General features: G+C 38.8%; 1 protein-coding gene across 1 annotated transcript; it reads right to left on the reverse strand.

The window, feature by feature from the left end:
* Positions 1-22,544: 22,544 nt before the first annotated feature.
* KCNK2 (potassium two pore domain channel subfamily K member 2) lies at positions 22,545-100,314 on the reverse strand (the record flags this gene model as incomplete). Its single annotated transcript, XM_050893113.1, has 6 exons — positions 22,545-24,726; positions 39,645-39,787; positions 48,375-48,561; positions 51,899-52,059; positions 86,354-86,471; positions 99,997-100,314. Coding segments are annotated over 6 exons (1,245 nt in total), but the record flags the coding sequence as incomplete, so codon positions are not given.
* Between the last annotated feature and the right edge of the window lie 43,865 nt (positions 100,315-144,179).

Here is a 144,179-nt window from a genome sequence, read left to right on the forward strand (position 1 = left end):
CTGCTCCACCCCATAAGGTAGTGTAAGCATAGTTCAGACTCAGAAACTTCACATTTTATAGCTAGAATAGCTGAAAATTCAGCATTTTCAGATGCTGAGACTTTGAAGAAGAGGTCTTTTGCCCACAAAACTCAGGGCCTTATTTTGTACCAGTTAAACCAATTTAAAAGTTATTATTGGCATTTTCACCAACTAAGACATAGCTCACAGGTAACCACCATAGACTTCTAGCATCACAGATGTGCAGATCCTCTGAGCATTGTGGCAATGAACCTGCACAGAGAAAACTGGGAATAGTTCCCAGCTACGGTTCTTACAGCCATTTATTTCAGGAATCATCACTTCAGAAGTGTTGCTTATTTTAGTTAAAAATAAAAAAAAATATACTCCCCCAAATACATATGCCTTGTTCTTGTGCATCAAAACATTGAGTGTTTCCAATGAGTCATTTCAACGTACACAGCCACCACTGCTCCGATTCTGCTCTTTGGGATGGACAATAGCTACACAGGTATAGTGACTACTGACAATGCTCTTTAGCTTATAAAAAGAAATGGAAACTGAATGGTAAGAAATCTTGTCTTATGGATAGCTGCTCTTTGAGGAGGGAACATTTAATTTCAGCTAGAATAACTGGAGCACTTCTGCTACAGGGGACCTTCCTTTTCACCACTCCATATGGCAGACAAAGAGGACAACGATTAGGGATTCTTTTCTAGGAAAAATGTTTAAGAAGATCACTTGAAATTGCACCTTAACTTTTTACCCCTAAGGATAATATCACTACCATCTGTAAAATCTCTTCAGATATGCAGGTGGAAAATTTTGTAAATAAGTTTTAGAAATAAATCAGCTTTCAGAAATAATTAACCCTCCCCCATCATTCTTTCTTTTCAGTGTTAGAAGAGAAAAGTAGTAAAATGTTTTAGTTACCCTCAAGCAAACATGTGGGGTTATGCTAGTGGTATTCTCACGTTTCGATCTTGACTGCATCTCAGCAAACCTCAAAAAAAAATTTGAAAAAAGGGCTGAAAAATAGGGAAGACAGCAGTTCCATGAAACCCTGGAGAATTGCACATTCACAGCTCGTATGGTATAAAAGGCAAGCTCAGAATGCCTTTGATTAAGTCTGTCCTTAATTATTGAAGAACAAGGTAGTATAAATAAGGGAGAGGGATGATGTGCTCAGATCTGCAGCATTAGTTATACCTTTTGTATCTAAACAGGTCATTGTATGTTTAGTTTTTCAGACCACATTAATTAGATAGCAGAAATTATGGTTGACTCTGCAAAAGGCTTACTAGCAAAAGAGCTGGGCATACTAGTTTGCAAATGAGTTGTCAGCAACTAAGCTAACACATTGTTTGGGGGGGGGTTTGGCAATTCCACAGGGGAAATAACTAACTTGATTAAATGGTCTTCACTGAAGGATCTTAAGAAATACTACTTTAGCAAGAAACTTATCAGCAACAACCCAGGCACCATCATCAAAAATGCTTTAATTAGAAGCAGTCATGTAGTCTTTGAAAATTGTTCTGGATTTCAAAGCAAACTCTAGAGCTAGATCTGAAACAAAATTTGATATTTGTGTACTTTTAAAGTTGGGGGAATTCAAATTTGAAGCCAGACACAGTCAGGTAGGTTAACTATTTAAATAAAACATGACCTTTTTTCTTCCCGCAGTGCAACAGTGAATAGGAGAACTGAATGAAGGGGAGACAACTCTTCTCCTTTTGAGCAAAATAGGTTGTATCGGATTTTATTTATATGTACATTACATTAGCATTTCATTCAATATTATAATTATATAATGCATTGTATGTTGTGTATATATTGCACTGTAAAAAAAAAAAATCTCTTATAACATAGAAGGGTTTTGCTAAAGTTTGCGCCCAAGTCAATTGGATGGGTAGTTCAAAATAAGCCCCTCCTCTCCAGCAGATAAAAAGAAAACCTAAACAACTAACTTTTAGATGACTGCAGCTAAGAGAGATTAACCCTACCTGATATGATAAGTACAGGCCCAACAACCAGCAGTGCCTCTCCCGAGAACTTTTTTCCCCTGCTTTCTTTCAGACTCTCTTCTCTCTGTGAAGAAGAGCACAAGACTTATTTTTTATTCCTTATTCCAAAGTACAGAACAAAGCTTCAAAAATTTCACTTTTTAGTAGGACTTCCATTTAAGATTTTTTTTTACCCTCATTTACTGTTAGATAAGCCTTGATCTAATTTTAGTAAATTGATGCAAAACTACCATCCCCAGACACATCCCTGGAAGGAAGGCCCCATGTTATGTCACAGATCCTTCAGTGAGGTCCACAGCACACAAATGGCCTTGGCCATCTTAACATACACATCTTATTGCTACCAGAAACTTGTTCTTCATTTACAGTGCAACCTGCAGAAGTCCTTAGGGAAACCCACAAAACAGCAGTTGATTTACGTGACTTCCCCCACATCATTACAGCACGCAATTGGTGAGCACATCTGCAGAAACACAAATCAGGGCTTATGCTTTTGTAATGTATGCTGACTTTTAGGGCAGGATAAGTGAAATATTGCAACTGTGACAAAGATTTTTGAAGTTTAATCATTACTCAGATGTCAAAAGAATTCTAATTTCTAACGTACTGGGACACTTGCATCTTGGGCAGTTCTTCATCTTCCTCTGAAATCTCACATGGGCAGATTGTTTGACTTTATGTATCTGTTTTCTAATTTTGTATCACAAACAGTGATCCAGAATACAATTTCCAAGACATGCAACATTCACTAAGTAAACTTAAATTTTCAGAAATAAGCAGCTAAAAGTATACTTGCTTAAAATGACTTCTAGCAAGAACTAAATCCTGTATCTAGACTCTGTAGCACTGATTTAGAAGGTTTTGGTCATCTACGACTCCGAAAATGACTGCAATAATTTGATTTCTTTGCAAGGTGAATAGAATGTTTCCTTACTTGGAAAAAAAAAAAAAAAAAAAGAAAGGATACTTATTTTGGTTGAAATGTATCTCCAGGGCACACTGCTAGAACTCAAAATAATTTCTAACAAACAAATATTAATTATTCTACTGGCTACTTACGAAAGCCAACAGAAAAAACAAGTAATTCTTATCAAATCATCACTATCCACTCAAGAGTTATGTGCACAGTAATTAAATTTAAACTTCAAAGCTTGAAGAAAAACCCTGCATATCCTCGGAGAGTCCAGCTCTTAAGATTACCAACTATAAATATAAAAATAAAAAACCAGAAGTTAAATTGTACTGCTTGTCCCTGCAGCCAAATTAAAAGCAGAATCAGACACTGAATTAGGAAATCCAATGACATCAACATAAAATCCCTGAGTTTAGTCAGAGATGATCATTAGGAGGCAGCAAATTAACTCCCATCTCAATAGAAACAGAAATATGTTTTCCAAACTTTTTTTTTTTTTAAACTGGTAGGGAAAATACTCCAAATCAACAAAAAGAAAAAAAATCCATGCATGAAAACTCTCTTAACCTTTCTAAAGACCCATGTATGTTCTGGGTTTTATCCTTGATTAAAACAGACATGCCATACATGCTCCAGAAAAAAAGTACATACACTCAGCTGAACTTCTAACTCTTTGGTTCAAAGGATAATATCTTGACATTAATCACTGAAATATAAAAGCAAAAACAGTCAGCAACAGCAAAAAAACATTGTCACTTTAGCATGATTTTCAGCTAAGACAAGTTTGGCTGGCTGAGACCAAACTACAGAAAGACACCTCTTTTTGCAACGCAAGATGAGTGTTGATGACTCTGAGATTCTTCACTACAACAGTAAACTAAATCCTGCTATGAATGACTGGGACACTGCCAGTTTGAAGATAGGACTGTGAAAGCATCCTAAGGAGTAGTGATAGTTAAAACAGAAACAAAAATATTTCAAACAACACAAGATTAGAAAATGGAATTTATTTTCTATTGTAAGATCTTTTATGTTGTTTCATATAAAACTCAGGTTTTGCAGAGAGTGGATTTAAGCATAGTCTTAGCCTGGCTACATCCAGAAGCACTGGAAACATGATTCCACTACTACCAGACATCCAGGCTACCTTCCAGATCAAACAGGTGGTTACATATTTACATTATCATCCCCTGGTAGAGTGAGTTGAAGATTCAAAAAAGAAAAAGCAGGTTTGAACAATGTCTGTAGTTTTGGTACCCTGACAGAAGATTGGCAGAGAGAAGAAAAGCCTCATTTTATCCAGAGGGCAAGAACAGCGTGGACAGTGACACTGGAAGCTTTCCATGTTGTCCCACCCCTCAGAAAATACAAAAACAACAAATAACTTTGAACAAATCCGCATTGCTTATTAATTCCAATGGATTCCAACTCCATCATCTCCCCTCACCAATAGATCTTGGGCATCCAATATAACATCCCGAATAATAATAATAAAAAAGTATCTTTCATTTCCAAAGCACCATAGACAGTAGTAAAGCATGGAACAGTACTGTTCCTGAACACCAATGTCATTGTCTTTTCTGTCTTGAGGATCTCCTCTTAGTTAAAAGTAAGCGACTGAGCAAGGTAGACACAGGATTTACTGTCAATCACACCATTAAGAGAAATTTTGACGACTGTTTCACAGGTATAAAATCTTTGCCTGACATGTCTGGCATCTTCAAAACTGCTGTACTATAAGACTTTCCTTCTCCTGCACGACCTTTCATTTTTAAAAACAGGCAAGCAAGGCTTTGATAAAAATAGCACAACAGTTAAATTTCTGTAATCAGTGTGCTGTATTTCAGTATTTCTGTATTAAGAAATATTTCATTATTTCTAGAAAATGGCTCCAAGAAAACTAAGGAGCACAGTAAGGTTTAACTGGCTCTTTAGTTACTTGATTCGGCTGTGGATATCATGTGAACAGAGTTGTTGTCTTTTCTAGCTCCAAAAGTTTCTAGCTCTGACTAGGTAAAGCAGCTATAAATGAGATCTGGAGGCCAACCAAATTTAGTGGAGCCCAGATTTTGCCTCATAAAAAATGACCAGGGTATCTATACTTTTTCACATCATTCAGGAGCAACAAAATCAAGATTAGGTGAAGAAAGAAGTGACCATTTTTAACCTTAGTTTAGGCTTCATTTTATCTAATCTATAGTAGTAGGATGACATGATCAGATACTTCTCCAGTTAGCATGCCATTCAAGTGTTCACATGCCATTTCATTTTGAGGAAAGTGGGTCAATAAAGGTATGACTCACGTACAAATGGACTGCCTCTTTTCAAGAGAGTCCCCTTCTGGTACTGGTTAACCTAAAGGTAGCTCCAAATGAAGGTATAGATTTCTCAAAGGCATTGCCAAAAGCCTGATGTAAAGCTCACAGATGTGAAAGATGTCTGCCACCCAATGACATTTGATCCACACAATCCATAATGTTTTTTATCAACACGTTTGAATACCCAGAAATGCAGTATGTAACTGATCTCACATTTAATTCCTACCAACTTGTCTGCCTAAGCTAATAAAAACAAAACTTGGAAACCAGACTCAGCGTGCCAGGACCAGCAAGCAGAGTAGGTTTGCAGTTTTTATTTTTATTTGTAGGGAGTTTAACAGAATAATTACTCCAGAGTTTAAGATAGTCACTGAGGTTTGGATGAAATTTTACCAATCCTTAGGTTACACAAATAAAGAATAATTTGGTTATAGTTTAGAAAGTGAACAGACCAAAGAGGATGATGTTTACTGGAAGCTTCAATAATTTCATTCTTTAATACCCTCTTCGCTATTGGTAGAAACAGAACTACATAAAGCTACATTTACGGAGACTGGCTGTTTGCTGAAAATCTAATGGTTCCTTCAAATCCTGGTCTGTTATCATATTGTTGCATTTTTCATATTAAACTACAATTACTCTCTTTCCATGGCTCAGTTACATTAATTTCTAGTTAACATTAGTGTTTGTCTACAGCAGATACACTTAAAACAGCTGTAGCTCTTTTTGGAGCTGTACTATTATTGAGACCATATGGCCGTTATGCTGGTGTTGTTTCCTCTTTTGTCCTCTCCTCTTGACAAAATAATTTATCTTTAATGTGCTAACACTCTTCAGAGCTGGCCTGAACACTGGTTTATTTTTATCCCCTGAGATGCTAACAACTTCACAAATAATCAAAAGTCAAGGGAAAAGAGCATGGGTGTTACAAATGTAAAACTTTAACCAAGTTCTCCACCCATCCCTCTTTTTTGCTTCATTAATATAAAGATTACAGCACAGTTTGAAAATAAACAATGCAAAGATGTTATATGTCATACATATTTATCTTCTGTTACACTTCCACTTTTTAGTGCTATAGCATTGCCTGTTGCTTGGAATCACTAAGCAAGCCATTATCTCTCAGTCACCAATTTCCAAAATTCAGTTTTTGGTGTTTAATCTGACCCTGTTGAAGGATTTGCCGATAAGGGTATGCAAGTAATATGCAGGAATTAAATTCACTGAACTCCACAACTAAGCTCTATACGACCACATAGTCTAAAAAAATTTGACTATCTGATATGGGGGCGGGGGTGGGGAAGAGAAGTCTTGTGGATATCAGAGCGCTGAAGGTGGGGATTTCCTCGGGTCTTTGCTGCAAAAGGACAGAATGAACATACAGTTTAATTTCTTTACAGAGTGTAACTCTACATCTCCTTTTCTAAACAATCTTAAAGTCCTGTTTGCCAGTAGTTTGACTATATATTAAGGCTAATATATAAGAAATATGTATTATATAAGAAGTTTGCATGAAGGAGGATTGTAGAACAAGACCAGCTATCCAAGACCAGCTAACCCTCAGATCTTCTAAAATTAACAGGAAAAGCATATACACAACTGTTAAATTTCTAAATATTTTAAAGAGTTGTATATTGCTGATAAAAAGTCTAGTTTAAGAAGTCTTTGATGACATGCAGAAGAGATTTGGCATGTGACAGTGGCTCAGTAGTGCAGCCAAGCATCTTACATCTGCCCAGGAATGGTCCTCTCTGGAATGAGAGCACAGCACCATGCCACAAAAAAAAAAAAAAAAAAAAAAGCAAAAGTTACTGTTCATTGGTTTTCCTGGTAAGAAAGAAGGGGGGAAAAAAACACACCAAAAAAAAAAAGAAAGAAAGAAAGAAAGAGGAGAAAAAAAACCAACACAAAAAAAAAAAAGAAGGGGGGGAAAGGCTTGTTTTATTGTTGGGCTAACGTGAAAAAGAATGCCATATGCCTCCTGTTGTTAGGATGCAGGGTCTTCCGCCAAGGAGTCATCTGTGCTGCGGTCTTGCCAGCATAGTCTTGACATAAAACCCACATTTCTTAGTTTTACTTCTGGGAAGAGCGACCTGGCAGCAGCATCCTTCAATTTTGAGCACAGGCTGTTCTTTTAACCCTTGGTCTGATGCTTCTTCTACTGCTTTCACAGACACATTTCAGTTCATCTTTCATTCATGCCGAATTTAATATTTCTTACAAATCTCTACAGCTAGAGATAAGAGTGCGGTCAGACAATCAGCAAAGAGTGACCCCAGGAATATTTTGCACGTTGACCTAAATTTGAAATGAACCAGTTGATAACACATGCAAGTAATTCACAGTCTCTCCAAGTGCAGTCCCACAACTCACGGCTACCGCAGCTCATGCCAGGGATGAAGGTGGATAAGCTTAGTAACCCGTATGCCCAAGCAGACTACTTTGCACAGAGCAAGACTCTCGTGGAGAGATCTGCCTTGGGCTAGAGAGGGGCATTTGCAGCTTCCAAAGCAACAACAAACTACCGTGTAGTCAGTACAAAGAGGGCACCGGAGTGGAAGCAGGCTGAGGCAGGCTAAAATAAAGAGAGGAACGAGTGTCTATTCCTCTTGAACGCAAAAGGGAAGATATTATAATCGAGCACACAAGCATCTGGCAGATGCAAACCAGAACCTAGCAATGCTTGCTTTTTAATCCATTTCTCTGCAGGAAGAGTAAATAAAACATTTCTAACTCTATTTGCCCACAGTAGCTCAGCTGACATCCTGGGTGGCTATCCAAAAGCCCTCAATTCCAGACACTGTGGTCTCCTGCACATGGCTTTCTATGGCCTATTACCATAGCTTGGTGCCATCGTCAGTAGGCAGTCGGTTCAAAGCCAGGACAAGAGCCTTCATGCAAACATGAATGGTGAGAACCCGAATGCTTAGGGTGAGGAGGGAGAACAGCCTCTCCCAGAGGGATGCAAGACAAACCAAGTGACTAAGTCAACATGGAAGAACAAAGCGATAAACAACAGTTGTTTGAGGGGAGGTTTGAAACACTAAATCTACACGTTTGTTAATTAGGACCAAAAAGGTAGGCTTGCAGGTTTTTTTTAAGAGCCAGAGCCACAAAGCCGCTTAATTTTTTCATTGTTTGTGGTGATCTTCCCTGGATTGTTTCAGTATTGTTCCTATATACCCAAACCTCATGCCACTTTTTTCAAAATTATATTTAGCAATTCCCAATTAGAAAATTCACCTGACAGCCCTAAATTTTGCTTTATTTAAAAAACAACCAATCAACCAAACACACACACACAAAAAAAAAAAAAACAACCAAAACAACCAAAAACCCACAAAACAACACACACAAACAAGACAGTGAATAATGATGTATTTTTAGGTATCATTCTTCATGCTGCATCAGTACAGATGAATTGTTATCAAAGATAAAAGAGAATAGAAAACTAAGGGCCAAAAAGGGAACGGAAAGAAAAGCTAACTTGCATGCAACTTTTCTTCCTTCTGTACTAAAATGTGGACTTGCTTGACTCCTCTTCTGAAAGCCAATTGCACACACTGATAATGGCTTTGTCCTTTTAGTTATATTTGGCAAAACCCCACACTCATTAAGTAACCTTCAGCAATAAACTTGACAAAGCATTTTTTGAGTGAACTATCAACATAAAAAATGTGAAACAGTGTAACAGCCAACTCATCTGATTTTGCACAGCACATTTTCTTTCCTCCTATGCATTTGATTGATGTGCTGCTCCTGCTTGATTTGTCTCTCTGCAGCATGGTTGCTGCTGGATTCCTTATCATCCTGCTTAGTTAACGACATTGGGACATTTCCTACAGCTCTCCAGGAATGCCACAACTGTAGGATGAATATTAACTTGCCATCACCAGTCATAATATTTTCTACAGCAGGCATCACTATCTTGGCTCAAGTACAAAACAACCTCAGACCTAAAAAAATCCTCGCTTCTAGATTGAGAGAAAAGAAGCAACACGGTGTATTAGTAAATATTAGTTTCTTTAAATGTAGAACAGTATAAACCCCCTCTTGATTCCCCATCTGGATTGAGTCCACCTCTGGACAAGTGCCCCCCTCCTTGGCAGCCACATACATGAACCTACAATCCCTCCAGTCCCAGACAGTCTTGGTGGGAAGCAGAACAGCAGCAAAATTCCTACCCATCATTTTTAAAGAAAAAAAAAAGAAAGGGGGTGGGGGGCAGGGAATCAAAGTAAAACACCAGGAGACAAGACAGCCCTTCAACCCTCTTTTCCAACATGGCCTGAACTCAATGCTCCCCTCAAAGTGGGGACAAGTCACCACACTACCCTCCTCCCTTGTTTTAACCCACTCACCAGGCTTTGTCTGGATGCACCAGTCACCCTCCGAAGGAGTCACAAGTCCGCCGCCGCCGCCGCCCGCCGCCGCCGCCACCGCCGCCACCACCACCACCACCACCCCCCCTACTCCTACTCCTCCTCCTCCTCCTCCTCACTGCCCTATGCAGGCCCTCCATGCAGCCCATTGACACAAAAGGCTTTACCACCACAATCAACCCCACCACCTGATATTAGCTCCACCACCACAGCTGTCAAGGGTGGAGGCTGATGAGGCCCAACCACACCCTGCTGCAGGTCACAAAACCACCATGTTTTACCAGAAGACTTGGATCAACCCTTTCAGTCCCACAGCACTGGATTTTTTGGACTTAGGCTGTTTTTCAGAAGCAGCCTTACTCCTTAGGCTAGTTGTCCTGCTTTTGACTGGGACAGAGTTAACTGTCTTCTTAGTAGCTGGTACAGTGCTATGTTTCGGATTTAGTGTGAGAATAATGTTGATAACACGCTGAAGTTTTAGTTGTTGTGAAGTAGCACTTATCTTAAGCCAAGGACTTTTCAGTTTCCCATGCTCTGCCAGCAAGCAGGTGTGCAAGAAGCTGGGAGGGAGCACAGCTAGGACAGCTGACCCAAGCTAGCCAAAGGGGTATTCCTTGGCTTCCTTACCCTCTAATTCCAAGCTACTTGCTGCATTATCCCAGCATCGGAGCAGCCAGGTGATAATGTGCTCGCCTGGATGATGGCTGAAGTCTTTTCGTGTATCTTGCAGCTCACTCAGGGATAGGGATCGGATGATTATCTCCGGTTCTGCCTCTTCCTCCTTTTCTCGTGATGACCCTGGTTCACCTTCATCCTTCGTGAAGAAAACTGATTTTTTGTATATTTCTTCTTCTGTATAGGGGCAATTGATATTGGTACTGGTTGATTCTCTATTTCAGCTGCATCATCCATCGCCAAGGTTTGAGTAGCCACAGTGCTGTCGCCGGAGTTTGAGTAGCTACAGTGCTTATCGCTGGGGTTTGAGTAGCCACCGTTGTGGCGACTGGAGTAGCCACAGTGCTTGTTGCGGGAATTAGAGTAGCTGCAGCACCTGTCACCAGGGTTTGAGTAGCCACGGTGCTTGTCATAGGGATTAGAGTAGCTGCAGTACCTGTCGCCAGACAGGGGAAGCGGTTGCATGGTGCTTAGTTGCTGGCTGGGGTTAAACCACGACAGCTAGTACCCAGGGATCTCTCCCAGACTGGAGACTCTGGCTGCTGATCTCTGCCCCTAGAGTTGGTTACCTCTCTGTCACCTTGCTTTTTACATGGGCAGTGGGTCAGCAATAGGGCTCAGCTGTGTAGGACTAACTAGCTTGCACCTGAGCTGCAGGGCTTTCGTCTCCTCTGTGAGCTGCCACACACCACTTCAGTTTCAAGCAGGAGAAGTAAAAGTCCTACCTTGATAGCCTGACCTGTTGCCCCGCAGTTCAGCTGCTCTTCAGGGATGCATGAACTCATCCTCTCCAGCTAAAGAAATTCAGTCTCCCAGATTGCTGCTGGGTAAGAGCTATTGTGTAAAAAGGGGCAGTAGCAAAACCTACTTCAGCCTCCTCTGACTGCACATTAAAAGGTCCTGCTAAGTGCTTTGGGAGGAAAAAAACCTCAGTAACACGTTAGATCAAGGACTGGGAAGAAGCATGTCTCAGCATCCTCAGATAAATCTTGAACATAACACTTGCCTCTATTTTCAGCATTTCCATTTTTTTAACTGGATCTAGACATGAGGATTCAATGGGGACCTGAAGGAAACCGCAACTTATGTGTTAGCAAACCCTGGTCCTTTCTAGCAGATGGCAGAGGAGAGCTCAGTTGCTCCTCAGCCCCCTGCCACATCCTCTGCATCATTAGCAGAGTCACATTCAGGCTAGCTAATTCTGGGCAGGCTGAGGGCACTAACCTTAGCTGCTCTTTGATGATCTGAGAAATTTCCTTGGCTGCTTTGTTGCTCTAGGGCCTCAATAATATGCATAGGGTTCTGGGTCCCTATCTGGGGACCAAATGCTGGAAAATTAGGTTCTGTATTGACTATTTTTAGGTACATAAATTCTTTATTGGACCTGAATCTCAGAGCTATACTGAATGAAGTCATCAATTATTAAGTATCGCCTCAGTAATTAGTCTTTCATGTTAGCTGAAAAGCTTAGCTTTCCCTCATTTGATCAGAGGTCTCTGTGTCTTCTCATTTTCTGTCATTTCAGATATTTTTATGTCAAGCCTGATCTTTTAAACTTGAGGGCTTACGAATTAGAAGGAAAATGTTCTGTAATATAATAAAACTGAGGGCTAGAAGTTATTCTAATGCATGTTAATTAACTCTGTATTTTATTCTACCAAAAAAAAACCCAAAACAGCAGTTGATAGGCACTTTTACACATAGTAAGAATTCAGCTGCGTGGAGGTCACTCAAAAATGGGGCAAGACTAAATGGATCAATCCCACCACATGATATTCCCACCTCATCTCTTGTGCTTATGTCATCTCCATGTGATTTGCAAAGCAAAATTTAGACATATTGTGCCCTTTCCTTTATGGATCTTAGATGCATATAGATTGCCTCAGAAAGTGTTCTTTTGGTATGGTTTTTTTTTTTTCCTTTTAGACAAGCAATACCATGACCTTTGTTTTCCTCTAGTGGCTTGAAGGCTGTGACAAGATCTTCAGACAACCTGAGTCGTGACATTGCAGAAGGATGAAGATGAAGCTGCGTTCCTCCTCGTCATCCACTTCTTTTTCCTAGCTTGATTTATTCAAAAAAACAACAACAACAAAAAAAATCCAGTTGTAACCTCATCTGTCAGCCTATCTGTCCTCCTCCATATGGAATAACCCGAGAGTGACAAAGATGGGACAGGCACTCCCTTGGGTGCAAAAAGCATCTTCAGAAGGCTTGGCTGCTCTGCAGAATGGGTAATGTCAAAGGACCGTTGAGGTAGCTCTTCCCTCACCTCCATGCAGCTCAGTGCACATGCTGTCAAGCACACACACTAGCGCTTGTTCAGAAAGCAAAATTGCTGAGCTGGCAAGTTACTGAACACCAAGAAAATCTCCCAAAAGCTGAAGTGACTTGAAGTGCCACAGTGATGTGACTATTCTGCTTCCAGCTTGAGTCCGTGTTTGTCACTCCAATACATAGGACGCATCTTTCCAGTGAAGGGCCCACAGAAGAGGTCTGAAAGGAACACAGGTTGCACAGCTTAGGACAGCCATAAGCAGCTCTAGTTCAGTGCACCTCATCACCCTAGGATCAGCTGTAAGATGCCCACAGCAGCTTTTTCCCCTTCTGCCACTCAGCTACACTGACAGTGAGATGAGGTGGCTCCAGACCCCAACAGACCTGAAAGTGACTTGATTTTGTAGCTTCAAGTGCTAAGATGAATGAACATTCAGGCATATTAGCAACACCTTTACAGTTAATTGCACTTGTATTAAGCTCCCACTCACTGCATAAATTGTGCTTTTGCAAATACTAAGACTTCTGGTTGATTTAAAGCAAACCCTTTCCTGCAATGTCCTTGCTCTCCCACTTTTTTCTAAAGACAATGTTACCCTGTGGGTTATTGGAGCAGAAGCAGTTGTGATATTTATATGTGAGGTTCAACTGCACAAACAAATGAGAAGAAACTGCAAGAAAAGACTTCCCCCCACCCCATTCAGAAACTAGACAAAAGCATAATTTCAAGAACAGGATCAAAAAAATGGTTGGAAAGGCACTTTAACAACACATTTCATCCAAACTTTAGGACCCTAGAGAGGCATACAGCATTGAAATTATGTCCACAAACATCGTATTCCTATTTTCTTGCCCAATCAATCCTTTAGTTCCTTTGGGTAGAAACTACCCCCTTTTACCCTACTCCAGGAGGAGACCAGGGGACAGAGTTAGTCAAAGAGATACAGAGATGAGACTATGGCCTGATATTCTGCACAGATGGAAGGACATCCCTTTAATAGCCTTCTCATAGGAAGCAGAGTTATTTATGTTGCCTTTAGCAACAGTTCATTTGACATAAAAAACAGGACTCTTGCCTCCTGGGCTTTTGATTCTTGGTAGCAGTACTCAAAGCAAAGCTCTCCTTTTATATTTTTCTCTTGTATATTTTTCATTTCACGTACCTGCCACTGGACTTGGATTTTTCATGAGTAGCACCTCTGAAGCACTGCAGCAATCTGGCTACCTCATTTATCAAAGCAGCTTCATGTCTAGCATTTTAGTGCAAGTTGGCAGCATGGCTTTTAGTAAATTAATAATTGCTGTCATCTCCCATGAAAGGGAATATGGAGGTAATCATTGTTCCAGCTTAAAGCATAGGCCCAAAGTCTATTCCCCTTCATACTCTTTCCAAGAGTCTGTACTCTAAGGGTTGCCTATTTTTTTAGAAAAATTGGGGCATTTAATGAGTACTGCTTTACAGCCTAACACTATGAAGTTTCAGTGAGCCAGCAGTTCTGTTCTGGGGAGAAGGCCAGACCCCAAGTGCTGGCTTTGATTTTACATGCCTGTCATTATAGTGACTTGACAGATGTTTAGAGTGCTCTCAAATAAACATGACAAACAAAATTAACATATTATCTGTGGTTCCCATACTTTTCACTACTGTGATCCTCTTTATTTATTACATAGCCACAAATCATTCCCAGTAACTGCATTGGTTAAGAATTAAAGTATCATCCTAATTCCACAAATACACAGCAATTTTTTAACATCCTAATTCAAAAAGATTTCTTCTGTGCACAACATTTTTTCCTTTCTTCAGAATCACCCTGCACTTCACTAGATATCCAAGGTGCTGAATGAACCATTAGTGGCCAAGATAACGAGGCAGTACAAGAAGTTCCTGGTAGTCTACATGATTGGGATATTCAAGACAACTCATTTTCCTTGCCACAAGAAAGAAATTAGGCATTTTGGTATCCGGCCCAGTGAAAAGATACAACTGTTTGATCACACCATGAATCTGCACCAACCAGCCACAGAGAACCTCACTGCACATGGCAGAGAGTAGAGCAAAGAGATGATCCTTGTCTCCAAAGGTTACAATCCCAGGACAAGGGAAAGTACAGGGATACAGACAGACGTGGAGTATTTCAGCAAAATGGAAACAAAATGAGTGACCACAACAAATTTGCTCTGAGCACGACAGTAGCCAAACAGTACTCTGTCTTTTTATCACAGCAAAAGAGAATTTCTTAGAGTGATGAAGAAAGGAGATAAAATTCTTGTAGAGAGCTTCTCTCAAGCATGAAGGGAAGCATGTGCTGGCACTAACCTGCAGCAGTAAAAAGAAAACAAAATGCAATTCCAGAATGCTTTCTATGTTAGGTGTTGAAAATATTATTTTTTTTTTTGCTTTTTACAGAGACATCCTAATGCAACTGTTACCTATACTAAAGAGGTTCTTGTTGCTGCTCTCTGAATTAGCCACAAACTGGAATAGAGTACATAAACCTAACTCTCAAACTCCTCTCTAACTGCTGTACAACACAACAAATGTAAAGTAAAATGGGGGAGGAAGGGGGAGGAAGGGGGAGGAAGGGGGAGGAAGGGGGAGGAAGGGGGAGGAAGGGGGAGGAAGGGGGAGGAAGGGGGAGGAAGGGGGAGGAAGGGGGAGGAAGGGGGAGGAAGGGGGAGGAAGGGGGAGGAAGGGGGAGGAAGGGGGAGGAAGGGGGAGGAAGGGGGAGGAAGGGGGAGGAAGGGGGAGGAAGGGACAACATCATAGTGGTGGGATATTGTTGGAGAATACTGAGGAAAGAAAGAATTCTGCTGAACTGTTGGATTGGTTTTGTTTGTAGTGATTTTTCAGGCTAATGATTTTTCATTATGGCTTTTATCATAATCTGCAGGATGTTGGAGGAATACAAAGTCAGGTGTAACGGACCTGACTTTGGGGTACCCTGATTTGTAATGCTCTGGACTTGCATTAAGTATCGCTTGCTTCAGATGTAGCTCAAATACAAACTGACTATCAAAAGCTCCTGAGATAATTACTATCTCAAGAATTGCCATTGCTTCTTCGAATTCATTTTTAGTTTATTTATTTCAGGGTGAGATTTAGGGGAGGCTCACAGACAGTTTCAAACTCAAGCTATATATCTGCAGTGATGAGATAGCACTTCAATTGTAAAGCTACGTCTCTCACACAGCTCCCAAATAAGTGGAGAAAAACACACTTGAGAACTTGATATAATCACTGCAGCTGCCCCCAGATCCTTTCAGGTCAGTATCCCCTGTCTTTCTGTTCTTCCAACTGGCTTCAAAGATCTTTTCGCTGCAAAATTACCAAACTGACAGGCAAACAAGCTGGAAGAGATAGGAAAACAGCTTTATTTTGGTTGCATGCAATTCCAACAGCTGTCTTAGGCACTGCAGGAAATGGCAACCCATGGAGGTCTGCACATGATCATGTTGTCCTCTTCATACATCATGTCATGCCACAATCTCCACAGCAACATATTGTTTTCAAAATTTCTAGCATATTAATTGGGAAAACACTAATCAGATGCTTAGTCCATCTTTACCCTTTCTCATGTGTGTTTTTTCATTAATAACCCTTTCTACCTGCACTGAAGATTGTTTTACTAATTTCTAATAGGACCAGAAATGTGCAAACCAGAGGTGTACAGTACATAAATTTGCTTCAACGAGTTACATTTGTTATGCAAGATGCCACTAAAAAAATATTAAAATGTATGAAGTCATTTAACTATAGTCTACAGACATAAACAGAAACAAACAAACAAAAAAAAAGAATGAAAGGAAGATATCCTGACTTATCTTTTTACCTAGTTATGTATTTCTGCATTCTGTGTTTCTGTACTGAGTAACTAGCTTAGGATTTGTAATGAAAAGGAGGAAAGGTTTATGGTATGCCCTGTAGTTAAGGGCTCTACATATTCTCCCTTGTAATCCTTTACTCTTGGGGCAGTAGGCTCTGTTAAAGGACAGTAAGTATGGAGCAACTTTGAGGTTAGCAGAGTTAAACTGATGTGTAAATGCAGCCCTTCTGTACTGACAATAAAAATTAGTTTCAGTTCTAAACCTGATTTCCATAATCACCAACCAGCAGCAAGAATTTAGAGGAATTTTCTCTTTACTAATTTCCAAGGAACTGTTTCCCTGTATTTTCAGTCTACACAAGTGAAAACCACTTCTAGTGCTAATTTTGTACTAAAGTCTTGCTCATTAAAAGACAGGCCAAGCTCAAAAGCAGCATGCAGCTGCAGTGGTAAAACAAAACTGCAGCCTCTGCTCTGAACTTGATGGAGCAAATAGGAATCCATTTTTTCAAAACCTGTTCTCTGCGTAAAACAGTGTTTTAAGGGCTTCATATTGGAAAAAATGAATTTCATCTAGCATTCAGCTGTGGAGTGCCTGTTCCCAAAGGCTGCTCCTGTCCTACAAAGGCCAAACCCATCTCTTCTTACTCCACCTGTGCAGCACAAGCAAGAGAGAAAGCTTCTTCCCTTTCAAGCTATCCCATCATCGTTAGTCAACTGGCACCCAGAAAGGTATAATACATTTATAGCTGGGGCACATTCAGAGCTTGCAAAAGCATTGCAAAAGAGCAAGAGTACACTGATATAATGCAGGCTACACTCTGACTCTCTTCTGACAGTCTCTAAGGACACTGAGAAATGAAAAGGTCTTTGTGCCTGTACCACCTCCACTTTATAAAGCACACAATAGTACATGACATGTTACTCCCACTTTCACTTTTCACAGTGGAGCCTAATTTTTTATCTTCCTTTTTGCTACAAACCACTAAGGTATTCTCTATTAAAAAAGCATTCAAACTTTATGACTTTTCACTCTGTAGTTCAGAAGGGCCTAGACTGCAACTCTTGGGCTATTATTCTGTCCAAATGTGCAATACAATGCCTTTAAATCTGTAAAATTCCCTCTCTTCTGCTACAGAACAAGCAAAGGTGGCAAATTATTCTAAATGCCCTATACATGACAGAGAAGGGTATGCTAAGTATGGCTGTGCTAGTTAAAGCAGAACCTTTCTTTATCATGTTTACCGCCAGATCTAGTGGACTTGAATCAGGAATTGTCCGCTGCAGGAAGCACTGTACCTCGTGTGGGCACATCCTATATTTGCCCCTTTCAGACTATTAACTTTAATACTCGTATAGCCCTGTTGAGTTTGGCACTCAACTCTCAGGAAATTTGTAGAAAATATAGGGGAACTTTGGACAAAACTTTCCATGATCTTGGAAAAAAACTTCAGGAACAGCTTTCCACCACTCTACTCTAGCATGCTTGAGCGCCTGAATACCGAATACTATAATCTTTGGAGAAAATGCAAAATCCACACAAAACAGGAGCAGATTTGTGACTGGTATAAAAGTCAGAATCAACAGTATAGCAACATATTCTCTCATGTTCCCATGAGAGAATTTTTAACAAATAGATTCGTATTTCTAGTCATCCAGCAAAGTTAGTCTCTATTTCCTCTGAGCCAAACAAGACTAAAATACACTTACTGAGAAAGATGTACCTCTTCAGCAAAACTTCTCAGACCTCCCTGTTTAATTTGAAGGATCAATAGCGCAAGTTTAAAAAAGGAGCCATCACTAAACTACTATTTAAGAAGTCATTTCAGGCTGTTGTTCATCTTCTGGAGAATATTGTTATTTATTACTAATGGCAAATAGTACATTCCCATCAGGATCTCTCTTATACGCATATTATATGCCTTTCTCTGGAGGATGAGGATCTGGCTGCATATAATTAGTCTTGAGAATTAGCTAGAATTAACAATTGAGTTAAAGTAGTAAATCCTTCTAAAGGAGTTTCTCACTGAGGACATTCATTTGCCAAAGTCAGACTAAGGATGTCTATATAAACACTCTTGTGACATTCCCAGAAAAAATAGTGCACCCAGAGCATTTAATGAACGCTACTAATAATAACAGTGGAGACAGAACACAACGTATTATCCCAGTTTTAGTCACAAAGAATTCTAATACCGGTAGCCTGGTCATAGTGTGTTAATTACAAACCATAGAGAGATGAGTTGCTTTCTTTATAATTATCTGTCTACAGCAAATAGACTAGAAAAACAGCTAAACATTCAGAAATAACTAATATATTATTTATTACATCACCAGTGGAGATGGACTGCTATAATTCATAAACAGTTGTGAAATCCATTGGTTTTCTAAGATACTGATTTTAAATTGAGCTATATTTTCAAATCACTAAGTTTACATGAAACAATAGTCAATGTACCAAAGTGGGTTTTTTAGTCAATTTAAGATGATACAACAATGTCGATACATACTGAAGGCACGAATATATCTGGGTCCAGAATAAAAAGCTGTACAAGCTACTGTATCAGCTGTTATGTATAAAGGGTAAAATGATGTTGTTCTACAATAAGTAACATACCTGTTTATAAACTTATTCAACATATTCCTCTGAAAGTTTGTGAAAGCAAGATAAGCAATGGCCTAAAATTAAAACGTTCAAATTTTCTAAGTATAATAAACGTATTCCAATCAATTCTCATACAGGCTCTTTACAATTGTAACAATAATTTGGCAAAGCAGAGAATGCTTGCTCAAATGAAAGAGCTAGCGTTTTTAATATCTCTGTGTAGCTCAACAGCTTTTTATTTCTAATTGTCATGGTTTAACCCCAGCCAGCAACGAAGCACCACGCAGCTGCTCGCTCACTCCTCCCTGCTCCCAGTGGGATGGGGAGGGGAATCGGAAAAAAAAGTAAAACTCATGGGTTGAGATAAGAACAGTTTAATAACTAAAATAAAATATAAGAACAACAATAATAAAACATGATAATAATAATTGTAATGAAAAGGAATATAATAAAAAGAGAGAGAAATAAAACCCAGGAAAAGACAAATGATGCACAATGTAATTGCTCACCACCCGCTGACCGATGCCTGAGCAGCGATCTGTGCCTCCTGGCCAACTCCCCACTGTTTATATACTGGGTATGATGTTCTAGGGTATGGAATATCCCTTTGGCTAGTTCGGGTCAGCTGCCCTGGCTATTTTCCCTCCCAGCTTCTTGCACACCTGCTTGCTGGCAGAGCATGGGAAACTGAAAAATCCTTGACTTAGGATAAGCACTACTTAGCAACAGCTAAAACATCAGCGTGTTATCAACATTATTTTCATACTAAATCCAGAACACAGCACTGTACCAGCTACTAAGAAGAAAATTAACTCTATCCCAGCCGAAAACAGGACATAATAACAGTAAATCAGCATCTTCTCTATTTTTCCCAAATGGAACACCTTATTTGCAGTAAGGTTACGTTGTTCATTTAAATCTGCAGGGCAACACAAACAAAAAAAAAATCTTATTCATGTTTCTATGACAAAATAATTACTTTAACTCTGACAAATTCATGTAAAATATGTATTTCTCTTAATATATAAAATCCTTTCCTTTCAAACAGTACTGCAAGGTAGGAAAGAAAAGGTAGTTACCACATAACTGTACAACAGCAATTTATTAGCAATATTCCTGCTGTATTTCGACACTATATGTCGTTTCCCTGACAGGAAAATTTCCTTCCCAGGAAATAAAGTTATATACATATATAGACTTGTGATGTGCATGTAGGGTTGACTCTAAGTAGAGCAGCCTTCCGTTTCTTCTTCCCCAGGGCATGTTGTATTCCTACATAGAGGTCATTGGTGTAGAAATAATGCTGGAGCAGCAAGAACTCCAAACAAACATACAGACCAGCTTCTTTCCCATCTGTCATCCTGGTCTTATGGTTTGCTTTGTGACCTAAGGAAGGTCCATTCCAGTTCAAGGATGGTCCCTTTAGAGGTTTAGCACTTCTGTGGGTTCCTATGTTACCCTCCAGCTTTCCTCCTGTTGTATCAAAAAAAGTTTCAGGAAGTGGTGAAGAGAGGGAAGGCACGGCTAAGATGTTCATGAGATTCAGCAAGCTTCTGGGTTTGATCCTTCCAGGCTGTTTGCAGCTCAGACAGTAGCACCTCAAGGCTGCCTAAATATTAGAAAAAGGAGGACAGGCAGCCTGGAGCTACAAAAAAATGGAGGGGATGCCAAAGTAGGCTCTTGCCCAGGTACTCAAGCAAGAATGGGGCATGGAACAAATTCTCTGCAAATTGATCTCCCTGCCTGTCAATTCAGGGCTATCCAAAAATCAAGGCTTTGGCCAACATAGACACTTTACCAGATGTAGTACACCAGAGAATGCAAAAAAAGGCAAGATTATCATAGGCAACAGTAAACAATACAGATTATCTCTAGCTACTTCTCTAACAGATTTCAGATAATTTTTATTAATGTGATGTTTCCTCTAACACTGAGAAATAAATTATTTTGTTAGGTGGTACATGTGCCTTTGCAGATTCTTATGTGCTAGAACTTGTCTCTCATCCAAAATGTTTTGCCAATGTCTTTTTTTATGGTATTTGATTGGCAGTACAAATGAAAACAGCCCTCTACCAAACTGAAATACCATTTTCACAAACTTGCTTAAGTAGCAAGTATCCTAACGATCTGGAAATGTCCCCATGTATGTGTGAGAGAAAGGAGGTTACAAATGGATTTTCATTAAGTCCTAATTCATACTTTTATAGCTCCATATTTGGAAGGGAAAAGTGAGCTATGCAAAATTTCCAGAGGCAAGAAAGACGGGTTTTTAATACAAAAGTCTGCTCTTACAGGAACGAAAAGAAAAACCTTTATAGAGTTCATCAAGTTTTATAAATTCACTTAGCCATCCTCAGCATTTGCGATCTATCACTGTATGTGGAGAGGGAGAAAAAGATTTTCCAATAACATTAATGGTACTAGATACATTTGGATCATGATAACTCTGCCTACTTATACCATCTGGACTGTTGCATCTTTTCTTCTTCTTCAGTTATTAAACTTACAAATAAAGGATTTTATTTGTTAATGCTTTGTTCCAAACAGGCAAATCTAGTTTGATAAGGCAGGATAATTTAGATCTGTTACAAAAGTGAAAAAAGACACAATATCTTTTATATATAAATTAACAGGGGTTCTTTTCCCAGAGTTCATATACAAAGTCAAGGTAAATAAACGCTGAATGGATTTAACAAATATCCATACTAATGTCTCAAACATTGTCACAGGATCTCAAAACAACGTACTCTTTTCAGCAGGTCCTGAGATACCCAAAAGTTTTTTTAAAATTAAAGAAACCACACAGACACTCACTTCTATAGGTTGGTAAATGGAAACAAACTGGTTTGAATGGTCCAAGGGTTTAACCTAAGATATCACATCTCTGAGTGTCAAAGACAATAAACATTAAACATTACCAGTCCCTTTCTGAAAATCAGATCCAAAAGGCACTGAGACACATCCCACGCAAATCAGATTGGAATGATGTAAGAAAACAGTCCTCTTCACTTACCACCACACAGTTGCAGGCTATCCTTCCCTTGGCCAAGACCTAATTCAAGAGGCCGTTGTAAAATATTTACTGCAGAAATGACTGCTCTGGTGTGAAAGGCTGCTGCCCTTAGAGCTGCTCGTTCCCACACTTCTGCAGAAGGTTACCAGGAGAACTGGCAGGACAGCAGGTCAGAGCTCCCCACGCCTCCCTCAGTGCAAAGACAGAGCAATTGCCATCAGCTCTGTAGCACATGAAAGGAGAAACTGCAGCCTGCCAAGTTTTTGAAACAAAATAGCAAGAAACACAACTTAAGGTACAGCAACCAAAGAGCATTATTTTTAATATCAAGGGAAAAAAAAAAAATAATTTCTGTGCTGGGTGAGTCAAGCCTGTATTGCTAAACCAGCTTAAATTAAAGCAGGTGGCAAACTGCTATGCTCTGTAGCCAATGAAAGCACAAAAATCAGTTTCACAAATTATTTCTTAGCATTCCAGTTGTAGCAAGCAGGAGATTCAGAAAAGCTTATTTTAATTAAAAACTTTATTTTTCATTACAATTCACAGTTTATACATGGCAAGACGAACCCTTGCCATGTGGACATTCAGAACACTGTGCTGGGGAGACAAGGGTCTTTGTTATAAGAGAATTGCTCGGTGCTGTGTCATGGAACTTCCTTAGTTTTAAAAGCGTACTCTCTGTAAATGTTAATTGACTGATATTTACACTGAATTGACTGAATTTACATATTAACTTATATTTATTAGAAAACAAGCTAAGCATCCAAAAAAACATTAACATTCATATCTTGCATGTTATCTAACGGTCAGAGATGCTGTAAGATTTGCCACTTGAATCATGCCCAATCAGCAAAGTCCCATTCTTTAAATTACACAGAGCCTAAATTATTCTTTAAGGCCTGTTCTATTCATTTTATGTACAGCCAGGTTACAATAGACTAACACAAGAAAAAAATGCAAAATTATCCATTCCATCCTGCATTTCTTCTGAATCTCATGTACACCTATAAGCAAAACAGAAGATACAAAATTAAAGTTAATGTGTTTTCTTAAAACCAATAAAGAAAACCCATAGTCTGGTTTAGATCTGCTTCTCGTCAGCCTATCCTGTCTGAACAATCATCGGTATTCAGATTGTGCTATTTATCAGCTCTTCTTCATGCCTGCACATATATTCAGAGCCATCTCTATTTGAAATGTAGAAAGTCACAGTGATACCAGTTTCAATTGCATTCCCATGTTAGTCACAGCTCCGGCACAGGCAGCCACTGTACAGTGTGACATTCAGGAAAGCACTCCAGCAGGATTCCTGGGTAAAATATCATATGGCGTCTGGTGTGACTTGACTTAAAGAGGAAGTTAAGAATCCTTTTCATAGAGCACGTATGTGGCAGAAGGTTTATGCTTATTAAAAATCGCTGTATTTTGCTGCATTGTTTTCTGGATGTGGTTATTAGAATACAGCAATTAAAAGCCTCTCCTGCCTCTCCTCAAAATAGTAATTTGTATTTGCTCTTGTCATCTACCAAATAATTTAGTGATAGATAAGCTGCAGATTTTTTGGTACATCTGACGCAGAGAAAAACAACTGCTGAACACTGCTTGAAAAAATAAGACCTGAAGAGGGTCTGCAAATTCTACAAGTCAGTGTGAACAAGTATCAGCTGGACCTGAGTAAAACAAAATGCTTCTGGGGGACATGTTTGCAACTTTTGAAACTGCAGTGCCTTTAAATTTAGAGCTAAGAACATCATTTGATGATTGTTGAGTTTTGGCATTCATTCATGCTGGTTGGTATCTTTGACAGACACCTTTAAAACACCATCATTTCAAGAAGAATGAAAGCTCAAATGAAATACACTTCTCATGCAAAAAAACAAACAAACAAAAACCGTACAGGAACTGTAGAGGTTCTGGTTCTTCAAAAGATAAGGCACTGACAAAAATTTCTTAGGTAAAAGGCTGCATAAGAATTTCTTGCCATTTACAAGTGTGTTGTAGTCCAGAAATGGTCCATTCCTAGGCTCAGTAAGGTAGACCCTGAAATTTTAAGGACTGATCCCTCAAAGCTACATTGTTACCATAAACAAGTGTGATTCATTCTTGAGGCCATATGGCACATTAGGAGAAGTGAAAAACAGTCTGGGCAGATAAAGGCAGAAGACATCGCTTGTTCCAGCATCTTTCGATAACAGAAGTGCCATTCATCTTTGTGTCTTTGAAGAGATGCGATGGTAACTCTGGACTGTAGTTTCTGTGGAACTCATGCACACATATAAAATGCTATTAGCATTGATCATTGACAGAGTGGAGGAAAAAAAGGTATATGGCTAGTCTAAGCCAAGAGCTTCTCAAGGACTGGGATCCAAAGTCACAGCTACTTAATGTTTTCAATAACAGCTATCTCTTCTGCTGCACAGTGCGGTGTCAAACCATTCATGTAAATGCTGTCCGTCTTTGTTAGAGCTGGCAAGATGTCCTTCTCACTGGTGAGATGGTTGACCGACAGGGTTCTCTTGCAAGGAGTCAGGTCTTGATTGTGGTTGACAGCGAGTTCTGCAGAGAGCTTCCTTTTGATAGAGGTAGCCCGCTGGAACTTGTCATAGATCTCCACGCTCAGGCGCCTTCGAGTTTCTTTGAACTCTGCAGTGACGTTGGCTGTCCATTCCGCAGCATGGGCTCTGAATTCCCCTACCTGTGGCAAAAATGAGGGAAAAGAGGCAAGCATTATGGGGCCAAGGACTTTAGATACTGTTTAGGCTCAAGAGCCCAGTGAGAGCGCAACACAGCTTTGGGCTGGCAAAGAGCTGCCGCTGCTGCTCGCGCAGATTTCTCATGCCACAGACTCACTTTTTTACTGATAGTAACTAAACAAGAAGAAATGTCGCACTAGTAAGAGTTAACAAAAACTCCAAAAACACAATACAAATCTTTTCTGCTAGAATTTTTTTCTTTAATTATAGGCAGTCAGCAATACAGGGAAGCTGCAGAGCCCTGACAGCTGCACAGTACCCAGCTGGTCAGGGGATGCTGAAATCCCAGCAATCCAGGCTGTGTTATGTATTGTTACTAGGGTGCGGGGTTATTTATGAGCACTTTTACTGTCTCTGGAAAGATCCCTGGGAGACTTGGCAAAGAATTTTCTAAATTTAGACAGAAAAGCTTTTTTAAAGGAAAACGTCAGCTGCTTGTATTCTCTCTTTTCTGTGGTTGCTCAAACGTAGCACCAATACAGCAACAGTTTCAGTCATGTCAGCAACATGTCTGCTTACCACCCTGACTCCACTGAAATGACATACTGAAAAGCAGCACCAAGACAATTGCAGAGTGGGACTCCGGGAGCTGTTGCCGATCCCACCCAGAGGAAACGCAGCCTGCCAGTCGCCGCACACGGCTGCTGTACAATTACCCTACAGCCGGAGGAGGGTATTTCCCCCGCTGTGTGCAGATCTCCAGTCAGACTGGCTGCAAGGTGCTAGTTTGTACCATTGCTACCATTTCACAAATGTATGTAGATCCCCGCTGCCCGCTCAGTTCCTGTGCTCTAACTCTATATGTCCTTATATTGACAGCCTTTATGGCAAAGGCTGATCCACTTTCACTAAAAACTACCATAATTTTTACTCCTTAAGATTTCTTTCCACCATTTCAGTGTTTCTGTACTAGGAAAGCTGGAGCATCCCATGAGCCCAAGCTCTGCGAGCAGGGCTGAGGAGGGGGAGGAAGGCAGCTGCTGGCACAGAATCCCAAATTATCCTTATTTTTCCTCAGATATGGCATGAGATAGACTGAGCAGCTCACCTAGATAGTAGTCTGAGGTGAACTATGGCCTTGTAATTTATATGCTATTTATATTTTTGCTCTTGTATTTCAACCAAACCACTGTTACAATATTAAAGAAGTTATATAGGTAATTAAAGAAGGCACCTTTTGAGGAGATTATCTCATTATAACTGCAATGGAAATAGATTGCTTCTCTTTAAATCTCTGCTTTGTAGGCAGTTTAATAGTTGGAAGGTATAGCACAGGGAAGATAGACTGCTGATAAATATAACTCCAAAGCAAAGCATTTCGGAAGAATTAAATAAATTAGTCTAAGTGGTACTGCTCAGTCCAGAATTTCAATCATTGGCAAGCAAGCTCAGACTTGGTGAGCACAGAAATAAAAAAATTAACACAGAGAAATATGGGGGGTAAACCATCAGAGAAAAGTGGCCACAGGCTTATTCATGCTTTGCAGTGCAGTGGAAAACAGGAGTATAATGAAGGTAAAAAATAGTCAGCTCACCCAGGAGTAACAGTGTTTCAGGAAAATTTTCCCCCTCCAGAAACAAAACAAAAAGATCTCTTTACTCAGGGGTCATTTTATTACATTTGTCTCAGCTTCAGTGAATTACACAGATGACTAATGTGGACCCATTATATATATTTTCTAAAACAACGATTATTATCTGTAATACACAGAGGACTCGCCCAGCTGAATGATTATTAGTATTTAAATTGTGCAATTAGGATCAGACACACTGCACTTCAGATCTGAAAATAATGAAATCTGTAATGCTGAAACATTTCAGCTGCTACAATATTTTTATTTGTAGTAAACAAGTAATAAAAATACGATAAGCAGTATCAGTGCACACCCTGGGGCAGCTTTGTCCTCCTCTGAAGCTTTACTAAGAGCAAGCCGCTCAGGTTCTGGAGCATGCTTCTGTCCAGGGGAGCAAAGAGCCAGTATACGGGTTCTTATTTTACCCTACACATTTGTACCCCTCACCAGCTGCGTAAGCATTTGCCAGACCAGTTATTTTGCTCAGGTACACATCTCTGGCATTGCATATGGTCACATTCAAGGGATGTTATCAGACTGGTAGCTTTAAAATCGTGTCTTGGCAACCTACTGGAAGCTATAAGCATCTTGAACTGCCTCCCTATATGCTTTTTAACCTTCCTTTTACTAGTAGTTTCAGTTCCCACTTTTTTCGTGTTTTCCCAGCAAAGAAAAAACAGCTGGCCATGTTTCTGACGAAAGCAAGTTTATGTAACGCCTAGGATAGGCTCAGAATTCCCTCACCAGCCCACCTCACCACATGCTGGTGATGGAACTGTCTTGCACAGGACAAGCTGCTATATTTTAACTCTTGTGCATGTAAGTTATTCAGGAGAATTTTAAAATTGTAGTTGTTAGGATATCTGATGACTAAATTCTAATTAGATTTCTTTTGGGAAGCAAGTTTATGCAGCCAGATGAAGAACATCATTAAATATGCCTTTGGAGATGGGCTCATGTTCCAATTAAGGTGATGTGGAACATGAACATGGTGGACTCAAATCCATCTGCCCGTAGACCAGAGCTATGATGCTGCTTGGCACAATTTCAGTTTTATATTAAAATCATAGAAAAAAATTGAAAAATGCAGTGCTACTGCTAAGCAGAATTGAAATGCATTAGTAGTAAAACAAAGGTAATTGGCACAGCATGAGAAACTAGAAGTTCAGTGCTGTGTGAACTGTGCGTGCCCTAAATTACTGCTTTCAGCCCCTAGCTTTTGTGTGAACTGAAATGCACTCAAAAAAATGTTATCTTTTCAGAATAAAACTCTTAATACCATAGCACTTATGGACTCAAGCACAAAAGGTCATAGGAAAATAAATGTGCAGTTTTTAACTACCAGTGTACATAAGCAACTTGCTCTTATAATTTGATCCCTCCTTTATCCATAGGGACATTTCTGTATATGTTCAGGTTCTTTCTGTCCTTAGGGTATGACATTTTATCATACTGCATTACAGCTCCTCTTCATCTGGGGGCTGACAGCCACAAAATGTCTTATGCAAAGTGATTGAAATGCCAGTTGCCTATGCTGCTCAAAAAAAATCTTAACATACCTACCTACTGTAAAAATTGTTTACTTTTCTCCAATTCTCTTGCTTCATTACAGCACACAGCTCTCTAGACTCTGCAGCTGTCATAATTGGGGGCAATGTGACACGAGGATGAAGCCTCTTAGTCACAGAAATTATTGACAGCTAAGTACTTTACATAAGGCTGAATGACACAAAATATTTCAAAAGTAATAGGAAAAACATGTCACAGTGATAGCACCTGACTCAGCCATACAATAAGCAGCGCTAATCTGGTGATGCTGCTCACTCCTAACCTTCGGGGAATAGAAATGCCACCAGTACTGGGGACACAGTTCCTAGCCCAGCTCCAGGATTGACTTCCTCCACATCAAAATCCAAATTAGACCGCAAGGTGTTAGACATATTTCACAAGGAGTATCAACTCTAACCTGTTAACATTGTACTTGGAACATCAACAGCTAGTAACTTTCTTAGGTATTTATGTGACAATACCCTATTGCCTTATAAGTCCAGGGAAGACAGGTCTCAATGACGAATTCTCAAGAAATACAGTAATGGTGACACAACTAAATATTCCACGCAGCACACTTCACCACAAAAAACTAGATACTTTTCTATCAATTAAACAGCGTTGACTCAATTCCTTGCCCAGCACAGGCTGCCTGGCCTCCAGCTACTGCTGCAGATGGGGCTGGATATCCCACACATTCTGCATCGTATCTCACAGCCCCACAGGGATGTCTCAAATACCATGGGTCATCTCTAGTAGCGTCTCCAAATGTCTGTGTTAAGGTGTCTCTGTCTACCTGTGGTGAAAATATCTATTTTTTACTCTATTAGGATATAATGAGGAATAGCCTCTGAACAATTTTGAAGTGTGTTTACTCATTCCTGTTAAAGTCACTTTTGATTTTTGGGGGGTTTGTCTGTTTGTTTTTAACTATACATCAAAAAAATACTGCATGAACTTCATGAATGACCAAACAGTTCCCAGGCTGTGCACATACATTATCACCAATACCATTTAAAGACAGACATACTGAATTTGACAGAACTAGGAAAAAACATGGACATCAAGCAACCATTCCTTCACCTACTCTTCCCAAAACCCATCTAAATTAACAATGACCTAGAACTGGCTCTCAGCCGATATCATTGGTGAGACCAAAACTCTCTAATTTTCATCGCCACCATGTTTGAGCTTTCTCCCTGTCTAGCTGAGCTCTGCGCTTGAACAGAGGCCAACAGCATAACCCAGAATGTAAGTATGCCCAAGGGGATGCTACTGTTAAAAAAAAAAAAAAAAACAACATTTGAAGATACTGAAGCACCTGCTTCATTCTTCAGTACATTTACTCTAATTCCTTATACTTGTGAGGAGTTTGGGGATCTTTCTGGACACTCTGCTTATAACAGATATCCAAATAATTATAAAAAAAACCAAACCTGCCCACCATGCAGGAAGACCACTCATCCTATTAAGTGTGGTCTGGACAGCACAACTCATGTAGCCATAACCTTTACATGAGTAATCTGTACTTTGAATTAAGCCACATCTGTGGTCTAAGAAAGCAACAAAAAAAAAACCACAAGCCTAATTAAGGATGTCCTTAAATAGACCAAAATGAATACACATTTGTCAAACTTAATTTTGCCTTAGTTTTGCTCCTATCTCTCAGGGAGATTCTTGAAAAATCCCAACATTACAGTATAACGAGTTAATCTGCTTCTGCTTACAGAGTGGGAAGAAAGATATATCTGAGTTCCATCCAAGCAGGATATGAAATGAAAGTTACAATATACTTGGGAGGAGCTAAATCACTAAGTACCAAATAAGAAAAAAATTAGCATTATATATGCTATGCAAGAAAATGAAAATAGGTATTTCTAAATAATGCATGTAGCTTTTTCTTTCATAGCTGCACTTTATGTTGTTTCCCTTTGGCATACAGGGCTCATACATTTTACAATGGCCACGTTAGTGCAAGACAAAAAAATGAATTAAAGAGCAAGTAGATAAGCTGGAGATATCCATATGACAGCGTTTTAGGAAAAAAAGTGGCCTTCCTTAACAGATATTCTTAATGCTCTAGATGTTCCTCAGTATATAATTTCTAACATTTATCCCTAATGCATTCTCCAAAGTTTTGCAGCTTCATTTTTCCTCTCCAATGTACTTTTTCTGTTACTTAAAAATAACACATCCAATTAACCTCTCCATGATATGCTACTTGGAGACAAAACTAGAAAGAGCATGTACATGTCACATTATCCAGGCAGCAGAGTAGAGTACATAACATTTTGTCTTAGCTTTCAAGAAACTCATCCAGCGTTCGCAGAAATTGTTCTTAAAGTCCCACTTAAAAATCGAAATTAAAAAAATGTAGGTACGGAGAGGGTTGATGGGTTTAACAATGCAGCTGCTGGGTGGGTTGATTTCCTGCGTGGGTAGGAGGGTTTGTCTGTCTATCTGCCTTCTCACTTTCCTGCAGTTCTGGGCAAGCATACGCCACCTCTTCCCACCTGAGATACTGCTGGCCACAAATTTATGTTCACTACATCAGTTGCCTATAGGCTAAAGACTGGAGTGCAGAAGAGAAAAAGGCAAGTTTCACAGACATTTTTATTGAAGCCTGTCCATTTCCTGTACGTTAAGGGAATCTCATTTGTAGTCCAACTAAATAAATTCCCATCCCAATTATCTGGCTTTCAGTATTTCTGTAATTATAGCATTATTAGTAAGTACCCAGACTCCATTGTGCTTTAAATCTGTGGACAGTTATTTAGAGAAGAGTGTGCTCTACTTGTCTTCAAAGGGAAACAGTAACAAAATGCAACATAGCAATACCACAGGCACTAATGAGATACCTATGCTGAGCTTTCCCAGGTGTTTAACCACCATCTTTTATTCCTTCATTCTGTCAGACTTCAGCTCTGTAGCAGAGAACTCTTCTACACCAGATCTTTAAGCTACCAGACTTTAATTTCAAAGTGAATGGCACAAATGAAGCAGTAAGCGATCTCTTTTTTGGTTCCCCTGACTGGTACCCACGTCCCTCTGTTTTTCAGGCAAATATTAGAGGGGAAAAGATTCTATGTTGTGAAATTGCCATCTTCTGGAGTAATATTTAAATTACATATACAGTTGTATTTTTGTAGCCATGGTGGTCAGAAATGCTTTCCCACTGGAAACTAGATTATTCAGTCCTGTAATAAGTAATGTTTGTGAGTTCATTCTGGTGAGCGATGATTGTTTGGTTTCACCCACATAACATCCATGATGATCTTGGATGAAATAAACCACATTCTCCAATGGGAATGCTGAGAGCCCATGAATTTTGATTATTTTTTTGTGGAGCAACATCTATGACGGCAGCTGTGGGAATATGTTTTGTGGAGATGTGACAGATGGCAGCTGCCAAAATGGCCCTTTTGCTCTATCATGGTCTGATTCAACAAAATAAAAACAAGTAGCCTACAAAATATAAAAAAATAATCATGTCTACAAAAACAGAACCAGATGTACTAACAGTCACCACATTTATTTTGTTTTACCTCTTTTTTTCCAGGAATATGAACATTCCTATGTTAGGTACCTCCTCAGAACTATTATTGAATATTGCCCATTACACACCTCTTTGCATAGAGCTGCATATGTGTGTGTCTCAATACTGTACACAAGTTATTGACCTGATTATCTCAGTCCCTAATGTTCTGCTTTATTAATAACTTCCAAAGATAAAAAAAGATGCTGACATTTTCCTATCAAAATCAGCTGTTCTATTTAGTTGTTTCATCTACCTCAGAGCCATCCAACCCCTCTTTCAACCTGATGAGAGTGAATGACATCCACCTGTATTAACCACGAGAAACTATTTAGGTTTACATAAAGCTCTACCACCTGAGCCTAAGGTGATTCAGGAGAACAGCATGTATTCTCTGTCTGCACTATACAGCCAATGACTTTGCTGCAGCCAGAAATAGCAAACATTGTAAGAATTATACTGGAAGCATAATGAAACCCAAGCCACAGGCAGTTGAAAGACTGTCTCAACTTTCTCCCACAGGAAAGAGACAATGACCGTTTCATAAACTCATTGGACTTTTTAGTTTATAAAGATATGCTAAAGAAAACATAAAAAAAGACTTTTAATTTTGACTTGGTACTGAATAAGGAATGGCTAACTACATGGTCAAGTCCCAGTAAAAACTATTTATTTCTTAACTTTCTAATGTCAGTATCTGGAATGATATTTCTGTGAAATATTAAAGCTCCACTTCAGTTGTTCAACACTAGTATTACAACTGCACTCATCCCTTGAAAAGGAAAGTATTCTGTAGTTTCTTCAGTCCTTTTTATCCATGGCTACAAAGCAGTTTCCTCACTGTCAACACAACTCCTTGAAGATGCAGGGGTATGCTGCTGAACTGGCTTTGTCCAGAGACTTGTCCACAAGACAGCTATCAAATGCATACACACTCAGTATTACTAACGTGTTTTGGCATCTTTTCCTAACAATATCCAAGCACTGAGATTAGCTTAAAAAAGTAAAGTTTTCAGGAATGTTAATCATGAAAATGTGGGCTGAACAGATTCCAGATTAAATATCACTCTGTCAATAGAGTTAAATCACAGATATATTTCTCACAGTAACCTAAAGGATCGATTACATCTTGTCTCCAAAAATCCAGTTTTCCTAATGTAAACCATGATAATGTACATTCAGGGAATCTTCATGGGTAATTAACTCCAAGAAATGCCACTGCTATAACTGAGCTCTCTTTAATCAGTTTCTCTTATTGCGAAGTACAAGTCACTCGCTCCAGTTTTATTTTTGCAAATTCAACAGCTCTCGCCATCACTACCTGGTTGCACGCAGCCCGCGCTGGAGGCATTCCCATCTCCCCTGAACCATCCAGTCAGCACGGCGAGGCAAGGGGGAGCACCGCTGGAGAGCAGGGCCAGGCGGAGGGGCTGGCAGGCGAGGCGCCGACGGTGCCCCCCTGCCCTCAGCAGGCACAGCGTGCCGTGCTGCTCGTGGAAGTGTATTTAGGCAGCACGTCTCTCGTAATCAGCACCACACCAGCATCACTTCGGGACCTGGTACTTAATATGCAATAACAAAACAGCTGTCTCTAAAGGGCTTTAATATGCCCAGCTAAGAGGCATGATATAAATGTAAACGATATAAACCACACCAAAATGATAACAGTGTAGATGTTACCTTTGTGGGTGTGTTGAATCTGAAGTTAAGCAGGCATCACATGTCCAAAGTACACAAAGCTATGAGGAAAGACATCTCAAAAAAAGTGTCAAAAACCATCAGCAGATCCGTTTTCCTGGGACTCTCAGAACAACATGTTCTTTCATATTCATTATTGCACATAGTACTACAGTGTACTTGTAAAAGTGATCAATACAGAAACTCAGTATTTACAGACCGTTGCTAGGGCAGGACCAAGAACGCCACCAGGATGACTTATACTCATAATCTCTTGAGCAGGAAAGAGCTCAAATTGCATTCAAAACCAGGTCAGCCATTTCTACCTTCTCCTTACACCAATACCACTCTCTATACATCTCTGAGACTCAGAGACGTTATGGAGGGACTATACTCCCATCTTTCTTTTTTGGGGTCCTTTTTTTTTTGTCCTGTCAGTCGTCAAATTTAACCTGAGACCTTTGGCTGTATTTACAATAGAAAGATTTTGTATTTTTATCCATCTCAGAAATTACTAGAAACAATCACCTTTTTGAATGTGGCTATTCTTTCTCAAATATACTTTTCTGTACATCTTGGATGGAGTGGAAAAAAACTCTTAATGCCAGGCAGGCTTCTCTTCAGATGGCTCTTTTGCCATTTTTTTAGCTCTCTGCATTCTTTCTGAAGTTTAGACCACAGATCTAGGGACTGTTTTCTGCTAATATACCTTTTAATAACATCTGCAGCAGTAATATCACCTTCCTACAGAAATTCAATGATCCCCTGCTTGTGCATCCTAGAATTGTGTCACCTCTATTAATCATTGCCTTGCAAAAGGACTTCACATGCAACTGCTTTCACATCATGACTGTCTCCCACAAATATTTCTGATTCAGTGCTTTCTAGGAACAGACTTCCATCAAGTCAGTCTGACCTACCCATTGAACTTGTGGATATACAATTCTTAAAACTACTGCAATTGGGTTTTTTAATTGTTTGTAAGAAAAGGAAAAGCCCGAACAGTTTTCTTTAACAGAAGCTGATCCATCTTGCTTAAAACAATGCACAATGGATCAGCAATTGGCTCACACCTTTGTAAAAAGCCTCTGATCACCAGGCTGAAGATTTATTCTTATTACTTTCATTTCTAAGTGAACAGATTTTGCTTCTTAAAACAGCGCAAGCCAGGTTAAGAGCTCACCACCACTGCAAGAACTTCTCCTTCCTCCTCCTTGGTCGCACACTCTCACTGAACAGCCTCTGAGGCCTATCTGTTTGCCTGGTATGCTAGTTCAACTCACTAAAACCTTGCAAAACTGTTTCTCATGAGTTCACGAATTTTTTCATCTTTTCATGCATATAGCCTAGATTTAGGATCCCTCCTTGGGGGATATGAGAGATGGGTTCAAGTTCTCTTTCAGCTGGGACCCTTATGCTGGGTAAGCACCTTTAGCCTGAAGCTAGTAAAATGAAAAGACAACAAATATTATAAGGAGTGCGATAATCTCCATGGCATCATCATGAGAAGACTAATTTTGTTTTCACAGACAAGAGTGGCAGCTCTGGCACTGGTGCCAAGAAGATTAAACTGAATGATGATTCAGATGGGTCAAATCTGCTTAATTTGTTTATAAATATCAAAGATAACAATTGCCTCTTGAATTTACACAAGAAGCGAATGTGCTATTTCTCATGAAATTTTAGGCTTGGTCTTTAAAGCTGGATCCATCTTGTTCCATTCAAAAGAAAGACACTCAGCATGAAAAATCACTTGTACAAATTGAGCCAATGTCTAACATGAGTCAGTCACCTGGCCTCTTAGTATACAGTGAAGAGAACGGGCTCTTCCAGAATGCAGTTCATCTCATATGGTAGATGCCTTAAAAAATTCAATTGGATCATGCTAGAAACACTCGTTTTCTTCCACTGACTATAAAGGGAACATAGATGACTAGGTCAGATGTTGATATCTACACTGGAGATGAATCCCATCTTCATTGACTTGAATGGAGTCTGGACTAGAGCTTAACAAAGAGAATATCGTGAGGCCAAGGGACAGAAACATTTTATTTTAAAAACAGGAATTTGAAATTTATAGCCCAAATGACTAAGATTCTTGGTTGGATAGGCATTTTTGCTGGAAATGCTGAAATTCAGAAGCTGCTGCATACTGTAGTAAAAGAAAAATATGACAAGGAAAAAAATCCTGCTGAAATTTTACCTTTCAAAGAGACTAAAATCAGAAGACTTTTAGAAGTGCTCTGAGTAATCAGAGTATAGAGAATAATGAAGAGGGAGTTTAAGGCAAGCTAGTACAGCTGAAGCTGACTTCAGAGACAGATTGCCGACTTAAGATTACAGCACACAGCATGTTCCAGTGACTTTCTGACACTTCATCTATCTTACTGTATGAACTGCTTCCAGCAGCAGATCTATCCTTCTAAAACTCCCACTTCTGTCTCTACTTGTCTTTCACTTCCCTCCCTATTTGATGCATTCAAAACTCTCAAGAGTATTTCAGGAGACAAAAGCCACCTGAGCAACTGACAGACATTCTGGTTATCTGGATTTTAATATCAAAATACAGCATTATTGTGGATCAGTGAATATCTGATCAGATCTTTTTGTCTCAGTTCCACTTGCATGTGGCAAACTTTCCTGGTAGTATCCTGAAAAAAAATAGATGTTTTATTTTGTTGAAACAGTGAAATGCATTATTACCGCAAAGTCTGATGTAAACTGCTTTTAAGAACAACGCAACTGCATTAAGAAAAATGTGAACATGACTATAGATATTAGGTGATATTCATTATCAGCATGCCTACTTCCTGGAATATGGAGGTTTCCTTTCACAACATACACCCTAAATATGCTATGATAAACTATTTTTTACTTTAGACTACAGGAAAAGGCAAAAAGGAGATTATTACGGCTGCCTATCAAAAGAGATATCAAATACCTCAGCTGATACATAGTTTTGGTTGTTGAGTGGAAGTGAAGAGAGGGGCTTTTCAACACTTGCAACCCCTGTCTTCATCCTGGACTCTGGTAGAATTCATTAGACTTGGCTGCTATCAGCCCTCGGTTTTAGACTGCTGAAACCAACACAACCAATGACTATTGAATAATCTGCTCCCTCCTGTATCTAAAACATGGCAAGCTACTACTATTTTTTCATGAAAGGTATGATACAAATCCTACAGAAAATCTTGTTTACTTGTAGTAAGTTTTGTGAAGGAAGATTTTCAGTGTCTTATATTTCCTAGGAAATATATTAAACTGCTTCAGTTTTCAGAGTGCATTAATTATGATCCTATAAATTTTATCATAACCTCTGCCTCCTAGTAGATTTCAGTATATAACATTATTTCTAATTTCAAAGGCTGCCTTTAGGTAAATGAGCTCATTTCCCAAGGACTGACAGAATGTTTCCTTAAAAGACAGTTAAAAAAACATACTTAGAACTAGGATTCTCCATTGCACTCATTTCTACTATTTGAACTCCAGATAGGTTCCTCTGATATAATCTGCATCCATAGAAGCTGCAACAGACCATCGTAAATTTAGGTTTAACTGAAAAAAACAGGCAATACAAGAAATTCAGAGTCTCCTCTGGCTTCTGCTGGCATAGAGGAGACTTGATGACTACATTTCCACTAAATTCCCTCAGCTTCTTCACTCAAATTTTCCTAGATAGATAGTAAGGATGGGCTAAGAGCAGCAGTTTTTATCATAAAATGCTACCTGTGAACTGAATATTTGTACAACACTTCTGTTCAAACACAGCCATAAAAAACACAAACACAATCTTATAACAAAATGCAATATATTTATATAACTTTCTTCCGACAAAGTATCATTAGGATAGAATACAGAAATAATTTTTCGTATTTTCTAACTAGCACACAACTTGTGTGATGCCATAATTCAGTTCTCAAACTGGTCTCCATCATTTTTGAAACTGTAGCATTTTTAAACTGCTAAAACGTTATCTTTCTATTATGAATTCTTAGACATGCCTGAGCAATGGGTTAAGAAGCAGGGGGGAGATTTCTGAACATCAGAGATATGATTAATTGAACAAATGGTACCCATTGTGTTATGTCTGTCTTTAATCTAACCTAACACACATGAGACACTTGAATACAGCAAAATCCTGAATACCTGCATCAGCCAAGAGAATTTGGATATATCTGAAGAATGAGGTTTTCCTTTCTGTAAACAAAATGAATATGCTTGTTTAGGCTACAAAGGTGAGAAAGAATGGAAAGATGAAATAGGGCATACATTCCTGGTGTCTGAGAAAAGAAAGTTTGGCATAGCACTGTGCTGCATAACCTGGCAAATGGAGTTTTACTTGATAAAAATAGGAATGTATTGAATGTGTTAAAAGAATGCATGAGTTTGTTCAATTCATGTTTTTTTTAAATCTTTTCCAAATTTAGTCTATATTGAAATAGCTTCAGTATAAAATAAAACCAAGATATTATAAAATTCAAACATTCTTAATGTATCATCATCATTATAATAATATGGATAATGAGACACTCTAAAAAAGATTAAACCCTCAGTGTGCTGTGTACAATATAGTCAAGACAGCATCTTATCCAGAGATCTTACTGTCTGGATAAGAGAGAAGAGTATGAGAAAAGTGAGATTAAAGACCAGATTGATTCTAGAAACTAGTGTGAAGAACTAAACTGTGTCACCAGTGTCTGAGGAAATGCAGCAAAACCAAGCATAAACAAGGTATTTTTGCATAGTCCCAAGTCATAGTGCCTCAGTCATATCACATTTTTTCAAGAATCCAGAAACAAGTAACCCAGGGAAACTAAAAGCAGTTTAGGAAAAGCCCCAAGTTTAGAACAGTTAGACACTAGGAGAGTGCACAGAGGAAACACCACATGTGCTTGCCCAGCTCTTACTTCTTCCTAGTGCAGAGGGAAAAATGGGCTAGACCGACCTAATTCTGAAGTTCACAATAATGAAGAAAACCCACGCAGGTTAATGACATTTGAAGCGATCTGTTGGTTTCCCTGCAGCCAGTGTAAATCATGCAGGTTGGGTGTTAAAGATACCCTCAGTGCTTTTCCAGAAAACAAAATGGTGATCCTGCAAACTGTTGAACTTGCAAGTGGGAACACTTGTGTGATACCTGCTGCTCCGTATCTGTGAAGGACACTAGTAAAGCTCGTTGTGTAAGGAAAGTTATAAATATCTATTCAAATTTACAGCACGGGGCAAGAGATGATACTCTTTAAATGAAACCGATCAAATAAATATTTGATCTGCTTCAGAGCTAAGTGTTTATGAAATGCCTGGTAAAGGTGTACTTACAACAGACCTGCCACAATGCTGTGTCTAACTATAAAGAGCTATGAGCATAGCAAGGGCAATGAAAAAGGGCTGCCCACCCCACATGCCTCACAAAGTGGGCTTAATCCTGCCCAAGTGCCCAGCTCACACCCTCCTGCCTGCTGTCACCGTCACTGCTGCCCTCTGGTCAGAAAGCGGCAGGGACCCTGAGGGTCTGTAATGAGTGGAGGTATATAGGGGTAAGCTACCCTTTACAGCAAGGTCTTTGGGAACTCAAGGATTGCCAGGATTACATCTAGGCATTGATGCCGTGCCCTACAGCTAGCAAAACAATTTAAAACAATATAAGTAGTAGGCCACTGCACAGTAACCAACATATTCATTCCATCAAAAAGAAATCAGAGTTTTTAGATTCGAGTAACACAAATGAACTGATGCATGCAGAGGAACTGAGGTTAAATTAGAAGGAAATAATATGTTGCTTATAACAAAATTAATTTATTTCTCAAACTTCTAGTAAAACCAGAACTGTGCTAGCTGCAATCAAAGGAAATTTTACTTATTCTCTAACATTTTCAAAACCAGGACATTTTCTTAAAATACAAAATTTAAAGTAAAATATTGTAGCATCATTGGAATGATAAATACACATTTACAAGTAAAAATATATTTGAACTGAAAGCAATGCACCTGACTACAAGTAACTAGGCACACAGCTGAAGATATTATGGTAAAATACACCCAGGCATATTTAAACAATTCATTCCAATACCTTGTATGATATGAAATATTTATTCTCTTACCACTATAAAATGATCAAAGGTATCTTGACTATAACTATTTAGTGATTTAGTATTTTTCTTTACATACCTGCATCCCAAATAGAAACAATCAAAGCAGAATGATTTTTTCCTCAAAAATTAAGGACTACATTCTACTGTCCAGAATAATCCTTTTAGAGAATTTTTCCCTTAAGTCAGGTGCAATTGTGCATATAAACTTAATTTAATAATACATTTAATCTAATTTTACATGCATCCATGTAAAAATCACTGTACGTTTGCCTAGACTGCTACAAAGTCTGCTGCAGTTTGAGCTGCAGCACATACTTTATACATAAACAGCTTTGACCTATGATGCCTAAGAGCAAAAGCAGCTATAAGCTCACCTGACTTCCAATCAAAGTTTTTAAAAAGTAGTATTTCTTCCCCTTTCAAAGTGTTCTTACCTCTTCCTTTGTCTTTTTTGATATGACTCTTAGCCAGTCTCCAATCATGCTGAGGACAGCTGCAAAGTAAGCAAGCCCAACAAGGATCCAGAACCACACCACTGGCTTATAAAAATCTAGGTACTCAATATCTGATGATCCCCCTGAAAAACAATACAGTTAAAATTAAAGCAGACTTCATAGTTATAAGTGCAAAACTGTTTTTAAATTAATTCTTTTCCTAAAAAAACCCAGTTATATTTCTTAGAACTACTTCTATTTTCTTACCCATGCAAAAATTCATAGCAAAACATTTTGCTGAATTTGAATAAACGATGATCTAAATTCATCCACTCTTGAAAACACAGTTTGGAGTATGCAAATTTTAGGCAATGATTGCTAATCATTCTTAATAATTAAAAAATGAACACAAACTGATTCAACTTCTGATATATCATTATTTAAGGTAGAGGTCATTGAGGACAGCTTGAAAGGACTTCCCACCTGCTCCAAATAACAATGCTGTATCAAATTTTAAGTATTGCTCTGGAATACGTAATGTGTTCATATCCTGAGAAAACTGATTTTGCAAGGACTTTGAAACATCTCAGTACTTACATGAATCCTTTAGCCCTAGTAAAGAAGAATAGCACCTGCATTAACAAGTGTCCCTGTTGGGTAGGCAAACATTATCATCTCCATTTTGCAGGGGAGGAAACTAGAGTGCAGGGACTCCAGCTGAACTGATCATACTCAAAAAAAGGTGGATAAAACAGATGTCAGCTGAAGGCAGCTTTTTTGAATTCCACTGCCGTAAGCACCAGTCACTTCCTTCCTTCCAGTGTTAAAGTGAAAAAGGATAAATTTCAGAGATGTCTGTAATGGAGCTTTCAGGTACAATACAGCTATAGAGAACAGATGCCTTATTTCCACACAAAAAAAGTTACGTTCATCCAGAGCTCTTGACAACACAAAGTAACTCACATTTCATGTCTTGCAGTACAATAAAACAGAAGCCTTAACTTGCAATTCAGCTGTGTTACGACAAACACTAGGCTCCTAGTTTGGGTTGCTGCAAGTAGAAGTTTAATGTGCGTATCTGCCCACAATTGAAGAGACTCTACAGTAAAACCTTTTCAGGCACATTAAAGTAGTCTGTACGGGTACATAATATGTTGCTTTATGTATCTGCATCCTGTACTGACACAGTCCAAGGAAAATTGGCCCCAAAATATCAAGCACCTTATTACAGTAACAAGATTAACTCTCATGAAGAGTAATGTTTTTTCCTAGCTGTTATTATCTAATCATCACAGAGATTACATGCAAATAACAAAGAATTTTACTGGTGGTTATCTTTGTATGGAAGCCCTCAGACAGAAATTTTGTTATTCCCATGTCAATAAGCCTTTTCATCAATAAAATCCATTGAGCTGTAGTGGTTTACTCAACTATCCGAGAGATGAATCCACACTGCAAAAATGGATATACTTTGACACCTGCACAGTCACAAGCAAGGTAGAAGACAGGGCTCTGTCTGGAACAGAAGACAGCCAACCACCAAAGGGTTGAGTTTGTCACAGCCCAAGACAAACAAAATATCAGAAATGAAGCAATTTGTTAACATCATCCATCTTATGTCAATCCAGTAAAACAGGATTTTAGGTATGATTCGCCCAAAATTTGTTGTCATTCAAAAAACGGTTGATTATCACCATGCCTTTGCTCTATCAGGAGCTAGTAATCAACCATGCTCGGTGGTTCACCTTTTTCTCCAGCTGTTCATACAAAGCACAAAAAAGTATCATATAAAGCACCCACTCAGCTAGTTTCTAATTTTTGGTGTGTTAAGTTTATAAACTGAAACTGGAACCTAACCCTGCCAGTCTGCAGGGAGCACTTCCTTCACAGTTCATACCTAATTTGTTTACAGCAAGGTTAATTACCAGGGCAGGAGTTAGGACACATTCATATTCAATCAAGAGTTTTCTTTACTGTCTGGCCAGGAGATGGCTCCATCTAGCCATGCCCAAAGGAGTTCAGCTTTCCTAAATTTAGAAAGGGACAGTCAACAACCCTCTAGGAAAAGGCTTAACAGCTAAAACCTTTATTAGCTGTTGACTTTCTGAATTTCAAGGACTCCTCAGGTGAGGTCTCAGTTCAATGGAATACCAGGGAGAGAGAGACATACCTAAGGATGTTTATCCTGAGATAACTACTGTCTCCTGTGATGCTTAAACATCACAGAGTGCTATAATGCAGTTACCTGGGAATGTCATTAAATAGGATTTCACTGGTAGGAAGACATGATCGAAAGTCAACTGTACTGAATTTAAAGTAAATGGAATTCATTAACTGCTGATTTACAATTCACATAAATGGGTGTGAATGTATTTGGGTATGAGTATGTATAGGTACATGTATTTGTACTGAAGTATATGAGATAATTCATCTAATATTTTACTGGTAACATGCTAAAAAGCACATCAACACGATATATTTGCATGGATTTTTCATCGCATAATTTTTACTTAATAATGTTATCTTTCTTTTGCAAAGCAGATTATTTTATATAGCCCTTTAGGAAGCAAAATGCTGAGAAGGCAGAAGCTGAATTTTGTTTTTTGTTTGGCAAAACCAATTTTGTGGGCCAAGAGACAAAACTTTTTTCCAACTTTGTTTGACCTCCACCTGAAACAGGTAACAACCACAATAAAGAAGAAATATATCTCCCAACTGGAGTGCGCTTACTCATTAACTACAAGTCTCACTGCCATAATCTTTTACCAAGAGCAGCCACAGTTTATTGCAAGATGTTTTGTAGTAAAGGTTTGACCCAAAGTCCCTTGAAATCTATAAGAAATCAAAGAGTTTTTCCATCCATCTTCATCACAGGCTATTGTATTGCTGCTGCCACAATTCTTACAACTGCCAAACAACTTCTAAATTATTTGGGATTTTCAACACTTTTGGAAGGCATAGGTTGCTTTATGGCCCAAACACATACTCCTTACTGAGGTGAAAAGCTCTGTGTTTTAGTGAAAGATGGCATTAGAGAAGATTTCAGGGGTGCATTAGGACAGATTCTGGTTCTCATGTAAGGGATCAGGCTTTCAAATATATGTATTGTTTGTTTATTTACATAAAACAAGTACATTTTAAGTAAATAATATTCTTTATTGTTGCCACTCTTTTCCCCATTCTTTCTACGGCTAACTGACTCAAAATAGAAACATGCAATTATTTCTGTAAAGTTGTCTGGATTTGTTTGCATTTTTGCTTCAAAAGTAGAAGCAGAGAATAGAAAGTTGTATTGGCGCTGAATATCTTAATTCCATACCAGCACAAATTTCTGGGTTATTCAAAAAGTTGGCCCTTCAAGCCAGGAAATGTCTTCATTATTTTTTATCAGCAGCACAAATTATTCTTGGTATAGAAATGTGATTAAATCCAAACTCAGTTTTAATTGCAGAATAACGAGTAGCTGTCCATCATCCCCGTTGTAACAAACCTGGCCAACAGGCTTAATCCAGAAACGTCATTTGTCCCACTCCGAAGAAATACAGAGGTTCAGCCCTGCAGCTTGAAAGGAATTACCTCCAAGGACTGCAAAAAAGGGACAGAGAAAGGCTAGCTTATGCGGAGACGTGGAAAAGCAGCATGCTTGGGACAAGATAACATTGCACTGTCTGCGAGAGAGAATGTAAGTAAGCCATACAAGTTACTTGATGCCACTCAGTGGAAAATGGAGAGCTACTTCAGAATACAAAGCACAGCTATATAACACTCCTTACACGCTGTCCTATACAGAAATTGAGCAAGACAGGGCACACTGACTTAAGCTTCAAGTAGGCTGCATGGTTCACACCAGACAGCCTCAATCATGGACATGAAGTCCTGAGGTGGCAAAGAGCACTTCCAAATGTCAAAAAGAGACACAGAGCCTGCAGGAGAGCGTACAGCTCTCTTACGGGATGCTCGACACACGCCTCTTGCTCAGCATAACAGCAATTTCTTTCTGTAGAGGTCTTTCTGCTGGGTAAGTAGTATCACATAGTGAGAGCAGATCAACTGGGCTGCTATGACCACCAGGTGAAGCGTTCCAGTTCGGTGACATCAAATGAGACTAAAATATCTCAGTACTCTACAAACTGGGTCTCAGGCCAAGCAACACAGTGCAGACCCAGATATCCGTATTACAGTGGCAATACACCAAATTCAATTACAGACCAAAACAGTAAAGAAGCAATAAGCTAAAAATCAGAGCTCAAACAAGGAAAAAAACAAAACAAAAAACCAACCAAAAAAAAACCCCAAGAGTTAGAACACATTTTTAAAGTGAGACTTGCAAAATTCTGTGATCTGTTGAATTGGACTGATGGCAGCATAACCTTATATCATCATTATACGCCCCTGTGAAACAGACTACTGATGTGCTATTTATATTTCTGACCTCTACTTAATTCAGTCAAGTTTTGGACATCTCATCTAATTTAGATTTGAAACCTGTTAGATTAACTCCCTTAGAAATATTTGACTATACCTTCCAGTCTGCACTGCAGTTAAAGGATTTATCTGCACATATGAACAATATATTGTCACGTTATATATATATACACACACGTACCTCAGTGCTAAGTTTAGCACCCAATAATATCTTTCATTATACTAAAAAATGACACATTTGACATTAAAAGATTTTCTTTTCTCTTTCACAGAATATTCATAATATTGGCTAGATTTTCTTCTGTCATATTAAAGTCAATGGTTTCTCTTGAAAACAAGAGAATCAGTCTATGTCCTGATTTTCCTAAGACAGTGCAGCCTGTAGTACAGTTTTTAGTTCCTTTTTTTGTGAAGAGTAACAACAATAAATTTTCTTCAATTACAAAAAATTACTTATTTCCCTACAAAAATAAAAAAAATTCAACCCCTCCAAAAATTAGAAAAATCAAACCATTTCATAAGACAGAGAAATGTTAAGTTTGGTTTTTGGAATACTGTTCATGTATTTTCTTGAACAAGCACTACAAAGGCTCTTCATCTTTTCCCTCCTTGCACACACCTTGAGTGATCAGTCTTTTATGTTTGCCTTAAGGCTTCTCTTGCTGGTGGAAAATGCAGCTGAAATTTCCATAGGCTTCAAATAGCAACCTAGATTCTGAGTACAAAAGGGGACGTTTTAGCATTCTAGTTTCTGGGAACAGAGTACTTGGTCTCCAGTACAAATGAGAAGAAACTTGTAGAAAATTCTGGAGAACTCTACAAGAATTTCTAATATGACAACATGCACTACAGCCTTTAACACCATTATGTTCCTGAATCCCAAGTTCTTCTGTTGGCTCCCTTTTGGTACAGCTATTCAGAAACACTCTCTCCTTTACCTCCTGAAAGTTCTTCAGGGCTGCTCTTCAGCTCTTTGCTGCAGTGGTGCCAGAAAGCAGCAAGTTCCATGTTAGTGAAAAATGACAGACATTGTAAGAAATGTTTCATTTAACCCCAATACACACGTTATCACAACGATGACATTTGTATGTAGCGCTTGCAAACATGTTTCTTCCTCTGGGATAACAGTTCCCAGAAAAAAATTACCAGAATATTTGGCAGTTTTCAAATATTTAGGAATTTTGGATTTTTGAGGTAACTTTGAGCCAAAACTGACACATAATCATGAAATATCCCATGGACCTCCAATCTGCTACAGGAATTGCCAATTTTATTTTTATTGCTAAAAGAGTTCACTCCACTATAATTGCAAATTGGAGTATCACTGCCCACCACTCTGCTTTAGATTTGACTATAATTCTGAGTGGAAGAAGGTAATTTTCACTCTAAGTATTATTTAAGAAACATGCCTTTCTGGCCAGGAAAAAAAATCAGAAAAGGAATAAATTAATGCCAATGTGAGGTTTTTTTCCAAATGCATTGCCACCTAGGCACTAAGTGGACTGAAGCGTCATTCCGCCTGCTGCATGCCTCACCGTGACAAACCAGAACCGAGAATGCCATGCTCTAGAGCCACAGTTTCAGATGCAATACCCATATTCTATCATGACAACCTCCCCCCTACAGCCTTATACAGCATTACATGCCTTAACTCTACATGCTTGTTTCGCCTTTGTTTATGGCACTCAGCTTTCCTAAGCTTCAAGGAGAGAGTGTTCTAGATGAAGCCTACCACAAAAATATCAGTGGCCCTTAGTGTCTGCATGGTAGTTATGACTTACCTAGAAGAAAAACAAGCAAACCAAAAAAATCATAAAGACAACTTACTAATTTGTTAGCATGCAAAAGATTCTGCATACTTCCTCAAAATTAATAAGGAAGCTGAGCCCTTAAGACAAATTTTATCAGCTCTATTGAGAACTTGCAATGTCAGTTTTCTTCAAATAGCTTAGTATTTATGCACACTGATGACTGTAAGCTTCCACAATGCAAAGCACAGTCAATGAATACCTTACCTATTTTTCAGAATTTTTATTTAACTAGACAATTATGTACTGCAATGACAAGAAAACAAATGGACCTTTTTGAAAAATCCTTCAAGTCATCTGCCATAAACTGAGTACGCTAGTCCACACAAAGATGATAATATTGTCATTTTCATCTCTGACAAAATACAGTCCAGTGGCAAGTTAATCTCCCAGTTATGATGGAGATAGTCATCTAACCCTGTTCTCTTGAGCATCATCTCTGCAAGTACAAATCCAATTCCCACACACTGAAACTTTAAGTCAATAACATATTACAGTACAAATACAAGTCTTGTGCATATTACTCTAAAAGAAAATCGAAAACATTCATGACATTTTGACATCATGCATTTAGAGTGGAACTTTAAAATAAAAATATATATGAAGTGAACCATAAAAGGACATAAGCTATAGAACAATGTAATTCAAGGACAGTCTGTAGAAAGAGAAAGTATTTCCTAGTAAAATTAAAAAACAGACATGATGTAGGAACAAATTATGATATCAAGTGGTCTACAAATAGAAAAATCTGTGGAAATTTATAATGAGAGTAATGATGAATGTACTCAGTGTTCTAGTTAAAGCCAAGTGGGCCATTTCACATAATGCTTTACAGTAAATATAACCAGGCCTTTATACACTATTATTTTTATTCCCTGACATACATGTACCCCTCAGGAACGGAAGTCTAAAACACCCAGACTCTTGGCTTGGAAACAGCATAAATTTTTTATTTTGTGCTAGTTAGAATATGACCAGAATCACAAATTCCTGAAGACAAAATGGAAATAAGAAAAACAACATGGGAAAGGAAAAGGGACAGGGAGAAATCAGTGAGATGCATTCAAAAGAAATATGGAAACATCACAAAAAAACCCCTATGTAATAGTCCAAATAAGTTTAATTTGCCATTTTACAGCCCAGTTCTATAATTTATAAGAATCTTTGGCAACTTCTCACGTGGCCTTCATTTTTCAAACAGCTTGCATAACTTAGTATCTTCAACACTAACTAAATTTCCCCCCTTTTTACCCAGATCATTTATGAATATGCCAAACAGTTCAGACACTTCAGAGGTCTCTCTGGGACTTCACCAACCTGAAAAGCTTTTGCCAGCGACAAGACCAGTCACATTCCTGCCATCAAGGCAAAATTTAGGCAGGTCTGCAAGTCACTAGGAGGAGCTACCCAATGTGAGACCCCTCACCTTGGTGCACTTGGACTCATGCAATAGCCGTGGCTACAGATGGGACACGGGAGCAGCCCACACCACATGGATGCCTACTAGAAACACTTCCCTCCAGCAGAGTAGCTGCTGTCCATCTCAGCTACCTCTGCCTTGCACAGAGTTCAGAGGTGGGAGAGAGGCATCTCATGAAAGAGAGAGATGATGGTGCTGCATCAGGAGAAGTATGAGATCAGGCTGAAGAAAGCAAGTCTCAGACTCAGAGCACAAAGCTCTGAATTTCTAATCCTCACCTCAACACATCACTGACTTGGATCAACACATATTCTCAACACAGACATCATATACTTAATCTTATTCTGAGAAGTGGTCTAACACCTCTAACACCTTTTCAAGAAAAAAGCTGATGCAGAGAACTGGCACAAGCTTTTTTTAGCTCAGTTTGTCAAAGTTATTTGCAACCAATCCAACCAGGGTTAATAGAACCATAAAAGTTGGACACATTATCTATGGGTTGTGCTAAACCTTCTCCTTACGTTACAAAACACACATGGACAAATGCATACATAACAAACGGAAGAAAGAAAGCACAGAAGCAGGATCCAACAGCAATAGAGACATCTCAATGGCAGAAACAGAGCTCTGGAACAACACTTTGAAAGTAAGAGATGCATGCAAAAACTGTGTCATATAACTTCACAGGGTGAGACATTTTAAGCAGCTCCAGCTGAAAAAAAAATACATTCAGCAGACTAAAATACTGTATCAATTCTTGCACTTCACTCAATCTGTAAGAACAAAAAATCTACCTAAAAATTAAGTAAAGCATCTTTTAATAGTACAGGAGAAGAAAAAATGGAGTATGCATAGACAGGCACCGTGCATTTCACTGTCCCGCCTCCTGTCTCTAGCCTGCCACATCATCCAAGATGAGGGCAGGCCCCCTCACGTGCACTGACACAAGAATGATAAAGGGTAAAATTGGGAGAGAGGCACCACAACAGAGATGTGTCGGTCCCAAAGTAAGACAAAAATGCAGAATGCATATCACTGTGCAAAATATTATAAGATAGAGTTATGAGAAAATCTTACCTGCAACATAGTCACCAAATCCAATGGTAGTTAAAGTGATAACCACAAAGTAAATTGCATCTAGTGTGCTCCAGCCTTCTATGTGCTTGAATATAACTGCAGGAAGAGCAACAAACAGCACGCAGCCAAACAGTATGAATATTATTGTTGAAATTATGCGAATCTTTGTCTGACTCACATTCCATTTCTGGAAAGGGAAGGAGAAAGAGAAAACCCATCGTTAATAAAACTGCGCCACTGTACATAAGCACCTACACTCAGTGAGCACTACATTGCTGAAGAGGACAGCGCATTATAATTCTCAAACAAACAGGAAAATCAAAGCAGGGTTTTATTTTCAAAGGGTTTTCAAAGCAAACATGACTATTCTAGGAAGCATTTGCCAGCAGGAAGTGCAGAGCAGGGCTGGACTCTTCATTGTGGCCACTTCTGTGATCTGGGTGAGAGGCATGTGTAGCATTCATTAATATTAACAGCTGATCATGCTAAAGTTTTGAGTGGGAGCTAGATATTTGAGTGAGCTTCAAGTAGTACTTGTACCTGCAATGTCTCTACTTTTGTGCATCCACAAATAACTGAATAAAAAAGGTGAATTTTAACCATACAGTTCTCTAATCAAGTAACTGGCTAAACAGAACCACAGAAAATAGAGCTGGAAAGGACATGAAGAGATCACATTTCCAAACCTGCCCCAAGACAAAAACAACCCCACCTAAGCCACTGCAGACACATTGCTGGCCAGGCAACATGTGATCATGCTTAACTGTTCTTGTCATCAGAAAGTTTTCCTAAGGCTTAACCTGCATCTCATCTCCTTCAGCTTAAATCTACTATTTATGGTCTTATCCAAGGCAAACAAAGAAATTGCTACTTTGCTCTTTCCAGCAAACTTTTACAGGTGTTTTCTTTCAGTCATATGTTCTTTAGACCAAATAAATGCATTTCTTTCAGTCTTTCTTCACCCGTCTATTCTTGTTGCTATCCCTTGGCTCCAGCAAACTAATCCATGTTTCGTTAAGTGTTCTACTCAAAACTAGATATAAAAAAACCCACAAAATAGAATGGAAGGATCCTTTCTTATGCTTTCACTTATTTACACTCCTATTTATACTTCTAACTATGATGTATGCTTTTTCACAGCAGTAGGACATTAACCATGTTAGCATATGAGCCCCTAGAGTCCTCAGAACATTTCTACAAAATTGCACCTAGACAGCTGTTTCCTGACATGTAATTGCTTATTTTCTTATTCCTTCATATAGTACTTTGAATTTGTCCTTCTTGAATTGAATTCTATGTATTCAGACTGCTTTTCAAAATTTTCAAGATCAGTTTGAATTCTAATTCTGTCCTCCAACTTTTAGTTCTCTCCCCAGCTTGAGATAATCTGTAGATTTAATGAACCAAGTCCTTTATCTGTTGTGTAAGTTATTAATGATTTTTCTTTTTAAACTGTACCAAAGCTAGAACAGACCACTGCAAAGTCCCATTTGACATGCCCTGCCAATCTGACATTTTTTCAAAGAGTTTTCCTTCCATCCATTCAAAGCATGTTGGTTCAACTTAAAAGAAGCAAGGGAACGCACAAAACTGGAATCTTTCACAAAGGGAGACCAAAAATGAAATCAGACTGTTCACAATACATGTTTTCTTGTATTTAAGTTTATTGCAAATGGAAACTACATTTTACAATCAGCATGACCAAGGTCCAGCTTTTGTAACCCAAGTCACAGTAGTAGTTTGGGTTATGGCAACATGAAATTCCCTGCTCTGACCCATCAGTGTCTCCCCGTTATTCTTTTGGAGAACTATTAAACAGAACAAGGGAGTGTTCCAGAGTGCAACATATACATCAGTGTTTTCATTCAGATATTGCCAAAAGGGGGCAAGATGCTGCTTTTGATGTTGGGGCATTCTTGTTGTAGGGATACGTCCATTACAAAAAAAGGAAGACCATTATCCCTATGAGCAACAGGCTAAGAGACACACAAATTGGTCTCAAATCTTTTGTACTTTTAAGCAAAAAATAAAATTCAGTTATAAAAAAACAGAAAGGATAAAAATAAAGTGTTCTTATGGAATGTTCTTGCCTTTTTTAGACAAATCTCAATGGCAATGGATGTTATTCGCCAGTACCTTATCTGGACTTGAACTGATGTTTCAGAGTCAAAAATACCTGCCTTTTCTTAAAAAGCTTTCAAGCTTGTATTTACCTATTGCATAAGACTACTCAGCACAGCCCCAGTTTGCTTTGCTTCAAAAATAAAGCCATGGCAGACCCTTTCTATATAGAAAAGGTGTCCTGCATGCAAGATTAGGGCTTGTTGCAGAAAAACAATCCTTCTAACACTTGCAGTGCTGATGCAAACAGCTACAAAGTCAGGCTGCTAAGTATTCACTGGATATGACATGTTCTACATAACAAAAGACAAATAGTATTTCATACGTGTTTTGAACATTAGGTGATAGTTAAACTTACAACATTTTATTAAAGGTTAGTAAAACACCTAAATAATTAATTTCATTAAGTTTCATTATGCCATTTATTCTATGCTTCAAAAATCTCAGTAAATATATTTTAAATAACTGTATTAGTAAAATACAACCTTAATAAACTTTTCTGTGTGTGAAACAGAGACTAAGTTAAGTAAATTAAGTTCCTCTGCTAGAATTCAAGGCATTTGGTTGGTAAGGACTGGCTATGGCTGAACTTTATCAATATCTGCCCAAGCTTCTAGTCTGTTTGACGGGTCTCTTCCTCTACTGAAGCTGTGCCACTTTGCATGAATAATTAAAGATTGGTAACCAAAGAAAATGAAGGGCATGAACCTCTAGGCTGTGCTAAGCAGTTTAGCAGAAGAGGCTGAAAATACCTTAAACTGTAGAATATCCTACAGCCTAGTGAGGAGACCACAAAGAGGAGTCCAATGTCAGGGAAGCACCAACAGGCTCTGTACCATTTAGGCTGTCCTGCTTCTGTGAACGCCCAAAGCTTTAGTCACCTATAGACCCGTAAATCTGGAAATGTAGGTGCCTACAGACCGTAAGCATTTCCTCAGGTATGATGGCATCTGAGTAGAGATTTTAAGAATTGTGATTTTAGACTCAGACACCAAACGTCTTCTGTGAATCAACTCAAAGCAGCAGCAATTATTTCCACATTACCCCTATAGCTCCCTCTTCCTCTTTGATGCGCTGATTTCCTATCACAATCTATATGAAAACCTTTAAAGGTAAGCATCACAGCAAGCTTAGGAGTATTATAAGGGCAAAGCAAAAATAAAATATTTTGGATCTTGTTCCTCTTCCCAACCGTAATTATTGTAGAAAATGCTGGGCTTCATCCAATTCTCAATTAGAGATGTTCAATAACATGTTCAGACTTCGCAAAGTTCTTCCTACCTTTTGCTATACATCTGGTTACAATGATGAGCCATACCCTGTTTTTCAGACTTTTCATTTCACTTGTTAACTTCAGAACAACAAGCAGCATAAAGAACAAACGAGGCAGTCAGCATACTCACAACAAAGGTATCTTCTACTTTGGCAATTCCTTTTCCAAAGATTGTCCCTAGCTGATCTCCAACACCAGCCAACAGAAAACCAAACAGAGGAATTCCCAATAAGGCATAGATGATACAGAATATCTTTCCACCTTGTGTGCGTGGGGAGATGTTTCCAAAGCCTAAATTACAAACAACTTGAGATGTTTAAGAAGTTACATGTATTACATTACACATTTTAAAAGGAATGCAGGAACAGAACGGTTAAAAACAGGTCCTACTAGGTTAACCATATGACACAGCAAACATTGTGAAAAATCAAACAAAAGTGTAGGTCATACAATCCTCTCTGAGCTAAAATTAAACTGCTGCACAAGTCACCAACTTATTTTATATTGTATGTGTACTGTGGAGAAGAAAAACTCTCTCAGAGAATCTTTTTTTTTTTTTTAATAAATGACAGTTTTTCTTATCTACTACATGTAGTTAATACCAATTGGTTAAGCTATGCCTTAGCCTTTGCTACCTGGAAATGTCTATTACTGGACTTGTAGGCTGCAGTACTTGTAAAACAAGACACAATTTTCCTTCAGATGTGCTGTGTTTCAAAGTGAAGCAGCCTGAAAAAAACCCACTTGGATGAGCAAAACAGGGATTTCTAGCATAAATGGGACTGCTTAGAGACTTCATTATTAAAGGCTTTGGTTCTTTCAGTGTTGCAAAGAAAGCTTAGAGAAACAATTTACAGTTCACAGCTCTGTCCATTTGAAAGTGGAAATAATTTTGTCTTCACTGGCTTTTGTAAAAGAGCACCCTGATATGCCTGTGATACCTTGATTGCTGCTGGTCCGCTTAGACTGGAGAAACTGAAATACAAAGAGCACAGGCCCCAGCATCTGTGAAATGCCCTCAAATGCATCTCCCAGGATTGCTGTTTTAATGATTTGGCCAAGGTCACATAGGCAGAACCCTACAGACAAGTTTCATGAGTGTCAGTCCTCAGTTTTAATTCAAAAGTTTTTCTCCTCCAAAGGGTCACTCATGTTTTGGGGGACCAGTAGTAGTAACACCCCAGCATTTTTGACACTGTTTCACTTTTCAGCGTAACAATGTGCACTTCAAAGGAGGCCAGAGGGAGAATTTGTCAGAAAAAGGCTTAATTTCCATAGAAAAATTAAACAAAAGCCTTTTTTTAAAAAAAGTTACCTTTTTGGTAGAAAAAATAACTTATAAATAAAAAGCAAAATATTTTAGCAAGTAATTGAGAAATTTGTTTCTTAGTGTCTTAAATTTTGCATAAGAGATACTTTTCATATACACAAAAATCATTGAATGAAAATCCAATTTTCCTGTGAAAAAGCTGATAGACAAATATTATCAGCTCTATTGAGAACTTGCAATGTAGTTTTCTTTTTTAAATAGCTTAGTATTTTAGCACAATGTGACTGTAAGCTTCTACAATATAAAGCACATTTAATGAGTGTCTTAGCTATTTATCAGAATTTGTATTTAACTATTTTAGGCATGTTGGTTTAACATATAGATTTTCTTTATGAAACCTAATATCTTAATTTTTGGTTCTGCTCTCATGTAGGTAAGCTACATCAAAGCTCTGTTGTCAAAACTACTTTTTCCTTTCAGTACACAGGAGAGAAAGCTGCCCCTCACTCAATTAAAAGTCCCCCTCCACTTCATTAAAATAAAAATACATCACATTGATATTAGCGCAAAATATCTAGGAGTAAAATATATTCCTAGTTTCCAGATAGTAATTGTGTAAACAATAAATGCAACGTTGATAGAGTTCAGTTAGATAAAAAAAAGTTTAAAAGTTTATATTAAAATTTTCCCCAAATCATGACTAATGAACCCTGTCAAACTAAACAAAAAGAACAAAATTACTGGAAATATCATCAATTACAGGTTGTGAGTCCTCCAACTTTGTAAATTTTCCCTGCACTAATATAATGAAAAAAAAGTCTGACTCAGGCAAGTGGAAAAAAAGTCAGAGCACCTTTAGACCAACCTAGTATCCTTCCCTAACCCAGAGCCAGGGCTAAAATTACTGATTATTATAATTCAGGAAATTTCAGCTCCACTGATTTCACTCTGTCCCTTCATGCACCAAGCAGAAAAGACCCTTGAGTTTTAAAATAAAATTAGCTCATCACCAGCCAAAAAGGGACAAACAGATCCAAGCTGTTCTGTTTTCATAAACATGCTTGTTTATGCATCAACAGGAGCTTGAATAGTTGCCAGGGTGTAATTCCTGAGAGGTCTTAATGCAGAATCAGGGGTCTGGACACACCAGATTTATGAAACTCATACCAGGGGATTTGGAAATCACTCTCCCCTTTTTTTTTTTTTGGTTTAAGAACTGTATTCACTTGCTCTACAAAAGTGGTGTCTCGTAATGGTGACAAAATACCAGCCCAGTAAAGCACATGCCAAGCAGGCAGTTTTGCTCTGTTAGCTTCGTAACGCAAACTGGCATTCACTGTGCATCCCACAGCTATTACAGAGACAATTGCTGCTGCAGCATACTTCTCATCTGCTGCTAATTGGTATGAGGACATGAAGTTCACGTTCAGCTCTATGTATTTTCCTCCCTAAATCAGAGTCATATCTTGCTCAAGAAAAGAATGGTACCTCACTTCTACACTCACAAATTCTTGCTTTTCATCCTGCAAAATGAAAAATGCTTTTCTTCCATAAACAACAAAGATGATCTTGTATTATTAATTATACTTTAAAAAGTCTCACACATTACTGGATAAAATAATACTCCACCAGGTAGTAGTTTATTTCTGTCCAGATGTTCACTGCACATAATACAAACCATGGCGCTGTCATTATAGGAGATGTGCTTTAGTGAACTGATCTACCAAGGGGTTTCCATCACACATTAATCATATTTCCTAGTGTCATGTTTTAAAACAGTCTGCTGCCGTACACCACAGCCTGCTTCGCAAGTTACACAAATTGTCCTTACATCCTACTCTCGGTTTCTCCAGTGAAAAGCTAATCCATCATTTATGCAATGGGAGAGGAAATGTATTTATATTTCATATGGTTGATGTAATTCCTGAGGGTTTTGTCTCAGAAAAGTATTATTCCTTTCTTTAAAAAAAAAAAATAGAAGAATTCTGCTGTTAGGTAAAACCCAAGGAAAACTTCATTTCGGGCACTGTGCTTGGAGAAGAGCACGTGGCCACAGGAATGCCACCGCATATCCCTGCATACCACACAGCTCTTCTTCACATGCAGGGCAGGAACTCCTGGCACCGCTGCAGCAGCTCCCTGGCATGGTGTTGTCACTTCAGAGTTCCCACTTCTGCTCCATAGGCCAGCATAAGGTCTGTCTATGACTGTCTTGCTCACTGAGAAACCTCAGGGAATCAGCCACATCACACCACACTCTCTGCTGCCTCTTCCCTCCCTCTGAGCTTCTTGCCTAGAGGGGATGGGGACAGCGCACACTGTCATCGTACAGGCAGCCTCAGCACCTCGGTTACTCTTCACGCCTTCAGTCCCGTGCAGCTTTTCTCTTCTTCTGTTTCTACTCAGTGGGTAGTTCCTAGAACCAGTGGGTTCCTCATTACAACCAATACACTTGTTTTTGAACACGGAAATGAACGAAGCACTTGATTTAAACTTGCTATATTTATCGGAAAGTTTACCTTAGAGAGCTTTTAACCAACACTATCTGCAATGAACAGCACAGAGTACAAAGTTTAACTTGCATAACCCAAGATAATGTCAGTACCATTTTCAGACTGTCCTTCCCCAATGCAGCCTCCTCACTTCACTTTCATAACCAGGAGCACAATTTTAACCAGGAGCACAATTTGCCTCCTAGTTTCACCAAATCCCTTTCATGTCCTGCTAAATGCTTAGCATGCCTTTAATGCCCAAAGGACACTGTGCATTTAGAATACGTTGTCTCTGACAAGCAGCTGTGGACAAGAAATGCATTTGAGAAGGAGCTTCCAGTAACCCCTGAGTGAATTAAGAATAAAAGGCCATTGTAAATAGATTGCTCCATTGTAAATAGATTGTAACTAATTGCTCCATTCAACAAAATAACATATTCCATGGTTTCAGCTCCAAAATCCTTACAGCCTCCAAGATTCAAATCAGATTCAAAGAGAACCTCAGTCCCTTTGGTCAGCAACAGAGATGGAAGCAAGGGCATGAAAAGAAAAGAAAGGAAAAACAAACCAAAACGAGAATTTATAGGAATTCTTTTTTACTTTCATGCTCCCTTTTTTGACATATTTCTTTAAGGATGAAAGTGTCTGTAACTTTCCCATCTGAAATAGATTTGCTATTAAGTAGAAATTAGTAACTTTGATAACTACGAATACATTACTACTTTTGAGCAAAACAATGTTTGAAGTTTCAATGTCTAGTTGGATTTTCTTCCCCCCATGACAAACAATAGGTTATATTGCAAATATGGAAAAGTTTGAAATGCTAGAAATTCTCATACAATTGACAAGACACTTCCCTTCAGATGACACTATCTTTGCATTCAAACCTTCATAAAAAGGAAGACTGGCAATTAACTTAAAAAAATAATCTGATTTCTGTTTTAAGTAGAGAAAAAGATCCCTTTGCTTTCTAGTTAACCGGTATCTCAGTCTTTCAGAAAGCTCTTTTAGATCCCCATTTTCAAAGTGGAGTTAGAAGAATAGAGACTCCAAATGAATATATCTTCACAGAAATTCCTAGACAAAGCAGGGCATCTACTGAAACTAGCTGGCTGCAATTAAGTATTTCTCATGTGAGAGATTATAGGTGCTTTTGAGAGTTCTAGGACTAGATTTTACTTGCAAAATTGACTGGAAAAGAGTATCATCACTTATGATTCATTTATATCAAATAGCTCAAGTGGGATTGAAAGGTCTGGGGAAGGTTTGAAACATTTTCTTTCCAAACAAGAAAATGTAAATTCAAATACCAGTAAATGTTTTCTCACTGTTTTTGACATACCTCAGATTACAGAAGACATCATTCATCAGGTAGCAAACAAAGTGAAAATTATACTGAAATAATGTCATATATTTTGAGATATGAGAAACTACTCTCAGCTGTAGGTTTGGATATGTGGGCAATTGATGAAACAGTTCAATGCTGAAAGATAAACGATTTGGTGAGCATGCACATCCTTAATTACATGAAAATGGATTACAGAAACTTGATACTGAGAAGATTGCATAGACTCAGAGGAAAGGCTGAGCTCCTGGCTGCTGAATCCCACGAGGCCGGAGCCAGGTGAAGCGGCTGCCATGCCCTCAGCTTCAGCCACCAGACCCTGTGTGCAGCTGGCAGTGGTATTGCCATAGGTTCACATTCACCCTGACTATGCAGCTCAATTACAGTGATTACCCTTTTCAAAGGGCATACACGTGTTTTGATACTGAATGTCAAATTGATTTTAAGAGATCAAAAGATGCTTCTTCCAGGCCCCGAGGAGCTATCTGATGAAATCTTTATGAAAGGTACCTCGCTGAATTTCTAGTAGCTAAGATGCTTTTTCCCTTTGGATGGCCACTTGGGCTCAGGAGATTAGCATTTAAATACGTGCCTGCCCATCAGTGCCAAGGCAAAGATATGCATTTATTCTTAGATAAAAAGATATCTGTTTTAGCATAAATAATGGTCTGGACATAATCATTAAACAAAAAGGCAGTATGTGTACCCATACTGGCTATGTGGAAATCTCTGCACACACTGCAGAAATACTAGAACTTGCATGTTTGTGTTCACTGTGTGGAAACATCTGCATTTTTACACTGTTCCCTTTTCCTTTCCTCTTCTTAACTCTGTCCTACACTCCAAAGTTTGACATGCTGGTGTATGCCCTTGTCATATACTTACATATTTACAAATAAATACTTCATGGGGTTTTAAGGCTTTGGTTAGTAATAGTATAAGGGCATTTTCAGTCTTCCATGTGACTTCCCTCCCAACACTATGAAGTAGCTAGAAAATTCTTATTCCCCTTTTTACAAATAGGTAACTGAAGCACAGAGGGAAGGAAAGTCCAAAATTCACTATATCATTTAGGTCCGTAACTCACACCAAATCTGTGGCTGAGGACTATGCAATCACATTACATCGACCCTTAACTAGGGAAAGTTCGGCATCTAAAGTCCTCAAGGAACCTCAGTCAAGCTTGTTTGAGGCCACACAGAAATCTGTTGTGAATACGTACAAAATCTATGGACTCTCCTTCTGTCAGGGCCAACACACGTGCACATGTGCATGCACGTATCTTCCTGAACACAGTGCAAGAGAATTTCAAGGCTGAATAAGGACAAAGACTATTTGCAAATCTGAATACTTGGATGAATTGAATATGAATACCCTTGCAGTGAAAGCACACTACTTCTGTGTTACATATGTACATGAATTCTTTCACACATGTACATACTATATCTTACAGCCATTGCTCACAAGCTGTTCCCTGTGGATCCCGTTATGGATATGCAGTTAATGTTCCTCCTCCAAGTTAATTCTTCAATTTAAAAGTTATACATTTCTGTACATGCAATTGATGAAATTGCTGCATGACTCTTGCTGAAGGAAGTGCCCTGTGCAATAACACAGAGGTGAAGGTACCTCCGTTTTAAACTGCGGTCTGCTATGAAACTGAAAATCTCTGCTTTATGGAAGTTAGGCATAATTTCTTTATCACTCTCTATAACTTCTAGAAGCCAGTTCTCTTAATAGTTTTAGTCAGTGATTTGGGAACCATGTTGTCACAAAGTACTGCTGTTTACGTAATATCATTGCTCAGCACAGCACTCCCTTTGGTATTATCTGGATTCCAACCTACAAAATTCTGGTTTTTAGCACTAATCCATAATTCTGTGTCACAGAAATGTCAATATATTATTTTGAAGGTTATAATGTTCTGGCTCAAGCCTGAAAAAAGACATTTTATTAAAAAAACCCTTTCAATTACCAATACCTCTCTTTTTCAACTATGAATAATAACAGGAAAACCTAGACTGACATTAATAAAATCTGCAATATTCAAGAATTGACAAGACAGAGGCTGATCTCCTTTCAGTGGTTTCTTTTCATCTGTGTTCTGTGGGAGCAGTAATCAAATCAATAAAACTTCTTTTAAAAGAAGAACAGGCTATAAATATTCATAGAAAATAAGTTTCCTTCAAGCCAAAGTGCTGTGCTGGAGAGGTGAAGGAGCATTGTAAGGAAAGTCTCTGTATGGATACAGAAGCTGTTGCAGTATGCAATAACTCACATTCAGTTGCTAAGGCAATTTCTCAAGGAACTGGATAATAATTGTTAAAAGACTTTTAAAAGCTTAAACATCAATTCAGATAGCTCTGCCTCCCAGTACAGGTTCTTCATTTCATTCAGCTGTCACTTTGCCCAACGAAGAGTATCTACTTCTTATCAGTAGTAGGACTTCTGTCCTTTTTCAATTATTTGGGTTTTTTGTTATTGCTTGCATTTATTTTACCTCTAATTCTTATTCTAGCAAAATTGAATCAGCTCCAAAACCCAAAAACCCCCACTTGCTTTTTTCCTTTAAGTGAGATTGCTCCATGGGAGCAAGATGCCTGGCTAACACGGCTAGCAAAAACATAATGTACTTTAAAGTAAAAAGTTAATAGTTCACAATATCATGAAACTTTTACTACCCACATATTCTTATGAAGTGTAAACACATATCAAATGTGACAAAGTGACACTCGTTCTGCACCGAATTCATGAACAATATCAATGTGTAAATAAAATATATTGATCCAGGTGATCCACAGAAAAACAAGAATTGTGAATTTTAGACATACTGACAAAAACAATCTATGAACAATTTTTCTGATGCTGCGACTTTAATGGAAATCTGAAATATTTTTTTTCTAGAGTTTGGGGGCTTTCTTTGAATACCTTTCCTTTTTGTTCTCTATAAGTAATTGAAGAAACAGGTTTGGGGTTTTGTTTACAAATAAAGCAATTCTTGGTGCTGGGTAAAGCAAGCTCTTGCTGGCCTCTCCATCCCAAGTACAAAGCAATCCGCATGCTTTCCACCAGAGTTAAAAACTACCCCACCTGTACATGTTTCTGTATTCCCTACAAATAATAAATGTAGCAAAAGTGTTAGCAAATTAAAACTATGGCAGACTTACAGCAACAAATAAGACATGAACAGCTAAAATATGTCAAGTCTCCAGCACCTGCTCTTTCTCTCTAGGAGCACTGCTATTCCCAGAGGTGAGGACATCCAGTTTCTCTTGTGAAACATGTTCTGTGCCAGCCCAGGTATTCTGTAAACACATCCTGGTTTCAGAGAAGTCACAGATTGAAAAGAACTAAAAATCCCATAATCCTACAATCAGCAGATTCGGACCTCAGATCATGTTAAGCCAATACAACTGGCCAAAACGAATGCAGATACCTTGAGCTATTAGGTAAGCTACAATTTTCTTTGTGGCTTTAAACTTTTCTTCATGCACCCTATTTCACCTTAAGAGACCTTTCACCAGGTCAGTGTTCAAAAATACAAATATTTTGCCTCATCAGGTTTTTTTTTTTGTGTATGCCCTGTATCTATTCTTGCTTATAAGCTACACGTACACAGCCCATATATCCAGATCATTTACCCTGAATCAGAGATAGGCAGAGAAACTCTGGGGAAGAGAGCACAGTCCAGGGGAGATGGGAGGCAAGGAGACTGCCAGGAAAGAGAACCTCCTCCTTTGCACATATTAAAGTACACAGTTGCTTAATCTTAGTAAGACAGGTAGGAAGGAGGGCTCTTCAAAAGAAAAAATATATATATACACACACGCATTATTTTGCACATACTGTCAAATAGCTGAGTATTTTATTACTAATAAAAATGCCTCTTGATGCAGTTAGTCCTAACATATACCAGCATATTAAGAAACACAATTTCCTCAAAAGAGTTAAGGTTAAAGAAAGAACACTACCAAGTTTCTAAAAGAAAAAGCTGTGAAGGTATTTATTCATAATATTATTTCTTTTAAAAGAAAATGAGAGAATTTTTTGTTAGTGAGGCTCACCATCAAGTATCTGAAAGTGTGAGGTCATTCTCCTATATAATTTTTCTTTTTTTTCCTGGAGCAATCTTTACAATTAGGACTAACATGGAATCTTAAAAACAGAAAAAATGAACCACCATGCATAAATAACTTCTACTGACTTCACATTTTGGCTTCTAGCTACTTGTGTTACATTCCTGGTTCAGCAAAGCAAGTAACATGCTTAACTTTAAAAATGTTTAAATTTATCTCTATTCAGGTAACATTTAAATACCTGAAAGCATATTCATTCTATCAGCATATACACCTGCAAAGATGAACAAACAGATATACTTTGTGAAATGAAATTCTTAACAGATTTTCAATTGATTTTCAACACTGTCGTGGTGTGGCAGAAATCAATCCTGGAAATCATGCTGTCACCAGCTCTTTAATTTCACAGAATTTCACAGTATATATAAAAAAATCTTTTGTTATAATGTCATTATCCAAGCAATTGAAGAAAGTGCAATTACAAAACTGCAAAAATATTTAAAATCCTTCAAAGGAGCAAGAATTAATTTCTGCTTCCACAGTTTTCAATTTTTAGTGACTTAAAACTATGCAGGTGTGTGGGTTTTTCCTCTGCAGTGAGTGCTTCAGCAGAAGGCAGTGGAAGATGAGCACTCTGTGGCTCATCAGCATCCTGCCAGCCCTCAGTACAACTCCGTGTCTTCACCCAAGCCACTTGGTGAGCTATCACTCTGGAGATTCTCACTTGATTCTCTGGCAAAAAGAGCAGTCTAAAGATGGGGATCTATAGAAGAGAATAAAGATAAGTTTCTCATAAAAGTTTGTGATTCTAACCAGAAGTTCCTAACAGAGCAGTAATTGAATATCAAATTGTCCCTGTGCATGCGGTAAAGCCATTAAAAAGATTATTATCAGGCAGTGCAAAATAAATTCCAAAGTTTGTGCTTTTAGTACACAGAAATATTTTGGGTTTACATGCCCAGCTTGCTTTTGAAGGAATCCAGTGTGATTTACAGTGGACAGGAATTTTAAGCAAGTAGCAAAATCATGAGCAATCATTTCCTTCACACCCTTCTTTTAAATACATAGGCTACGATTTTTCTTTTACAAAGGAAGAGGAATCTTTTAGAAATCTAATTACCTCACCTGCATATAGGAAAATAATTCAAAATGGGACAGAATACTTCATGAGACAGAGAATAAGGGTTTCAGCTAAAGGTCTTAAATTTATATAATCTTATATTTCAGTTCACAGGGGGAAAAGAAACACTAAAATAAATACATATAAAAATTAACCACGTGTAAAGATACTTCTCAAACATTATTTCACTTCTTCCCCTACCCTCCAAAGCCCTGAGCTGGAATACGAATAGCTAAATTAGTGTAGACTAAGCCACCTGACTCTACAAACACAGCTCTGAGTCTTGCTTGGACTGGGATATGTGTAGTCTCCTGAAATCAGGTGTGAAACACAGTCTCAGTTAGACTAAGCACACCAACTAAGAGTAAAAAATTATTTATTTATTAAACAAAGGGAAAAAATCAAACAGGAAATAACTTGAGAATTTGACACCTAAAAAGCTCAGATCATCAGCTCAAACAGTAAGTGCTCCTCTCCCTCATGGCTGTGAGGCACGAGGTACGACTTGTCTCTTCCCAGGCCTTCCCAAAAGGACTCCAGGTATTCCCCAACCTTAGATCCTTGTGGAGACTATTAGCCTGCTGTCCTATTTAAATCTAAACTACTTGAGGGCACTTCACACCCTGCAGGGTCCAGCCCTCCAGTTTCTCCATCCTTTCGTGTCTGACAGCCCACATGAAAGCAAACGATGACTCAGGAAAGATACCAGAAGCAAACAAAGTCCTGGGTTGCATTACCACTGCCAAACAGTAAAATGGAGTCTGAAAAGGAAAGAGCATCACATTTGGGGAGTGCATATTGGTGTCTTTCAATATAAAAGTTTTACGTTTAATGGATGCAGGTTTGATCTAGTTCCTACTTTGAACAAACATCTTCACCTGTATGTCAGTTTTAAAACACAGCAGCATCAATTTACTTTTTTCTCTGTCTCTCCTTAAGTGTCAGTACATCTTGTAAAAGCAACAGCCTGCTTTTAATCCAAAGCACAATATATCTGAACTGAAAGAGAAGGAAAACCATTTTCTGAATAAAATAATATTGTTTCTCTTCCCCTAAAACATGAAAGTGTATAGAGATATGGACAGCACAGCAGTTATGCAAGCTAAGGACATTAAATCTTAACGACTTTTAAATAGGACTGTTCCTGGTATGAGAAGAGGACAGTTACATTAATTAAAGTATACCTCATGCCCTTATGCAACCTTAAAAATTAAAAGAGTAAGATGGAGGTAAGAAGAGTAATATTCTTAATAGTATTTTAGCAGATAGCGTATATTGATATTAATATTTCTATTGTTATTATAGCATTCTGAAATGTATTGCAGAAAAGAACACATGTTAATCAGCCTCACTAAAGGTCACTACTACTTCATTACTACCAGAAATAAGCAAATAGTAGCTCAGACTCATCCTTAATTATAGGGAAAGTTTCATCAATGTTTTAGCTGCTGTGAATTCTGTATTAGTCACTCCAGTTTGAAATAGCAAATATGCATGGAATTTAAAATTCCCTAGGCTACATTTCAGGAAAAAATCCTGTATAGAGAAAGAAATCTGCACTCATTTTCTTTAAATGTATTTTGCCCTTTCACACAGAAAATATTTGCCAGAAAATATTTAGAAGTTTTTTTACAAATATTCTGTAGCAGTGTTTAGAAACTGTCGTTGAAGATCTGAACTGGTGTTAAATTTAAGCATGTTTCTATTCCTTTGGGCTTTTAAGACACTTATGACATTTACATATATAGCTTTTGTTCACACAAATATTAACTAAGTTGTTGTTTGTAAGCATTTCCCTTCTGAACAGGTATTTGTGCTTATTGCACATACTATCCTGATGGGACAATGTGAAAACCCACACATTAAGCGTCTAGGTTAATACAAGAGTATTACTCATCGTACTGTTATCTACACCCTCCAAAGGTTTCCATTTTTATTTAGGAATATATGATCCTGAAAATCACACCAACATAACCAAGACTGTCCATGTTGAAGGGTTTATAAGAAACCAAACACTGCAAATTAATTTCTTCAAATTTTTTTTGCAAATAATAACAGCTAATTTTGCAGAAGCCTGCATAACAATCACAAAGAGAAAACAAACAAACAAAAAATATATATATACTTTCCGCAATCCATATTACTTTCTTTACATTCAGCTTGAGCAAGGAAATTAGAGTAGCTAGTTTGTGTCCAAATATGTGAAAAAAATTGTCTCCTATTTAATTTATATGGAATTATCATGGAAAGATTACTACTCAAAACATTTTGTAACTCCAGCTGCTTTTGCTTACAGGATCTCAGTTTCCTCAAGCAACCAGAATGGAACCTAACTGAGAAAACAGTGAATGTTTTAAAAAATCCCAACCAAAGCCTAAATTAATTTGTTTACACTACAATTATCTGATTCTACTGGACACTATTAATTCAAGAGAACATCATAATCCTCTGATTATAACAATAAATTTTGCAGCAAGTAATTAAGCTATCAAACTGAAGCCTAATGATTTTTAGCTTGCTTTAACCAGGGCTTCTTTTCTGGGACCAGAAATATTTGTAAGAGCAATCTGTGTCAGTCTGGTATCTCACAGCTTCATCTGTCAACACAAAAATGGGAAACAAATTGTTTGTTGCCATTTTGTTTTTTCAGCATGGCTCTGTGACTTTTGGTAGAAAACGAACCATCAAATGGATTCTTTATGTTTACACACAAACAGACAAAAGTTAAATTATCATAGGTCTATTCATATTCCCAAAGACTCAGTGGGATTCATTAGTGTAAGTCTTTTGATTTCCTTCTTTAAGTGATCATGTACAAATGTTACGATATTTATCACCTGGCATTTTAAATTTTTCCACACCAAAAAAAAATATCTTTAGGCTCTCAACTGGCTACTAAGACATTAATGAAATCCCTACTGCATCCCAGGTGTTAAAGTTGAAGTCAAAAGAACTTATGCACCACATGGTTTTTTTTCGCCAAATAAGACCACAAAATTAACTGCATATGTTTCTGTGGCCCAATATACATTAGCTCCGATCAAAAGGATGAAACTCTGGGATCTAAAGATTTTCCATACTACAGTTCCTGAAATCAACCTAAAGTAGTACTTTAGTATTCAGAGCATAACAAAAGTGTATTGCCACCACACAAAAAAGGGGAACACCCATACTGCAAGAATTATAAGTGAATGAATGGCAATAACAGTTCTTCCAGATGGGACTGGGCAATTTAGGTTATTGGTAGCCAAATACTACAGCAATACTTACATTAACATTATGAAAAATCAGACTAGAAATATTTTTTCTAAACAATTCTATGTAAATCTAATTTACACTTAGTTCTACAGTTCAGAAGGGTCAAAAGTTTTGAACAGAAATAAATGCTTGATGAAATGCCTACGGGTGGAACTTTTATTCTCAAAAGAAATACTGTTCCCAAATGCATTTTTCTACTAGAATAAAAAGGTTATGTATGTCTTCTAGAGGAAGTCACAGAAGTAGAGCTGAATGATCCAAAGCTGTCTCTAATTGGAATAGCCATTATGAAAATAAGTAGACATAGGACTCACATGCAGCCCCACTCAGGAAACACAGAGAATATACAAAGATTCTACATAGTAGTATCCTATTCCTTTCGTGTCTTCAATTATATTCATGTAGCATACACACACAAAAAAATTAATTAGGTGCAACAGATGTGCCTTTCCTTGTTACTCACTTCAAGAAATTGCTTCAGACATTAGCTCATACTAAATCAAAGTGCTCCAGAAATATAGTAACAGTTATTTTTATGAATGCATATTGGTGTATTTAAGTAAAGAAGAAATGCCCTTCCAAAAAGATATTAAGACTAAGCTTTGAACACTTCTGCCTTCAGGATCCACACATACTGGTTAGAAATACATGCAGACAATAATGAAAATAGACCAATCATGAATTTGTATACAAAGAGCCAGTCTCATATCTCTTGAAGTGAAAAAGAGGAATCAAATTTTAAAAATCAGAATGCTCAACATGGGTACATAGCAACCCTCAAAAAAACATGTACCAGACATGAGTTTTGGAAGTTAAATTTGAGGTTATCTATTCCAATGAGATGCTTAAGTACTTGGACATCATAAGATGTTGATGAATCTTGAAGATCATGAAACACATGGATTACCTTCCTTATCTTGAGAAGATTTTTGCCATTAAAAACACAAATCAACTACAAGAACAGTATAACAATTTTCCTCAGATATCTCTAGAAAAATAATCTACCTTTGAGATTAAGTATATTTTCAGATGTGTATTGACAAAAAAGAAAATTAGAACCATTTTAACTATACATTTAACCATCTCAAAATAGGTAATGCCCCTCCCAGTTCTTCTCCAGGGAAAGAACATACTGTGAACTTGAAATAAGTGTATTCAATACTACAGAGAGAGTAACTGGCTCTATGTACCACAATTCTTTCCCTGCACATCTTAAAAAAAAAATCTACTGCATATGACTAAGCCACTTGATGCTACCTCTTCTATCCTGAACAATAGCCTCCAGATGCTCATTTTCATATATCAGTAGAACTGAAAAAAAAAAAGAATTATAAATCTGATGACTGCAGTGGAGAAATACAATCTGCATTTAACAGGAGCTGGCACAGAGCTTTTCAGTGCAGCCCTTTTCAGCTGAAAACTACATTGTGTGCCTCAGCTGTGTCGTACAACCCTGTACTCATAAACTCTTGGTAAACACTACGGAATCCTAATAAACTTCTAGTGCACAATTAGTCTTTCCTACAGCACCGTTATCACAATTTTGATGAACTGAGAATCTAGAAACTACCACACAAACTGAACACCCAATTGAACAATTTAGGCTAGGAAATACAGGATTCCACATTAAAATAACCTCAAAACCAGAAGTTTTCTCCACTTACTGTTTCATCTTTGCACATGGCAGTATTTAGCCAACAAAAAAATTAATTTATTTTTGTATTTGACATCAGTATTTTAGGATGCAGGCATGCCTGTAACAATGGTGGAAGACTAGAAGTTGAGCATGTGATATAAGAGTGAAGGAAGATCAAATTTTTAGGATTGGACAAAAAAGTTGCACATTTCTTGAAGTGGCTAATGTTTCCCTTTTACTATCTCACTCATTTTAACCCCTACCACTCTGAAGCTGATTTGAGAACAAAGATCTCCTTGCAAAATTATTGTCATACATACAAAAAATTCAGAGCTCAAAGCTGGATATATACCTTGGCCTTTGGACAGTCGTGTAATAAAATTAAGAACATAAATTATAATGCAACTTCTTCCTGTAAGAGCTCCCTGATGAAAAAAAATCGGCTGTTTAAAATTGCTCCATGTTGTTCATGCACAAAAAGAAAACCAGACACACTGCTAACTTCATTTCTCTTCTTCAGGGAAGCCATATGAGCATGTCCTTTTTTTCCACGTTTTTAAGCAGGCACAAAAGATAGGCCTGGTCACTCACCGTCCTCTGATTTTACTATCCATGTAACTATTTCTGGCTTCAGCTACCACTACCCGTGTTGCCTGTTATCTTCTAACGTGAAGGATGAAACTGCATCTTTTAGCCAAGTGACATGAGATGTCCCAGTGAGGAGGCTCGAAACAAGGGAGAACATGAACAGCAGCAAGAAAAAAGGCAGAAGTTTTTTTTCCACCCACGGTTACCGAATTAGCTTTCTTTTATTTGCTCCCACACTCCTTTCACAACACCCCCTTCAGAGAAGGTTGACAAACTCTTGAGCCCCACAGAATTTAGCTCCATTAGAACCTCACTGACCAGAAATGAGACCAGGATCCAGAGCTCAGCCAGAGACTCTGACCGTAGTACCAATCCTCTGCAAAGTTCATAAGATAGTACCTTATAAAAGCTGGATATATTTAGTTTTTCTACCAGAGATTAGACCTGCATAAGCTAGAACCCTGCTCAGGGCTCCAAAAATTCCTGAGAAATCCCTTAGAGATGTTACATAAAAGTGCACTATTCTCAAAGGGACTGATAATATGCATCCAAGATCACTCCTGCTATCGCTCAAACCAAAAGTCTCCCCAGACAGTCAAGCTTACCTGTCAGTCAAGAGCTTCACAAAGAACAAAACTGCAGAGCACAAAGTGCCGCAGACCCCCTCTCACCAGGCAGGGAAGTATCAGGGCAAAGAGGAGAGGACCAGAGGTGTCACCACATCAACACCACAAGCTACTGGGTCACACAGCCTTGGTGCAGCCATTTGGCTGTGAAACCATCTGTTACCCCAGTTCAGACTGGAACTGCAGACACCAGAGATTTTAAATCAGTGTCTACTTATATACTGGTTGAGGGGATCATTTGTATCTTTGCATCCCAGAGACAAATACGTTCAATGGACATTATACAGCAATTACCAAGGTATATCAGCTAGATGTGAAGTAACACTCAAAACAACACCCAGAAGGAGATCTTAGGTACACAATTTATATATGAGCGATCTGATTTCTCACAGCTGGTCAGCCTCTCTCCTCTTTGCATTAATTTGAAGAGAAATCTCTGCATGAACAAAAAGTTGTTAACATACACTTACTTGTCTGGAGGTGGGAACAATAAGTGACTATTAAAAGGTAGAGCCTTATACTGCTTGTAGAGACGCCAACATAAATATATATATATTTAAAAGACTTTAATGCAAATACGTATGTGTAAACATATGTTCATACCTTTAAACATACTTTTTTTGTGCAGTTAGAGAATAAAGAAGTTTATTGTACACAGATTGTGTTACACCGTTCTTCCTACTGCATGGCTGAGCCCTGGTATTGCAGCCACATACCAGGAAATCTTCCTGTTCTTACATACTACAAGACATATCTTTCTGGAGGTCTTTCGCTGCTCCAGTTAAGTTATTTTAACCCCTCTTAGCTCTGAGCAAGCTGAGGTAAGTTATGGGAACGCCTGTGGCTGCCCTACAACACAGCTACCAGGAACTAAATTGCTCCACTGTTAGAACAGGTAAGAGAAAATCTCCAAAACCTCCCAGTACAGAAGTACCTGACTAGGTTGGACTTGAAACCTTTCTGCATTGTCAGCTGGGACAGTATATGCAGCACTCAAAGCAGCACAAAGGGTCTGAACTCAGCATCTGGGCACCAAGTCACCAGTTTTGAGTGGGACTTCAGCGTAAAGTGTCCAAAATACAGTAAGCGTGGGTAGCAACTGAGCCATTGGTGAAGTACACAATAGCTGATTGCTGAACTTGCATGCTTTAAGGAGACTGAAAGCCAGTGAGTTGTCAGAAACATACAATTTCTAGGAAAAATAGAATTTCGATATGTATATGTATATGAAAGGACAAGGATTGGCAGAGAGAGGACTTTAGCAGTATCAAAATAAACTCATCAGAATCTAATGTGTAAAAGAGAGAAAACTAGAATGGCATTGATTTGAAGATATATTAAACAATATATAGCCCAGTAACCTAGAGGTAGTTTCAGTAAAACTACTTTTACACTGCACTCTGGTGGTATTCCCCAGATTGAAGGAAAACTTTTGTAATACTATTTTTTCCAGTGTATTTAAATTAATTTGTATTAATATTACCAAAGAGTGCCTCACAGGAAGCACAAAATGTCATGACTACAGAAAGACTTCAGAAGCATATGCCTCTACCACAGACTGAAAACAGAAGAGTGGAAAATTCTGGGGTTAGACATCACTGAACTCGCAAATACTGAATCCAGCTCTAACACCAGGCACGTCTTGTCTTCTCCTAGCCCCAAAATCATCCCTTTTCCACCAGAGTTCTCCAAGGTCCTGACCCACAGATAACCTCCTCATGCTCCTCAAGTCAGGCATACGCACAGGTGCTTGTAGGCTCAGGACCTAGCATTTTAACTACACCACATCACACATGCATTATTTTTAAATGTTCATGGTTCGATATGATTCCGACTCATGTATAGATTTACTAGCTGTATGCATCAATACTGTCAAATGCTGTCAAATCTACTTTTCTCTCTGTAAATCTTCAGATTTACATTTCCCTAGAAATTTCTTTGTGTTTTAGTATTTAGCTATAGTGTTCATGATAGTGCCATATGCAATATATTGTGTGACAGATTTATTACTAGGGGCTCACAACTGGACTAGCCCAAAACCTAAGTTTTTAAAATGCTTCATGATAAAAAGAAGCAGCTCCAAATGGTGCCACTTGCTGTTTCAAAGCCCCTTCCTCATTCAGTTGCAGGCTGCAGCCTTCCCTGGCAAGGTGTTCTGTTAGTTCTGTGGTTATTTTTCCGGGTGAGGTCAGACGGAGGACAGATGGAAAAGGAGTCAAGAAAGGTGGGTGTAGATGAACCTGAGATGAAAAGGATGTTAGAAAAAGATGGGGAGAGAAGGAGAGTGCTGGAGAAAGCAGCCAGCACAGGATGAAGAACGCCCACTTGGGCTTCCAGACAACTCAGAGGAACATCCCAGCTTTGATGTTTATGGTAGGTGTCTCCTCTTTACAATTTCTCCAAAGGCCATATGCCAGGGAGAAGCATAACATCCCCAGAGCCAGAACACCCTTTGCACTATTCTGTGTCCAGTGGTCCCTCATCAATAAAGCATTCACCATCCCAGCTGCTTTTTCAGCTTCTCCTGCTATGATTTTTTGGTGTTAGTTAATAAGCAGATCTCTGTGGGAGCATTTTCAGAGGACTGCATTGAAGTTTCCATCCTCTCTCTGCGTGACTACTTAGCAACATGCTGTTCTAACAAGCATCTGGTAATCTTTCACGTCTTCCAAAAGCTTTCAATACTTCATTCCTCTATCCCATCATTAGAGATAGATGCTTTAAGTAGAACACAAAAATTTATCTTTTGAAAAATACTGAACTTTCTGGATGAGGATGAGAATGAAGTAGTTCTATCTTTACATCCAGCACATGAACCATCTTACAATTGCAGGAGTGCATGGCCAGCCAGTGGCAAGCTGCCAGGACATATTTATTGCTCTTCTGAAACACATCACAGCATGTATCCTCAGCAAAGGTATACTGCTCACTGTTGCATGCATCCTGGCTGGCAGGGAACTCACATGTCCAAGACCGGCAGGCTAGTTTCATGATGGATGACATTATATATTCATATATATGCACATGCATTCACACATCTGTCAAACACAGGGTTCACAAAGCACCACAGTGTAAAGCTACCCACTCAAACATGATGGGTTTGTTTCTCTCAAAGTCAAATACAAAACTTCTTGATGCTAATGAGAGCTGAATATGGGTCCCATCCTATCGTCAGTCTGTTTTATTGCTAGTTCTAGGGGAAAGTCCTCATGTTTCTTTCTTCGATTCCTACCTCCATTGCCCTATCATGGCTGCAGAGTGCAGGACAGGGCTTGTTCAGCCAGCCAGAACCTGGAGAAGGGATGTCTCTAATGTGGAAGCCAATGTCTTACAAATTATTTTCTTGACTGACAAATAATTTTGACTGCTTCATTACGTTTTATGAATCATATCTCTAAATTCATTTATTCTACAACTGGTCTTTTATTTTCAGCATATTATGGAAAGAATTATTATTTGTAATTAGTCCCTATAAGTTACCACTCACAGACAAATATTAGACAACCAGTAAGGTTGAGGTACTCTAACTATCAAACATAAAACCGGGGGGGGCAGCAGAAATATAAATGAGTAGCACAGATGGGTCTTTACAATTCCACTGTCAGTGCTGTACTTGATATTTGTATGATGATCCAGCAGCATATCATTATGGAAATCTCATTTTAAAAATTGAGAACAATAAACATTTTAAAATGTTTTACTGTGAGAGTAGAGACATGAGTCTGTATCTGCAAGATGGTTCAAGTATTTCATAGAGAGGCCTAATAATAGTTCTTTTATAATCAGGATAGTAGAAGAACATAAGTGGGATAAAATGATAGAAAAGCAAAATGTCTTTGAGTAGAGTATCTGATACAATTAGAAAAACAGTATTTTGGGTAAATGAGGCCTTCCTCAGCTATGCCCAAAAAGCTCATCTGTTCTTCCAGCTGTTTTGAGTGGCTCTAGTAAAAGATAGTGCCTTTCCCTACAAATCATAGCTCTTCTTACAAAGAAGCAATCACCCATTATTGAATTCTAGTCATGTTATAGTCATTTTTCCCCATCATAAAATGCTGTGGTTTTATCAATATGTAGTAAGACTTGCTCATAAAAGAAGAAATCCCTACAAAACACATTATTCCAAACTCTTAATAGATCACCAAGAAATAGTGATCATACCCTACTACAATCTACTCCTTCATACAACCATTCCCAGGTTTATGAACTGCCTTCACTAGACTCATCTGAGAATTATTTTAATTTTAAAGATAATTTAAAATTTAATTTAAATTAATCATTAAGACTCCAAATTTCTTTCCTGCCTATCTCTTCTTCCTTATTGTTGTTATCGATCACCAAGGGTGTTTTTTAACTCTGTAAATCTCTCTAGTCTACAGGATTGAATATTTGCCATACTACATTATCACACAGGTTCATCAAGCTCACTACCACTGGGGGCAATTGGCAGGGCTGGTTACTTCAAAGGATGGCAGAACAAGGCATAACATAACACACCTCTCTTATTGTGCTTGGAGGAACTATACTCCTGCCTTCTCTATGCATCATTATTTCAATAAAAAAAAAAAGCTGAACTTAAGATATCAATGATCATTTCTGTTATAAGCTCTAACACAACAAGCTCCAGGACTAGGTATCTGCCATCTGCAGTTCCTGCAACTCCGCCCTTTAAAATGGAGCATGATCCTTGGTCTCTGCAACACGCTCACGTTCCTTCATACCAAAAAAAAATCTACTGCACAAAGTCCCAGACAAATTGATACTATACACTTGGACATGCAATTCAGGTTTCTCACCCCACCAGTGAAGCACTCCATGCAAACATTTGTCTCTCCTGCAAATAAGTCAATGAAAATAAAAAGAAAGAAGGAAATGTTGGTATCTGACCCCGTACATGAACCGAAAGTCAACAGGTTTAGTAGAAGGCTACAATTTTTTTTTTTTTCCTTTTTAAGTCAGACCTACCAAAACCACTCTATCGGTAATACTGCAGCTTCAGAGGCACCTATGAATCTATATATTTAACAAGACATCTAGCAGTGAAATCTTTGATTTCTGCATGTCAGTATCTTCACTCTTATCTAACACTATTTTGAGATTAATATTCTACTATTAGCAATTGCTCGGTTATAACGTGTGTGCATTTCTGATGGCACTGACTCATTTCTTCTCTAATTATCACTGCAGAACCACACTGGTTACTGCTCCTTTTACCCAATCATAAGAAAAGCATAGCTTGAAGATTGCAAGATAAAAACAGAGCAAAGAGTACAGAATAATGACTTCTCCAAGTCTTCACTGACCTATAGAAGACAAAAGGGACTATCAGTTTAGTTGAACACTCAAATCCATATTTCATATTTGTCTGTAGACATGAAAATCCTGAACAATTTAACAGCAATGACTAACAGTCAAAAGTTCAGACAAGAGCATGCAATGCTTGCAAGTACAGATTTAAAAGCTATTTACTAGAATGAAAAATATATTAATAAGAATCTGTCATAAGTCATTACAAAGTTATAGATGTCTCTTCACACAGATGATCTACAAACTATCTCACAGCAAAATAAGGTATTTCAGGCAAATGCAAACCTAAATTACATTTTTATGTAGCCTAAGAAAATACCACTTCAGGGCTCAGTTGAAGCTCGATAAATCCCATAATGAGACATACAAAAATTAAAAATTTCTCAGTCTTGATGATCTATAATGGAGCAGTGAATCAGATAATGGATTCTTGTTCTGGTAAGCACATTTTCTCTGGCCCATTCTTAACCAGACAGTAGACAGACATACTGTCAGAGAAGTTCTCCTTTCTCAGGCTGTTGAATTACACTTTCCAATTACACTGTCCAAAATGTGGAGCAAGGTTTACAGCCCCTAATATATCTCCTTTCACATCCACCATCCTTTCTTTTATCAGAGAAAGAATAGAGCAAGCCAGAGAGCAAAAGTTTCTTTGCCTTCACCAGGAGTACTGCCATAGCTGTCAATGCCCTAACACTGCCCAAATTCTAGCAAATGTATTTTCCTGCACCCATTTCTCCAAGCAGCAACCATGGTTGTTTATCAAAAGCCCCAATGCTGGTTTTTTGCAAATAATCTGTGCTTTTCTCATCAGAGTGAAGTTTATCAATCTGTGGTGCAATAAAAGCATGACTTGGTATCTCCAGGTCAGTCTGAAGAGGAGAAAAGGTTTAACCCAGCAACAATGCTGGCAGATTTCTAAAAGCATTTGGTGACATTGACTGTGTTTCAGCATATTTATGTCCAAATCTAAGACTACATTCAGACTGCCAACATGGCTTTAGAGTGGGTGCCAACAATATATAAGCAAAGACCTTTTTAAGCCATTAAAATTACTAAAGTTATTTCCTACAGAGAATGTTACCTACTTAAAAAGTTAGAGGCTCTAATAGCCTCTGACGTTACTTTATCTTATTTAACTAAAAGATTATAGAGTAAGATTAAAAGATCCACCATAACATTGAAAAAAGTTTCAGTCTTTTTAAGTTAGTCTGTTGTGTTGTGGGTTTTTTTAAAATAGTATTCAAATATCACATAATACTAGATTATCTAAATTAGAAGTAATACAGATCTTAATCTGAGAGAACTTTGATGCAGGAATTTTTCTTGATTGCAGAGCTAGGAAATAAAAATTAGCAATTTTAACTGTATATTGTAAGATATCTCCCTAACATGTCATCAGTTAAACTGAGCAATACAGACACTTGGGATACTTGATCATATTGTTACCATTATGACCCCAAATCCTTGCTTCAAAGATCTAAATAAACAAGACAGACAAAACAACACAACAGCAAAGAGATCAGAACAGTGGATGGCAAGCACCATGCTGGTTCCACAATCATTTGTTTGCTGTGATGCATCACACCGCAAAAAGCCTCAAAGACCTGTGAACCAAGGTCATCCATCCACCCATGTTTTCCCCGATAACTGTTTTGTGCCACTACCCAAAGAACGCAGGTAAACTGCGTTTAAGTCATTACTAATATATAACCCAATGATATAATTTCAGAATGAAAGTCTGCAAAAATTACAGGTGAGCAAATAATCCTCACTATGGCTAATCCTGGGGGTTGAAGAGGAAAAAAGACAACTAAAACATACTGAATTTGGACAAGAAGAAGCAGCAACTGTAGACAAGAGGAGGGAATTTCCATCATATGCAGTCTCTTCAGATGGTGCAAATTTTCACAGGTTAACAAAATGCTAACATGTAATAGAAGTTATCTGATCCTTCAAGTATTTATCTTTACCAAAAAGAAAACTTTCCTGAACTAAAATAAGTTGTACAACTAACCTCAGTGACAGAAAAGAGTTTATTTGTTAGCCCCACAAGTACCAAGCATCATCAATCCATTCTTGAGAAGTATTTAATTCAGATTATATGCCTGGAGAAAAGAAGTGAGATGGAAAATCTATACAGCAAAAGGTGATGACAGCAAAGAAGCAATTATTCAGAAGTTACAGTTGGAGCCTGGCTATCTGAAACAAAGGAGGACCCATGAATGATGTACCCGATTCTTCCATTTGGTTACAATTTCATGCATCCTCATGACATTCTGGCAGATAAGAAACACAACTACTGTTTTCAAATAATGTCATCCTTAACCATATATAGTCTTAACACTGGATACCAGAACTTAAATATATGTTTTATAGAAAAGAATAACAAGTTCTGTGGAATAAAAAAATGTAGTTACATTCAAAGTATTAAAAAAACCACCTTGATGGATTTTGTAAAGTATTTGAATTCTCAAGATTGGAATTCTTTTTCCTACTCAGACTGCTTGATACTTTCCACCTATTCATCTAAATATAAAATTAATACTTCCATACCCACAGTATCTGAGCATACTGAATTACTGATTTCAGATGGACAACTGGTTTTGAGTAGGGATCCCTGCAAGTAAGGGAAACTAACTGGGACCATGATTACCATCAAATTCCTGTCCAACAAGTGAGGCTTGAATTTACACGGTTTGCATCGTTGCTATGAAACATCCACAGTGAAGATGTCCAAATGAAGTAATGTCTTTTCTTTAATTATACTTGGCTTTCTCTAGGCTCTGGTTACTGGTCCAGCAAAACACATCAGAATCCCACACAAGTGCAGAAGAGGGAGAAAAGCACATCTCTAGTAAAGCCACAACAGTAAAACTATCTGCAGATTTGTCCCCACAGAACCAAAAACCCAAAAACTTAGATGCTAATCTCTTATTAACATCAAAGGGTATTTCTAACTGCTTCTCTTAAAAAAAAAAAAAAAATCAATCTGAGACTGCCTTAGCTGGAATAGGATGACTTTCAGAAAGTAAATTAACTAGAAGGAAAAAGGTGTTATTCCTCCTGATCCTGCTGCGCAAGTCCAGACTAAAATTTTAACCATTAGTACTCAATATAAGAACACCTTGAGAAAGAGAGCAACTCATCGTATGTTCTACAGGCTAATAGCTGTACTACCACACATATTTATTTGCTTTTAGCTAGTATGTAGCAGACAATTGTCCTTCCTTTAGCTTACATCCCATTTTTTTCACACCTGGAAAAGCATCTAACTGTTCATTGGTGAAACCCAGCATGACCAGAAAAGGGTAAATAATGCATATATAGGGCTCTTCTGCACTGTCACCAAAAATTTGCATCCCGTGAGTCCTTTTTACCACCTATCTTACTATTAACGTGCAAGTAACAGGTGTCTTTTGTAAATGTCTGCTCCTCCCAAATGAAAAACTGAAGTCATCAGAATATAACTTTTGTACTCAATGATTACACTTGCATTAGCAGTTCAAATCAGTTTTTATCACTTTTTAGCCTCTTTATCTTAAAAACTGCATACGCAGATTATATGCATGTTACTGTAGAAATAAACTTGTACTCCTGAAAAATATGGATTTCTAACCCACAATGAGATGTGAGCTAGAATTTTGCTTGCAGTCATACCGACTGATGCAGATTTTGCAAAAAAGGATGACACCAGAGGGTGAGATTTTCCAAAGCACCAGAGGATTCAATACAGCAAAAGACTCGCTGAAAAAAGTTAATGGATTTTGTTAATTTCCCCTTTGCCTGTATTTCTACCCAGATTCCCTTTTGGTTTTTCAGTTTTTTTAATGGAACCAAGCTGCTGGCAATAATGAGAAATCTATAAAATACAGAGAGCTCTCAGTGTATAAAAAACCCCCCACTTTTATAAAATGCTAATGGATATTTTCATGCACTGTAGTGATACTTTAATGCTGTTTTACTCCATAATGCTGGTGGCACAACACATCAGATTTTACATTACTGGCAGTTCATTTTTTCAAGAAATCTTTAAGCCCTTCTAGGCTACCAGTATAGCTTTCTTTTCATATTCTTTGGAAAAAAAAAAAAAAAAGAACAAAAGTAGTTATCTTTCAAATATCATTGAAATATAATCAATCTTTTTTTTAATTCCAGCTGTCGGGGATGGTACAGCCCAGTTTACATACAAACATTTGAGTGAATAGGGGCCTAAGAGTCTATCCTGGCCAACCAAGCCTTTTCTTCAGTAGATCCTAGATCTCCAATTCAGTACACCCCTGGAATATCCAGGCCCAGCTATTCCCCATGAGCACTAGCCCCTGCCCTGCTCCAACCAGCCAGAATGCCAAGGGGCATTCCTGGGACTTGTGAGCAGATGTACAGTTGATGTGTACATTGAGCAAAGCCTCAATACAACACAAGCGATCTTCTTCAGATCTTGGTCTCCAGGAAGAAAAACCACCTCATCCTACATTCAGGTCAATGTGAGAGGCAAACAGAATGGGACAATGGGACTCACATTAGGCAGGTTCTCACCTGGTATAAAGCAATAAGCTGTTTGGCCCGATTTGTCAAACTGCTCAACAAGAGATCTTCAAGTCTTCAGAACCCAGAACTTGTGCTAAAGGCACCTAAAAAGCACCTTACTTTCTAAAGTGATCAGTAGGGCAGGAACTCCAGCTGAGATATAGTCAGCTTCACTTTCAAAGGAGGTTACAGCCCAACACACCACTCTTACACTGTTAGGCTCCAAAAAAAAAAAAAAACCAGTCTGGCATTGATTATGGCTGCCATTCCCTTTTTAAAAGCTGGTCCTGTTTAGCAGCTCAACTAAACACTAAGTGCAAACAGCTGTGAATAAAGCAGCCCATAATGGTAAACAGCTTAACATGGTCAAAGGGGAACTTGCCAACAGATCATTCTGATGGGATACACACACTACCTACAGGTGCTTTTATTTTGACCTCTAAACCCCGCACACTCGGTGACTCCAACTTTGTTACTTCTTGTTTAGTAGAAACAAAGCACAAAATGTGCATCTTTTTCTGTATTTTCCAAAATCCTGTGCCTCTGTTTGCTTATGGGATTTGAGGTTCTCATGGCTGGTTGCACCGCTCCTGATGCAATTACGAAAATAAACAAAAAGGGAAGCAGGAAATAATTTCATTCATCCTAGCATTCTGCAAACAGTGTAACCATATTCAGCAATTCTTCCTGGCAGCCTTTCTTTTATTGATAACAACAAGCTTTCGTAACCTGGAAATTAAAACGGACATGATTGGGAGGCTCAGAAACCCTAAACTGATCAGCTGGTGATGAGACATCTGAAGAAAGAAAACAAAATCCAGTTCCATCGCACACTAGCATTAACAGAGTAAGCTGTGAAAATTTCAGTGCTCATTTGCAGTGTAAATTGGGGACTGTGTCACAACTGACGAATTGACATTTTCACCTCAGCAGAATTGCGTTAAGCGTAGTCTGTTGTTTAGGAAATTACAGAAGGTACAAAAGAGCAATGGAAAGCTGCATACCTGGCAATTTGTTTTAACATAACTTTTTGCTGGTTTTGAGGAAAAGAAAGATTAAAAGGTCAGAACATACAAGCACATCAAACTGCAAAAATGGTACGTCTTCCTCCTTGCTTTGCAAGATCCAACAATAAATAGACACCACACCAAAATAAAACCATCAGTGCTGCCTAGCAGGAAGCTTATCAATGAAATCAAAAAGGTTTTTTTGACAAAACTAATTTTTAATGAAATCACATCAATGTTGTAAAACATTCCAGGTGGTCAGAAAAAATATTCCAGAATATAAACATAGTTGGAAACTCAGTATTACAAGAAAAGTAAGTAGTTGGCAGTGCTCTGAATCAGGATTAAAAGACCAAAAATGTGTAAAAAAAGATCAGTGCAAAAAATATATGAAAAATTATATGAAATGTCACTGATGCCACCACTTTCCCTAAAGAGACAGCATCCCTTTGTACCATCCATTGTCAAGTTTCTTGTCCAGAATTCAGAACTTATCAGGTCAACAAAAACTCCCTTGTACATTCACACTACTAAGAGGCTACATCACCCTAAGCTTTTCTAATATAGCTAATAATTTAAAGTAACAATATGACCAGAAATATCAGATCCTTTCTGTTATGAATATGGCCCACAGAAGATGCAAGTGCTTGCAATTTACCATATACCTGCATGTCAGATACCTGTGTATCAAAACGGGGCTGGTAGAAAAAATAGCACTTCTCTGTGCAATTAAAGCTGTATATCATCCCATAAACTTGCACTTCTTCAATTTCAGACCCACCCTTAGTGTTGTTGAGTATTCTAGCATGTGCAGGAAAAAAAGTGGTCCTCTCCTTCTCTTAGTCTCTGTTGTTTTGGTCAGTGAGGCTCAATTTATTTTGTCTGATTTGCTCATTCAATTTAATTCAATTTTTCTGATACACAAGCCCTCAATGCCTCTAACTGAGCTCTGCATCTAATATCATTTCCTTTCAGCTCTTCACCATGGTCCCTCCTCCACCACTGTTCCAGGTTCCCCAGCTCCCAGCAGTCTTATCCTAATTATTACTTTTGAACCTTGTACAGTCCAAGTGTTATTTCCTCAGCATTCGAGTCAGATAGATAAGCCCTCTTTCTCGCTGCCCGAACAAATGGAGGAGAAAATTGAGGGCATGGTGGTAATACACTCTCTACTCACTGTTCCTGGGAGAAATAATTACAGAGGAAATCTTGTTTAGTCGCTACTGTCCTGGGAGAGAGTATGCTCAGTTCAGATGAAATATTTGGAGAATGTCGTTGCCAAATCCTAACAGGTCTCTCCAGAGCACGAGTGAACCACTATTTGTCAACAGCCAATAACTGGGTCAAATTCAGACACTTTTCCACAGGAGCAACAAAAGAAGCAAAGGAGATAAATTAGAATGGAACAAATAGAGACTAAAAAGCTATTTTAGCTCTAACATCTTCTATTAAGAACAGCAGCATGGGGATGGGAAGGTAAGCACAACACTAACCTAGAGGAAAGATAGAATTCTGAAGAGACCTCGGGGGATTTTTTTAAACAAAATAGTTCCTTCTGTTGACATTTTATCAGATGAGATATATGTATTTAACACACTTTGAGAGTCGATATGAAATCATGGTAAGACAGCAGGAGTTTTTGGTGGAGTACTCTGCAGATTAAGAGATAGAAGGAGCATTTCCACCTCATTCCCCAGCGACATCTCTAGCATGTCTCTCACTACCACATTTTCACAGACCATAAATCTTAACCACTCCTTTTCTGCATTCCTCTGCAGCTGATCTTATCAACTGGTTATACTCAATTTTGCCACACACATACCCCTATTAGAAGCTATATGAAGTCCAGACACATGCATCCAAGCTACTATGGGAGGATAAGATCCGTGACCTTGCCTTAATGAAACTTTACCTGTTGCTTTGGAAAGGGAACTAAAGATTATTTGAAGTTGAGGAGCCTTGAAAGAAACAGGTCCTCAGAAGCCATGTACTCCAATATCCACCATGTAGTCAAGTTCATTTAAGTCATAGTCCCAAATGCAGATTTGAATACTGATATGATGGAGAAAATCACATATCAGAATATTTTTCAGGCAATTGTATTTTATGTTTTTTACTTTTAGGAGTTTTTCACCAGCCCCCTCCTCAATCACCTCAGCATTTGCACTTCACTCTCTTTTGCTTGCTTCTTCTCTCTTTCCCTTTCAAATACACAAACAGAAATCCCTGCATTAATATTCTGATAAGCAAATTGGAGTAATCTTTTCAAAGCAAATTTTTATGCTCATCCTTGATAGCTCTGTTTCTTCTTTGGTGGCACAAACAAACAAAAAAAAGAAAAGAAAACCGTTCGAATATAAGTATGTGATGCTTCTTACTTTTCTGAACTAAAGGAACAAATTTTTCAACATCATTTGCAATTTTTTATCTTTATGATTATCTGACATAATAGGTAACACAGTTGATTATCAACAATATTTGTATTTTTATAACATCAAACATATTTTGTATATTTTAGTTATCAACACATTATTCTGTTACTTTGTATTTCAAAAATGCAGTGAAATGGTGCCAGAAGGAACAGATTTAGCAGCAGGATTTTATTATTGTTTCAAGTCAATAAGCAATGTAATAAGACTTTTTAAAATACCCTGCCTTCCCAAGAAAAGCTTGTGTCCAGGCAGTGGGAAAATGGCAGAAAGAAGTATTCCTTACAGTGAAATTGCATTTGAAGCTACATAACTAATTGCAACTCTAAAAGTAACACATCAAGTTCAGATTTCTAGTCAAAAATATTAATCTTTTTCAGAATCTTAGCTGCTTGCTATTCATAACTTTTCCCTAAAACATAAATACTTACAGTTTGTTTCTTTTTCTTTTTTAAAAAAAGATTCACATTCCTTTGCACTCTTTAATAACAGTTGCTGGGCTTTTGGATCCAAAAAACATAACCGTATTACCATAGCTAGCTGCATGAAGGTAAGTTAAAGACTTTAGTCATGAGTGAACTTCTCAAGAGGTTCAGTTTCCAGTGCATAGGAGAAGTTTGGGTTCAAAAATCAAGGGCTGGTGAAAAAAAGTGGAAAAGGACAAAAAGAAATGATGTGTTCTTCCTTTTTTGATTTGTAGACACATTTATTAGCAACTATTGGATTTGGACATCAATATGGCTGCACAGTATCCTCGAGTGCTAAGGTATTAATGGAGCTCTGTGAGCTCACCCCCGTGTAGACACGGCTCTGTTTGAAAGGATGCGCTCTGGCAAACCACAGCTACCAGTGAGGTTGCTGGCACTCCCGACATGCTCACAACTGCTATTCAAGATACTCCATCTTCCAGGAGTCTGAATAAGTGCCCTTCCTGCTATATGTCTACTTGCAGTGCTTGAAAAAGTCATTATAGACTGGCTGGAATAACAGCAGAAATAATACAGCTATTTTAGATGAAGATCCATAGGAGTCTAGTAGAGGTTTTCATGATCCAGTTTCTCATATTACGGTTGACACTACATTTTTTATGTGCTGAGACAGCAGTCATTTCTGAAAACAACTGCTAAGCTCAAGGCCTTGGCATGTCTACTTTGTTTTTTCATTTTTCTAGATACAGGTCTCAAGCTTGCAGTAAGAGAGGTCTCCTTTCCTGCCCTCCTGCCAATATAAAGCTTTCTTGGGCCCTAAAATATAAGTTGTTTGGGGGGAAGCAGGGTATGCACAGGTTGTGTCTGTATGCCCATTTCTGAGTTAAGCTACCTATTGAAGGATATGATCTAGAGGATAAAAACACATGTGCAGCATGAACAATGAGCTCTCAGAAGAAAAAGAGGTGACATAAAGATTATTTTCCCCTCTTCCTCAGCACTATCTCCAGCTTTATGATTCAGTTACCATTTTTGCTTGCTTTTCTTCCCAACTCTCTTTTTCCTTTTCTTTGGACATGTGGTCTTAGAACAGGACTGACTGGATAATGGCATTTTCAGGTAGACAAATAGAGTACCTTTTGTGCTTTGCAGCATGCACAGTATCCCAGGGAACATATGTAACAATATTTTTCATAGACAGTTTTTGCATTCCCATTTCCCCGTTACCCTCTTCCCTCTTAGGCACTGTCTGAAATTACTCCATACGCACAGAGTAATCATGTAGTTTCACATTTCTTTGTTGGGATGAGGCATATTTGTTCTAGAAACATATCCACAAGTGAGAACACCTAACTAAGCAAGCCACACCTATAATCGGTGAGGTCCCTTCCTGAAACGAGTTTTATACTGTTGCACAGTAGTAAATGCAAAGCCAAAACCAACCCACTCAGACATGGAGAAAAAAGCTACAAAGGATCTCTTCTAAATAAAGTCTTGTGAAATTGTTTGACCCTGACCTCTCCACTAAATCCACTTCTTAGGAAAGATCTAGTAGCAGTATGACAGATTGTGTTCTATTAAAACTGAGTTTATTAATTTTACAATATGCACTGTAACATTTATTGGATAACATGAAGGACTATAAGAGAATAAAAAAACCTGTTAAACATCAAGCCATGCTTTCTCTAGTGTTACCTCTGCTTTTGTTAGCTGGCTTTGAAGCTCAATAGATTTACATGTCCCCATCACAGAGCCTTTCAGCAGCCTACAGGAGACGCAAAAGAGTAAGAAACTACAGATGGTTCTGGACTGCTGCCAATAGCTACCAAAATACACGGTCAGTATTTTTCACTTAAATGTTCATCACTACCGTGATACAATAATAACAGTAACTGTAAAACAATAACTTGTTGCTTAGGGAAATGCTAAAGGCTTTATTTATTACCCCCTCTCCCCAGGAACCAAATACTTGTGGGATGCAAGTGCTACTGTCATTAAAGAAAGGTTTGGGGAACCATAAATAAACTCTTGGTTCCATTTGAATTTCTTGGATTCTGAGATATCACCAGGAGGAGTGTGGGCTAAATGATGAGGTAAAATTATAGTAATAAGAGGTTTGGAAAGCTAGAGAATCTGCTGCAATACTGGAAAGCTATCATTTTCTCTAAATGGTAGTAATCCTTTTTTCTTCTATTCAAGTACTTCTTAAGGTATACAGTCTAAAGGACATAATATTTATAAATGTTATTCATATTTATAAAATCATTTTTACAAATTATTTCTGCAAAGTTGTTTTATGAATTTATAAGATCCTGTCTTTGTCCATAGAGAATATCTGTAGTGTTTGGCTGAAACCTATGGCAACTCTCTGGAGATGCTCATAAACCACATTTTTAGTCTCTTGAGAAATTAAAATATCAAGTTACATGACAACCATATGCCCCCTAATTAGAAGGAATGCCTTCATTTTCAAAAGTTTACTCATATATGAAAAGATGCTGCTCTGAACACAAAATCACACCCAACTTTCACATTTGTCACTATTTTCCCAGGAAAGTCACAATTTCAAGGGCTTTTCATGACAGCTCCACCTGCTGTCACACCACAAGTCCTGTCAACCATCAGGAAGATGGTTCGTAGCGGTAAGAGTGCCAACCACGCCACAGCTTTCATGTAAGCCTGCTGTCCTGAGGTCCTAAGAAACAAAGCTCAACGCTGCAACTGACTGGGAGCTTCCCGTCAGAAAGGGTCTCTGATGAAAAACACAGTTACTCCAAAGCCAAGATATTTTATGGAAGATTTTTTTTCCCCAGATTTTCTCAAGTTTCTATCACAAACCCTGAAACAAATATTTGCAGTTGCCTAGTTTGACCTGATTCTGACTACTCTGTTTTGAAGAAATGACCTGAAATATTAATTTTCAAATGTATTTCCTATTGGGTTATCTTGCCTGTTGGGGACAGCAGATCAGAGGCCTGGATGCCTTTGCAGATCCCCCGCTCTCCTCTAAGCAGAACTCACGCATGTTTTGGTAGAATCAGGTCAATAAATTAAATCAGGAAATGTTTTGATTTAGAAAAGCCGTAGTTTTAGTTGGAAATAAAATGGTGAAACAAAATGTTCCACTGCTTTAAAATAATTTTTGAATCATTTAATTCCTTGAACTTTTTTCATACATTAACTTTTATCCTTATTGGGAACTGAAACAAATATTAAGCACTTTCTACAGGACCATGGATACTTACAACATAAAGCTTCGTGCTGTCAGAAGAGGATAACGTAAGACTGATCATAAAGCTATCCTTTCAAGGTTCTTGCTTTTTTTGGTTATAATCTGTTAAAATTACATTTTCCAATACTTGTTTTTTTATTACCTTGTGGACCTACTACTATAAAATCAGTAACTCCGTTACTATTCTCAAGGAGGTAAGAGTTTCACTCTTTGTTGTCACTAAACTTGTGTTTCAGTTACTCTAGATGTGGAAACATTACACATAGACACAATATTTATACATATATATAGACATGTGTATACTCAAACACACAAAAAATATAGTACTTATGCACTTCTACATAAAGGAAGAAAAAAGGTACATACAACACTTGACAAGAACATCCTCTTCCATCATAATATGCATATAAATATTATGTAGAGGTAATTATTGTAACAATGCTATAATTCCTTATACATTACTCTCATAATGTAGGTCTTAAATTTTTCTCATTTGATTTCTTCTTCAAATTTCCATCCACCTTTGTGGATGCTCCTTCTGTGATCTGTGAGCTACACTACATCTTTGAACTGTATACCATATTGTAGTCAAAGGGAAGAAACTGAAAGATCAAACGCTGCTCCTATTCACACCTGCTTAGAGGGACAGTGGCTCTTAAATGCAGAAAAGATCCAGAAAACTCCCCGGGCTTGTGAGCATGGATAAATCACCCTACAGCTTTGGACTTCTCTGAATGCAACAGAAGCCTCCAAGTCAGCCTTTGAATGTAAATCTGCGTATCAATACAATGCTCATAACTGATTAAATTAAGCTGAACCAAATCTTTACCATTTTCTCATCTCTTTCAGAATTTAGAGAAAACAACAATATAGAATGGGATTATACAGACTTGAAATTCCATACATCTCAGTCAAGGTTTAATGCACATGTGCTTTAAATCATGCCCTATTTAACACTTGTGATTACACAGTTGACCAAATTCCCCCCAGAAAATGTTTCCACAATCTCTTCTAGTCACCTCACAGAAATACACAGCAACATTTTTCTTCTACAGAAGAATCATTTAGTCAGCCAGGGATCCTTACAGACAGCTATAATTTCTGCCCCTGCAGCTAAAAAGTAACTCTCTACTTTAAACCAGAAGAGTTGGAAGATTTACCATTAACAAATATATGTACACACTGGAAATCAAAAGAGTTTCAGCTCATTTACTATGAAAAGATAATAAGCTGTGTCCTACCTATGGTGGTAATAACAGTGCCAGCAAAGAAGAAGGAACTTCCCAAGTCCCAGTGACTGATCTGAGTAGATGTGTTTCCTAAAGGTATGATTCCTGCATTTATTGCTGCCACTACTTGCTGCAAGTTTAAAAAGATTTTTGTCAATATTCATGAAACAATGATATTAATATACATTACACAGCAAATTGATTAATCACTTATTTAATCCAAGCAATAAACCAGAAAAGGATCAGTGTTGCTCTGCTCGAGTTTTATCGTTCAGTCAGGCTACAATTTAATCTTCAGCAGACACCCCAAGCACTTCAGCACGCAGCAGAGCTGTAAACTCCAGACCATTAAGGAGAATGCAAAATCCACAATATCAGTAACAGCATCACCTTAGCTAGATGGCAAACACTATTATTTTTACTGTTGCAACTATTTGGTAAAGAAAAATATGCATTAGACAAAGATTTACGGTAAGAGTTTCGCAAAATATTCCTCTATTGAGTTAGGCAAGCAAATGTACTTCTTAAAACACAGTCATTTTAAAACTCCAAGAAAAAATGCCCATGCATTGTTTTGGATCAAATGAACTCCAATTAATTAAAACACTTTTGTAGAACAGATAATTCAATAATGAAAGATTAACAATTACACTTATGGTTATAAAACTTTCACTATTTTAATAAAAAATTCAGAGTCAAATATCAAACGTGCATCTCTAAGTTTATACAACTATATACTTCATAAATGTCGTTCTTGCAAAATTCAGTTCTAGCAGCTAAAATGAACAAGCTTGCCACTAGTGACATTTTCATAGTCTTGAGAAATACGAAACATTTCCTATTTCAGCAGTGTCACCTCCTGTAAATTCTTATCACAGGAAGTATTCCTGTTTAGTTATATCTCTATTGCAGATACATACCAGTATTTGAGTTAAACAGTACACATCAAGAAAAAGTATTTTTAAACTTGCAATAAATATTTTAAGGAATGTAAGTTATCATTTCATTCTGAAACTTTAAAACAGGACTTATTTCATAATCAAGATCTGTATAATAATAATTGGTGTTTGACAAAAGAACAACAAAGGAAGCAATACTGCAAAGTTGAAATGAACATTTTAACTAACTAATAGTTTCTGCTTGGCGGGTTGTCCAATAATGATTATGCACATAAAGATATTCAGCAACAGGGCAGACCAGAATGGTTTTCTTTGTGGGCAGTCTGTTGCAGAGGAACAGTGTTGTGCAGTAGCAATAAATTTTTCAATCCCAAAATACATTGATAATTTGCAAATGAAAACATTTTTGTTTCTAAACAGTGCCCATGGAAGTCAGTTGATCTGGACAGAAATGACAAAATACAAACGCTGGATTAACCAGCCATTGATTTTTTGTGACGGAATCTCAACTTAAACCCACTATTTCCAGTTTGCCATTTTCAAAGCTCAGATGCACAAAGTAGCCATTTTAAAGTCCACAGCTGCATCTCCGCAGCCACAGGGATCTTGCTGCCACACCTAAGCCATTTTCAACATCCAGGGTCGTCAACAGAAAGCCAGCTGGGGTATCTTTGCATAGACTTTACACTGTTTTATCTTCTATACCTTCAATTGTTTTCATTTTAACTTTTTTTTAAAACACCAGAAAGACAGACATCAAAGATGTGGAATTTTGAGTCCTACTGAGGAAGGAGAAAGGATGGGGAAAGGGAAGGGGAAGAGAGTTTAATTTGCCTTTGAGTTGGAAGAATAAAGCTGCTTCTACGTTTGTACATCACATACAACTTGGCAACAGTAAATACAGCAGCACTGATACTGACAGGTGTTTACATTACTGTAGGAAGGGATACATCAGACTAAGCAGCATGTGAAAACCATCCCTTGTATTGATTTTATAATTTATGCAATACAGATATTCCTTTGACTTACAAACCCCAGTGTGCTGCATTATAAAGCCTACTGAATACATTTTGAGTACTGTTTCATTTCAGTGGACTAAGACCTTTGATCACAAGTCCTTGTACCTGCAAATGGGAACATGCTCTCCAGTGAGGACATCACATGGTAAAGCACTGGAACACTACAATTCTGTGGGACCACTCATATTTTATCACAGTTTATTGTACTGGATGAATGCACTACCCAGAGCAACACACCTATTTAGGCAGTCTAGCAAGACCAAGTTTTATATAGATCCAGATCTAAAATGTTTTCAGAGCTTTATATCATCACTACACATTTTTGAAGCCATACTGCCTCAATACCTTTTATATGAAAGGTATGCCAATCTAAACTGCTCAAAATCCATTACAGCTATGCATTTCCTAACTGCAGTATACTGTACCTACAGACTTCCAGGAAAAAAGATACAACTTAACCCAAAAATGCTCTGTTGGTTCAGACCTAACAAAACACAACAGATGGCTACAAAACACAATTAGCCGCTATTATTATGTCTCCGATTTTAGCCAACTGCTAATTAGGAGGAGAATCAGGGCAAGTAGGCAAGTGATGCTTTCTCTTCATACATCCTCCTGACTTCTAACTAAGCACAGTTTTAGGGATTTTCTGAGTGGGAGGCTGCATCTGCATCATGGTGTTCAGATTGGTCTGGGTGGATCATTTTACCATGAATTTGTTTAACTACTTTTGGAGCTCACTTGTATTTTGGGAGCCAAGTCATTCTGTGGCAGTAAGTTCTGCAATTTACTTGTGGATCATTTAAAAAGCATTTCCCTTTTGAGATTTTTATGTGCTTCAAAGTAATTTTGTAAGTTCCTATGTTATGAGAAACACTTGAATAGCAATTTCTTATTTGTCTCCTTCAAGAAATTAATGATCTTATAGACCAATCAGCTGCCTCTTTTTTCCGAATTAAAGACTCTTATTAAATAATATCTTTACCTATTTAAATAAATCTGTTGAATATTGTACATAAGTAATTTTTTATTGCCAGTATTTCCCATTGACTTTCCTTGTACCTTTACTGATTTACCTTATCGATTGTTTTAAACATAGTTTTAGTCATGAAGGGCCAGATGATGCCTTCTTCATTACCAGGTTATTAAGTTTCCAAACACACACTATTATGCTTTCTCCTGCGCTGTTGCCATGTTTGGGAGGAGCCAACCTTAAATACTAACGAAGCTGCTGCATTATATTTCTTCAGAGTCTTCTGTAAGAGTCTTCCTTACTAACAAGGATGACAGGTAAGGTTGCTGGTTTACTAAGATCAATACTACTATCTCATAAAGTCTTTGAATGTTGCCTGCAGATTTTTCGGGAGGGGTAACTGCATTTTCAGTCCTTTGGATCAGAGGACATCTTTTCTTCTTAGTTTGGTCAGTGCCTATGAGCAGATCCTCATCTAAGACTATTGCCAAGCATAATTTTAAAAGAAAATAACATATAACGTAACTCCTAACATTTGTACGTTTCAGGGCACTAATTTCAGGGTAGCATCTTCTTTCTGACTACGTCCACTGCACAAACTTACCTGGAATATTGGATATTAATGTTTCCTTAGCCTGGAATAAAAACCCAGGCTCATGCAGCTGGTTTCCACTAACTTCACTAAGGGCCAGGATCTCACCCTCAGTGTTCAAATAGCATGCTATTCATTGTCAGTCCTGTTAGATTCAATTTTCTCTGCCACTTTATTCTTGGTCTTCAGCCTTTTTTCTTGACTGATGCCTTACTACTAGAGCAAACACAACCACTTCATTTGTCACAAATTTGGCATGTCATTCTTTCCTTCCTTCATAACTTCTTTGTGTCACCTGAGCCCTTCGGCTTATCCTAACTTACACAATAGCAATAGTAACTCTATGCATTTTGAATCTCGAAACAGTTAGAATCATGAAAACTCTATATAGTCTGTACATTCATCATATGTTGCAGCCTGTAAACACTTTGTGTGATCTTAACATGGGAATTTCTTGACTTTTAAAAAATTACAGTATTAAAGTTAACTGACCGCCTCAGTGGCAATTCTTCTAGATTTTCTTATTTTTATTCCATATAGAAACTAAATTCTGACTTAAAAATCAGTTTCACTTCAGCGCTAGAGAACCAGTCAGCATTAAAATAGGGATGTGGACAGTTTCAATTCTTAAACTATGTAGATTATTTCACTTGCCTTACCTTCTTCCAGAGCCTTTGTCTACTAGTTGTTTCATATGAGATGACTGAGGACTGAGCAGAGGAGGGGGCACCCAGCACATGGCACCCAATCAAAGCCTCTATGTGCAATGATTTTAAGAATAATATTATATGGTTACAGTAAAAGTAATAGGTTTTTTCTTCTTTAATTTTCATTATAATGGTGAAAATTTGGGCTTTTTTTGATAGTAAAGAGAACTGAGATAAAATTTTCAAATATTTAAAAATTTTAGGAACTCGATTCCCATTTTTTTGAGTTACATGGATTCTTAGGCTAGCTCTGTACTGTATCTTAGGATAGGCATGAGTTGTGTCTGAGTACAAGTCCTAACTTGTACTACATCCAAACTACCTGGCTTTACACCCATATTCGGGAATAAGCTTTAGTAGAGCATCAGAGAAAAGAGGCAGAGACGCCCGAGGCCAGAGTGGATAGGCCAGGCATGACGTGCCTTACTTTCAGAAACAGGACCTGAGCTTCAAAAACACAAAAGCATTGCGTTCACACTGTACTTTTTTGCTTGAAATCAGAACACTGGGAAAAGGAGAGTGACAATATAAAATCTCATTTTAATTGAATGTCAGCTTTTCATTTCCTATATAATTTAGAAACACTTTCTGGTAAATACATTGCACAGTTTTGTATTATCATATCCCTGCGTTCATGCATATATCTGTCTGTAGAGGCCACGCTGAGCTACCCTTGCAGATTAAGACACAGAATTTTGTGACTTTTTTCTGTCAAAACGAGAGATGAAACAGCCTTTCAAACAGCACAGTCATTTTGTGAAAACAGAAGACAATTCTCCTAGGTCAGAGATTTCAACCTCTGGTCCTCTGACCCTGCAGAGTCAATGGAGATGACTGACAAAAGCCAGCCTGTTGGCCATAGAGCTACATCCATTAAGCAGGGGTCTGCAGAGCCACAGGAGAAATACAGAGAGGTTATAAACTAAGAAGGCTAGCCTCTGGTAGTCAACTGCTGTCTCATACAGAGATCAGGCAGAAATAAGTACGTGTCAAACCAGTGACCCTCATGCTCATCTCCTTGTTCCACACCAGGCTCTGAATACATGCTTTCGTACCATCTTCCAGTCACTTCACTTTTATGAAATGATGTAACACAACACTTCATTACTCTCAGCTTTTCTATCCAAAGATTAAAATAGAAGCACCTTAAATTATGCTTCTGATAAAATACAGAGCGTGCAGTCTTTCGTTACCCAGCTTGTCAGGAGTTAGCTTGTGCTTCCTGGCAGTCATTTAATAAGCGATGTCAAGAAGTCAGATACGCCTCAAAGTTTCTGGAAACTCATTTCTCAGCCTGGATTTCTTCCTTCGCTGTCCTGCTGCCATTTGACAAGAGCACTCTCTCACTTTCCAGTATAACGATACATCTCATATGGCCCAGCTACTGCACAAATCCTGCGTTTTTATTTCAGCTTTGGTTTACAAAGAATGGAAATCCTAGTTCTTTGTTCAGAGGCACACTAGGATGCTTTTAACACTTCGCAAACAACTCTCCAGCCTCCAAAAGCACACGCTTTTGAGCCTTGCTGTTGAAAGAGATTGCAATGATGTTTGTATTATAATTCTGTGACTCCATGTTTTTCTTTTTAGTTTGTATAACATATGACTGTCATCTGCACTGGAGACTAGTACCCAACACGTTGAAAAATTGAAAAACCCTTTTCACCCTATGTTCACAACCTACTTGAACTAAAAACGTGTAGAAACACATTGAAATACATTTCTATTTCTAAATATGCATTACAAACAGACTATGTATATAAATTTTCTCTGTGTGCATACATATATAAGTATGTATATATACACGTTCAGGGAAGAGGGCTTTTCTTTGCTTCTTGAGATTAAAGACTGGAAGAATTATGCAGACAGCTGCTCAGCAAAACTGCCTTACTAATGAGTCATATCTGCCACCCTTTCTAAGACAAAAGCTGTCATTCAGATGCACTCAAGCTAGCTAGGTTCTAGGTCCTATAAAACTGTTCATCTGAAGTAAATGTATCCTTTAAGAGCCCCAACACCAGAAGCAGCAAAAAAAGTTAGAAACCAGCCTGCTTGAACAAAGAAGTGACAAGGGCAGTTAGAATTTATTTATTATTCTCCAAAAAATCTGTATTGCTCTTATGCTCATGAAGGATAAAGGCTGTGCTTAAAAAAATTCCTTTTGGTTTAACCGCCATGTAGAAAATAACGACAGAAAAGGGAGCAGTCCTATCCCTGGAGGGAACGGCCCCAGGCAACAGAAAGTTTGGCAAAAAAATTCCCTCCCTCCAGGAGCTAAGTGCAGAGCCAGAAGAGGGGCTCTGGCTGTAAGAGGACAGTAGGAACCGGAGCAACGCTAAGCGAGGAGTGCGCACAACCCAGGGGCTTCTGCAGCCCATCTGGACTCGACCAGAGCAGGTGGGTACCTGTGTGGAGGACAGGTCTGGGTAAGGTTATGATCGAAGGTCTTTCACAGAGATCTTTGATTTAAATATTCCTCTGATCTGGGGAGACAGGTAGAATTTGGGGGGCTTTACTGTGGAAGGAGACAACAGCATCCGAACGTTTGTTTCTGACAAGAGTGAAGCAGAACGGAAATACTGGGGTGAACACTAGACTTACAGACTCAGCGAGAGGACAAGAGAAACAGGATCTTACTGTACCAGTTAGGACTATCTGTATACTTAAAGTTAAGAATACATAAGCTCGAGTGCTTTGACGGGCAGACACCTTACTAAGGACAGAGATATGCATAGGGTAACAACACAAACTACAGTTCCTGCGCTTCATGTTTTAACTACTTTAAAAGTCATTCATTTCATGTTGCTTTGAAAACACCGTCAACGGGCAGCTCTGCTACTGGTATTTGCAATTTGTCATAAGCTTCATGTCTGAAATGCAGACGGTACATTAAAAAACAGATGCAATGGTATTTTGGATCCCCAGATAAATAAATAAAATATGCTGCAGCATCAATTTCATTTATGCTGGCCTATCAATCTTTTCGAGGCTTTAAGGTTTACAAAGCATAAACACCTGCTGCTTCCAGGTTAGGATCCAGACATGGGATGGTTCCTGCTTCCTTTTGGAGAGGCTGGAAGGAATTGCAAAAGGGAGAGACTAAGAATATTTAGGGTTTAAACTGGTACATTCAAACTCCCTCAAAAAGTTCCTGCTTAGAGGACCTGTAAGCTACAGCTTACAGGACTGAGAATGTCTATAAACGTTGTGATGAAAGAATGAATAAAATTTGATTCAAGCTTAATAGGCTTAGCTAATAAATTTTAAATTTGTCTAAATAAATTTCAGATTTGTTTGAAAACAAGATCTTTGCATCTCTGTGATTTATTATCTCCAAAAATGATACAGCAAGCTCAAATACCTTCTAATCTCCAGGAGAGAAAGAAGGATTTACACTTCTTTATTTTAACAGTTTTCTACATAATCAGAGAGGTTGCGGCTCAAGGAGCTTATCTGGGTGAAATAAAACAACATATTCCTGAGGATGCAGCACAATTAGTTTCTTGGGGCTACAATGCAAGTTGTAAAAAACCCTATGAAAAAGACACAAAATCAGCTACTGGTGGAGGTGCAACTTAATGTAGCTAGCTACCTTGAACTATAAAAATGAAGCCACAGAAAACACATATTTTAAAGTAAAGTATTTTTACAAGAAATTAATCACATAAGAAGCCATGATGACATTCTGGTGATGCCAGAAAGAAACACTGCTCCCATGTAATTCATAACTGTGTCAGGCTTCCCTCAAGAGAGATAAAGAAAAAAATCACATTTTTCCTCAAGAGAGATAAAAAGAAAACACATTTTGGCCTCATTCACAGTCTAAGAGATGAATGGAAAGAAAAGGGAGAATGCAGCTGATGCAAATGTAAGATGAAAACAGGCATGGGACATGACTGTGGACCCCAGCACGGAGAGCTTTTCTCCTCATGTTAACCACAAGCCCACACAGAACCCAAGGAGACCAACTTGTGGGATCAAGGTCAATTCAGCTAATCCTGGTGGTTCATTAATTCTTTTTTTTTGTTTTGAATGCAAGCACATTTTTGTGGGCATTCAGTTTTCAGAAGAAGCCGCATACCCTGAAAGGGGCTGGACTTAAAATTCTACAAGAGTCCTTTATTGCTGAAACAGCTTGGTGCAGCACCCTGAAAACTTGTTCAGATTTTGAAATGAAGGCTTTGTAAGACAAAAATTACCACAAACAGCACTTGGAACACATTAAAAGATTGTGCTGTTTAGTGTCATATTATTTTTTCCACTTGTTAGGGTTTTCAGAATAAATATATTTGAAGAATGTTTCTGCTAGAGGAACCAGAAATAAGGTATGTTCTGTTACTAACTTAAGTTTTGGTGTACCTTTAGTTGAAAACCATTAAGTTTCAGAATTAACTCACTAAGATAACTAAAATAATTCACACCAGCTTGCCGGGACACTCTAGATATTTAAAATAATATAACTGAAATTTCTCATATTTCCAATTGTTGTATGCAATAATTATAATTTTTTAATGCAAAAATAATACGTTAAACAACTTGATGCTTGGGGATTAAAAGGAATTTGTTTTCCATTTTGGTTTATAAAGGTCAACACTAAAACAAATAACTGCTAAGCAATACATAATTAGGTGATATTTACATAAAAAGCTCTTCTCTTTCTTTAAATCAGCTTTCTCTTTGGCAGGGGGACAAATATTTGTCTCTCATTGCCAAGACAGCCCACAATGTGCAATACTGGTCACATCCTTACCTCCTAGGAACAACATGAGTTCTGGGCAGGGGGAAAGCAAATTCATTGTTATTTCATACATATAGGGGATCCTATAGAGGGAATGAGGTGTATGACACAACAATGACATATTCAGTCAGGCTCACCTGTCCCCAGAGACAAACTCTTAACCCCAGGAGATGTCATGAAGGTATATGCATGTATTTCATGGCTGTGCAGCACTGCAGGAGGACATGCGTGCAACCTGAACATCAGCAATGTAACCTAAGGTCTCTTTACATTTGCTACTATGCACAGGTGCGTAAATACAGCAGGAGATTTTTCTAGGTACTTGGCAATACACTTTGTGCATCTGAGCTTGGAAACTGTCTCCAACATTTTCATATGTTTAGTGGCAAGCTTGCTATAGGGAACAGTCAACACACTAAAAGAGAAGTAGAACTAGATTGAAATAATTAGATACAAGTTCTCTAATTAGAGAATTTTCTCATTCTTTAATGCTTATTGTTATTTGCGTGTGTATAGCTGGATTAATCCCAGGTTTCTATCCGCTTCTGCCAACAAAAAGCTCAGTGGTGGGGAAAAACCTGTTACATGTGAGATGTAAAAAATCCCTAGTGTAAATGAAGATTAGGTTTATATATTTTGTCACATATACATAAAATCCACACAGTCTGAACTACATTTACTTTTTTATTCTGTCACCTGGCAGTTACTTTGCATTGCATGGCAGGGCCAAGTTGAGAGCAGGCATGGACAGAGAAACCAAAACACCACCCATGATGAATTGTCAAGAGTTCTTCTTCCAAAAGAAGCAATAGTAGCAAAGTGTCTGGCCACATCCCTTTCTACAGCTTTATAATGTATTTGATATTATATGTAACCTTCACCAAACCAATGCTTTCTCCTCTGTTAATAACAGAGATCCTTTCAAGACCTTCCAACTGAAACTTTAAAAAATGAAGTTTAACATCAGACCATCCACAGCTTGCTGGTCTGTTGTACCGTCATTAGACTCACCAAGGTAGTGTTTGTACGTTCACAAGCTTCCCTCCTGAGATATTTCTCTAGTTGTAGATTTAGATATACCACCACTGATTGCTGTGCACTGCCCGCCTCAGCACTGTTGTGTGCAGCATGCAGTGATCCACTTAATATTGGCGTTAATACTGGCTTCAGGCTACAGCAAAAGGAGTTGAAATTGCATGGAAAAGATGGCCTCTTGGGTGTACAGATATGCTCTGCGTGACTTTTGCACGTTTTAGGTATGGTACTAGATAGAAGTGCTCATGAAATATCAAAAACATTATGCACCTGGAAGCAGGTCTCAGGGTCGCACATTGCTGTTGTTCATTGCAGGTATATTTTACTATAGTGAGGCAACAAGTAACTGAAGTGGTGTAGACTGAAAGAGATTTGCAACACTGGACCATGGAAGTCAGAGACGGAGAAGGTCATGAAGACCACCTCTTTGTCAACACAAGAACAATGCTGCTGGACTGGGCTGAAAAGTTATGAGGAAAACCCAGGTCATTTTTCTAAGGCAGCTGAGGCTACTTGGCTGTCATCATCAGAGCACTCTATTTCATTAACTTCACAGAGTTTCTATGCTGCATAGGAGCTCTCCATTGCCCCACGTTTCACATGTATATAGAATATATAAAGTCCATGAAAGTATAATTCTCACCGAGTACACCTAGAGGAGCCAGACAATCAATGTGAAAATACATTGTTTCAGGAATTTGAAACCCAGGGAATAAAGCTGTGTGTGCTGAAAAGTTGGCAACAGTATGTATTGTTGTGCCAGGAAGGTTTTCGGTGATTGGTGAGATAAAATAAGGATGGAGAAGACAGGAAGGAAAAATTCCCCATCCTGTGTGCATTTATAGAAGCACACAACTCAGTGTTGTAATCAGTTCTGTGGCAAATGGCAGATTTTAGCAAAGGTGATGGAAACTAGATGGCCCCTGGGTGCCAGCGAACTGGACTTTCATTCCACTTGTACAATTTTTTTTAGCTGCATTTGTGCTCTCAAACTAGTCTCCCTCATTTGCTCACTTGACTAAAAGGCACTGCACATTGTATTGTCGGTTAGCAGTCTTGGGGTAGCCAAGCCTGCTTCAGACTAAGGCTTAAATGGCAGATCCGAAGTTACGAAGATTGAAAAAGCCTGGCATGACAAGCACCTTGAGCAATGCAAGCACCTTGAGCAATGACTAGCACGAACCAGAGCCAAACCAGTTTCTGGATTCCCAGAAAACTAAGTTCAAAAGGAAAAGTTTATAATGAATTTCATTATAGTTTGACTCAAGGTAAATACTTGATTAAAGAAGACATGACAGTATGTAAGCTCTGTAATTTTCTTCACACGCACTAATCATTCCAGCTTCCTACTACACTAGTACATATTAATTTTCAGTTTTATAGCTTTCAGTGAATTCTTAAATATCATTTACTTTTTCCTCACACGCACTATTTATTTTTATTCATACAGACATCCAATGAAAACTGAAGAAACACTGCATTATATTGTAATAGCAGTCAGACATAAACCCAGAGAGACAAAATGTATTCCAGTAATTTAGCTTCTATGACAAAGTGGTAAGTAGGGAAGAAATATGACCCCATGGTTAAGATAGCAGCCTAGACTTGGAAAAATGGATTTGAGATTCTCTTTTACCACTGCTTTCCTGTTTTACTTTGGGCAAATCACTTAATTCCCAACCCTTCAACAACTTGATGTAATTCATTATCACTTATCCTGTGTAAGAAAAGGCACCCAAATGCACTTGTAGGACCAGGCTCCCTGTGCCTCAGCTCTCCTCCTATAAAAGGAGCGTAACAGCATGTTTCTACCTCCACGTCATGGTGTTCTTCTTCGCAGAGAAGCAGAAGGGAACAAGGAGAAATTAAGTTTTCCATTTACCCCAACAATAAGCAGAACAAACTCTTCCCACAACTATCTCGTGCTGTGGGAGGCTGTGTCACCCCGCCATGCTTCACAAGCCTGTGTCTTTCTGGTCATGCCAAGATCGCTAGCAAAGATGGGAGCTAATGCTGATAAGGGTATCTGTGCTCTGACAATTGTCCTGAAACTGTCATTTATTTTGCACAGAACATCAAATGGGCATTGAATGCTGATGAAGTGGTTTTTTATTACCAATCTGTTTTTCTGGGTAGGGAATCATACATGCTAAAATATCTAAGTACTCCAGAGCAAATTTCAAGTTTTTGCCTTTAGGACCATCTCATAGATGATATAAGATAATATTGCTTCAAAATTTCTATTTTTATCTTCACAAGTACAGGATCTGACCTAAAAATTTCATAGGGGATATTTAAACTAGCTACAAGAGATTGTTTTAATCAGAATGTGCTTGCATATTTCTCTGAAAGATTATCTCACATTCTGCCGGTAAAACCACTGAAACATAGTTATTATTACACAGCATCGAAATTAGTATCAACAGCACCTCCTCAGGCATGCCTAGTCAGGACACATGGAGATAGGAACTGCCTGACAGTCATTTAAAGGGTAGCAGTTTTGGAACACATTTTAGCAACAAGGCAGGAGAGAAATCACAAAATACAAGACATTTCCCCAGTTTGCCTTTAAAATTCAGAAGTAGCGTACCATAAAAATGAGTCGGTACATCAGAGCTCTACATTTAAAACTGAAAAAAAACAGGTGTCCATGCTGATGCTCAAGGCAGATTGGTCTAGAGAGGTAAAATCAACTTCTAAACTCCCAGCCATACCTGCTGTCAAAAACCACCTCCAGAAAGCTTTGCTGCCCACGCAACTGGCATGCTCCAGAGCTTGTGCTAGCCAGGGTCTGGATGCCCGCCACCCTCTCCTGCTCTCCAGTGTCCCATCTCAGGCTCTGCAGACCCAGATGGCCCCATGGCTACTGTTAATGAAGGGGTCAATCCTTGCCAACTCTTGGCTGTTCACTCCAGCCTCCCGTTTCATGGTCTCATCCCCAGAACTGACATTATTTGGCAGCCCCTTGCTGTTCGCTGCAGTGCCACTGGATATTCATGAGAACATGGGAACACGGGATTTAAGTTGGAGGTGGCCTCATAAGGCTCTGGATCTAGTTCTGTGCTACTGCAAATAAATATCTCCTATGGTTCTGAGGCAGGTGACCTGCAAGGGTAAAGTCATGTTAGTAGGAACACACCAATGTACATCGGTTGTGGGTGTGCCTTTATGAAGCGGGGAAAATTGAGATTTAAGATCAAAATAGCAAGTCCGTGGTACTTTCCTGTACTTAAAACAAAATCAATAAAAAGAAACATACAGCTGGAAGGAAAGCTAGCTTGATACAATCACGGTAAATTAGAAGTCCTTTAAGGCAATGGATGGTGTATTTTCTTCCTCAGAATTAGGCATTTCAAATATTGACAGACCTAGTAAGGCACAATCAATATATCAATTCCTTTGTGAACTATTAATTATATATATTGCTGATGAATAATCATTTAATTAGCATAATGGGAGGCTTCAGTGAAAAGGCTGTCTACCAAGCGTACTGGACCTAAAAATAGCAATAGCTTTTCAACCATGAGGCTTTGCATGAAAATGCTATTGCTCAGCTTCGGGTCTTAACACTTGTTACATCGGTTGACCGATACAGAGCTTTGCTAATAAAGTTTTTCCCCTTTATCACAGCAGTGCTGCCATAAATAATTTGTTCGTCTAAGGCATGGTGACAAGGGTTTGGTATGGATTACCTGAATCAGTTCATCAAGCTCTGTTGCATTCACACAGGAATGCTGAGATACAAACGTCTGCTTCTGAATCACAATGGTGGTTCTCTGGGAGGTCTCATGAGGCTGCTCCAGGGCTTTAAATACTGTTGCTCCAATTATTAAATACACGACTACCACCAGAAAAATTGTTGAGACTGTCTTCCATTTCATAACATTAATAGCCGAATCACTTTCCTCCCGTGAAGAGAGCACGGTAGGCTTGGTGGAAAACGATAATCTTGGTTTGGAGTTCTGAGTGGCCGATTTGGGATCCAGCAAGTCAGGTGCCGCCACTGGCAAAACAGAAAAAGAAAGTTAATTTTTACAGTGCCACTCAGATTTGGTTAACTGAACTTCTTGCCAAGAGATTACAGCAATTCTGTTGCTTCTAACTGGAATTCTTAAACTGTTGAATCTTTCCCTTAAATCCCATGCCACCTTACAACAAATCTGCTGCTCTGAGTAGTATTACCCATTTTACACGCACACAAACATTTGCAACATTTTCTGTATGTGTCTGTCCCCGTATGATGTTCAATCATTTCCAAAATGCAGATTTCCCCTACATTCTTGCATTTCATTAAACTAGTATAAAGTGGTATTTTGCTGCAGAGATTCTATACATTCGCTGCTCTCTCAAGCACTCCTAAGCAACTTTCCAGCTGTGTTTTACCTCAGCATTACAGGAGTAGCAGAAAAATACAAATCCATCTTTCTCTCACCTATTTTGTCCTGCGCTCCGGCAAATGCTCTCTGAGAACAGTTGCCTGATCACTCCCCAGACACAACCATAAAAACAATACATGGCTCACCATACCGGTCTTAAAGCGTTAATTGCGCATCGATTACACCTCTCAGAAAATACCAGTAAAACATATGTGTACTTACTGGAAAAGTCACCCATTTGCTAGAGCGTGTATTTTTATTTACAGCTACAAAACCCCACCGGGTTAGGAAAAGAGCAGCTGAGTGTGTTATCAAGTATCTCGATAACTCATGTGACTACCAGCAACTACATGGGCACTAAAAAAAAAACCCACCGCATCAAGTGCAGGTAAAGGTCTCCTGTGGGAAGATGGCCACAGCAGTTGACCACACAAGCTATATTTAAATTGTTTTGAATGACAAGTACGTTTTGAACGGCCACGACACCGCTTCCAGCTGCCGGTGGGAAAAGCCCAGACCTAAATCTAGAGGAAAGTCTCCCTCAGGACGGCGGAGGTGGGACACGTCCCCAGCGGCGGTGGCGGTGGCACTTGGCAGGGTCACCTCCTGGGCACCCGCCGGGCTCGGGCACACACCTCGGCGCCGGGAGAAGGGGCCAGGAGGAGGGAGAGAGGCAGCCCCCAGCCGGGCCGAGCGGGGACCCGGGGCACCCCGCGGGCTGGGCGCCGCGCACCCCACGCGTGCCGCGATCACGCCTCCCACTGCCCCGGCCCCCGCCCCACGCCCCGCGGGCACCCGGGGGATGGGCACGGCCCCCGCCCCGCGCCCCACACCTTGGCGGGGGGACCCCCCCCCCTCCCCGCCGCCTCCCCCTCTCTCGTCGCAGCCCCCGCGACCCTCCGAGCCCCCCCAAGAACGGTGCCGGGGGCCGCGGCGCTCCCGGCCGGGGCCGCTCCCCTCCCGACCGGGGCTGCCGAGCTCGCCGCCCCCCCCCCGCCCGGAGCAGCGCCGACCCGCCGCGGCCGCCGGCGGCGAACAAAGGAGCGGGCACCGGGCACCGCCGCTCCGCCGCCGGCCCCGCCGCCCCCTCCCCGCGGCCGGTGCAATGCGCCGGGGGATGCCCGCCGCCCCCGAGGGGCGCAGCCCCGGTGCGGCGGGCAGCGGCGGGCGAGCCCCGAGCCTCCGCCGGCGGGGATGCTCCGCGTCGGGGAGCGGCGCGGGGGCGAGGCGGCCGGCGGCGGGGCTGGGGCGCGGCGCGGAGCGGAGCGGGGCCGGGAAGCAGCCAGGCGAGGTACAAAGGGGGCCCGGGCCGCCGCGGCGGAGCGGGGAGCATCCTGGGGTCCCCCCCGCGCCCGGCCGCGGGGGAAGCAGGGGCGCATGCAGCATCCGCAGGGCTGGGAGCGGGGAGGCACGCCATTGTGCTCGTACTCACTTCTTATTTACCGACCCGGTGCCCTCTCCTCGCTCCACGGGCAGGCATTTTTTCAGGGCTTGGGTAGATACAGTTAGAGCAAATTAAAAAAATTAAAAAATTTTTAAAAAGAAAAAAGAAAAAGAAAAGAGAGGAAGGAGCAGACCGAGAGGAAGAGGCTGATGGATGGGTCTGGAGGAGAGGGAGCGGCAGGGGCGGGCGGGCTGGCAGCGCGGATCCCGCCGGCTCCCCCCGGCCCCGGGGCGTGCGAGGTGCCTCACGTCGCGCATCGTGCATCGCACATCGCGGCGCGTGTGTGCGTGTGTGTGAGAGTGTGTGTGAGTGTGTCCGTGCGTGCCCGGGTGCGTGCGTGCTCCGGTGCGCGGGGCGTGCGGAGCAGCCCGAGCCCGGCGATGCCTTTTGTGGGGCGGCGGGCAGCCGCGCTGCGGGTTGCCTTCCCCCCCCCCCCCTCCGCCCCTCCGCGCCCCCTTCCGCGCCCCCCGCCGGCGAGGGGGGCAGCGCCGCGCCGTTCCCCGCCGCTCCCGGCTCGCCGAGGGGTGCGCGCCCCTCCGCGCTCGCGCAGCAGCCCGCAGCCCGGCTGGGCGGCGAGCAGACGCTGCAGGGGCGCAGGGAAAAAATGGAGGGGGGGAGGCGGGGGGGGGGGGGGGATGCGGAGCGGTACCTGCGGAGACCAAGGTATCGCCTGGAAACGAGCGAGGAGAGAGGCGGGAGGGAGGAGAAGGCACCGGCCACCCCCGCCGGCGAGGCAGGACCTGCCGGCGGTCCCCCCTCCAGCCCCAAACGCGACCGCCTCGCCAGAGCCTCCCCGTGAACTTTTGAACTAGACGAAATGTCACCGCAGCCGCAGGAGCGGGGGGACAAGCGGGGAGACCTCGGCCCTCGCCGGGGAGCGGCGCGGGGCTGCGGAGCAAGGCGGCTCCGTCCTTCTCGGCTTGGCCTGATTTTTAACCCGTGTGCCTTGCAGCCCGGTGTCTTGCTGCAAGGAGTTAACTAGGTGGGATCTAGGAGTCAGGGATGGTAGCTGCTCTCCTATCGCACGCACCGCCAGCGTACTGCCTCCTTCCATTTTAGTCTGATAGATACATCAGAAATGCTGCTCCAACTGTGGTTTCCGCCAGTAAAAAGCCTGAAATTATTCTTGTTCTCTTTGCCACGGGCTCACTCTCTGATTTCCCCGTCATCTATCACCTGTGACATTATCCATGGGTCAGTTGTTCACACTGAGGTGATGAACATCTACACTCACCTAAAAGACAGAAGAGGATTTACCAAGAGAATCCAAAAACTGCTCCCACAACCACTCTCTAAAAAGTCTCTGCAAACACGTTAAAAAATTACTCGCTGTAACAAATGGGTATAGGTCACAAGCATTTCAAGCCAGAGGCTGTATCTGTAAAATGGCCAAAGTCAGTCATACATCGAGTGTTTAATGGGCTATAATACTGCTCAAATCAGCAGCACCATCAGCAAACACTTTAGAAGTCACTTATTTTAACGCTTCTCCGTATCAATGTGACATAATACAAATGAGTGTAATATTGAGTTCCTTAGGACTCCAATTTCAGCAACATCAATCACGCCAATCTTCTCTAGTGTGTTCACGCGTCTCCACGAGATGCAGCGTAGGGCAGGAAGCTGCGTCTGCTATTTCAGTTTGAGCTGTAGCTCATCGCTCCCCATCGCCGTGAACCAGCAAAGCAGTTGTTGAGTAACGAGAGCCATTGGGCCCAATCCAACAAACCCTTTCGCAAGTGGACCTTCAGTCATACGGTCGACTTCATTGACATAGTCCCAATCCTCAAACAACAGAAGGGAAGTGAAATGCCCGTTCCTGTCTACTGATACTCCCTTGCTCAAGGGATTCTTGAAGATGAAAGATTTTCACACCTGGATCTTTTTTATACCAAAAAAAATTCATCACCTTTCCCCCTTTCTCCCAAAAAGATTTCTTAATCGTTAGCCTATGTAAACACTGCCTGTTCCTATCTCATGGAAAAGAATCATTTCACAGGATTTCTTCCAACATCCTATGGGAAAACAGGCATGAAAATTTTCCTCCATGCTGACCTGTGTCTGTATAAAATATTGTGGAAAATAGTACTACATGCCTTTCTTTAGCAATCTAAATATTTGGAATAAGATTTTGTTTTTCCTTGAGTGGAGGAATTATTATTAAAAGCTAAAAAAGGGTCAGACTTATTGCCTACAATTTGAAATCAGTGGGAAGCCTCCCAATAGCTTCAGGAGGGTTTGGACCAGGCCTTAAATTTAGGCATTCCACCCAACGGGCAGAAACCATTTTGAGATCCACTCCAGGAATGACTGCATTGGTGCCTTAACTTTAATAGCTGAAGAGCTGTCTCCGTGAAAGTGATTATTTCCATTAATTACCTAATAAATATCTCCAATGTCTACTTTCAGTTGGCTGATATTTTCCACCTATTGTGATCCCAGATGCAATCCTCAGCTGGAGCTTACTGCTTACATAAAGTGGACTTGAGCTGTGCTTTCTCACTTCTACCAGGGATATAAACACTCCACATATGGTAGATATCTTCAAATCCAGCAAGAAACCCAGTAATTTTTGTGGTGTACAACAAAAACTATTGGGTATAGCAACTCCTATTTTCTGGAGGCCTTATATAGCACCAGCATTTACTCCGCGGAGTTGTGCCCTCCAATATTTTTATTGCAATGTACACCACACGTTGTTTGAATATTGTGTGTGACCATTTTGCCCCCAAATTTGGAACTGACATTCGACCAGTTTGACGTGTCAGGCCTGAGATTTACTAAACAAACACTCAAATGCAGCGTATCACTGACTAAACATACCACCAACCAACACAGAGAAGATTAAGTAGTAAAAGGGGCTACAACACAGAGCTCCAACCTTGCAAGCAAATGGGCTTGCTGCTGAGCCAGAGATTTATCTGAACAAACAATTAAAATAAAAAAAAAAGCCTGTAAGATTAAGTATATGCAGGTTTGAGTATTTTATGCTAACGTGAGAAAGACTCACAAAGTACAGGACTGTCAAATGCTGTCTAAAAATGTATTGGCATGAGTTTGAGATGGCCACATTACTCACAGACGGTGGCTGCTGGAAGCTGCTCAACTCTTTGAAATGTTAAAAGTAGGCTCAGCTGAGAGAGACAGGCATGCAGCACGCAGAGGAAGTCAAAGTTGCATGATAAACATAGCAATCACATATTCATACAAATAACAGCTGTAGATGATCTAAAGATAGCTTTGATAGGACAGGAGCACACTTGCAAGGAAATAGTTATTCCAGAAAAATATCACCCTAGAAAGACCAATTTAAGAGGCGTAGATAAAAAGTACCCTTATCTGTCGCTAACACTTTCTTTTCCTCTTTCCAATTGCAGGAGCCATCCTCTCCCTGGAAGGCCACGAAGAGCACTTGCTTTGTGCCCAGAGCAAGGGGCTCCTGCTAAGCCCCCACCTCTGGGTGCAGTAAATGCTCTTCTCCTTTAACCAGCTGCGTCACAGGAGGCGCCACGGGTTCCAGCCTTCTTCACTCTTATTTAGTTGCCAAGGATTTCTCCATTCCTGAGGGACTGTTATGGCAAGGCTTCCGGTGAGGGCATTCCCTCACTGAATTCAACAGACTATTCATGCGGGCACCTATTTAATTCGCCGCGGAGGACTCGCGCCTTTGATCAGATAACGTGTTGCTATAGGCTTCAGGCCTTGCTGTGGACACAGCATCTTCCCCTCTGAAGGAAACGATACTTCCTCGTGACGTGAGAGCAGGAAACCTCTGCCTCTCTTCAGAATGGGCCAAACCGTACACCCAGTTAAAGTCAAGGATAAACCTTTGCTACTGCTAAGTTTTATTACAACAGAGCTCAGCAGAAATACTACTGGACTTATTTAGTAAGTTAAATTTAAGGCTCATTGTACTTATTCAGAGGGACTTACAAATGACTTGTCTCTTGACTTCTTTGGAGACATTAAAAGATCTCTGTCAGTTCTTTAGAGATAATTATGACATTAAGGCCATGCCACGTTACTATATTCTGCCATTAAACCATTAGTCATATCCTGCTATGGGAATTTACACTAAACGAGAAACTAATGGCATACAGCCTGCTTCTCCTTGAGCGAACGAGAAGACAGACCATGTGCTTCACAGGCAGTAAGGACACAGGGCTGCTCCCAGTGACCATGCTGAGACCGCACTCTCCCAGCCCACCACCAGTGTTGGGAGGGCAAAGAGAAGGCAATAGGCAGGAGACGCTCGCAGCTAAGTGATAGTCAGCCCTCATCTGCCTCTGAAAATGGTAAAGCCTTAAAGCAGTCCCATTTAAAAATATATGATCAATTTTAATTCACATTTTTAAATGAGATAAACATATGCGGTGCAACTAGAATATGTATTAATGAGTTTTACCTCACTAGCAAGCTGTTCCATCTACCATAAGTGTCTGTCTTACAGTGTGACGAATTATTTGTTCAGCAGAAAAGCCATTGTTTCTCACCTCATCAATTACTAGAAAAAATGTTTACATGTGCCCATCTATTTTCATACAGCTCAGTTGTCAGTTTTAATTAGATTCTAATTCTTTCCATCACTAGTAATTCTTATCTATTTATCCACGTGCAGCAAGTGGGAAGTTGTTTTAGAACCCATAAAGTATTCGCTGTTGTAATTAATATTGTGAATGTGTGTTTTTCTTCACTGGCTTGCAAATCTCCCAGTGGGTTTCCTCCCTGCCTGTGTCGTGTTACCAGACCTAATGGGATTTATTTGTCACATGTTCTGCCACTGTTTTTTCATATTTGCTTTCACAAATCTGTTATGCTTGGACAGCTTCAGAAGCAACAATTATAACTAACTTTTCAATGCCATTCTCATCAATGATAAATGTGAATTGCCATATGTCACCTTTATTATGGATTATTTATGCACAGGAAAAACTTACTACTACTTTGAATTACTGATCTCCTTGAGGGAAAGCTAGTGGTGCTTTAGGATGATTACAAAATGTTTTTCTGTAATCATCAAAATGTTCTACAAAATTGCTGGTTTGTAATTTGTTTTTCATTTTTGCTAGTTGTGGTCTCTTCAAAATAGGAGACTGACAAAAGGAATATCTAGATTTTATATCTGGCTGTCCACACCCATTAGTACCAATCATGCAACTGTCCTCATAGATTTTCATGGCACTACTGGATGACTTATGAGATGGAAACCTAATCTCTGCATTGTCTTTGCAGACTGGAAAAAAGCATGGAGTATTTTGAAAGAAAAAGAACATACATATAAGACTGCACACATCAGGCCTGACAAGAGAATGGCCAAAGTTTGTGCTGACTCTAAAGGCAGTTTTGCTTGAGTAAGTAAGCAAGTGCTTACTTTTAAACTATGTCTTGAGGAGCTGAGGATTTGATTTTTGTATTTGTAAAGTACTACATTCACATTTTAGGGAACTCTGGAAATAGTAACACAGACCTATGGCACAACAATCTGTAAATAAAATAAAATACAGACAGAGGACACTGGAAATCACCTAAAATAGCATTAGTGCTTTTCTTGTAGAGTAATCCACAAATAAAATTTGGAAGAAACAAAACAAACCAGACAAGAGAAGAGAAAATAGCCCAGGCAATACTAAATAAGTGTCATGAAGGGATAATGAAAGAACTTGCTAGCAGAAATAAAGACTACAAATAAGGACATGAAAAAGGAGAACATAGTAAGTATAATCTATGTTTTAAAACCGCCAGACTTACTCTGCATGGCAGTAGCCATAAGAGAAAGTGCAAGGAAATCTATGAATTATTCTCAAATGTGCACAAGAGACTCCATTTTCTGGCAGTCTCTGCATGTTCAGTTACATGGAGATACGTCTCAAAAGGATGCTACAATTTTTTTGTAGAAAGACAGCATTTGGTAGGGTGTTTTTTTTTTCATTCAAAAGCTTGTTCTAAGGATAGACCTCTTATTTTATCTCTTCTCAATTATTTTGTCATTTTCTCCTCCCCCCATGCCAGGCACAGAGCTCACAAATCACAGTGTGAAACTAAGCTGTGCACTAATGCTAATGTCAAAATATGGCAGTTGTAAGTAATGGTTAGTTAATTTAAAGAGGCAGAGAGTTTCCGCTTTTAAAACTCTGAGCAAAAAAAGTATCTCCCAGATTCACACTTAAGTGCCTAAACGGAGGTGAAGAGGTAATTTCATATCACGTTAAAAGTCTGACTCTGAAAATCAGGGCATCACAACTTCATAGCTTTATCTGCAAAGGATCACCTGCCCTTTCCAGTGACCAAATCTTTCTGCTGTGATAAAGATGCCACTAGCAACATGCAGGCAGAAAGCTGGGTGAACAGAGCCCAGTTTTCGTAAGGTGCGTGGACAGCAAGAAGCATAAAATGCTGCCATTCAGATGCATGGTGCATTGGCATTGCTCAGCACTTCCATCCTTGAACACTCTTCCTTCAATTTTCTTTAAAATGTAGACCTTGAAATTCTGGGCTTAGTGGTTTAATCTTCAGCTGGCAGTTATGGACTGTGTTGGCAGGAGAACAGGCTACAGGTTCATACTCATCTTTTCAGCTTTAAAGTATCTGCTAATCTATCTTTACATTTTTGCTAGAAATAAGGTCTTTCAGTTGCGTCGTGCCACTGATGTTAAGCATGCAGGGAAATTGATTCACTGTTTTGTACAGTTTCCTGTTTTATTTTCAGTTGTCAGAGGAAACATTAAAAGCTGGTCTCCAGCTCCAAGGAAAATGTAGGTACAAAATACAGGGGAAGACTGGCCCACATTTTCCTCTTTGCATAGCAAATATAAATATACCCCAGATGTAAATACCCCAGACACCAAATAGAACCAGATGCACTTAGGACTGTGACTGGTGAGAGAGTTACTTTATCCTCTTCACATAACCCCTCTTCACATAACCTCTTCACATAAAACAGCTAAAATTAATATTATGAAATTTCCATGACATTTTAGCAGCGTGGACATGAAGGCTGTTCTATTTCTAAAATCCTCAACATCTTAATATTTTTATAATCACTTGCCCAAAAAGATCACTTGCCCTATCGCATAAATGGGCAAAGTAAGATTGTAAAAAATTCATTATGCTACTGTAAAAGGTATTCTTCAATAAAAATTATTATTTTTCTAAATTCTTTATATTGGCAACAGATATAGCATAAGTGACCCCCTGTAACAATTTATGTAAACTTTCTGTGATTTTTTTTTTGTTAAAAATGGGAGTATACCAATTCAAGAAGCATGATTGCCAAGAAAAGGTAATAGAAAAGCCATAAAGAAACCAGTTCCTGAAATTATTGCTTTCCTAGCTTTTCATGTTCTCTCTCATAACAACTTCAGATATTAAGGGGATTACTACTCTAACAATTTACTTAAGGCTTTATCCAGTAAGAATATCTCAATGGAAGAAATACAACAAAAGCAGTGAGTAAGGAAGCCCCAGGCTGAACATTTGTACCAGATTCTTGGGGACTCATTGGCAATTTCTTTCTTTATTTTAGAGGGAAGATCTGATGATTTTTCTTACTCATAAAAATTGCCTAGAATGTTTTGGAAAGTCAGCTGTGATCACAATATTGTAACTAGTAAAGTAGACTTGTGGGAAAAATATCCCTTATTCCTAACTTACAGGGTCACAGGGAGTAGGTCTTGCATCCTGCTAGCAAATCTACAGGAATACGTGTAATCCAGATGTGAAGGATTTTGGATATACCTGTACATCACAGCAGAACCCCGCACAAGGAGCCATGTGGGAATTCGGAGCAAGCTGCTGCATGCATAAGATGATTGTGCAGCATAAGACAAAAATATTGCCAGCTCCTGAAGGCAGGACAGGTATGGTCTTCGCAGCAGCACACTCAAACTAGTAACTCTGACCTCTCAGCATGGCAAACTGGCCCAAATACAGTACTTCCATGGCATGTATGTGTTGCCTCCAGTCCTGGAGTTACCTCTATGTCAGCTACCTTGGGTTTTTCTATATCATTGTGCAGGGGACAGACATGGCATCTGACTTGGACAGAGGCGCCTATATGCAAAATTGTGATCCTGAAAAAACTATTTCTTTTAATTTCTATGTGGCTCTGTTTTCACCACTGGTGTTTTTTAGCAAGCTTTCTGCTTCTGGACACAAATACACTTCCCACCATGCTGCTCAACACTAATGGCATTCTTATGCCCAACTGATCCAGAAAATAAGCCTTACTTACTTATCTCCTCAGGGGAGTTTATTTGGTAGGCTTTTCTGGAAGGCTACCAGAACAAACTTCATGTAAAATGTAGGGATGGTTACCACTTTCTTTTAAAACATAAATAAAAGAAACGCCTCCTCCAGATTTTATGCAATAGTGCAATGATTTGAAGATTCTCTCAGGATAAGGGGAAAAAGGACTCTAATTATTTCTTCTGCATAAAGGAATTTAAATCCACATCTTTCACCTTCCTGGAGGGAGCCTGTCACCGGGACTCCCACAGTTCCAGCAAGCCACGCTTAGAGATCACCAATCCTAATACATTACTGAACTCAAGTGCACTGTCCCTTGATTGTGTCTGGCCTCTAGGAAATATTACTGAGCTGTATTTGTTGTTCTCACTTACATATTTGTGCAAAATAAGGTTTACACTTGAGTGTTATAAATAGTAATATACTTACATGGGTGCTTAGAAAGTTTAACCTCCCTTGCCATCAGCAGAAAGAATTTTACTGAAAACAGGTAAATGACCTGTTTACCCCCAGAGCAAGTACTGAGCTTGTCATTATGTTTTGCCTTCCTGTTGCATAAAGGGTTTCTTCAGAGTTAGTTAGCTGCTGACTTCCAGCTGAGCCTACACTGTCACAGAAAGGCACTCCAAAGGCATCTTTATAGAGCAAAGACTAACCTGTGGCAGGCAGGATGCAAGAGAACTGGATTCCAGCACCAGAGGGCTATGGCAATTATTTTGGAAATTGTTTTGGCTTAAGTGCCTACTAGCTACATGGGAAAGACAAATCACCTTAAAGCCTAACTAGAATAAAATGTAGCTACAACATGTTTTATTGTTTCATTTCTCATACCCCTCTCCAGAAATAGTCACTGATTTATTTTTTTTTTAATCTTAACATTTTAGTATAATAAATTAATTTTATTTTTGACTGAAAGCTAGTTAGAGCAAAGACGGATTTCAGGATGGCTGATAAACCTTAAGCAGCCATCTCCTCAGTATGTGGCAAATCCTTCAGTGTATATCAGCCTATTCTTACAGTCCCAAGCACCCCGAGTGTCTCCTCTAGCTTGTAAGATTCAGTCTGCTTACTGGAAAAAACAGACTCCAGGTAGGAGATTAGTCCCCCACTGTCAATGTTAATCAGAACCGACACAGCGGGCATCAGGGTAATAAGAAGATGGCATGAGATTCAAGGGACCTCCTTAGATTTATGACAATCCCGTAATCCCGCAGGCATTAAAGAACTCTAATGTAATCCCAGTTCTTCCTGTAGAATTCAGGATTCGTGAGTGGGAAAGGGACAGAGGGAGAAAGAGAGAAAACATTCCTAGCTTCTTGATTATGTATTCACTTGGCAGAGGAAGACATGAGTTCCTGCTCCAAGGACTGTTTATGCATTTTAACCAATGACAGTTTCAATGAAAAATCCAAGTACAGAAACAAATTACATCTGATCACTTCTACAGATATTTATCACTGATAGTCATCATCAATCTTAGTCAGCAAACACTACGCTGACACCACCTCCCTTCAGATTCTGTACTAAGTTTACTTGCTTGGCATGCAAGAAGACAAACCATCAAGGATGCTGCAACACGCAGAAAATTCCTGCTAACTCAGTTCAAACAGAGTAATTAACAGAATTAATCAATTTCAACTGAATGAGATCAAAGAAATCTCCCATCAGTTGATTGTTTAGAATAACTCAAGGAAGATTAATTTCTATCCCAGTGTTCTCTTGATCCCAATAGGTTGTTGATGACAGAAGAGTAGAAAGAAAGCTTTTTATCATCAATCACTTTCATTATTACTTGAATACCTGCTGTGTACAAGGATCCACACATTCCGCTATTTTTAGACAAGAAAGCAACCTGTCAATAACTGCTGAACTACTAGCCATTCAAAATGACCACTTGGGGAAGAACATACACATGATAGCTGCTGTGTAGAATATTTAACAGGAAGCTATATATGGAAAAACACAACTTATATTTAAAGTGTCACACCTAGCCATGTTTCTTTTAAAGTAAATAACATTAAAGCTGTATATAACAATTACGGATAAACTAACAGCAATGCACCCTTCAATATACCACTTGCACATTTTAGTTAGGTATACATCTGTATTACCTACAGCTACTGCGTTTATATGCTAGTTATAAGTTCTAACTATTACTATAATATTAAAAAATTATTTTAGTATATCATAAGTAGTTTATAATAATGAAATAAATATCAGTAGTTTAATGAACTTGTTGATATACTCCTACAATGCAACAAAGATAGAGCTATCACTTAGCTGAACAGACTACTGGCATTGAAATGTATGACTTTCTGACCTGCAGCATGGGACTCCCTATCTTACAATGAGTGTTCCCTAAGGCCCCTTACTACAGACATACTGACATACAAGATGCTGCAGTAGTAAAGTCTGTAACTTTACGTTCCTTAGACTCATATTCATTTAATGCTACAGAATGTGTAATGTCAAGCTGGAGGCTGGAGGGTCACCAGTTTGTGAAAGGAATTACATGGTCTAGCTGCCTGCAATAACGGAGGACAAGGGTAGGTGATCCAGTCTTTCTTCCAGTCCAGATTCACATCTCGTCAGTTACTGCGTATTGATGTGATCTCACTGACTTAGATTACACACTGTAAATAAAGTCAGTCAAGCTTTGGTCATTATCTCTTGTGATTTCACCTCGGCTCTCACGGGCTTTGGGCTTAGTAAACACAGTGATTTAAGAGTCACCATGCTCTGCACTGATGCACCTAGCTTTAGTTAAACACAGCAGATGCAGACCAAAGTTAGAGCCTGAGTTCCCTATATAACATATGCGGAAAGTCAGTCACCCACGAGAGGAACTCACAACGGTCTTCCAGGAACTGCTATCAACTAGCTACTGGGCAACACTAAAGAAAAAGAACTGTACTAAACCCTGTCAAGCTCTGGGATTTAAGTCTCCCAAGGGAGGATCTGTCTGCCCTTCAGATTCCAGGTGTTGTTTTGGTGGGCTTTTTAAAGTACTTGACAAGGATGGAGTAAAAAGTGGGAAGGGAAGGAGGAAAGGGAGAGAACAAAGAGCTAAAGGGCACCACTCGGTGCAACACAGTAGCTGAAGCATCCACCCAGGAGACAGGAGAGGAAATCTGGTCTCACATCTTCTACCTCCCTGTGAATGCTTTAACCAGCAAGCCATTGGGTGTGGTATTCTTAATCCCCAAATATTTAGCTGCTTATGATTTCGGCAATAAAGCATTTACTATTGGCACCCATGCCCTAACAGGCCAAAACTGAACACTTTTATTCCATTTTTACGCATACCTTATTCAGGCAAATTCCCATTGACTTCAAAGGAAGCCTAAAAACTTACAGGCATTCAGTTCTCACATTATCTATGGCTGTTTCTATATTTATGTTCCCATGCATGCCTTGGCACGCCCCAGGGTCCTGCTCCACAGAGCGTTCAGACCAACGCCCAGCTACAACATGCCATGGCTCATGCTCAGGCTCTGGGCTTGGGCTTTCCTTGGCATGGGAACTGGGTCTGAGAGGTGTGGGGACAAGGGATTGGCGCATGCCTGGGTCCTGCCCCAGTGCAGCAGTGGCATTCAGCCTCCATCTGCTTCTGAGCCCAAGGAAATGGCTCAGAAGTAGCCTACCTCCTGAAGAAGTTTCCATGAGCATTCAGCAGAGCACAGCTCTCAGAAAATGCTAACTGCAGGAAAGCACAAAAGGCAAACACTAAAAAATTTTACCTGAAAAAAAGTGTACGCAGTGTGGTTTTGGACAAAATGGAACTATGATAGAAACCCACTTACCCATCATATTCAAAATCAGTGTATGAACCAAGACAAAACACAGTCACCTGTTAATTTAGAATGTAGGGCATGCCAATTATTCAAAGTGGTTTATTCCTTTAGTCCTTACCATAAATTTTCTCTCTAGTACAGACTGCTAAGTCTAGCTAGGTAAGATGTGTGTATTGGCCTCATTACAATAGCATATATATGTTAAACATTGTGAAGTGCTCTTTATTTCATTAATTCTTTGAGGTGGAAAAGTGCTGTTATGTCCATTTTTATCAAAGGGACCTAGAAAATAGTGACTTGACAACATTACATAGGGAGTTCCCTGTGGACAAGAAATTTTTAACAGGTTGCAGTTTAGCTCTTTGTGTACTCAGTTGTAAATGTGCACTGAGAGAACTGGGCCATTTTTCTCCTTTGTAATGGACATTTGTTTCTAAAATCTCCAAAACATATAATGGATATCATGATCATGGATAGAAAGTTTCTTTAATCATGCACGTATGTTTAACAACTTCTGATCTTTGTTCTACATTTTCCTTAGTGTTCTCTTACAACTGTAATGAGTATTTTCATTTTCTTTTTTCTTTGTGAGATTTGCCTTATAATTTTTTCTTTGCTGTCTATATCTTAATTTAGTTCAGGGTTTTTTAAATCTGTTTTTCTTTCTACCTTCAAGTGCTTCTGGCCTTCTAGCTTATACATTCTCCCTGTGAGATGAAGTACCACATGCATTTCCAGCTTCTGTCTCCCTCGATAATAAGTAAAATTCTATGTTTTCAAGAGACTGCTTTGCAATTACATCTAGTTTGTATACAGCTATTACAGAACCGAGTTTGTCACTGCACAACCTGGGCTTTTTCGTTTGTATTCAAATTGACTTAAGATTTCATATTGACCTGGGTATCAATATCCCATTTATAAGCAACAACAATTCCATTCATGTTCAAGGGGGCATTTCAGTCATCTGAAATAGCTCTCTATCTGAGCAATTTCCACAGAACAATCTTCTTCACTCTGCAGAATACTTATACTTAATTTCCTTTTAGGTACAGCTTCCCATGGATAGTTTTGTTTCTTTCCAAAATAGTAGCTCTGTCGAAGGCCAGGCATTGTTTAGTTCCCTATTTTTTCCTTCAAGTGTAAACTTTCACATCACTTCTTGCAAATTCACTCCACATGAGAATTGAACTGTTGAAGTTTTTTTTTACTTTGTCAATCCATTTTTTTTTAATAAGACTTGTTTGTCAGCCTAATCCACTGTGCCATCACCTCTTTTCTTTCTAAAACTTTCTAAAAAATTTCATTCTCATGCAAGAGTGTTCTGCAGCCTGGCAAATTAACAGCTGCTTCTAAACGCAAGTCAGAATCTCATACGATGTTTCTCTCTCAGTTTTGGTCTCTCTACTGCAATCTGATCTCAAAATTAGGATCCCATAAACAGGGAAAAAAGCATGGGGTTTTTTACAAATATTAAATAAATTCCTCTTTTGGGTATTTCATATGCAATTAATCCTCTCAGAATTTCATTCTTTCAAAGAGTGTGACTCTCTCGACTTTTTTTTAGCGCAAACTGGTAATTAGACTGCTCTTCTTTAATTGTAGGTTATTAAATAATATCCACTGCCTCTGGCCTGAGGTTACTGGAAAAAAGAGTAGCTAGCTTTTGCCCACCTTTCCCTTTAGAAACTTTTTTTTTGAAGAAACAAAATTCTCCTTTAATCCCTCTGCCTGATGCATTTCTTGAGAACCCCAGATGCAATAGCTGTAGCCCTTAGCTGCTATTCCAGGTCCTTCCTCCCTCATATTTTCTTCTGCTTTTCTGACACTGAATGCATGTTTCTTTTTCTGTCTCTTCTTCAGATACCATAGAGTGCTCTTGGTTGCAATTAATGCAAGTGCCCAGGTTGGATCTTGTAACTGTGATGAATCTTTCTAACTGTAACAGGTAAACTGACAAATATATATCAGGTATATGTAACACTGGAGCTTGTGAAGGAGGGAAGCTGATGCTTCTCTTCTTCCTCTTGCTGTTGATCTGTTCTGGTTCAAAGCAATACATTGCACAGGGAATGTTACACTTCTATTCAGGGTCCCATTATCCTTAAACCCTTACTTCAACCTGAGTCTAAAATAAGCTTGTGGCCATAGGAAGGAGATTCTTGTGAGCAGTAGGTCTCCTATAAGTGAATGGGGAGAGTTACCACTTTCTGAAAGGAACCCAAAGTGGCCAGCCCCTGCGCAGAAAGCCACCAAACATCACACATTTGGGGTACTGATTCTTTCAGACCCACCTACAAACAGCACTACCCACGTGGGCCAGTGCATTCTGGTTCCTGACCCTGGTGTTATCACTGTATGAGTACAAAGAAGTGCCGCATAATAAGCTGGGCCCTTCTAGTCTGTTTTAACCAAATTTATTAGAAGTCCTGTTAAATCCACCATCTTCTTTATACTGATTATTTTTGCTCGTATCAACAATGCACAGGAGGTGGGGTTTGGCAGCAAGTGCTATTAGAGTGCGACATGCCAACCCATGGGCCCCAGTGAAGCCTAAGTGGGAAAAGTGCACTTAGTTCTAGTCATCGGTGCTCCACAAAAATTAACCCAAAGAGGAGCAGAAAAGACTTCTAGGTGGATTGTGTCAGAGGAAACTGAAAGAGCTCGGCTCACTTATTCTGGCAAAATGAAGGCTGAGAAGACATCTGATTGCTGTGTATAGATCAATCAAAAGACTTTTTCGAGATAATGGGCCATGTTGGCACAAAACCAAAACCATTCTGTGAATAAATTGTGGCTGGAAATCACAAAAAGCATGAGAAGAGTCAGCTTCTGGAACAATCTCTCAATAGGGAGGATGAGAACAAAAACCTAATATTGTAAAATAGAGGCTGGTCAATTTATAAAAAAGATTTATCTGACATGCTGCCTGCAAAAACGGGAGATTGGTCTCAGAGGCTCAGCGGATAGATGGTCAACCTTCCTGAACCCATAAGCCACATTCTCCGGTCTTCACAGAGCCACAGAGACTTCGGAGAGCTGTGGGGAGAGTGGATAGCTCAGCAAGTCCCGGATCTTTTAGTGTTCCCTTGTGGATTTGGGCTGGACGGCCTCTGCAGCCCAGACGAAGTTATACCCATTGGCTCATGTCCCCCAGCAGCCTCCAAACCAGCACAGCCCACTGCCACATGAGCGCTGTAACCCCAGCATGGGAGTTCATTTGGCGTGCAGCTCAAAAAACCCAAGACCTTCATCCCAAACCCTCTCAGTCACACACACTGAGATGTAACATTCAGCTTCCAGCCCACAGGTCTCAGGTACCAGGCTGTCCTTTCTCCAAACTAAGGAGAAGAAAAATCATCTGGAAGAATGTCTGTTAGAATAAGATTTTTTTTAAAGAACTTGTTCTCTGATCTCCTGTATTTTTAGCAACAGTAGCACTAAGAACCACAGTGAAAACTGAACATTTTTATGCTAAGTTATCATCATCAGGGTGAAACACTGTACTGTTAACTTGAGAAGATTTGAGATTTAAGAGGCAATAACGGTGTCCTGGACTGCATGTTCTACCAAAGCCAAAACACTCGCAGCAAGTAAGTGTCAAAGCCAAGGATATGTGCCATTTATTAATAGAAGATGAAGCTATTGCTGAGTTAAGAAGTAGCCTCAAGTTACTAGTATAATTAAAAATTGTGATTAAATATTAAGATGAATGAAAAAATTTAAATTGTGAGCTGTCAAAGTGCCAAGTAAATAATTTAAAGACAGATTTAAAAAGCAGTGGGAACACCCTTTCTCTGCTTTTTCTACTTCTTCATATTACTAACCATTTTACCCTTTTTAATATAATCCTCACACTCTTCTCTGATATTTGCATAGGTTAGCAAGATTACTTTCCCCTACAATATACTTCTGTTTATAAAACGTGTTTGGAAATTGCAGAAGAGGCTGTGCTTGTTCCCATGTGAAATAGAAAAAATGTCATCGTGAATAGGAGGACAACCCTTTCTGGGGCAGTCACAGGGAACAAAATATGTGTTTGTGGATAGAGCTAGGAAAATGAATCAGAAGAGTGGGCATGGGCTGACTGTGGGTTGTTCGGTTATCTAAATGTTTTCTTTTCAGGATTTTTCCATCTCCATTTTCTCTGCTGTTAAGGGTTATTCTTCTTACTTTGGGTAAATAAAAACCTTTCCTTGTTTTATCTAAAGGGTCTCAGAGGCTGATATGACATATTTGCTGCTGAGGAGGATCTAAGAAGCCAGGCAATTGCTGAAGCTAAACTAAGAAGGCAGCATGTGCACTGACTGCACAGGTAGTCAGAAGCTGGATCTTCCCACACATGTGAATGCTCTCTTCCACATACCGTGAGAACGAAAACTTTTTAAAACAAATTTTTTTTTTTTTTTTTTTTTTTTTTTTGTTAAGAACTAGGTAAAAGACCCTCACACATCCCGCAAAAGCAACTAAACTGTAGGTCAGGACCCTCACCTGGAATATGGAAGAGTCAAGAGACAGTATTAATCTGCTTGATCGAGCACCTGAAGTAGCCTGGCAGTATCAAGTAGTTCACTATTGTGTCCATGGTGGAGCTGAAATGCAGGTTCCCATGGGAAGTTTCAGTTAGACCAGTGCTTTCCTGTGAGCAAAGGTTTTTTTCTTGAAGAACTGGCTTCTGTCATCAAAGACATTTTATTACACCTCAAAAAAATTTCTCACCATCTCCAATTCATGGTAGCAAAGAATAGCAACACAGCCTTGTCCCCGCTATGCCAGATGTGCATTCCTGCTGTGTAGTTCTGTTTGCCACCAACCTGGATGAAGGCATTAGTCTTTCATGAGTGTCGTACATCCCTATTATTATATGCTATCTCTGCAGTGATGCAAATAGACACCCATACCTAGAGTACAGGGTATACTTACATCCATGCACAAAACCACGCATGGCTAAGGCACTATGCAGTGCTGAATAAACTCAGTAAAAGCAAAGTTCCCACCCCATCATTTTTCCCATAGATTATGGGAAACAGAGCTCTGACGCACACTTCAATGTTAGTTTAAAATGAAAAGTGCACAGTGCCCAATGGACCAGTGAATACATTTTGGAGAAGCCAACACAGAGGTTCCCAGACAAATGCCTACCTAGTTGGAGAATTTCAAAAGGACGGTTGGGAGTTCAGTAGAGAAGACAGTAGACTCCCCCCCGTTCTTAACTCTGAGGACTGCCAACCTGTGCCAGGAACAACCCTCTGCTTAAGAGCTGATGATTTTCTGTCTAGAGATCTGTCATACAGGCTGCCTTACAGCACACTTTCAAGTCATACAGCTGGAGGCTCCCACAGTTCTGCCATCACTGTTCTGTTACAGTCCTGTCTCCTCATAGCTTTAAATATACTTGAGTTTTTGCAAAGAAGCTGTTCTCCACCCACAGCTAAAAACAGGATTTCTGCAGTGTTTGTTATGCTTTACTACAAATCCCAAATACTTTTGCAAAGCCTGTTGATAAATGTGTTTCCTGCATATAGCTGCATTTTTCTTTCCTGTCATTACATCTCTGTTGAGAGACATTTTATATCCACCAGTTTTCAATTTGATCTTTTAAGCCACCCTACTCCATAGCTTTGCAATTGTGTTAAGCACATTTGCATTGTGAAGATGTTGTTCTCTTCCTTGCACAAGCACTCAGTTCTCTATGGAAGCAATAGCACCTGTAACTTACAGAAAACTTCTATACAGAATTTCATTCCTCATCTGTGTGCCTTCTTTTTACCACACAATAGCAGTCAGGGTGAGCTCTTCATGGTGGTGTCCCCTTCTGCTGGCTACTTATTTCAGTTGAATGGAAACCTGAAGTAGATTCTTGAACGTAAGTATCCCAGCCTCCTTACAGTCTGTATGAGGACAGGATTAATGGAACGAAGCATATAAATGACCAAAAATGTGTATTTTGCAAGGTCAGTAACACATAGTTTCTTCTCTCTGAGGATTTTACTTATGCTAAAACAGTTTTTTCTCCTTATATTAATAAAGGACAGGCTTTTCAGATGCAATTTTTATATATATTGTATGTTTTTTAAGAATACCAGAAGTATACCATTGCTACCAATTCCTTGTTCATTAAATTAATCTTGTCTTACCCTTGGTAAAAAGGCACAGGTGTCATATCAGCTTGTTTTGCATTTTTTAATATCAGGTTGCATTTATGTAGCAAGAGAACCAAGACTCTTGCAGGAGCTCTAAGTAGCTAAAGAAAAGATTCCCGGAACACTTGCTATACAGGCAAATGGCAACACAGTTCATGTGCAGCGCCCAGGCAACAACGAAGAAAAACTGCCTAGTTAAGTATCTGCAGTGAAACATTGGTTTCACTGAGTTTCAGTATTGAATTCAATGCAGTTTTACACTTAATTTTACTTTTTTATCATACACTTTGGTAAAGGCAAGAATTCTGTCCCACCTTGAAGAGGACAAGTACTGTTACTTTCTACTTTGGTTCAGTGGCCTTTATTGCACAGGCTGAGAGCTGGCCATTTCTCGGTAAGTCACAGAACCACCACAAAGCCATTGCTGTCACATTAGGTGGTAATTGCCACAGTCTCCAAAAGGACTCAACTCCAAGCAGCACACGCAAAGAACAAGGGAAGCAGTAGCATGCAGCATCTCCTGAGTATCTGTCTTGCCTCTCTGTGTTTGCTGATGGTATGAAGAGAGACAGTCGTGACCCAGAAGACAGATGGCGAAGTATAGCTCATATTCTGAAACACCGACTACAGCGGGGATGAGCTACATCAGCAAAGCTCTTCAGTGAGGCCCTTCTCTGCCATTTTCTTGCAACTGTTCTGTTCATAGGAAATTGTATGCCAGAGGTATCAAATCCAAGCAGCAGTGACTCATACATTAATAGGATTTTACTTTCAGTCTCCTACAGTTTATTCTCTACATGGGTTTTCCGAATTAAAGCAAGAGTGTGATGATGCCTATCACTTTTCATCATGTTATTTCTGCATATACATCTGCAACAGGGGCTATACATCTTTCCACTTCAGTCCCAGACCAGATTATTTCTGCAACTGTGTTTTTTATACTCTTCTTGACCAATGATTTTCAAAATTCCTTAAAATAATTACAATAACATTTGAAAGTAGTCAATGTCTCATCCGAAGCACCACAACATTCTAAAAAGGCCTCAAGAAAACTTTAGAAACCTTTTCCTAGATGAATTGGTAGTGGATATCATTTTAGTATTTGATTTGATTCTTTGCAATAGCCAAGGTTATACTGGAGGTAGTACACCTTTGAAAAAAGTATATAATACAAGTTCATTGTGATGTTCAAAATGTTGCACTTGGCTCCAATGTTTGATTTCTGCCTGCCTGGACTTCTTTGGAAGCAAATCCTTATTCGTGTGAGAGATCAGACTGCGCACACCAGGCTCAGCCAGCAACATGTGCACACTACTGATGGACCCTGCTGATCTGCCTCCCTTTCTACAGGACAGCTGGACAGAAGCAGTTCAGGCAGCACTGGTACTGTAGTATTCAAATACAATATCTTATTCGAATGTGCAAGCAGGTGTTCAAGGCTCTGTTTTCTCCACATGAGAGGAACAGTGGGGCTGAAGGCAAATCTCTTCTGGTATATGTGTGGGTTAGCAGGTACGGCCAGCAGCTGCCATGGCCTCATGGACTTACACCATGAGAGTATTCCAAAAAGGGGGTGAACATTCAACTCTCAGAGCTATTGAGGCTGCACAACCTCAAACCATGTGTTTATAGATGGGGATATAATCTGAGCTCCTGTCTTCCATGTGACAAAGATCACCTGCACAACCTCTGGTATGGCCTCTGCATCCCTCCCACCACTTCTGGTATGGTGGTAACATCTCTGAAGCTATCCTCGTCAACCGAGGAACGGGAGCAGAACGAGACTTTGAAGGGATCCTGCAGCAGCCTCTTAAGAGTCCTTTGGAGGTAACAAGTCTGAGAAAACAGAGCATGGTGTCAGCACTTTCTTTAGCATTCTACTGACTTTCCTATGCGTACATAAGTGCACACAATACACTAAGTTGTTTTGTGAGCAAATATAAAGCAAATGGTAGGTGGGAAAATTGAAAAATCTATTTGAGAGAATAATGACAATATTAGCAAGATAAAATCATTATGTAGGCATGTCTCCCAGTGAGGGGTTTTTTTTGTACTTGTGTTTTTGTGAAGAGTAGGAAAAAATAAGAGGTATTAGATGCTGCATAGAAAATCCAAATGTCCTTACCTCAACCAAACAAGAACCCAGTACACATCTAAAGGCAAGTCAATGGGAATTTTGCCTTATTCATCAGTGCTACAGTCCCAGGCGCCCTTAATGATAATGTAATTTATTTTATAAATTCTACTACAACCCATAAGTTGTTTATCTCTGGTCATATAACGTGGTTTCTATTTAAATTTAAGTTATGTGGTTTTACCAGTTTGCAAGAGATTTGACCTTTCACCTGCCTGTCTCTATTACCTACCAACACATTTTTAGACAGTGATATGTTTCTGGTTTGGAACATGATGAAAACGAAAACAGAACAACAAAACAGCAGGCATTTCTCCATGGCATAAAGGATAATAAAACTGGAGATTCTGTGATTACTGTGCAACTCAATGAGTTTTCAGATGAACAGTTCAGCAACCACTACTCCATCATTCAAGTGACTGTTAAGAAAGATTTTTTTCTGGTATTAACAGAAGCTCATTTTATACTATGATACAGCATATATTACTCCAAATCTTTGAGGGAGAGAACGAGTCAAAATCATTTTTCTCCTAAATAATCTACATATAACATTTTTAGTACAAACATATGAAATAAAAATAATTTTTTTCAGCTTTGGTGCAAGGCTTGGTCCATGTTAAATACAGAAATAAGCAACATATTTTGGCTTAGAACATAGGATTGGCAGAATTTCTTCTATTTGTCAATCAATTCTGAATGGATTGCTATGTCTGTATAGAATCCCACTGATTTTATATATATGGAGACTTATATACTTATCAGGTAGCAGGAAAAAGTGAGATTATGAGCTCCCTTAAGTTGCTTTCCAGCTGATCTATCTGTGTCCAATATATTGTTCCAGTACAACAACTCCTAAAACTACTAATTCATTTTGTGGAAAAAATGTTATTCTTCTCTGGGCTTCTCTTCCCACCACATATCATCAGTAAAAAGCATTTTATTATAATCTTAATCCTGATCCCAAAGTAAATAAATTAGTTTCCTAATTAAGTTTATGTATTTTGAATCTCTTGATTTTGCCGTCAAAATAAGCTTTTAAATAAGTGACTTTTTTAACTTGTAAAGAGTCCAGGACTAAGACAAAAAATTAATCAAGATCCAAAGAGATATTAGGATATATTAGGGGCTTTTAAATTGTTTTATATGCAGACTCAAAATTAAAAAGAAGTGGTGGGGTTTTTGTTACATGTAACCAGCAACAGGCATTCTTCATCTACCAGAGGTCAGGTTAATGTTTAAATAACTAATATGGGATATACTGATCTCTCTGAAAATCCCCTGAAGTAAGACACTCCAGATGATGGTAGTAGCCTTTAATTTGACCCAAAAATCAAACCTGGAGTTTTTGATGGCTATCACTTTACTGACATATATTTAATTTCCAGGAATGACAATTATTTTGGCTATTAATTCCAAGAACAAATTTCCTGTAGCAATGAAAACAACCTTTCATTCTTCATGATAGTTAATTTTTAACATATTTCAGATACGTTTTTTCATTCAGAGAACAAGTGATGTTTGTGGATCTTTGACTGTATTAAATCATTTGCTTAAAATCAAAACAGTGTCTTTAAAATACCCCCATTTTTACCCAAAACAGGCAGAGCACATGAACCAACCTCACATGCAGACACCTTTTCTGTTCACTCTTTCCTGCACTGGTGTGTTACCAGCCCCGTGGCTGGTACTTGTACAAACCCCTACATCGACAGCGCGTTTCTAGAACGCAGTTTCTTGCCTGCTGGAAGCAGACTTTCAAGGTAGACTTTTGTCGTTGTTGCTTGTTTGTAAATCCATTTCATAAGCCAGAATCAAAGATGTGGCTCCAAAGTTAAAACCAGAAAGCTGCCTAAAAGTGCTACTTTGTGGCCCCTGGCCACATGCAAAGTTATCTGCTACAAGAGGGCTATTCATCCAGGAGAAGAAGGAAGCTCTGCTGTTTTAGCTTCAATTTAAGAAAAAAGAGGTACTCCATCTAGCTCGATATTTACTATGCACCTTAGATAGGGGAGAAAATGCCTTCCTTTTAACTTAGGCATTAAGTTAAAGCATTTTAGATATTACGGAGCAAACAAACAATGTTCTTTTTTTAAAAAAAACATCCTGATTCTCTTTCTACTTTTTTTAACTAGAACTTTGCAAAATTTGATCCTTCAAGTTCACTAGTTGGCAATTTAATGTTTGCTGTTTCATGTGGGTTCAGGCATCCCAAGTTTTGTTTTTATTATTTTTCTGAAATAAATGTAGCAGTTAAAATGGATTTCTGCTTAAAACATTACGGACTGGCAAAGGAATTTTGCTTTTATGCCTAAGAACAGCATGTCTTTATAGATCTGAGAGGGCAGATTCTTGCAGAATGTGTGTAAAGCATATTTTAGAGAGCAATTTTTAAAATCTTTCTGTGTTTCATAACATAGAACACATAGCTCTTTTTTAAAAAATAAAATAAAAAATATCAATTACTTAGTTAAGTATCCCTGCAATGCAATGGATTTATTTCAAGAATCAAAAGACATAGTCTTCCCTTTGGAGGGCTGATTTTACTAAAGTCTAAGAAAGAAAACACCTTACTCTTAATGCTGCTCTGTAAATTATCGACATTTCAGCAAAAGGATTAAAGTAACAATCCAGAACTCAATCTGTCACAGTTGTCTCTTATTTCACTGAAGTGGGGTTGCTTTAGTCTAAGCACAGAAAGGACTTCAATTCTTTGAAGCATACAGGGATGGAAAGCTGCAGAGCTGTACTGAGGTCAGTTTGATCTAGTTTGACAGAGGTGAGAGTTAAAAAGCTCTCTGCAGAAAGCTCTATCACCAGGCACCCTCTTTCTGGCAACGGGGTCTCTCTTGCCTGGATTAGTACTCGGTTCTTCTCTCTTCTTCCCCAGTCCATACAGGCTGAGCACTAAATGTCACAGCCTCGTCGCTGCCAGCTCTTGGCCACTCACCTTCCCTTGGTCCCACTGCTAGAACCCCTTGCTTTGACACTGTATCCTTGCACAGCTGCAGAGCAGCATTTCATCTATCAATCACAGTTACAGTAATTTACAGAGAACATAGCGTCTACTTAATCCACTAAGTGCTAGTCATGCTATTTCAAAGAATAAACAGTGACCCAAGAAAGCTGATCTCCGTCTCCTTCCAAAACACTAGGAACAGAAGCTGAACACTGAAGACAGGCTGATGTTCTGCAACTGTTGCCACTGAGTTTGATTTAGGAGAGTGCTATTGCAACAATGCTTCGGGAGGCCAAAACTCAAAGTCATGGCCATTTTTACTCAGTGCTTATTCAGAAAAATCACACTGGACTCTTTTGCCCAAATATTTTTGATTGTTTATATCAACAGGAACCAGAACCTGCCCAGACTTTATGGGTTCGATTAGTCAAAGTGTGCAGACAAAACAGTTAGGAAAGGAATTTTCAGATCCTGGCCTAAACTCCTGGGGATGAGAAAGAGGAGGTAGAAAAAAAAAAACAGCAAACTTGTGCTAGACCGCTGTGGAACCCTGGACTACAAGTATATTACATTTCACTGTGAAACTGCATTTTATCTTTACAGGAAACACTGCATGAATAAAATCATCCCTCTCCCAGCCCACTCTGACCTCCCTTTAGAAAGATGAGCTCTCTTTGAGTAACCCAAAAATCATGCATGGACAACTCTATGCATTTACTGTAATGTTTCATGTAGTAAGTATTGTCTCAAAACATGAAATTGCTAAAAAGTGGTCATGACTACTTTAAATCATGGGTTTTTTCCTCGCCACCAGTCAAAAATAAAGAAGGATGTAATAAATAAAGCAGTGGAAGGAGGCCAAAAAGGTATTTGTCTTCATGTTATTTTGTGGTTTACCGCATCATACTGAAGATCTCAGCATTATACCGTGTTGAATGTTATATGAATTTGCCTGCCAGCATAGAGTGGTTCCTTTCTCTTCCAGAAGTGGATGTAGGAAGTAAATCCTCTCTTTTAATTACAGATTAATTAAGATGGGAAGTGGTTATACGTACAAGGAAATTAAACTACCATCAATTTTATCTATGTCAATCACATTAAAATAAAAGTATGAAAAGTCTACTTAATCTGAACATGATGCCTCTCAACTTCTCAAACATGCTTTGTCAGTACTGCTTATCTTTTTGACTTCATACTTTACGGGTATTAGGAATTAATTTCCATCTATTTTTTTTGCTTTATCTTTTTCAAACCCTGTCTCATTATCTTCTCCCAGACAATTTTCAGCTTTGCCCTGTTCCTGCATTTGGTATATTTCCAAATTTAAAGTCTTGACCACAGCAGAATTCTCACCAAGAGCCAGGAGAAACATAAAGCATACATACTAAGCATACATAAATTTAAATAATCTCTGCAATCTAAGTCCTTACAGCTGTAGTGGGCTGACAAATGCCTGGCTATATTTATTGATGCAGCTCCTTAACTAATCTAGAAAACTAGAAAGTTTTAAGACCAATTGAATAATGGAACAGAGGCTACAAGAACAAAACATTCATTTGGCTGGAGCATGATCCAGGATGTACCAAAAATATTGGCAAGGCGAACAGTTAGTCAAAAAATGAGTGTCAGTTCTGGGACAGCCTTCTACTTTTTCTCCTCTGCTTTCAAACATAATACCTATTTCTAAGGCATTTAGAAATACCAGAAATATTTTCTCTTTTCCATTCTCTTATCAGACTTTCACCTCACTTCTCCAGTATCCTCAGAGAAAGAAGTTGAGGTGCTGTTTGTGGTATTAGACTGTCTATGATTTTTCTTTATTTCTGCTTTTAGTTCACCTTTCTCATTTTAGATTATGACTTTTCTGGCAACACCTGTCTTGCAAATACTGAAACAGCATCAATAACCCTAAAGATGTACAGGTTAAAAGTCTATTGGTCATAACCTTCAAAGCAAATCACGTCTGATCTTGTTGGTTTGTTTGCATTATGTTTTGTTTTTCATATGAAAAGGGTTTTGTGCTACAGCCCATGGCTAATATTTACCTTCACCTTCCCCCTATATATGGTGCACCAACTCTCTTTTGAGATGTACTCTAATGTACCCTTCAGATTTAATGCCATAGATACATACAGAAAAGGATTGTGTCCTACTAATCCAAGCCCCTATATGAAACTTCCATGTCAGAGAGGACAGAGTTGCTACTTCCTTCCCTTTTCTTTTGAAAAGTACTTTCTGTTTTTAAATATTAAGTTGGTGCAATTTCACCCAATAGACAGCAAATAACTGAAGTTATATGCACACATTCTATAAAAAGCAGATTGCATAATATAGCATGATGGCTCTGTTCCATTATGCTTCATTACTAGGTTGAAAATTACTGACACTGTACATTTTTCTCTTTAGTATTCTATCATTTTAAATTATGACTGCACTGTAGGTTACTCTATGTAGTAAATAATCTAAAAACATTTCCTGCCTGGCACCCTACTAACAGCGAGCAACACCTTCCTTCCCGGGTGGTCCTGGTGCCTTACTCAAATTCTAGTTAGGTAATTACATTCTGCCTGCCTGAGGTCTCCTTTAGAATTTGCAAATGTATTCTTCATTTGCCACGAGTTTGTAGTGGTGCTGCAGGCTATGGAACAGCTGCCGTTGGGTGCTACAGCAGTCTTGGTACCTCAGTATAAGTCACCTCAGCTGTTTTCCATACTCTTTAGAATCATGGGATAAAAACTGATTGAAATAACTTGGTGGTGGTGATGGTCGTGTTTGTTTTCAGTATTTAAAAATAAATGCTTGAGTTCATCAGCTTCCTAAAGATTCAAAACTACTTGTTCTTCAGCTGTAATGCTAACGGTTGACAGGTTATCTAAAGCCTCTGACACTGCTTCAGAAAGCAATGTTAAACTAATTCTAGAGAAAAGTATGTAATCACTGATACTCTGAGAGAGCAGAGAAGGAAAGAAAGTAAAACAAGGAGAAATTAGCGTAGGCTGGGATTTTTAATCAGTAATTCGAGCCTGAACTTCCACATCCATGCTGCACATGTTAAAGCAGTAAAAGGAATATAAGATAAAGAATTCAATTAATCCAAGGAAAAGTGGTCCTTCAATAAAAAGGGTTAAGTATTTTGGAAGGCATCATTTCAGCATAATTAAGCATTTAAAAGAAAGATAAGTTCTAGTATGCTTTCAGAAATGTTGAACAGCAGACAGGGATCCAAAGGAGACACATAACTCTGCAAACAACAGAACTGTAGCAAAGAATAAAGTTCTGTTACATGGCACTAAAGGTTCCATTGTGAAGGTGATAAGTTGTTTATCCCCAATCCAACACAATTACTCAAGATTATGTTTACCCTTGTGCTCAGTGAGGACTACAGACAACCAAGCAGAAGGAGAAAATTCCTGCTCACAAACAAAAAACATCCATACATCACATTGGAAGGAAGCAGACATTTTCTAAAGGTTTTTTGGGGGAAAAAAAAGACAAAAAAATACAGAACAAAAAATACACAAAAGCAAAGGAGATATTCTAAACCCAGAACAGCTCCTTTTGTCGTGGCTCAAAAGACTCCTCTCTAATTCAGAAACCTACACTGCGAGTCCCTAGTCTGACAGAGATCTGCAAACACATTTTCCTCTTTCATGCGGTCTAAGCACTAGAGCATTAATTTTTTCATTCTCAGATTTTGGCTAGGATTTTCCTCAGGGCCTGAGAAAACTTTCCAGTCGAAACTTACATACCTACTGGTAACTCCCAAATAAAAACACAAGGACCTCCAATATCTGACTGCAGTAGGGACTACTCACACTAACGTGTTTAAGTGAAAACATGTTTTTAAGTGAGTTTTTTTGCATAAAGATCACTCTATTCAACAGTTTCTTAATCTCCAAGCTCCAAATTGATCATCACATTGTTATATGTAAATAAATATGCACAGTATTTAAGTGATATTTGTGATCAGAGCAAAGTTAAGGATATCTCCAACTTCCCAAATAAGTACTCTCAGTAATAGTATATTGGATAACTGATGCAATTTGCTTAAATTATGCCATTCAGATATAGCAAATCTTCAATACATACACAAGCATTGTGCCTAAACAGACCTTACTACAAAATCAACATTTCAAAAGAAAGGCCATAAAATAAGACACATTTATTTAGAACAGATATGTATGTCATTGAGGCATTTTCTTTGATTTAATTATTAATCAATTAATCTAATTCTACAGTCTAGTCCGCCATCTCAAGTTATGGAAACTGATTAAAAACTGTACAGTTTAACTAAATTAAGTATTTGTCTATAGTCGTGGTACTTACAGTAAAAATTATGTCTTGCTTGTGGGTTCCTCATTTGGTGATGTAATATTCAGAAGTCACCATGCTTTTGTTCTAAGATAAAGCATTTCCTTTACTGCTGTCTTTAAGGAGTCTTCTGAACAAATCATTTCGTCATAACATATTCTCTTCCGAAGTACACGTATGTTCTCTCTCTGTATTTCCTGTCCAAAATACTCAATGTACACATAAAAGTAAACTAGTAAGTTACTAATTATGATACATGGCATTTATATCATGTTTTACATTTTCATAGTACTTTACAAAGGGCAGCTGATTGAACAGGTTATGAAGTGCTTAGAAACCTGAACCAAAACTACCCAGAGTCCCTTAAAAGATTGAATAATTGTATCTCAAATGTTCCAGAAGGTTTTAAAAGACCACAGCTTCTTTACTATAAATGAATAGACAAAAATCAGTGTTCCCATTAATTCTTCCTTTCTTAAGCATCATTCACATGAAACATGCATACGCAGCATGCAGTCTAATTGCCGCTGAAAGATCCTCAGTATGTTTTAGAGAGTCAGGTGTACTTCAAAGTATAAAATTTGCTCCATTGTTTAAAGGAGGAAGACTTACATGGCTACAATTTCTTTTTTAATTTATGAGTTTCCTAAGTAGCACTCACAAAACAGGCTTTTAAGAATCTTTTCTCAACTGTATCAATAGTTATTGATTAGGACAAAGGAGAAAGGAATAACATAATCTTTAGAGTTTGATTTTACTTTCTGTAACTTTTTTTAGAAATTTAATTCTTCATGTCTCTCCCATCCACTCTTCCTCCCCATGGGCTGCAGTATTATGATTATGCCAATTATAAATTTTGAAAAAGGACCTTGATTTATTTAGTTCCCTGCCTTCAGTTGTACACAGATTTGCCAAGTTCAGATGTCAGTAATTTGAGGCATACTGTTTATATTTTTATTGAATTCCTTAAAAATATAATATGGCATAGTTATCCCATATCCTAGAAAATCATATCACATAGGAATCTTACACAGAAAAACTGGTCTGTTAGTCGTAATATTTGTGAAAATGTAATTGTCACAACAGTCACCTAACAAAGTAGACAAAGAATACTATTTTAAGTAATGTGGTGATACGGCAGTCATATAACCTTATTCTTAAATTTCTGATATATCACTTTAGGTATTTGAAGATATGGCGAGGGGTTAAGAGAGTGAATGTAACTATCTGTCTCTCTTAAACATTGTGTAATCCACTTGTGAATATATGCATTCACAAACAAAGGAATATTATAATTAGTAAAAGAAAGTCTGGCTTGACCCTTGGGACTTTAACTTGTAGCCAAACAATTGTGCATGCTTGATTTCCAATCCACTACTTGTAATCCCAGCTCTTTTATGGCCAATAGATGAACTGCTCTAGACAAAAAGAAAACAATGAGAAAAAACTGTTTCTGAAGGCTGTGTTACAGAGAACTTATTCCCACTCTTATACAATTAAAAAGGAACTTTTTCTCATGAATTTCACAGGTTGGTAATCTGCGCCCAGACTCTGGAAACAGACCCATATGTGATATCATTAAAGCAATTATAGTGCTCATGGCCAGTCATATGATGTCATTTCTTAAGATTTTCATAGAACCTCTTAATATGGAGATATGCCATATGTGAGTCCCTGTGATTGCTACTTCAATAGTTTCACGTACCTAACTTTCACAACTTTCCACCAGGAGCTCTAAAATAGTTAATATTTTGCTTAAAGCCCTGATGTCTGAAGTCAGGCAAATATTTTAGACCACCACATTTTTTTTCTTTGATTTCTTGGTCTTTTGTTTGCAGTGAAGAGCTGGAAATATGAGTCGTAGTTGACAAAGAACAAATAAAATAAGATCATAGTAGTATTTTTTATTAACTTTAGAACTTTATACTTACCAACAGCCTGACAGCTATGATGAAGATGTAGATGCAAATTAAAGGAAAATCTGCCTTGAAGCAAGACTTAGCTATGTATTATTTCTTAATAAGTCACTAATGCAAGGAGTTCTTTAAATTAGAGAATGTTTTCTATTCTGTGCATTTTAAGTACAGGATCCCAGTTACTCTGCAAGCAACTGCAGCTTTCTGTCTCTCTGTGAAAACAAACATGTAAATGCTGCCACCTAAGAACCAACAAAAATCAATCCCACAGAAAACCAAGTCCCAGGAATTTTAGGTCAAAAATAAGTAAGAAGTTCTTGGAACTAAAAGAAGCATCAAAGATGGTCAAAGCAAACCCGACACTGTGAGCTGAAAGCATAAATTATCAAGAGAGATTTTCCTCATAGCATGTGTTTCTGCTCTAATTCTGTTTTGATTGCTTGGCTTTTTTTCTACAGGCAAAAACGTTTTCCTGGTGTGCATGTCTACGAAAACGCTTTCAGATGATCAATTCTCTTTATTTAGGCCATTTTTGATCATTTGGTTATTACACAAGCACACAAATTGCCTGTTCTCATTTCCCATTTCTGTAAGTTGTGTAACTCATTTCTGTGAGCAATTGCCACAACTCTCTCTAAATCTAGTCTGCCTGCACTTGGGTACTGACAATAATTAGGAATGTATGAAATGAATTCACTTAATATGAGTCAGTTAATGAAGATCTTTGAGTGTAAATCCAGTGTGGGGGAAGAGTCAGACTCTATGAATCAGAGACTAATTAACAGGTTTTCTTGGAATTCCTAGGGGAATGGGAACTCTGCTGGGTCTATCTGCCCCTGATAATTAGGGCAGATCAAATTATCCTTTCTTTGATAAAATAATGCAAATCTCATTTGTAGTCCAAGATTATGCCGCCATAACTCTGATATCATGTCTCTCACAATCTTCAATTGTAGTCATTTGAATTCTCCAGAAACTGAAAAAGTATTACAGCTAGTAGATCTTACATTAATTTCCATTTTGTCCTTACTGTCTATTTCCTTCCTTTCTTTTCCCTACCCTTTTCTCTCCAACCCTGTCCCCAAAAATGTTTTTTCAGGATCTCTTTAGTCTCTGCTGTAGAATACACTCATATCAGATGGCCCAGAAGATCTTTGTGTCAGACAGGGCAATTTTACATTAAAAAAAAAAAGCAATAATTAGTTCCGTAAGTTTATCTGCTTTATGAAATGGTTTGGGCATATTTTTTTGCTTCATTCCATATTTTGTCCATTTATCTGTAATTTTTTCCTGTATTGATTGAAATTTGCAGCTGTGAATACATTCCCCAAAAAGCTGCAATTATTCATTTCAATACAGTTCAAGAATACTCTTAAACCCTCAAAATTGCTTTACCTCTTCTTTTCCATCAAAAACTCCATGAATCAATTCCAAGTTTCTCTTTTTGATGGAATTTTAGAATGTGAAAATACAGTCTATTTTGATTGGTGTACCACAAACACAACATCTCTCACTCACATGCAATGCATATGCATAGTAATCTATACTTTTGAGCACAGTAGCATATATGTCTTACCTTGGAATAGACCCCAGAAGCATTTTCCCTAATGTATCAGATAAAGTTTTACTGTGCTATACTAGCTGATAGAAGACAACACAAGAAAACATTCAAAGTTTCAAATGCCTTTTTGGTCTTCTACCATCAGACATAAACCTGTTGACATTTTGTAACAAATAAAACAAATTACTCAAATTGCCTTTCTCTGAAGAAGGTAATAAAAGACTTTCCTGTTTACAAAGTTCAACAAAGTTCAGATGCTTGTCTCACACCTAAGGCATGGAAAGCTACCAAAAAAGACGAGCAGGAAACACTTGCTCGTCCCTTTTCACATCACAAGACAATTAACACCGGCCAGTTACTATGAATGATAGGCTAAAGACATCCACTTACTTCCTCATCTGGAGTAACTGGCCTCAATTCCCAGTATCTGAGAAAATGGGCCAACTCCAAACATGGCCCAGGTTCAAAGCCAGTGCACAGGGACAAAGGTGCCTCAAGGGCAGGGGGTGGTGGCCCACGCAGGCTGCAAGCTCCTGCGGGCTTGGCGCCCAAGCACATGGCAAAGTTGCTCACTCAAAGTTTCATCCCATGAGCACTCTTAGTCCGTTCCAGAGGAAAAAAAAACAATGATCAGTCCTCAACATCTTCCTAAAGCCTCTCTCGCTTGCACCTGAAGGTATGTCCTTTTCCTGCTTCAACACAAAGTCAAACAGATGAGTTTCAGGAATTGCTGGGGTTGATTTTAACTAAGCTGTGTGACTTTGTCCTGAAACAGAGTGAGGAGTGCTCACACGCTGCCTTACAGTGAATCAGCTTTTAGTAAGCTGTGGTTTGCTACCTCTTATCTTCTAGCTATCAGTTCTCATGTCAGACACAATGCCTGAAAATAATCCCATAGGTAGGCTGTAAACCGGCTAATCCATGAAATGTAGAGGCAAATTTAGCATTTCAGCCAGCAAGCCCTAAATAAGCTTGGGTAAATAAACCAGTAGTCCACTCTTTGACTGAATCTGTGGCTGTCTTTATTTAAACACTGAATGTTTTCCTTATTTACATAAAGACATCAACTCTCTTGCCTTGTGAAGGTGTAACTTTCCTAAAAGTGTAATGTTTTATATATTCATACCAGATATGCCATTTATAGGGATAAAGAAAAAGTGCACAGCTGAAAGACTGACATCGTTATGTCATTAGCAAAATACTTGAAGTAAGTATTTTTCTTATAAAATCTTACCAGATTAATTCCATTCTTTTTGAAATCAATGGCAAAACAGCACTTTGGAAAATTCCCACATACAACTCTTAAGAGTTAGAAATATAAACTATTTATCTAAATAAAAATTCCTCTCCTTTCAAAGACCTATGAATCCTATCTAACCGATCCTCTGTATTCTTTACAGGTTCCATAATGCCTCTCTATTCAATCTCATATCATTTTACTGAGGTAATATTAACTCTATTCTATTGATACAAATACTTGGGCAAAATAAGGTACCTTAACTGTGCCAGAACTGGAAGAATTAGGGATAAAACTGCTCCTGCTCTATACTTCAGTCCCTGAATTACCCATCAATTACAGAAAAGTCATGCAATGCTGTCGTGGTTTAACCCCAGCCGGCAGCTAAGCACCACGCAGCCGCTTGCTCACTGCCCCCCCACCCCTGGGATGGGGAGAGAATCAGGAAAAAAACTCGTGAGTTGAGATAAAGACAGTTTAATAGGACAGAAAGGAATGAAAAACAATGATAATGATAATAATAATAATATGACAATAGCAATACTAAAAGAATTAAACTATACAAAGTAAGTGGTGCACAATGCAATTGCTCACCACTCGTTGACCGATGCCCAGTTAGTTCCCGAGCCGCGATCCCCCCTCCCAGTTAACTCCCCCCAGTTTATATACTGGGCATGATGTCATATGGTATGGAATAGCTCTTTGGCCAGTTTGGGTCAGCTGTCCTGATGGTGTCCCCTCCCAGCTTCTTGTGCCCCTCCAGCCTTCTTGCTGGCTGGGCACGAGAAGCTGAAAAATCCTTGACTTAGTATAAACACTACTTAGCAACAACTAAAAACATCGGTGTGTTATCAACATTCTTTTCCTACTAAATCCAAAACACAGCACTATACCAGCTACTAGGAAGAAAATTAACTCTGTCCTAGCCGAAACCAGGACAAATGCCTACAAAATGCTGATCTACTGATACTGTTGGAAAGGAAAAGTTTGAATGTATGTACCTTCAACAGCATCACAGGCATAACCCTACTAGTGGCACCATTGATTTCAGGTAATTAAACTATTTGAGCTGATGACTTCGTTTTCATCTAAGAAACGAGAAACAGATCCACAGGAATTGAATTGTAGATTTTAGATGCAGAATTATATTTTTAAAGGCATAGACAACTATGTACACGTGTTACACAATAGGAATATCATACTACACTGACACAAAACCACAGCTGAAGTGAAAGTAAAAGGTGATGAACTCAAAACTGAAGAGAAAATCCTTTCACTCAGTGTGACAAGAATTTACAAGATCAAAATGAATTTAGGCATTTACACAACTTTTTTATGTAGAAGAATATCCAGAATTATGTACTTGTTATAAAAGTTGCAAAAGAAATTAAATAATTTGTAGCAATTCTTAATAAAATTTCTCTTTACTAATATTTAAGATGAGGAATCAAGTGTGAAAAGGCGACAAGACTACGGATGAATATGAAGAAATAGCACAAGAACACAGTAACAGTCAGAAAGGCGAAGAAGCAAAATGAGTTTTAAAAGTAATGATTGTAAAAAAAAAAAAAAGCAACCAAGAAAAGGTTCTATTAATACTTCAAAATCAAGTGAAAAACAAAGGAAAGTACAGATGCGTTACTTCACAAGTGAAAAAGCAAACAACAGATGACTCAGAGAAGGTTGAAGCCTAAGGTAATGAGGTAGACTATCCAGTTAACATAGTTTCAGTTTTAACGCAGTCTTACTCACCTTGCTGAGCTGGAGTTCCCCCCAAGAATAAGACGCCCCATGTCTCCATGGAAAATCTACATAACTGTGAGGTAACTATGTTGGCAGTCACAAAGTTGGTGTTAAAATAACCTTTATGCTATGGCCATAAAAAAGTCTGAGAAGGAAAAATGAACCATTACGGACATTTCACAGGGAACAGAGTGGCATACAGATGTATTTGGGTTTTAGGGGAAAGGATAGGAGTATGACAACAACTTATGTGTCTAAGAAAAGCACTCTCATCTTGAATGATATTGCATCGGTCTTAGAAATGGCCTCTTAGCCAACAGTTAGGGGAAGGAATGAGTGTTCATGAAAACAGCTGCCAATTTGGAGGAGAGAATGGAGCATGAAAAGGGAGAAATCTGGGACACCAACAATCCCATTCTGTCCTGTTTTAGACTGGCGCAGCAGCTTTCAGCTATTTACTGCATTCATTTTTTCTTATAAGATCATCCTCCTCCAAAGAACACAGAAACAGCCTTTCCTTAAGCAGCTGATCTCTTCATATGTGCTTGCAAACTGCCAAATTCAGCCCAGCCAAGGACGGATTTTAAGAGCTGGATTCTGTTCCTCCTGGATGAACAGAATCAGATGGATGCTGTCTGCAGCTAGATCTGCAGTAACTCGCTGTGCCCAACAGGTCTGTAGAGACAGGATTAATCTGAAGGCTCTGAGACTGTATCACTGGAAAGAGACAGCATAACTCAATATCCCTAGCATGAAAATGGAGTTATTTACTGTTACTTTTCAGAAAACGACTAGAACTTTTTTTCAATTACACAAGAGCACACTTGAGTTTTAGAAAATATAGGTGCTTTTGTCTACTTGAGGCAGATGGATAGCTGCTGTGTCTTAGAAAAACACAGGACTGCATGTTAGAAAAACAATATCCCATAAGTTAATATTTAAATATTTATATATCAAATAGGTGACACCAGACACTCAAATATCTTGCACATGTTGTTTGCATTAGATTAAGCTGTTTTGCTTGATGATAGGAATGTGACATTAGGAAATGGTAATGAGCCTTTTTGATGAGTCTGACTGCCATCCGGGTAGCATCTCTGGAGCAAGACTGGCTTCATAAATTGCTCACATCCCCACCACCCACTCAGCATTTCTGCCATAAGGCTCAAATCTACATTGGTATCATAGAGAGGTGAGAAATCTTACCCAAGAAACACCAACATATAAATGGGTTGAACCAAGACCTAGTCTAATAGTTACATTTCACTTTCGGTGCTGCTGGGCAGTGCATCCAGATGGTGTGGGTGCTGTGAACATCTCCGACTACCTTCATCTGAAGGAAGGCAAAAGCTCCATAGTCCTTTGGAAAGACCAAGACTAGTGGCTCTCTCAGTAACAGCATTTAGAAAATTCAAGCCTGCAAGTTGCTTATTATTAAATATAATTATTATATTAATGGACAGCCATTACAAATGTACCTCAGCCTTTCTAATGATTTCATAACCATGAGGAACAAAATGATTCCTATTTCCCATGGAGTACATATGTCAGATTTAATGGTCTGAAAGATAAATAAGAACTGAGCTGCTAAATCCATACTAGCGTTCAGTATCTATGAAAACCAAAATGTTCTCCATTGCACTTAAACAGAGGGCATTAGAAATTTTCAGATCATAATCTGAAATGTCATATAATCTTTGCCCAGAAGGCAAAAGGAGTAAACAGAAATATTTCCAGTCATTTCTGTACAAAGTATAGAGAATCACTGCTAAAAGGTGAATCTGCTTAAATCTGTATCCAAACTACTCAAAAGGACAAGGTACTTCAAAGTTGCTGTGAACTGTATTGCTCTTCCATGGACTTATAGACAACCGGGCTCTTACGGATATTTGTTTTCTATAAATAAATGGTTGAAAGCATGGATTTCCTTCTACAATGAGACAGGGAGATGCTGCTGACTGGTATGTTTGAGGAAGAAGAGAATTTATTCTTCTCCAACTCACCAGATGAGGGAAGAGTCGTACCAAAAATAGATCCTGTTCCTACTTCCTCCTGTCATGTTAGTTGCACTGTCAAGAAAACATCTTATAAGGATACAGAGGTGTCCTCTGTACGTACATTTCAAGGCCAGCAACAATCAGACTGGAGGAGAAGGAAGAAATACAGGCAAGGATGAATACAAGAGAGGCCTCCATCTTTACTACATGGACTGAGGCAACTTGGAAAAGCAAGCAGAAGGCAGGGCAGGAAAACTGCAGAAGCTTTCCTGCCTTTTGTGTAACCCAGAGCCTTTATAAGCTAAGATGGTTGCAATTGTCCCAAGGAGGGTTGGGTAATATGTTGAGAGGGCAATGTAAGTAACCAAACTCAACTCAGATTTTCTTGCCACCGCCTATTATCAGGATAGGAGCAGTTAACCCAGTTCCAGCCTTAGCCTCAACCACTAACTTTTGCAACAGAAATAAATATTATTTCCCACGTTGCCAGAAAGATTTGCAGCAGCTCTGTCACAACACAAGTAGCAAGAAAAAAACTGGTCTCCAACTTCTTTTAGCCCACACCTTCCCCCTGATGTGGAAATTACATCTATCATCTGACCTTTCTTCGCACCAGCCTGTCATTTTAAATGTTGCTTCTGCATTTCATCCAAATGTTGCCAGATTACCACAACAAAAAACCAAAACATCACACATATTCCTAAATCCACTTGAAGGCACTAAATGTAACAATGTGATAAAATGGTACCTATTACATTACATTAAAAATCCAAGCACCTAAAAGCATGAAAATTAATAATTAAGAACATCAATCTGCTGCCCACAATATACCCACATTACGCCTATTTCATCATAACACCATTTACTGTCACTCTTTGATTGTTTTTAAAACGTATAATTTTGTTTTCTTGATATCAATAGCTAAAAGTGTTCACTGAAAAGAGTGGGATCTGGATGGAAGGTACATAGGAACAGAAAAAAAAAAAAAGAAACATTACTCAGCTTTTAGAAATAGGTTGTATTGAATATTGCTCCTTGGCTTTTACTGATGTCTAATGGGGAATGAAAGACATGAGGCACATAATTAACTTGAACCCATAATGCAATGGATGTCTGACAGAACCAGAAAAAGTAAGCCCAAAATACAAAGACCATCAAACGCAGGATGGTCATTTAGTCCAGAGATAGGACTGCTATAGACCAGCCGCTCCAGCAAAGACGTTCTAAACTTGCAAACAAATGACCATCCCCACCACTAAATCACAGCATTTTCCACCAAGTTTCTATTGCATCAAAGCAGTCAAGTCATGTTTTTAGGAAGGGGGAATTAATCATCTGTTACTATTTTACTCCAAGTCGTCTAAAATAGAAAACTTACTCTGACCTCTTTAATGTAAGGAAGTTATATTTTGACCAGACCAACCTGAAGTTTTTGCATAAAACCAATATAAAAGAGTTTGAATAAGCATTCATATAAATATTTACAATGCAACAACATCGGTCATCCTTGCATTCTCTTTCTTTAAATGGACAAGAGACATTTCACAGAGCTGAACTTGGAAAACACATTTCAAAACTGCATTTGCAAGTCTGAATTTTACATTCCCACATGCAGCAATTGGGACCTAATCTGAAACCATGCTCTGTTCCAAGTCCATGGAAACCGTGCCATTCACTTCACCCTTGTTAGAATGTCACCCATGTATCCATTTAACCCAGAGACTGAAACATCAGAGCTGAATTTTGCAGGTTTGCCCTTGCACAGCCTTTTTGATTCATTTCTCTTTAAGCAGAACCCTTTGCAGAACTGAGAGCCTGCTCATGTTATTGGAGCCATCATCCTGAAGGGAGACAAGCACAGCTTTGAAAGGATTCAGGTAGTATGTGGATAAATACATGAGGGAGCTGAAACCTGAAGATGGATTTCACAAGCTGAAAGAGAATAGATCAAATTGAATTATTCATCCAGCTCCAAACATTGATTAAATCCATAGCTGGTGGCTGAGGGCTCAAGCCAACACAGATTTACAACAGAATAAAATTTAGTACCAGAAATAGTTCCATCAGTAGTGTTTGCAGAGCAGGCTGCAGTTTCTCCTTCTCTTATTTTTGAGATACACTCAGTTAATATCTTGCTTATGGAAGGGAGGGGGAGAAGAGGACTTACATTTTTCTAACCTGCAGTGCAAAGACAATAGATGCCTCTGATTTTACAAAAAGAGAATTTTCTATAAAATTGTATTTAATTTTTTTGTAATAACAGAAGTATATAAATTCAGGAAATATTTGGAGCTATGTTTTTAAGACAATATTAACTACCAATCAATGAATATAGATAGTTTGTTTAAATTCTTGAAGCTGTGATAGGAGCAGGCAGAAGACACTTTCTGCCTTTAAGTTGGCCACATCTGAATAGTTGCTATTTGCAACTGTGAAGTATTAGGTCGTGGCCATTGTAGGAAGCAAGATATCTGACTTGATCAGTCAATAGGCTAATGTGATTCAGAAAGTCATATGTCCCTATCTCCTCTAAAACCCACAGAAATATAAAGGTTACACAAGTAGACCTGATAAAATCAGGCTACTCTCATGGTCTATTTCTAATGCACAAGGCAGACTGCTACTGGTGCACCAAGCATAAACTCAATCATATCAAATGGTTCTTGAAGGATACAGCTTGTTATTTATGTCCTGCCTATTGAGAGTTTTGTTAAGAGAAGCCAGGTACTGATGAAACGTCATGGCTTTGCAAGCTCCCTTTTTTCTGATGACTATTTCTTCTGAAGTCTAGACTGTCAAACTGGAGGAGTAAGAGGCAGCAGAATGCCCCGCAAAGTGCTATGATTTCTGTACCAGCGGAGTGTATGCATATATGTAATTCATACTGAAATGACATTTGGCGTGCCACACGCTTTCCTGTGTTGTTGAGGGCACAAAAATAAACCAACGGGAGGCATATTTGTTTTGTTTTTTTCAACACAGAAAATAGAAAATGTCAGACTTGACTTGTGCATAGAGCTTTCCAATGGATAAGATTCTCTAGGCCGGTTCTCCTCCTATTTACATTTGGTTTTCTATTGGCAGAATTATATTTGCTCGAATGGAATCACTCTTGATTTACTCAAGTGTGAGAACAAAACAATCTGATTCTTCTGTCTGTTCCAAATCAGCATTGTTGTGATACTCCCAATTCTTTCAACACTTTTATGATTTTCAAAAAACATCCTGGTCTTCCAAAAATTGGTCTTCTTTAACCTGTTTTATCTTGGTCAAGTTCCAAGCTTCATGTAATTTGTGTTGCTAATATTACCTCATTTCAAAATAAGGCTTTCTACATTTTTTCAGCGCATGACCTTCCTTAGTATAATCACTATTATTGTACTTTAGCAAAAGCATTTGAATGGTTGAGAAAAATATCTTATTAAATCTATGATAAAGTAGGGACTGAGCGATTATATGCTGGAAGGGGAAAAACTCACCAGCAACTGCACATTACAAAGGTTGCAAAGTGCCTTGATGAACTGACTGTGGCTCTCTGATTGATGACCAGCAGTAGATATGCATAAAAGAGTGTGGGTGCCTCGAGCATGTCTCTGCCTTCGGTGAAGTCAGAGAAAAAGCAAAACAAAGTGCTTTACAGAAACCCGCTCTCTTGTCTGGACTGATAAGCATACAAAATAAGTAATATACATTAAACATAAGTAAGTGGAATGCAGAATATATGTCCTCATATATACTATGTTTCAGCATATTCATACAAATTAATCTCCTGTGCTATTTCTGTGGAGCTATTTAACACAGGACAAATGTGGCTCACTATTGACTTGTATTCTGATCTGAACCAAATGAGCGACAATAGCTGTGTGAAAACCTAGGACTGAGATCCAGTCCCTTAATCACTCGTGGAGAAGTGGCACAGTTTCAGGTGAAAAGGTATCCAGCCACCCTGCCAGAAGTGAGCGGCGAGATTACTACAAGTAGCAGCAAACACGTAGTCCCAACAGCAAGACACTGACAATGACATACGCTCCCTCCGCAACTACACAGTCTTTGCAGAGGCAAGTATTCCACCTATTTCCTAGACTCCATGGGACAACCAGACGTCAAGCCCACACAACTTCAGCCACCAGAAATGTGGAAAAAACTCAGTCATAAGAATTAAGCAGGAAAGGAGAGCTGTGAGAATCTGCAGTACACAAAAATCACAGTAAAACACTTCTCTCTCTTTGTAATGTCTGTATACACCAGTGCCCACACTGCAGAACACTCCCAAAAAACGTTCCCTAGAAACAGCATTAGTATCTGCAGTTTCTAGTAGAGTACCCCAGCCTTTGCAACTGGTGTTTTTTAAGCGCTACATGGCAAATATGAATACAAACTTTGCCCAGTATAAGAAGGAGACGTGAAAAACAACAGCATAGAAGAACAAGTTTTTAAGGTTTAGGGAAACAAAATGTTAAAGAATTTTGGAGGGGGGTGGGATTTTGTTTGTTTGTTTGTTTGTTTGTTTTGGGAATGAGTAAAATTAGATGATGGAGAATTGATATTTGAACTCTTTCGTGTTAAACTTTCTTTAAATGTACCCACTGATTTCTTACCTACATTTTGCTGTGTTTCATAGAAATCCCATGCCAATATTATTCATCTGTAGTGGGCTACATTTTACCCACTGCTATAGTCCCCCAGTTCGCTCTCCTCCAATAATTCCTAGAAGGAATTGTAATTTTCAGCAACACATAGCTGTTTTCTATTGTTACAATTCATGGGCCATGACTAATTACATGCTGCATCAATGGCAAAACTTCACCGACTGGAAAACAAGGTACCAATGCTGAGTTCCCTGGAGAAAAATCCACATTTGTGTTGGTAAAGAAATAATCAAGTCCAGTGTCTGTAGCTAAGGCAATACTTCTCCTTGCTACTATATCACACAGAAATTCCTACCAAATCGTTCCTGTAGCTTAAAACTTAAACTCTATGGTGACGCAAGGAAATGGAGGATAAAATTTTCACACCTGTTACATGTCAGCAATGGAAGACCCATTCCTGCCATTTTTTTAATCAATATCTTTCCACTACTGTGTCCTTCTGAAATTATAAATAAATCCCTCTGAAAAAAACCACATTGTATACTGGTTCTTTTAGATTTTACTGTTTGCAAAGCTGTATATCAGATTCATTTCTTTTTTGCCCAAGTTGCTTCAGTGTTTAATTGTGATCTGACCCAGATATCCCAAAACCTAAAAGTAGCTGCTTTTATCAACACATGGTCATTAAGAATCATCACACCAAAATAAACAGTTAGCATGCTTTCAGTTGCATCCTGCCTTAAAACTCAAGAGCCCAAGCAACTTCTAGACCATCACAATTTAGCGGACAACTCTCGTTCTCTTGCACTCTCCACTCCTTGTTTCCCTCCATATGACCTTGCAGATGTTCCCACAGAAAGTGATCCTAAAACAAGTCAATTATCATCTAGGAACTTATATCTGGGACATGGCCCTTTTGTGCATGGATACAGTTCAAGGAGGAGATACGGCATGCTGTAGTGCAGCCCTGTAATCTAAGAAGCTCTTCCGTTTGCAATGAGATCAAAGGTATCTTGGCTTTGGCATTTAGAAATCTAGATACCGATTAAAATTCTAGAATACTCTGACAACAGCTGCTTTAAACAGAAGTTACCAGATGGTAATATTTGTGTGGGTACCAAGTCATCTGGCAAGGAACAAGCTAATGATGCACAAAATGCTTTGATGCACAGCCTTCAAGCAGCAAACTTAAAGTGATGTGAGGCTTCATACAAGGACTCATCTACGCCGCTTTGCAATTATGTGTGATATAAATAATTTTTACCAATACAAGTGTACAGGTAAGGAGACATGAAGTTATTTGGCACATAAGCATTGTTGGGATTAAAATGGGTGTCATCCCTCAAAATGACTAATATTTGTGAACTTCTGCGTAAATTTGTAGAAAGCTATAGATCATATTTTAGATGTATTGCAGTTAGGATTGTGGGTGT

The sequence above is a fragment of the Gymnogyps californianus genome, chromosome 3, assembly GCF_018139145.2.
Source record: "Gymnogyps californianus isolate 813 chromosome 3, ASM1813914v2, whole genome shotgun sequence".
In the NCBI taxonomy this organism is placed as follows: Eukaryota; Metazoa; Chordata; class Aves; order Accipitriformes; family Cathartidae; genus Gymnogyps; species Gymnogyps californianus.